The following is a 133,214-nucleotide window of genomic DNA, read 5'->3' on the forward strand; positions in this document are numbered from 1 at the left end:
TGGGGTGCTGTAGAAAACCATACGATTTTAATTTTTAAAAGGTAGTTACTGTATTTTCTCTTTAAAAAAGAAAGAAAAAATAGGTCTATCATTCAAGAAAAGGACAAAATTGTTTCAGAATTATCCACATTAATTTAATAACATTAAATTGATCAATATAATATTAATTTAATTGATAACCACATCAGTTCCAAAAGAAAGAAAGAAAAAAAGAAAGAAAGAAAGAAAGAAAGAAAGAAAGAAAGAAAGAAAGAAAGAAAGAAAGAATATTGCTCATTCAGTAGCTCTTTTGTACCCACTTTAACCTAACCATACTGACTATAGATAAGTTAGTGATCACGAAATATGGTCATATTTTTTCAATGCATAGTAGCGTATGTTTAACACAAATGTAGCTTACAGTTTCCCAAATTATCTAAATTCTGTGTAAAACCAACAACAAAAAACCTCTTAATTGATGAATGACGTAAACACGGATGGTATCCGCCAAGGGCCATTCTTAGTGCATGCGTTTCTTTCCGCTCGCTTTTCCCTCTCCCCTTTCATAAACTGGTTTGTGTGGAAGAGCAAGCGCAGTCATGGAGGAGTTGAGCGCCGTCGGAGAGCAGGTCTTTGATGCCGAATGTATTCTCAGCAAACGAATGAGGAAGGTTAGTTATTTTCAATCACATCTATATAAAAACATCAAATGTAAGAAGCATTCATTTCGATGACGACCCATGTGCTCGTTTTCGCAGGGAAAGTTGGAATATTTGGTAAAGTGGAGAGGATGGTCATCTAAGTAAGTATCTACAACTGCCGCTGGCTCCTGCAGCTGCGAGAGCAAGCTCAAACAATGAAAACAACAACAGCATGTCGCTTGTTGCTCCAGTATTGTAGCTAAAAGCTAACTTGTATCTTAAACGCCCACACATGAATCGGGGCGCATGTTTGATCACGTACAAGAACTATATCACACGTTTTGGTCTGATTTCTTTACGGTTTCTATTGTTGCTCTTTGTCTACAAAGTTTTCAAAGAAGCGATAGCATTTTCGCTATTCATATGTACAAAACATCAACAGGATCACAAACCGCTTCATTTAACCGACTGTGTTATTTTTTTTCTATTATTATATTATATGGGCCTATTCGTGACTAAGCGATACTACCTTAGTATAAATTATTCACATTCTTGTTCAACATTCTGTTGCAGCGATTGGATTGGCTACATTTACATTTCGCTGTTATCAGTACTGATTGGCAAAATATTTGATTTGACCTTCTAAATATAAATTTTCCCAACTATTGAAAAAAGACTCTTAGTAGTTAAAATTGTTTATCTGACCAGATTTTGACCCACGCCTTCTTTAAGCTGCGCTGTTGTTTTGGATCTATCTTTCTTTTTTCCCCCTTTTTTGTGTGAACTGCAGCTGCCCCTATCCTCGCGTCGTTACCCCCTGGACTCGTAGCCATCTCGTTCAATCGGTACACTCTCTTGTCTTTTCTCTGGCATTGTTACCGTAATCCCCTTCAATGGGTACTTTGCCTGTCAATCAAACCCTTCTTTTACTCCAAATCCACACCTCACCCCACCCCATTCCATCTGGTTCCACTCCCGCGGGACGGGTGTTGCTCGCAAATTGGCCATCGATTGTTTTTGTTCCGTGAGTTTGCAAAACCAATTTTACACCTGTGATTTGTTTGAAATATCTAACGTAATACCATTTGTATAATCTGCATTTTTTTTTTTCCGGACACAGTGTTTGACCTACATTGTCAGCATCTGTTGGCTGTTAACCTGTTGGCTAATTTGGATATTAACAATTGCTATTGTTGTTGTTATTATTAATTATTATCAACTGAATTGTAGACATGTGTAGAGTAAGTTAACATTAATCAAATACTGTCTCACTGCAGCGTTGAGTAAACCCGTGTCGCCTTTCAACCTTCCTCATATATCATTTATAGTTTTGAGGGCTAAATGAAAAACAGAGGTTGTGACTCCCTCACAGCTCTCTTTTAACAAACTTCGGTCTCTCTGCTGTCTGCACAACACAGCTTGCTACTTACTGCTCAAATCCATGTCTGACTGCAAGGTTAGAAAAGTAGCATTTGACCAGATATGGCTAAAATAAAAGAGTTAACCTTCTGTCACCTTATCCAAGAGCAGACACAAATGGATTCGGTACATTTGCTTGAGAGGCGTTGTCAGAAAATCACACAGCTCTTGGCATGTGTCACACACAAATATGCTAAGAGCAAGCGTCTTTTCTTTATTTCAGGCACAATAGTTGGGAGCCACAGGAGAATCTTCTTGACCCAAGACTGCTGGCTGCATTTAACAAGAGGTGAGTGTTTCTCCTTATGGGTGCCCAAGCTCCACACAGTGACCTCTTTCCCCATGTGCAAACAATATGTCCTGCAACGCTCCAGCAAGCATTAATGGCGCACTATTCAAGCCTTTTGTGAACACTGCGGACATGTACGCTACAAATGAGCTCACTCCCAGAATTTTGCTTAAGCAAACATTAATCAGGTTTTATTTTGCATGTTTTCTATTTTTCTTTTTCTTTTTTCATAGCGGGGTATATGTTGGTAACGCGAGATTTTTAGAACTGTTCTGTTGGGTTGAAGTAACGAGAAAAACGTAACCGTTGTATAGATTTTGCGTCAGTATCGGTTGATAAAACATATCACACTGAAAACCTGTCTCAGAATGAAATTTCTTAAAAGAAATGTTCTGAAGATGAGAGAAAGTGTTTCTTTTGTCAAAATGAGGGCAGGAAAGCAACAAAGTGCCACAACAGGAAGTGAGGAGGCGAGACTTTTAATTCATAAAAAACAGGAACTGGATTTCACAATATGAAACTGTCTTTCACATTGGACGTGATATCTTTCTGTGCTTGGCTTCTTACCAACTTGCAAAACACCTGATGAAATAAGAAAAAGCATACGTCTTTGGTCATGTTGTGTCTTTAGTGCGTAAATGTAGCTCAGTGGTAAGATCCTACTCACATAACTGCTTAATTAAGTGGTTAACTGAGTTTACATCTATTCTTCAGCTAAAGCTGTATTTATGTTTTATGCACGCCCAGGGAGCAGGAAAAGGAGATTCTGTTCCACAAGAGGGGAAAGAGACCCCGCGGACGACCTAGAAAAATCATGGTAAGCATGTCTGAAAACATCTGAAAACACTCAGTAAGGCCTCAGTAAGGTATACTGTTCACCTCCCAGTTTCTCTCTCCTACTTGTGCTCTCTCGCCTGTTCAGGAAACTTTACCAACTGTGTCCAAGTCGCACAGTTCCTCTTCCTCCTCATCTTCGTCTGGTTCATCGTCATCTTCCTCCTCATCGTCCTCATCAGATGACGACGACGATGACGAGGACGACGATGTTGACAGAAAGGCGAAGCCGGGGCCGCGCGCACGTGAGCTTCACCCCGTTCCACAGAAGAAAGCGCAGATTGTTGTGGCTAAGCAGGAGCCACCGAAAAAAAGGGGGAGGAAGGCCTTGCCCCCAGAGCTGAAGGCTCTACGTCAGGGAAAAGGCGCACGAAAGATCCTTAAAACCGTCACTAAGGATGCTCCCGCAGACATTCGTGGCAGCATCAAGAAACCCCTCATGCCTGCCAGTTTCACATACACAGGGATGAACCGCAACAGGGACTCCTTGAATGTCCAGAACCGTGGATCCTTTACCCAGAATGCCTCTGTAAAGAGCACCTTGAACACCATTGGGCCAGGACGTTCCATGTCCTCTGCGGCTCCTCCCATCGGCAGACCCCCTCAGGGCAAAAGTACCCCTGACTTCAAACTCTCTGTCTCTGATGTTGGAAACGGCACAGGTCTGGACCTGAAATCGGCCACATGCAAATCACCAGGAGTTGCTGCGCTGAACTTGCATAATTCCAAACTCTCCACCAGCAGCTCAAGCAGTGGCCAGGGGTTGGCACAGCCAGTAATGGGAGCTTCTAATGGGCAGAAAAAACAGGACACACCAGGGCAGACCTCACTGCAGCGGACAGTAACCAGTAAACAAGTAACCTCTTTTACCGCTGTGAAAAGCCCTTCCAGCCAAACTTCAAATCTCCAGGCTTTGAATCTACAAAGTATAAACAAATCAGCACAGCCCAACAGGTCTCCTGCCAATGGCAGTGTGTCAGCATCCAATCTGAGGAGTTCCGGCAACCTGACAAGAAAAGGCACAGGCACAAACACTCGACAAGAGTCAATCAGTACACCAAGCTTTGCAAGTCAACAAGTCGCAGCACAACAACCCAGAAAGAACCAAGCGGGAGGGGACGCAGTCAAAACCGAAGAGCCCCCTGACTTTGGAGGATCAGCAGACAGAACATCTAAGAAGAACCAAGGCAAGATGGAGAGGAATGTGGCACAAGTTCCATCCACAGAGACACGGGATGGCCCCTCTGTCCGGTCAGCATCAAATGATGGTAGCAAGCAAGGAAAGGTCCTCAGTGAGATGAGCACCGGCGAGGAAGGCAGTAGCTCAGACTCCGACCATGATGCCCCGTTTTCTGGTAATGGCCAAAACCTATCAATCTCGGTCCAGACCAGTCAAGACTGGAAACCAACCCGCAGCTTGATAGAACACGTGTTTGTCACAGATGTCACGGCCAACCTCGTCACGGTAACAGTGAAGGAGTCTCCAACCAGCGTGGGTTTCTTCAGCATCCGTAATTATTGAGTTGACACCTCAGGCTCTGTGCTTGCCTCCAAAGAGGCAATCAACCAGGTGGAGATTTGCACCCCAGAGTACAGAGGGGAGGCCCTTCCACTAGGGCTCTGTTTGTGCAAAAGGGTTTTTTTTTTTCCTGCAGTGATGCTGAACTCTTTCCAGGGTTTTAATCTGAGATTTTACTGTCTTTTTTTTTTTTTTTTTAATATATTCAACACTGAACTGTCTGGTGTCTTTTATGCGTAACACAGAAGAAAATTCTCATGCTTACTGGAAAACCCAATGCTGGATCATAAAAAGACACTTTTTGGACAGATTTTATCAGCAGTGAAAGCTGTTTTATAATGAAGCAAAAAAGATTGATTGGATACATTTGCTGAACTGGCCCTCTGCGCTGTTTCTTTAAAAAAATACTCACTCAAGAGGGATAGTTTTAAGAAGGCATTCAACAATTGTGTAAATTTTGAATATGTACAATGATTGATTGTAGTCAAATAGTGCGTTCAGAATGTGAATCTTAAAGGAAAAGTCAGTAAAAAAAAAAAAAAAAAAAAATGGTGCTCAAATACACCTACAACAATGACCATTGGCTTTGACACACAAGCCTAGTCCTTTACAATGACAAAAACACAATCATCAGAGTGAGTGATTTAAAACTCTGACCTTTTATACAACCTGTTTTGTTTGCTAGTACATGACATTACCACATTTATTTATTATTTGTTACAGTTCTGTTGGTAGAGTCTATATTGGTAAACACTGTCCTTTTTTTTTTTTTTTTTTTTTAAATCTGTTGCTCATGAAGTAGAACTGTTTATGCAAACGTGTACGTCAGCCAATAGGAATAAGGAGCTGTTTGTTTCTTTCTCTCACGTACATTCATATGTAGGGAAGACTTCCTTTTCATTTGTTGAACAGTTTGTTAATCCATGTTTGTGGGGGCTCGGTTTTAAAGTGCCTTCTCATCTCAGTGGTTATATTGTCTTTCAAATGGGCTCATTTTGGATCTGGAACAGCTAATCTGTGAAATCTTACAGGTGGTGCTAACTTTCTAATGACATTGAATTAATACTGTACACTCAGTGTGGCTGTTTGGCTTTCTTGATTAAAACTAGTGCTTCTTACTTGCTAATCCATTCATACTGGTCAGTTCAATGTTAAATTCAGCCTTAATTCAGAAATATTGTACTTGAGAACTGTCTTGTTTTTTTTATTTTTATACTTTGTTCTGTGAGAAGGATATATCCATATTGTGCTTTTTCATTACCGTTCAAACAGAATGGTTCCTGTCACTCCTTAACTATTTGAATGTGAAACTCTTTAAAACAACCACCAGCACTGTGTCAGATATTTTCATTGTATGCCTGTCGAATGTACAAAGGCGATACAAGTGAAAACAGCAAAAGTTAAAAACTATATTTATATATTCAAACCTCACTCGCTTTTCAACAGTTAAAAGACTACGCTCCAAAGGTGCCAATTACTTTAAATTACCCTGCCGAGACAATGATTTTATGTCATTATCCTGCCAAGATGATGATTTTATGTTACTTGTGAAATCGCACATTGTCCCACTTAAATTTTTTTATTTTTATTTTTTTCCATTTTAATCACCCGCATATTTATGTTTGATATATGCAGATAGCAGCCTTCTCTTTGAGCGAGGCCTCCTTTCATTCTTTCATTCTTTGTTTCTTTCTTTTTTTCCTTTTTATTTTAAACAAGCCTTTGCGTCGCCTTGCAGGATGAGTTATCTCAAGTAGCGAAGTAGAATCTCATTCCACAGTGTTGTCACCCTACACCCCCCTGCCGTTCCCTACACAAACCAGAACGAAGAGGTATGAGATATCCTATCTCTCCGCCCCACCAGGGTACTGATAACAGAGGCCACGGGCTGAGGGCACTCCCTGTACTGCTCCCATCTTCTATAGTCTTCAGGGCTGCTTGTCAGAGCCCCATAACTGTCAAACGCGAGAGATTTGACCTTTGTAAATTGTGAATAATTATTGGTTGTTATCAGTTGTTGTTGGAGTAGTATTGTTGATGTCGGATACAGGTGAGGTGGTCCTTGCCCGTGCCCATTCAGAGTTTGTTCTTTGCTACAGTAACTGGTTTCTGTGATATTCCAAGCTCTTGTCGTTGGCGTTTTGGGCTGAGTTTTGACAGGGTGGATACAGAGGAAACCTGAAAATGACAGGGTCTGTCTTGCCTGTTCTCTGATCTCAAGAGGAATATGGAAGGCACGCACACATATTCACTTGCGCACATTAGATTCGTTATTGTAGAAAGATAGAACAGCAAACACAAAGAAAAAAAAAAAACAACAACGACCACAATCTAGTCCCTTGTCTTTTCACATTCCACATATTAACACCTGCATGAGCTCCGAAGCCTAAAAGTTACTTTATCTCACGGATCTAACTGAAAAGAAACCACAGTTATGCATGGCTGTTTACTCCCTGAAGACAAGTCTTGCAAGAAAGCACACACACACACACACACTAATCCTACATAGTGTTACACCATGTAGTCTGCTCTCCAAACTAACCCCATAATGCGCTGAACCTAAGAAGAACTGGTGTAGTGTATTGTTAAAGAAATGTAATATACAGAGTAGGGTAAGTACATAGTCTACTCTAAGGTAATAATCAGTGTTTTTGAACAAATGCAATGACTGTTTTCTGCAGTCATCACAGAGATACATAATGCATTAAAGGATTGTTTTTGCCAGCATCTCACTGGTTTACTGAGATATTTTTACTTTTTAGCTGGCCACGGTCCACAAATACATTTCCTAGCAGATATGATAACAGTCAACAAGTTTGGAACAGGAAACCACAGAAAGGTACTAGGAACAGAGGGGTCATATATATAGATACTTTGCTCAACTTAGTTTAAATATCACAAAAATTCAACTGTCTTTGAACTGTCACACCAGTGGTGTGCAACAACGTTGGAAGTTCCCCTTTTTTTTCTTTGACTGTTATTTTTGGGTAACGTGCCTTGGTTGACAAAAGACAAGTCCATGTTTTACGCAGGGATGAATATTTAAACTACTTTTTTTCCAGATGGATGCATTTCTTCACAGAGACTTGGAGAACTTGATTTGTCACTTTCCAGAAGGACAGTGATGACTTGTTTGTTTTGTTTTGTTTTGTTTTATAGTGATCTACTTGGGGTCATGAAGTTCCCTCGGATAATACATGTTTTCATCTTGTTGACACCCAGGTCGTTTTGCATCCGCACCTAGACTTTTCTTTTCATTTACTCTGCCACTCTTCAGTTTATCTTTGGAGGAGGCGTATCTCTAAAGTGGCTGGAGTCTGAGTCCATTTCTCTGTCAGCTTGCATTGGTTAGTTCTGTAGCTAAACTAATCATTTCAAATGAATGTTGTATTTCTCACAGAACTATTTATTGAAAATTAGATATCGAGATAGAATGTGAAACTCAGTCTCTGTGTCAGGCCGGTTTGTTGGTTTGTTAACCTCAATAAATAGTACTTTTGTAATTTGTTTTTTCCTCGTTGGTGTGATGGTTTGCAACATCACTTTGGTTCCCTCTGGAGACAGTGTGCAAAGTTTCTGGTGCTTTCCATGTCTCAGATGACAAGCGTAAAGTACCTTTTTTTGGTGTGTTTGTGTGTGTGTGTTGGGGGGCAGCTGGGGTTGTCAATGGTTAACTTTCCATGTTCCTACCAATGTCAGAATCACAGAATGACATTTTGCTTATGTTTTATTCATTTTAATGTGTAGGTATTTAGATGTGAGTCAGTGAGCTGCCAGCAGATGTCACTGTAGCATTAAAAACACCATGGGATGAAAAGGCCACATCCATTGTGCTTGTTGTTTTGGTCCTCATTATGGAACTTAATATGTTTTATAATAAGGGAAGAAAACTCAGCAGAAGAAAGCTAAGTCAGCGGAGTGATGGTGAATTAATTTTTTACCAAATATATCACCAATGAGCAGCATTTTCTAAAGGCATAACATCCCTAGAACTAGGTAAAACAAATAAAAATTAAGACCTGATTTAAATAAATTTGATAAAAAAAAAAAAGATTCTGTCATCAGAGATGCCATCTAATGACCCATATAGCTCAAGTACCCCATAGTCTGTTTGTGCGTATTCATTCACATTTTGACCAGGTACATTAAAAACCTCTAAAAGTCTTTTGAAATGCACACTATTAAAAAACATATCAACAGTTCAGTCAGGAATTTCATGACCAATAATCACTGAATATTATTCAGCTGTAGATTCCTACTCCCATCCACAGATTGACTGTGTGCGAACACATCACTGCCACTGCTGAAAGCCAAGACGTGATCTGGCATCAATTTTCTCTCCCCGTCCAGTTTTCACTGTGAGAGACTTGGACTGAATTAGTGGGGCCTTATGTCTGTCTCCAGTGTGTGAAGAAGAACGAACCTTTCAGGCTCCGGTGCCAGTATCGCTGCCTGATTCGTGCGTCCGTGGACAATACTCTCCCCAACAGGGCACTTAGTTCACCCTGGGTGACCAGAGTCACACTTGACCTCTGGGTGGCATGTGACCTACAGCTGTGACTGATAAGCAAACTGCTTTGCTCTTTTTTTTTTTTTTTGTTCAGCACAGATATGAAGTGGTGGAGGGGTCAGGGCTAGGCCTCTCTCTCTCTCTCTCTCTTCGTCTGGAATCGTCTTTCACTTGTGAGGCGGTGACGTAACCACACCTCTCGGACTCATGCATCACCGGCAGCACACGGCGGATTGCTCGGTTGGCCGGTTTAAAGGATCGTCTGAGGGATTTTGGTTTTAGGCCAGTGTCTGACTTGGTAAAGTCCAGAGTCACACACCAAAGTTGAAGAAATACAGCACTGTCGAAGTTTCTAATTGTAATTATTATGTAATGCATTGCACAAATATGTTATTAATACATAATAACTAAAGTAATTGGCCTGTGTACATTTATTATTTTGAGAGAGTTAATAAAAGCCTCTTTCAAAATGTTTTGGTTGAAAGATTTTGACATTTTTTTTTTTTTTTAGTGAATGTTGTCTTGATGGGGAATTCTCCAATGTTCCCTGCACTCTTTGCTTGGAGCACACAGGCGAGCCTGTCTCACTCCTCTCCCTGCCTGCATATTTACGCTTGCTTAAAAACACTGTCAGGAACAGGGAAGAACTGACACAAGTTATCATTACACAAAGTGCTCGATTTCATAATTTATAGACATTCCCGTCCTGCTCGTGTGGAATTTTTTCCCAAAATAAATTTGTGTAAACACTTAAGCGACAAAGAGGCACTCACAGTGGTCTGGAATGTATAAACACTAGGAGCAGTGACACTACCTAATCCAACCCCCCCCCCCCCCCCCCCCCCCCATACACACACACACACACACACACACCCTCTCACACTCCACCTATATCTTTCTCTTTTTCCCTCTCTCTATCCCCCCTCTCAGAAAAATAAGCCCGACTCCAATCCATCTTGCATCGCCAGAACAAATCAGTGTTGTTTTGGAGACACAGTGACAGGTTTTTCTTACAAAACTCTCACTCTGCCAGAATATTGTTTTAAAGACAAGTCAGCAGCCAATGTCATTTCTTTATTATGTCACTTTGTCTCTCTTTCTCTCTCTCTCTCTCTCTCTCTCTCTCTCTCTCTATATATATATATCTGCCTCTGTTTTTTTCAGAAGACTGACTGACAGGCAGACAAGGGCATTGTAATGAAGTCAGGTTTGTGTTTGTGTTTTGTTTTTCCCAAAACTTCAAATTACACCCCGGGACCAGCCACATTTAAAGCCCTCTCCAACTTTAACGACGTTCTAGATTTCAAAGTGCTGTTTAGAAATCTGATCTTCCCCTCTTGCAAAAGCATACCTTTTTCACCCACATCTCCTGTGCCCTGTTTCTAAATCACTCCTCTGGAGCAGTGTAAACAAACTTCAGTTTGCCCTGTGATATTGAGAGGCGAGACAAGCGGCAGTCCTATACTATGACAACACAGCCTCAGACAGAGAGTGTCATCCGTCTTGGCTCGCTGGCCATCCATCACCGCAGCGGAGTCGACATGTCTGACAGCCCTACTCTCACTTTTCACACGGGCTCAGACCCCTCACATCTGTCACTTTTTCCCCTGCCAAAGGACGCAACGCACCAGATGAATACCTCTCTCTCTCTCTCTCTCTCTCTCTCTCTCTCTCCTCTCTTAGTCATTCACAAACACCTGAAGTGATCTGAAGCATGCCAAGGGAAAGACCATCGATTAGTTTCGATTAGTTGTCATCTGAGTTTTATTAACTTTTCTGCCTTGGTTAAACATGCAGATGTCACTCTCGGTAAAACCCAGCCAGTCAGACAGTGAGTCTTAGGTGGAGAGAAGGAGTTCATAATTTTTTTAAAGATAGATTTGATCAGATAAATAAATAACCTGTTAATACTCATTTCAGACGGCATACATATAGTGCATCTCTGAACCTCGTTAAGGAAAGCAGGTTCATTAAAAAAAAAAAGAAAGAAATAACAAGGGATGAATTGCTGAAAAGCAGACTGGAGGGAAAGACACATTATGATGAAAAAAAAAAGAGAACACAAGGTTTTGAAAGAACCTTTTCAGACTGTTAAAAAAAAGCCCTTTCTCAAGGGTGTGCTTGACTGCAGTGAGGGCCAGTCTGTGTGCAGATGGCTAAGGTGAGGCACACCTGCATGAGAAACGCAGGTCTGAACCACGGCACAGAGCCCTGACACAGCACAGGCGTCCGCACAGGCGTCTCTCCAGAGATTCTCCGGAGTTTTGTCACGGCTGCTTTTCATGCCGAGAATCTCTCTCTCCGGTGTGAAACGGACTTGACAAAGTCAAACTGGGTTTAATCAAAGGCGGCTCGGAAGGAGGTCGAGTGTTGCTTGTCTTTCAGCTTTGCCCACGGTGTGCAAGAGAGACGCTCCGCTCCTCTTGTGTCTGGACCCCAGAACTAAGACCCTCGATGGGTTTCTTAGGCTTACGGTCTTAAAGGGAGTTGAGAGGGAATGCAAACGAAAGTCAGATAATCAAAAGACTTGAAAGAGTTGAGCTGCCTGCCTCCTGAGGTATTACTGACTACTTGATGCATGCTGTTAAGTCATTGTATTGTTTTCATTGCTTTAAAAAAAAGAAAAAAAGAAAAAAAAGAAACTAACTTTTACTGATATCTTGACACCGACATCCGCAGAGCCACTGCAGTTGGCTGAAATCCCTTCAGACCACAGGAAAGTGATACACACTTTCATCAATCCTGTTGGCCACAAATATATTAACCGTTCCACTGTAAAGAGTTTGGGGAGCAATTTAACTCATTTAAACAATTTCTTGAAAGCGGATTGAAATCGAACAACTAATTGCTTCCTGAAAGAAAAGTAAACAAGTTCCGAATACTGTTTTTTTTTTTTGTTTTTTTTTGGTTTTTAAATGTGAATCCCATGGTCACCACGCTCACAAAAAAATCTTCCAAACCCACTGGCACCGAGAGAGGCCCGGGCCGATAAATCAGCGTCGGGCCAGGGGAGGAGGGCCGGTGCCGGCAGACCTGTGTGCAACAGGACATCTCTATCGGTGAATTTCACAGGCCATTAGTCAGGCTCCAGCCACGGCTGCCTCCAGTGGCTGTGGAGACGTCCAGCCCTCTCCCAGAGACAACAGCTTACTGGGCTTTGTGCTGGCTAAACAAGCGTGTCTGTCTCCCAGCGGTAGATTAATGTGAAGATAGAAGCAGCGCTCCTTAGGGAGACCTGTAGAGGAGCCATCCATCAACCTCTGGGGGCCATTACAAAATAACAAAATAACACAATCCAAAGGAGGGCCTGTTGATCTCTACCGCGTTTTTTTTTTTTTTTTTCTACGAGAGCTAAAGCGGAGGAGTGGAAAAAACAGGGGAAAGAGCGGAGTCCGAAAATCGTTCGCCACAAGTATTCTAGACAGGTTTCGATATGGGTAAAGAGATGAAGAAAAAGTAAAGTTCTGGTCGTGGTTAATTGCGTAGGCGCAGTTTTCTGCAGAGAGACAACGGACTTTTAGGGTCTAAGTGTTTAGGGCGGTGAGAGAGGGTGTTCAAAACCCATCCGCGTTTGTCCTTTGCCTTTGCTGAAATGGAAATCAAACGCACCAGGTCACATCTCGTCAAAAAACTCAAGACGGCCCGCATCTTAACACACAGGCCTGAAAACATTGTGTGTTTGTGAAGGCCACAGTGCAAATGCTGCTAGGCGACAGATGATTAACTGAAGGGCTATGGAAGACTCCAACACCTCAGAGGAGAATAGGTAACACAAACAGAAGAGTGTGGGGAGGGGCTGCCTGCTGTTAATTTCCTTCAAGCCGATCAGTCAGACGGGAACCCCAATGGGAGAAAATCTCGTTTCTAAGGCTGTCACCAGGGCTCAAGTAGAGCTGTGCAAGTAGAGAGAGAGAGACAGACAGAGAGAGAGAGAGAGAGAGAGAAAAGACACTGTGGGCTAACAGTGGATTCAGTCCACTCCTTGCAGGCGCCAAGTTGTAATTAACACTCAGTAGATTACGTTTACTGGAGTGTCAAGGTCTGAACTCCTTTTATTACCCCCTGCTGCTTACCCCTGCTGCTAAAGGGTGTAAAACCACTGCGTGGTGTCCTGTGTGAAATCCAACGTTAACGGTCCTTGTGTTCTGCTTTTTTTTAAAAAGCCAGTTTGCACCTTCTAAAGTCTACTTTGCAGAAGTTACGAGAAAGTTGCTGTCACTCCTCCAACACTTTGACTCTAATTGGAGGCCTCGCATACTCGCTAACAGAGATTTGAAAAACAATATTTGCTCACTATTCTTCGCTGCTTGCCTCTTATCTACTGTCCTTACGGGTTTATTTGGCTTCATGCTGATTCTGTAACGGACAGATTAAGGGGAGGAATGAAGTCAACGAATCTCCCCTCCAGAAACTGACGGAAATCACATAAAATGACAATCAATACTTTTTGTGTTTAACTGAGTGTGCTAGTACTGCATTGGCTGCAAAGGAGAGGGAAGTCTGTAGAAACTAGCATGGACAATTTTAAGAAACATAGGTCAATCATATGTAAAGTTACAGTTATATCAAAAGTTTCCATTATATGTTCTGAGAACATTCTGGAATCACGCTTGGGGTGACAATGAGAGACAGGGACAAGATAAACCTATGCCACCCCTCTTCAAGCAAACACAACCATCTGTTTGTCTCGGTAACTGTGGACAAACAGAAAAGCAGAGAAAGACTAATTAAATTCTGAGGGGTGCATGTGTGTGTGAGGGGGGGGGGGGGGGGGTAGGTTTTAGGGCCCAATGGATAGATCTAGGCAGGGAATCTCTGAAGTCTGCAGAATGGAGCTGTGAATTTTAAGTTAGAAAAACATCATTACATAGATGTACTTATTCTTTCTACATCTTCCATCAAACTCGTAATAAAATTCAATACAGTTCAATAAAATCCGAGAATAGCCTGTGTATCTGAACCATTTTTGGTACTTTGGATGGACACTGGAGCTTATAAAGCCAATTGAATCCAATACTGGCAGTTCATAAATATAGCACAGATACACAATCATTGAAAGCATGCAGTGTACAGCTGTGTCAAACATCTGTCTTGATGAGAACCACTAGGTGGCATGTAAGCTCTGATCTGCGGCGATCTTCAGGCTGTTTTGATGAATGCCGACCAAGAAGAGGCCGCTCGGTTTCTTGAATGAGCGCTGTTAAAAAAACAGCTCTGTCTTTTTTTTTTTTTTTTTTTTTTAAATCCAATACTGTGTCAAAATATTTAACAAAGAGGAGCATAGCCAACTTAAGAACATCCCTCCTCCATTTGATAATGAAACTGAATATGACAAACTCAAATGCCATGAGGTCTTTGGCGGCTGTGAAGCGAGACCAGCAGCGGCACCCTGAACCTGAGCTGCTTTATTATGGGTGAAAACACTGGAGAAACGTCTGTCTCCAGGAAAGAAAAAAAAGAAAGAGAGAAAGGAAAGACCCGCCTGGATTTCACATCCATCTCGCTACGCTATGCCACTGCGTCTTAAACATCTCACACTGAATTAGACTGAGGTGGAAATTGGTGCAGCAGAGAGCACGTGTAATAAATCTACAGTCCTCATTAAGGCCCTTAGGGCTTACTTCTGGTCACTGTTTTACACAGAGAACGCATTTTTAAAAACAGGGATATCCTGGCTTTAAAAAAAGAAAAAAAAGAAGAAAAACACAGTTCTTTTTAAGCAGTGTCATAAGACGATTTCAGTCATTTTGGCCGTTATTATCTGTCAGACTAAATATTCGTAAATAAGGACCGCACAGAAGGAGGTGAAATCAAGGGAAAACTCATTTTAAGTGTGGTCTCTATGTGAACCATGAATGTTATCCCTGTGCGTCTGATGCAGACGCAGGGCATGACCAAAAAAAACGACAGAAGCATCAAGAGCTGTGGAATTATGAGATTAAGACATCTAAACATTCAGAGTTCAGAGGCATCGTGCATTTTTCTTCCACTGTGACGACAAAGCGTAATGACAGAATGCATTAAAAAGGAGAGCTCACAAATTCTGTGGGAACTTTAAACAACAAAATTATTTACATGTCATTGAATTTATTCCAGTTTGAAAAAAAAAAAAGGACTTAATTGGCTATATCACCGAAGGATTTGGATGTGGACCGCTCTCTGAAGTGAGTCTCTCTCTTTGGTTCCAAACTGAAAAACACTGGAGCCGTACTGAGCTATAACGGGACCCGTCCAATCCCCACACAGCTCCCGGGCCAAAGTACAGAACCCACCGCACTCCTCTGGGCTTTGATCGGGAATTCTGATGATCCTGATGGAATATGTAAGAATGCTACACTGGAGCACACCCAATTCGAGCAGAAAATAGGACGCATTCTCCTCTTTGATAAAAGAGGGACCTGGTCGCTGTCCAGGATTCATTCTTCGTGAGAACCAGACCCTTTCTGAATACAATGTAACCTTCAGACAATATGTTCAAACTATTGTACAAAGTTCTCTCTGCTTAGATGTGTATTTGACTAAAATAGGGAGAACCACACAGGAAAAGACAAATAAATGAGGCTCTCAGTCCTTCAAACCATTCAAAACGAGCAGAGTGCCTTCATAAACTCTCACCACAGAGTCAGAGAACTAAATAAAACCGGTTGGATATGGGGGGTGGGGGGTGGGAGGGCAGATTGATAAATAAAGTGAGGCTGGGGGCTGAGGGTGAGGGGGTTCTTAATAAGGGACTGGGATGTGGGATTTCGGTGAAGGCTTGGCATACAGGCGGGCTCTGGGTGAGCGGGAACGGGCATGAGCTCTGAGCTGCGGAGGTGCCAGAGAGGGGAGAGAGAGAGAGCAGAGAAACGGCGTAGGAATGATGGACGGCTCACACGCCAGCCATTGTGAGAGAATTATAGCGAGGTGCCGCCAACTGAAGCGGCGTGGCACCCGGCCAAGGCCCCGCCAGAACAAAGGCTCAGGATCCCTCTGTGTGTGTGTGTGTGTGCGTGTGCGTATATGTTTGTGTGTGTGTGTGTTTGTGTGTGTCTGTATGCGGACGCCTGCCCACTGGGCCTCAAACGCTCATATTTACATGCAACAGTGAAGAGTTAATTGCAGTGAATTCCTCGGCTGGATGCACAGTGGAGACTGTTGTGTTTTATTTTGCATAACAAACACACCGTTTCTAACCGACTACTCCATTTACCAAAGCACCTTCTGAAGAAAATCTGTCTAGAAATGCATTTTAAAAAGGCTACAGCGTCAATGATATGTTAGCAACAAAACAATGGGGGGGATTACGAATGCACGACAATGCAGAGATGTGGTCGAAAAAAAAAGTTGTATTTGTTTTGAGTAGAATTGTGTATTACATCAAGGATTAGAACCAAAAGCTGTGGTTTTGGTTTTGAGGTTTATGATTAATGCCACATTTAGGAATGCCATCTTGTTCCATACATTCCTCATATTACAGGCAAACTTTGTGAAAATAAATAATTTTAAAAAGACCATCATGCAATGCTTTGTAGTACATTACATCACTTCAGCTCAACTATAACTACTTTATGATAAAAAAGACCACATGCACTATAATACCCAAATGTGCTCTTTATGAAGAGAGCAGGCATATCAAACTGAAATTACATTTTACTAAGAATAATGGTCTGTTTTGGGGAAAACAACACAATTCTAATCATGACCAACACTGAAGGCTTAAGACATAAGATGTTTTTCAACTCAGTCTCAAACGTCCATTTCACAGGGGTAGATAGGGAAAGGGGCAGAAACAACTGGCAACTGTCACAATTAGTGATCTTTACAAAAACAAGTGTCCGTATACTGCCTAGACTTACACTTAGCTGTGCAATCACTCCAGATCAAAGCTAAGCTGACCTTGCATACCAGATGAGGGAGATTTAATAAACTCTTTTGAGTATCAAACCTTAGCATCACCCCAACCAAGCATCAAACCGTGATTAAAGAAAAATGACACAGCAAAAAATGTTAAAAATTAGCACCAGCATGTTCATGTATCTCTGTTGGGCACCATGACCAAGATCAAGCCAAACATCAAGGGGAAATATATCAAAAGCCTCCAATTATTCTTAGTGTGGGAGAGCAAAAAATGAACAGGGCAGCCAGCCAACCTACATCCTTTACCAAATTAATAAAACTTTTGATGAAGCTCAATATCAAATAATCACGCCCCCCCCCCCCGCCCCCCGGATAGCTTCTTTTTTTAGGCTACACAAAACCAAGTCAAACGAAGGACAAATCACGTTATTTGAGCTTATGCTCTCTTCAGTTCCACTCTGTTGAGTCTCTGTTACGAGGTACTACAAGACACCTGTCTTTACATTAGAGCAACAGATGTAGAAGCTTCTTTCATTCAATCTCAGTTGATCGCTTATGTGGTCTGCACAGCTAGAACCTGAATATTAGACAACACTGACAGATATGTGTTAGCAACCTGGACTTTTTTTTTTAATTTATTAAACGAAATGTTCATCACTGTGAGACTGGTGCACAACAACCGAGAAGAACTGAGTGAAACTGTCAGAGATCTCCTTGACTATAAGATGAGATACAGAGAAAGAAAGACAGACAGACAGACAGACAGACAGATAGACAGAGACAGAAAGAAAGAAAGAAAGAAAGACAGGCAGACAGACTGACAGACAGACAGACAGACAGACAGAAAGAAAGAAAGAAAGAAAGAAAGAAAGAAAGAAAGAAAGAAAAGAAAAGAAACAGCTTGATCTTCGCTATGCAAAGCAAAACAAATACTGAAGCATCAAACAATAAAGTGCAGGCATGAAACTAAAACAGCGACAGAGTAAATTAGCAGGTTTGACTATTCAACCCTCTATGGTGAGCAGACACTTACTTTGCCTAAATGTCACAATTTTCAGGCCAAAATAAGACATCACTCACAGTCAAATATCTATAATTCCAAGACATTCCAGTTTTATAAACAATGAATCCATGCTCATGAAGTACTAAATAACTCCACATGAATAACAAAAGGAATATGACACAACGCACCACCCAACAAAGCCAGCTTTTCATAGATGCATACATACAGGAAAAAAAAGCATGGATGTCTTTTATCCACAGAATGGGAATCATATGGTTCCAGTGGCTTGTTCCAACAGTGCACTAGACTCAGAACACTGTTCCAGTGGACTCCGTGGCTTCAGACGGAGATGTGATCTTGAAACAAAGCCCGAATCTGAAGAAGAGAACGAAGCCATTGCCCAGTGGTCCCTTGTGGCCAAATTTCACCTTTCCGTCAGAGATATGGCACCAACTTAATCAGTCCCAAACTTATGGGTTTCAAACGAGTACTCCGCATTCATGACAGGGTAATTCTCTGAAAAATCATGAATGTTCACTCAAGCGAAACATTAGCTCATGCTGGCTGTCATGATATTTAGACATCGAAAATTGTCCTTTTTTTTCCCCCTTTTTAATTGTAACACATCTCATTCTGAGAACAACTGGATTTGACAAGATTCATTGATCTTTCTATACCACGCTGTCGTTAATACCACAACAAAACTAGCAGCAAACCCAGTGAACAAAAGAAAAAAAAATCTTGGCTTTTCCCTGCATTCTTCATTATAGGAGAATAATGTCCTTTCTCTGTATATAAATCATTGCAATGAAATTCCTTTCATGTCCACAACAGGAGGTTATCATGCAGATCAACCAAATCTTTGAACTCAGTGGCTATTATAAAATCTATTTGTAGCAATGAAGTGATCACTCAAGTTCAGATCAAAAATGCACAGTTATATATATATATATATATATATATATATATATATATATATATATGTATGTATATATGTGTGTGTGTGTGTGTGTGTGTGTGTGTGTGTGTGTGTATATATATATGTGTGTGTGTGTGTGTGTGTGTGTGTGTGTGTGTGTGTGTGTGTGTATATGTATATATATATGTGTGTGTGTGTGTGTGTTTGTGTGTATATATATATATATATATATATACTCATATGTATATGCCATGTTGACTAACGAAAGCTCAGTGACAATACAGTTCTGGTACAGGATGTTTGGCGCCCACGGGTTATGAAATGGAGAAGCAAATTCATTTTAAAGCAGGTAAGATTTTTGACAAGAAGATTGCATACCATTTGTATCAGAAGACAAATTTCTTCAGAGTAGTACTAACAAGCTAACATAAAATGTAGTGTTCAAAATTCAGACTACATTTTTATGAATAGCAACTATTATAATAATGTTCTCTTAATTGATGGACCATTTAACATCCTTTTTGATTGTTTACATTTCTCTTCCCTACAGTCTAATTGGCTCATAAGCTTTATTGATATAGCTCATTTTATTGTGGTTGGCATTATAATGTGAAACACTTGGCTTTGATCATGGAGGTATCTGCTGCCTTAAGGGCTATTTAATCAGCCTGAGTTTTGTTTTGGTCTGCCACAAAGATCAGTGCAGGAAAAAAAGCAGTTGATTATGTTAAGACAGAAACACCAAATTTGAACGATCATTAATTATGAATTCCAGGCCTAGCTAAAGAAAAAAAAAAGTCAAAAAGCTTTACAGTGAAATAAATTAAAGGCCAGTTTAAAGCTATTTATTTATTTATTTATTTGTTGCAGAGAGCCACATGAATGAATAGAAGAATGTAAATTGTCAGAACCTTACGCTAAGGAAGAAAGAGGCATTGGATGCCCTGCTCCACCAAGTCTACAGCTGGTATTAGCAGCTACCAGGCACTCCATCAATGTCAATTACTCAACACACAAATTAAGAGACATGCAAACATCAGCACTTTCCTACAGTACTGACACATCCTCAGAGAAAGAAAAGAAAAAAAAGACAAAGAGCAGAACATAAAATCAAACTAAATCGTGCTGACATGTGGGCTAAAAAGCAAATCAGAGAAAGTAATATATTTAAGGGGAAAATTGCTTTTCAAAGTGAGGGAAAATACAACTGAAAAAAAAAAAAAAGAAAAATGTTATTTTAACCTTGTTCACATTTATGCAGTTTTTATTGAAAATGCCTAAACTTTTTTCACTTCAAAGTAATACACTCGATCAAACAGATACGACACAGCAGATCAAACAATGCTGTGGTTTAAAGTTCATGCGGGAAAGTACTTTGAAATGGAGGAAGATGATTCAAGGGATATCAGTTAATGCAATGACATTTCATCTTGGCAGATTTTTATCACTTAATTTGATATTTTTTAAATAAACCACATAGCTATTTAGGGAATTACTTCCAAGAAATGACCAAAAATCATTGAGAGTAGACCACCTCATTTTACCTGTCAACATTTTAAATGAACAACACACATCTCTAATGCCCTGAGTAAAAAAGTGGAAAAGTGCCAGGTCATGAAGGACCAAAGAATCAAGTCATTCACTTTCCAAACTGAAATACCAGCAAACTTTGCAGTGAGCCTGAAATGAATCCCAGAAATGTTAGATTCTTCTGTTAATAACTCTGACTGAACGCAATACACTAATGCTAAAATGCATAGAAGCTTAACACACAACGGAATAAACATTTCACCCTATGAGGTTTTTAGATATGCAGAATTCTCTGATCTCATTTAGTCACAGTTCATAGTGAGGAATACATCTACTTTGAACCAGGGCTGTCATATGTTATATCTAAGGTCCTCCATAAACTCTTGACTCTGGTTAAGAAACACTCTAGAGTTAAGAGATTAAACAGCATATATCTGTCTAGTATACCTGTCTGTGTTCATTTTAAGAAATCATGACCATGACTGTTGAAGACCAACTATAGTTATCATTGTCTAGCCTATAAGTGGCTTCACTTGGTGGTATGTAGAACAGTCATTTAAGAGATGGGGAGCTGGGGAGCTAAAAGGAGACGAGGTATATGTGTGTATGTCTTGGGGGGGGCAGGAATGTGTGAGTTACACCTCATCTCCAGAGGAGTTTACGAATGCCCACCCCTAAAAGAAACAGTAGGGGCTGTTGGTGCCCGGCCAACCTTGCCTTGATGAGAAGCCGCGTTAGAGGAACTGACCCCCCCCCCCCCCCCCCACCACCACACACACACACACACACACACACACACACACACACACACACACAGACACACAGCAGTGGGGTCGTCACAGGGCTTTGCACAGCACGACCTCTTCAGAGGTTTACAGCTACACATGCACAATGTCATTACACACAAAGCAGCAGCACCATAGATTTTACATGTCAGCTCTGTACTAACTGTGTCTGACTCCATTGCTCACATTACTGCTTGGATGAGAGAAGGGATTTAACATTGACAAATTTAAAGAGATCTCTGTCCATTCATACCGTTGGTATCTGTCCCTCTTACAAAGCACAGTTGAGAATATAAGAGGAATGCCTACTCTGGAACCATATCCCTTAATCTGACTAATCGTTCTTTGGGTGAGATGTACAACATCTGACCTGTGGTTAATTACCGACTAAATGTACACACCCAAGAAAGAACATTAAAGTCTCCAATTCAACCATTCAACCGAGCTTGATTTTCCGGAAGTATTTTAAATACCTGATAAAGAAAAAAAAAAATGACTTACATGAAAACTCAACGTCTGAGTTCACTCAAGCTGCTGAAATTAATAGCTTGGAAATGCCTTTGTTGGATTCCAGGCTTTTTTGAAATGGTGCGTGTTTTACACAGCCACTGCTCATTAGTCATTAGCCTTAGCTGTTTAGATAAAACTCTAGTGTGATGTGGCAAACAGCCCACTATTTGATGAGCTTCATGAGGCCTATTGGCCTCTGTTTATTCCAGTGTCTCACTGGTTTTGGGTCCACACACAAACACACACTCCTGCTGAGCTGCAAATGGGAAGAGGGTTGTTGAGGGATGTGTGTGTTGAGGGGGGGGGTGGTAAAGGAGTGTAAGAGGTGGTGTTTAGAGATGAAAGACGCACTCTGGGATCTGTCAACAGCTGCTGAAGCTCTGGATCAATGAGTGGTACTCTATCTGCACACACAATTTGTAAAAGGTTGCTGTAGACGTTAACTGTTTTAGATATGGGATCGCGGGTTGCTTCAAAATTATACAGCTCCACATGTCCTTAAAGCACTGAAGCAATGTGAGAGACATACTTTAAAAACGTCTCTCTAAATTCATCAGTGATTTAGCAGGTTACAATTAAACTCTGACTCAAAAACGATCATTTTATAATTACTTTGTTGAATTAAAACTATGATTGATGTTATCATAAATGGCAAGAGGGCTAGATGTGCACCTGCTTGAGCAAGCCAGGGAACTAGTTCGTTCACACTTTAAGTGCGAACAGTAAGCCCATTCGTAACCCCCTTAATCGGTCTCGTTCCAGGCTACACCAGGGTTTAACGGAAGATAGGCAATCACCAAAAAGCAATCACTAAAGCTATGAATGTCAGGAATTGTTTGAATTAATTGATGCGTAAAATATTGTTAATCTACCTCGGGCCATTGGTCATTCTCACAGACTATAACAAATCAAGACTTCGGCGCGAAGGTATGCTGCACTTACATTACTTTGACGTCACGAAGTTATGCAGTGAACTTTTAACGCACCTTAAGGCACGCAATATTACATTAGTCTATGTCATATAGTTTAAGTTTAACTCAGATGACAGTGGGTCCCGAACAATCAGAAAATCTGTTGGATGAAGAAGAAAAACGAGTCACCTCAGTGGTTTATTTTTGAACAGATATTTATTATAGGAATATAAAGAATAAATAGCAGTTACTCTTAATTTACATGACAAATTGTTGACATGTATCGATAGAAGACAGCTGTCCCAGCTGGAAGACATTATAATCCACAATAAATTTTGAGGTCGACAGATCAGCGTTTTCCAGTGAGTGGAAAACGGTAAAAAAAAAAAAAAGAAAGAAAAAGAAAATTAAAAAAAAAAGTCTCAGACAGCACTATGCGCCATTTTCTTCAATATAAATATAAAAGTTACAACCAAATATTTTCCACAAATACAGCAGACTCTGGTTACACATAATACTGACTTTTTACACGTAGCTATATAATTACATGGCACCACATATACATAAAATACATTCCTACACTTCGTAGTGCATACAAAACAAAATTACAATGTAATTATAACTTATATAGTAACTTTGAACAAGAGTTTCAGTTCGAGCAAGAACATTTGCATTCAGTTATGATGGGGTACTGCACTGATATCCAAGCACATTTGAGTCCACCTTTTCTCTGCAGGCATCGCCACCTCAGTATCGTGATATGAGTAGATTTGGCTGGTTTACAGACCATTCCCTCAGGGACAGAACAAGACCTTTTGCTGTAGCAGCTCCCGACTCTCACAAAGCGAGGCCAGAATCTGTTCCCAAGGTCGTTCCATGTGTACACGACTGGACAGAACGAATAGGACCACAGCCACAACTGCAACCGTCTTTTGAGTTTTTTACTCGGTTTGCGTTTCTTGCCAAATTGCACATCGAAATCCATGACTTTGATTTCTCTGGGCATCACTCCCGTGGGACTCTGCTGAGCGTCCAATTCATCCAGCTCATCGTTCCCCATGTATCTATCCTGCGGGGGAGTGATGGACATGAAACGATTGTCAAAGTCACCGAGAACGCTTTTTAGCTCGGTCTCATTAAGATCCTTCTCTCGGGGATCGAAGATAGGATCTGGATCCTCTTTTAATTCCACGAGTGGCAAACTGTCACTGGGAATTGGCCGGAGAAGGTAGTAGTGCTGGCATATTCCCTCTTCAATCCTCATACCGACAGACAAGATCAGAAAATACATCACTACTGAGTGTGGCTGATCCATGTCCCTTATGTGAAAAGGCGGTTCAGTGAACAACGCAATAGTTTCTGCTCACAGTCAAGTTTTCCTTGGTATCCGTAGTAATCGCGGTAGACGCACGAGCTCTGCAAGTTTCATCCGACGCACATCCACTTCTTTCTAGTCCTTAACATTCAGACGGCGACTTTCTCCATAGCAACAACTGACTGGCCGTATTGAGCGAAGCTGAGACGGGGCACACCGTTTGACAGCTGGTAGATTTTAGAATTCTAGAAAAGCAAGCCCTGTTGTTCCCTTGTAGTGGAGGAAAAAAATCTCATGTGCACACGATGACTTCAGTTCTCACTTTAATTCACGGTTGTGATAGCATCACGAACTTTTCTGAACCTGTCTCTCTCGTGCGCTCGCGCCTAATGTTTCCAGCCTCAGGTGGTCTCTGCACAAAATTAAGTCCCGCGCGCACAGCATCGGGCATGTTTTTCCTTCTTTTTGCTTTTGCCGAACATCAATCTGAGGGTGACTCGAATGCGTCTGATATATGCTGCTCGCAGGTTGTGATGTAATCCATAAACCCATTCTCAATGTGGGTTTGTTGTAGGAGATCCCCGACACCTCCTTCTGTCAAGGAGGCGGGGTTGGGTTGGAAAAAGGAGTGGCCCGAGACGATTTGGAAATGATTTCGCCCTCTGTTGGTCTCCCCCCTCTACATGCCCCCCTACTGACTGCCCATTGCTCGATTACATCTTTGCCCGCCACTGTATGGTCCGAGAGGTCTATCTCAACGTCTCTCAACTTACTGCGATCCATTTTTTTATTCTCACATGCAAAACCAACTGATAACCTCCGTCATCAGAACTTGGGCTACTGTGAGCCACTCTATAAATAAACATCTTCATTAGGACCCATCAAGGAGTGAGAACCTGCCTGGTGTCAAGGAGCTAAGGGGGAGTCCCTTTCTGAAAATAATTTAATGGAAGAACTTACAAGCAGCTCCATCAGCCATAAAACAGCCACTGAGATAAATGCATCTCTGTTTCTGTTTTGAATGAGCTAATTCACATAAGCACACCAAACCCACAACTCATTTCATTTATGATGAGATGATGATGGAGAAAAGTCTGGACTTTGTCATATGTATGTGTGTGTGTTTGGGTGTGCATGCATGTGTTTGTGTGTGTGTGTGTGTGTGTGTGTGTGTGTGTGTGTGTGTGTGTGCGTGCGTGTGTATGTTTGAGTATACTTTTATGAGCGCTAAGTACTGACAACAGGTTATGCTATAAGCAATTTAATGTCATCCAATTTCCTAGTGTTTACCTTACATGCTATTTCATCTTATCTGATTTGTTCCACACCAGTGGGATAATGGAGGACTCGGTCTAAATATCTGTCTGCATAAAACTCAGAATCATCCTTTTCATGTCTCAGTCTGTTGTTTTTGTTGTGTTTTGTTTTTTTGTTTTGATAGACACTGCCATACTGTTTTATTACAGTAAAATTCTGATTGTGTAATATTGTCTTTAGAAGAGACGAAGCCATTAAGATAGACGCCTCATTAATGATGGAGTTGTTATTTCTAAGTAAACCAGTCAATTTCCTTTTTCTAATAAAACAAGATGCTAATGATCTTTCATGGCATCTGGTTTTTGAAAGGAACAAAGGTATTTCTACTATTGCTTAAGGATACATGTTTAAAATAGAGTGCAGAGTGAGTCATTTGACGCTTCCCTGCTGATTCCTCATTCAGTAAAAGCGACCAGACCACTCTGCTGGTAGTTCATCTACCTCAAACAAAAGGTTCAAAATGAAGATAGGCTCAGGTAACTTCATATGGAGATGGTGGTTATACACTGGGCAGACATGCGTCTTACACACATTCTGTTTTGTGAGCAGAATAGGCTTAACGTGAAGTATACCTGCTGATTTGCAGGTAATTATCGATCTTGATTGGGTATGTTGGAAAATGACAGATTTAAGGTGAAAATATTCATTCATTCATTCATTCATTCATTCATTCATTCATTCTCTAAGCCGCTTATCCTAATTAGGGTTGCGGGTGGTCCTGGAGCCTATCCCAGCGCTCTTTGGGCAAAAGGTGGGGAAACACCCTGGACAGGTCGCCAGTCCATTGCAGGGCAAGGAGAAAATATGCCATATGAAAGTGGGCAGAACTGATGGGAGAGATATGATTAGTTTCGGAGAAGACTGAGCTGTTTTGCACACAATAAACTTACTCTAGAAGATAAAACAAATCTTTTTTGCAAATCACCAAAGTAGTTCTTTTCTGAACACAACAATCAAATCTAACTTTAAAGCTTTATTCCAAAACTTTTCCATAGGGAAATTCCCTCTACACCTCCAATCCTTCATAGCAAGTTCACCAATGTTAAAATGAAGTCTAAGAGTGTTTATATTGTCCATACTGGTCTAGTGTGGGACAATGTAAACATTTGCAGGGTTAATTTAAAACTGGAGGAATTTGCTAGGTTTCTGTGACCAGCTCTTGAAAAATAAGTCACTTTCTATTAGATAAACTTGCTCTCAAAATCACTACAAGCCCTCCTGGCAAACACAGATATACAACACAAACGTCAAAACTTCTCTCTCAAACTCTGTCCATCTCCCCAAGGCATCTCTCTCTCTCTCTCTCTCTCTCTCTCTCTCTCTCTCTCTCTGGTCAAGTGATTTGTGCTTATCGCACAGTCAATCTAAGATATGGAACAGCTGAAAAGGAGAAAGTGAAGGATATGGCAGTTTGGGCAAGTGGTTCAGATAAATATCAATCATGATGAAAACAGTCTGGAGTCCCAAAAAATAGGGTTGCCTCGCCTCGGTCTGCTGGCAACCCCCCCCCCCCCCCCCCCCCCGCCCCCCGCCCCCCAAGCAACACAGTCCCAACGCAGTTCTTTCCTCTTTCACACTCTTTATCTCTCTCCTAACCATTTTCACACCCCCACTTAATGAAGGCCACATTGCCAAGCTGAACGCACACAGACATGAATTGGGTGTTATTTTGTTTGTCCTGGCACGCCCAAGGTGTGTAATTTGGTGGTTTGTTTAGCACTTTTTTCCAACACGCATGTGATCCAGGGAACACACAAGCACACTAATCACACTTACAGTTGGGTTAATCTCAATTCATCACCAAGCTCCTCCATGACAAGGTGGGCCTGTCTACTTTAATGGGTCTAATCAGAGATGGCATTCTTTCTCCTAAAGCAAGGAGTGCAGGCTATTTTACAGCTTATGAGCCCCATAGTTATATTTTACGACATCAATTATGCGTCTTGGTCAGAAAAACTAAACGGACCCTTTTCCATTGGTTAGTTCGATGTCTGATCGTCACAAGGCACAGTCATAAAGACACGACCGAAAACAAACACGTCGTGAAACTGCGTTGAAAGGGGGAAAAAAAATGATATTCAAACAGTGTTCTCAAATTGTGAAGTAATGATTCAGAACACAATAAAAGCATCTATGGCATTTAAGAGGTATTTTCATTAGAGGCAATGTGCTTGTTTTCCCCATGAGGTTTTGTGGAGGAGAAACTTTAAGAAAAAAAAAGTCCACAAAAACCTCACTCTCTCTAAGCATTCATCCCATTTCGCCTCGTAAAACTTTCAGAGACAATAGTGTCAATGTCAAAACAAACTAATTAACCCAAACAAACTTTGAAATCAGATAAACGTCTTACGAACTGCTTCTCACAAGGCTCCCATGTCAGACATCCTGGAGTTTGACAAGAGCCATTTAAAAGGTTTCTTAATACTAGAGAGTTTTCCTATGTAAAAAGAAAGCGTTTGAATAAGATCATATAACCTTTCATCTTGACACTATTTTTGAAATTCTTCTGAGTTCTTGGAGCACAGCTAAAAGCTACCGATGGCTGGAAAACATGGAAAGAAACATTATCACAGCCAAGACTGAGACAATATTAAATCCATATCTAGGTGTTATATAAGCCATAAACTGGTAAATGATGTAAGGATACCATAAGCCAGCATAAGGCATAAGACATATTTCTCTCAGGAGAGCTAACATATAACATAACACATTACATCAGTAGGTCTTATGGATCACAGCAAAATCAATGTGTTATTGAGCACAGGTGCTGTGAGAGCATTCATATTTCATCTGCGTGGTTAGACTGTCAGATCTGCCAGGTGATTCAAATAGCTGGATCCTTCTTTGGCCTGCGATAAAAATGTAGAGCTCAGTGTTCAACTCTAAATGGGCCTTTTCTTATTATTAAAAAATAAACACATTTATACATTGCCTTTGACTGATGATTCAGCAGTCCATCAATGCCCTGTATGGCATTAATGATGCATGACTAGCCATATAAAGATAGATGGGCTCCACGTGAAACCGCCGCCGCCGCCGATGCCTACTTGGGTATTAAACGCAAGTTTAAAGGCTTTCTTTTCAACGCTCAATAAACTCAGAGAGGTGGCGGGCCACGGTGAAGATGTAAGACTTCAACAGTTCATCGGAGCAAGACTGTGGCTATATGACCAGAGGTGCTTTGGATGAGCTAACCAGACTGTAGCTGGCATGGCTGTGATGGAGAGGTGGGTGGAGAATGGGTGTTTGGGATGGGGAGGGGAGGTGGGGGTTCAGAATACCTCCACCTGTAACACTGGGTGCTTGTGTGTCTCCCATGGCATCTCCTCAGTTCGAGACACGCGCCACTCTGTTTACACGTCATAAATCACATACAACCTGTCTCCACATGAATGACATCCCTCACCTGGGTAGTATAGCAAAGGCACTGGCATTGTCCCAGTCCTGCCACACAGTCCAAAAAGGCTTATACACACACACACACACACACTCTGACACACAGTAAAGATAAGCAAAAGGACCACAAAGCTAGTGGTGAAAATATCACATTTGTTTTACATGTAACATAAAGTCCTCTAGTGATGCCGTAAGTCTGTCTGTCACATTTATGAGCTCTGAGTGAGTGTTCGTTTATTCAATTAGCGTCGTTTATTTTTACTGAGAAATTTCCCAGTAGCACTCGCTGTATGAAAAAACACAAGCTATAATTTCTGCCTGCTTATTTTTCTTAGAAAATAATTAGCTCCACAACGAGCGGTTTGTTAAAGGTGTTTTTCATAAGTTCACCTGTTTTTTGTTGTTGTTGTTGTTGTTTTTTTTCTAGCATTTCTCGGTGGGAGGTAGTTTCTATCCTTAGCACGGAAAAAAGTGAACCTGCTCTTTCAAAAAAAGAAAAAAAAAGATAGAAAAAAATCCAGAAAAAAAAAATACTAAATGAGGTCCTTTATACCAGATTGGTAGCACAGTATAGCTTGTGTGAGGCTGGCACGACGCCCAATGATGACATCATTCATGCTGACTCCTGGGCAGATGAGTGATGAACACTGTTTTTTTCTTTCACTCAAACTCTCTCCCTCTCTCTCTCTCGCTCTCTCTCCCCCCCCCCCCCTCTAAGGATCCCATGTCGCATGGCAACAAACTGGCTCTGTGAGTGTATGGAGCCCCGGTGGTGATGGGGGGGGCAGTTGCCGTGACGATCGAAAGGCGGCTGTCAGCATGGTAAACAGCAGACCTCTGTCACCTGCAGCCGGCACTGGAAGGGTTGGACCACAGGCCTGGAGCCAGACGGCTGGGCCATCCAATGCTTCATGGCCTTAGTCTCCCCTTCCCTACCCACAGTGAGTCTACACAGATTCACAAACACATACACTCTCACACACGCGCGGACACACACACTCTAGCACACACACACTCCCTATAAGCATGACAGTACTCAGAGCCCACCCCCCATTAGAAAAAGCTAACAGAAATACATTACTCACTCACACTCACTGTCACACTGCTATAGCTCATTTCTTAAGCACACTAAACCAACAGAAGCTGGTATTTTATATGTTGTACTGAATTTGATCATGTGAGGCAGATATTACATGATGAATTTCACACTTTATCAACTCATTTTAATAAGGGGTTATCTGATCGTACTCATATTTTGAACTGATAATGTCTCTTGTAGGAGAACATAATCCTGCAAGTTCCATTATGAATAAACTATGCAGACAAGACAAACTCAGTCCACGTGCATTAAATATATTGATCAGTAGTTCTGGGCAGAATCCCTGTAGTGGCTATGAGAAGGCCAGAGAGAGAGAGAGGGAAGAAGAGAGTGAATGAGACAGAAAGAAAGAAAGAGAGAGAGAGAGAAGAAAGAGAGAGAGAGAGAGAGAGAGAGTGTGGATGTGGAGGTGGAGAGTTGAGGAGGGGTCTGGCCGGGCAGTAACGGCAGCAGCTGAAGGGGTTAAAAGGAGACAGTAAAGTGAATCCAGATGTGTTGTTATTATTAATATCTGGGGCTGATGAATGGGAAGGTAAAATTACAGGCGCCAGCCAGGGAGGCCCCCGCATGCTGCTCTGCCACCCAGGCACATCCCTGCTTACCTCCACCGTTCACTTCAGTTTGCGCCACCAAGCCTGGGCCTCAAGCCCTACAACAAAATACACACACACACACACACACAGAGCTCAGGGCCGCTGTGTGGCCCCTACACAGACAGACAGAGAGAGAGAGAGAGAGATTATTAATAGCTATCTATGAGAACCTGATCTTGTCTCAAATGTGTCTGAGACACAAGTACTTGCTAAAAACTTGAGGGAAAAAAAAAAAACAGATTTACTGTAACAGACATTCAGAAATGTTATAATAACTGAGGCTAGAGGCCATGAACTCAGAGAGCTATGGATCTATGGATCACTGGTGCTCACGTAACGTGGCAGAGAATGGAAGAATGGAGGACAGGGTGTCTGTTCAGTGTTGCATATTAAAGCCAAGATAAAGGCATTGGGCTCCAAGACAGAGTCAGACTACGGCCATGTCAACAGTGGCCCAGGATTCAGCCCCATATCTCCATGTCATCAGGACATGACTATGCTCAGGAACAGCCAAAAGGCTTTGCCTGTATTTTTCACAGGATAAAACATCAAAAAGAAAAAGAAAAAAAAAAACAATTACAACAGGAGCATTTCTATCTTGGTGGCAGTGGAAAAAATGTCTTTGGTGACAGAGTGTTTCTGTATCTTGGCTTTCTACCATTCAGGTCTAGAATATTTAATATGTCTGATGTTCACTGATTACAAGCATTACAAATGTGTATTATCAAAAGACCAAATTAAGCTATATCTACATTGCCTTGTCATAAGTGTCATAAGTAATCGCTATCAGCAAGTGATAATTGGCAACACTACATAGAAGCACTGTGCACTGCGCACAGATGTCTGATAGCTGAGAGATTGGGTGGCAGTTGGAGGTCAGTGTCTCCTCACATCACCATAAAAAGCAACACAGGAATGGACAATTTATGACCACAAACGTACACTGTCTAATCAAACCCCATAATGTCGCTACCACAGGCTGTGAAGAGAGTAGAGGTGCTGTCACAGTAGCTGTTTATGGGAGAAGAGTAGCAGGGGTATTTGTGTAGGTGCATGCGTGTGTGTGTGTGTGTGTGTGTGTGTGTGGAGGGGGTGTGATTTAAAGATGCTGTTGGGTGCCTGTTCTACTGAAGCCTGAGACTGCAGAAGGGAGAGAGAAAGAGGGGAACGTGAGAGAAGGAGGGAGAGAGAGAAAAAACGAGTGTAAATCCAGCAGGGGAGATGGTGCCTGGCTGGCAGCGTTGGCTGTTGATTTAACTGTCAGACACACAGCTGGGGAGGGTGGTAGTGGGGGTGGGAGTGAGTCCCTCTCAGGTTGCTGTCCCCCCCAGCTTGAGTCCTGGGGGACGTCCCGGCGAGCCTCCCTGTCGCTGTCTGCCCCCCCGCCCCACACAAGGCCCCCACCTCTCCACATGACAGCTAAGAAGAATACCACATGCTGTCTCTCTCTCTCTCTCTCTCTCTCTCTCCCTCCCTTGGTTGTGCATTTTCAGCACAGGGATACCAGACAAATTACTCTTAATGACTGGCGGTGGTTGCCAGAGGAATGGCTGCTTTGTTGCTACTGCCAAGAGCGCTAAATACAAACGTCAGGGAACACGTACTACACCCCTTCCCCCCATACATACACACACACACACACACACACACACACACACACACACTTATACACTATCCCCATGGCACAGAGAAAGAGACAGAGGGGACCTGTTTTTGGCATTTGTCATGATAGACTAAGCTGCTGTAGGAGCACCAGCTACAGCAAAGTGTGTGAGATCAGTTCACCGGTCTATGGACTTACTATGTGAAACGCAGCCTATGGATATACTATGTGTACTTCAGTCTATGGACTTATTGTGTGCAAGTCAGTCTATGAATACACTGCGTGTAATCCAGTCTGTGGATATGCTGTGTGCTATTCAAAGTGCACATCATTCTAAACCAGTTTTCTCCTGTTTACTAAAAATATGACAAAACTAGCTTTTGTGTAAATATTTGATAGTTAAGGAGAACAGACTGCAGGAGACATGGGCTCTGGTATCTTATGGATAATGCAGAGAAAAGACAAAAATAGGTATAAAAGCTTGATGTATGTGAACATGCTAAATTAAGGTCTTAGCATGCACTGTGCTAAGGAACTGTTAGACATTAATACATTAATACAAATGTGGTTTTCCCTCAAGAAAAAAAAACCCCCAAAAAAACAAAATAACAAAAATAATAATAACAAAAAATAACCCGAAAAAGTTATTGAAGAAGTTTTTTTTAAATGAGAATTTAAAAAATAAAGTTTGGGGGGTTTTTTTTTGAGGCAGGTCTAAAGGAGGACCAAGTGAGACTGAAAGCACTGACTTCAGACAACAGACGAGACGTTCCGTGATCCCGTTTGTCTGCGCTGTCCGAAAGTCAGGAAAAAAATGAAGAATGGCCAGCGGAGGAGACCTTAAAGAAAGCTGGAGTCAAGCAGATTACTCCCCAAGGACACATTTCAGCACACCGAACCTCCAATGTCATGACGGTGTTTCATATAATATGGACTCTCCAAAGGATGACGTTTCAACAGTATATAACATTTGGATGTTCGGTTCATTCCAAAAAGCATCTTCAGTTTTCATGCTTCATCTTAGAGGAGTTCATTTGAGTAGTCCATATTGTCAGTGGTTCATTTTATTCACTTTTCTCAAAGTAATTATAAATCCCAGATGGGTTAACAAAAACTGTATATATAGTGCAGATATTTAGTTTATGCAAAACGTATCCTCAGCTTACCTAACCATACTATGCAATTTCTCTATTTCAATGTTATGATATGAGTTCTGCATAGTCTGACAGAGTCCTGACAGTAGAATCTACATATTCAGTTTGCTCAAACAGCCCTTCATAGCTCTGTTTACTTGCTTGTATTAAATAATGCTCCTGGAACTAGGAGTCCATATTGACAGTTGATTTGTGATTGTGAGGTATGGTTATTTCAATGGAATGACAGTCTGTCACCAGGCTCCACTGATCAAAGGCAAGACCGGGGGGGCGGGGTGTGGGGTGGGGGGGGGGTGCAGAGGGACAGTCGGGGTACCATATCCCCATAACGCTTTTAACAGGAATGCCATACAACTGTTTCTTTTTTTTTTTTTTTTCTTTTTCCAAACCTTCATCCCCACACAACATTCCTAGAGGCTTTGCATTGGGATCCTAACTTTGCGTTAACAAATTTATGGACGGTATAAATTTGTACTCCTCAGTTAAAGCCACGTTTGGAGGAGAAAGAGGGGATCCAGAGGCTCAGGGTAGATAGTAAGGTCTGAAGATCAAAGAGATTCCCTGACAGCATGGGTGCTGTCGGGCTGTGAAAGCTCACGACTGCCCCCCCCGCCCCCGCCCAAACCCCCAATACAGGGGGACGCGGAGAGAGAGAGGGATCAGCTGCTCATTCAGGGAAGGGAAGGGAAGGGAAGGGAAGGGAAAGGGGGGGGCGGGGGGGGCGCTGGACAAGAGGGCATTGTGAAGGGGTGGACGGGGGGTCATAGCAAAAGCAAACAGGCCATCGCCATTGTGATATATGTTTAATCCTGCTGTGTGTGGACTAGAGTCACCCAGCTTAAGATCCTTAGCTCTTCTCAGGATCCGGGAGGGCCCATCCTCGTCAACTCAGTGACTCGAACTGTTGCTTTATTAAAGAAAAACAAAGCAGCTGGCAGCCATGCCCATATGAAGGCATACGAGGGGAGAAGTATACCCCCCCCCCCCCCAACTTCCAAATCAGTTTAGTCAGAAGCAGCAATAAGAAGATGTTGAATGTAAGGTTGGGTTATGCAACTAGAATTATCAAAGGGACAGAACTTTTTCAGTGTAATTTTCATTTGCTTTTAAGAGTCATAAGCAAAACATAGGTAATACTGATTCACTTTTTCTAACCATTTATGTATACAAGCAAGTAACTGGAAAACAAGTTCTCTTTTAAAATCAAGGACTATGTATAAAGGGGAGTGAAATCTTGGCCACAGTGCTTCTGTGACTTTCACTTAGCACCGTCAAAATGTCAAAAGCACACATAGGAAATATAATCAGTTATGTAAGATTACCACGACAAACAGTAAATGTTACCATTTTTATGCCTCTCTCACCAGGCTTAGTAGGCTCTAAATAAATATACAGTTCTGTAATTTTACTTTTTTTTTTTTTTGATGACCAATGCTATTCAATCCACCCCCCCCCCCCCCCCCCCCCCCCCCCCCCCCCCACCTTGATACCTTTGTTACAACAGATTCAGTTAAACGATTGAAATTTCCATTAATAAATCACCTATTCACCCACCTATCCGCACATTCAAACTACCCCATCTGTTTTTCCATTCACCTTGGCAGCATTGATTGACTGCTCTCAGCAAACCAGGAAAAGCCATCAAAAATCAAAACTAAGTTGATTGCTCTTATTCAAACAGGGAAGTATGAAATTGGCTGTCATGAAGAAGAGGTACCCCAAGTTACAAAAAAAAAAAAAAAAAAAGAATTTTCTACCTCAGAGAGCACACTGCCACCTCTCTCTTTCATCCTGCAACTGAGGGGAAACACATTCGGCCATTCCGCAGTAACTCATTAGGAGTCACTCACATTACCTGTATAATTCCGAATGAGCCCCCTGTTCTCCTACAATAGGAAAGCTCCGGAAGAGACCACCCAAAAACTCAAAGGCTCCACTTCTGTTATTTCTGCAAATGATTTGAATAGTTGCAACAGGAGTCACAGTCCTTCTCTCAGGGGAACTCTGGACACAGAGGTTTGTGAGACGCAGTGTCCGCTGACAGACAGCCTCTGTGTATTACTATATAATCTGCTGTTTCTTTTTATCAAACTCAATCCTTTGCTTCGCAGAGTTTTTGAGTCAATAAACGAGCGTGAATGGTGAAGATGGAGTGATGGAGCTAAAGGGCAGTGTGAGAGCTCATGTGGTAGGGATGTTATTGTTGTTATTACTAATCTTCTTGGCGTGAGTCCTTAACCGCAGCGGCTGCTCCGCTGTCTGGGTTTTTTTTTTTTTTTGTTGTTTTTTTTCCATACAGCTCCACGTTCAGATCTTTACCGTGCTTATCATCTTACGAAATCACCTTATGAAATCTCTCTATTTGATCTCTGTCAAAACTCGCTGCTACTGGTCGGAGAGAGGCCGCCTTAGACAATGTTGCAGCCTATTCCATTTTTGGCTCAGTAAATGAACTGAAATTCAGCCGATATTTTGAAACTGAAATATGTTTCGAAAAAAATAATGAATTAAAAAAAAAAGGAAGCTACAAAATTTCGTTTCAGTTCATAAACTGACCCAACCAGACCTTGACTGAGCCCTTTTATGAGTTAGATTTGTGTGTGTGTGTGTGTGTGTGTGTGTGTGTGTGTGTGTGTAAGACACACATAAGAGATATAAGAGACACACATTAGAGAAACTGCAGAGGCTCCTAGAGAAAAGGACTGTGAGTCATGCGTCACCGGTCACACTCAGACGCACACCGCCCGGTATCTCCAGAAGACCCCACCAGAGAACAAACAGAGTGGGGTCAGCCCAAACAAAGCCCTAACCATCTCTGCTTCTCCTCAAAGACAGCCAGAGGCCATCAGCACACACCAGAACGCCTCATCTGCCCACCCTCCATAAACCAACACACAGACACAGAACCAGATACAAACACCAGCAGGGTAGCCCTGGCCTAAAGAAAAGTTCACACTGGTTAATCTCCCTTTTCCTGCGAGTGATGCCAAATACAAATCACCAGCACATTTTTTTGGGGGGGGCAGACCATTGCTTTTGGTGATGCATTACTTTCAACAATAACAAGTCACATGTTGGGAGTTATAATTCGTATAAAATAGGGCCATGAGCACTTTGTATACTCTGTATGGTTTTGTTCTCTTAATCCCTTTCAGCATTTTTTTTTTTTTTTTTAATGCAACGAGAGATGTTTTTGTTTTACTGGGTCCGCTAAACCATGGCTACATGATTGGTCAGAACCTAAGTTCCCTGTGAACTGGTTTCATTGCTGTTTCTGGGACTATTAAACTTAATTAACAAACCTGCTGACTCACGAAGGCACATTCCCACAGCAATCGAGCCCAAATCTCACTCAAACAGGTTTTAAAGACCCAGTTGTGTTGATATGATGCAGTTAATGTCTAAACAAACTATGAAAATGGAAGATTTCGCTGAGGTGTGGCAAGGGACAATCATTTGTCAGATTTGAGCTTTATTTGTAAAAAAATAAATAAATACCAGTTGTTATTACAACAGGCTACAAAACATGCATCTTACATCTTTTTTTTTTGGAATATGAAATGTTTTAACACTACATCTTATCTTACAAAATAGATAGTGGAAAAACATTACATTTCATTGGAGCGAGTCTTCGACAGCCTGACTGTCAGAGACAAAATCAACTGGATGAGGTGTGAAGGATGCAGTGCTTCGTGTTTTCCTAAGGAAATCGATTTATCTTACCCCAATCACGTAGCCCGCCATATCCCAGCTCTTTTAAAGCGGCAGAATTTTCCAATTTGTTTAACTGCCAACCTTTTCAACATCCGTTTCTTGATAAAAACCATGACAGCATTCTCTTTTTCTTCTTCTTCTTCTTCTTCAAATGTTATTCTATTTTGGATCCATTAGCTATGAACACAAAGGGTATTTCTTTTTTTGTTGGACAAATGACTCAGACAGATTAACTCTAATTTAAAATTCACTGTGACTACAAAAATTTCTAGGCTGCTACTGTAGAAAGAACACCCGTCAAAAACTATTACATTTTTCACCTTGACTAAAATGTCTTAAGTAGTGTGAATTTCTTTATTGGACGTACAGAATTGTACCAGTTGACTTAAATTCATTAAGTGGACACAGAAAAAAATGTTGTGTTTTGATGTTACACAGATAGTGATAGGTATCCAGTGAGAAAACTAAAAAATATTTGTCACGTTGCTGAACTGCTTAATTCATAAAATCTCAGTAATTCATCAAGAATGAAAACCTTTATATCTGTGGTACGTTTTTTCATCACCACCCAAAACAATATAGCAATTGTCTCAATACTAAGCAGGGGAGAGCAGCCAAGGTCATTTTCCGTTTTAAATTACTGCATTTAAAACAAATTGTGAAACCACATGTTAAAATACACATACACTCTCGCTAAATATTGAAGGAATTTGTCTTTTATCGTATGACCACGTGGATGTGAGAGTGTGTGACATTATGGCTCTGAATAAAGCCATAAATGACGGATTACGACTGCCGTTATGATTAATGATTACATCACATTTCCCTGTTAAATGACTTAATCTGAATAGGTTGTGCATGGATTTTTTTGTGATAGCCAGATGTTTCTTTTTATTGTTCATCAGCGTCAAAATGATCCTTTTTCCCCTTTATTTGTGTGTAAATGACATTGAAAAAATACACGGGATAATCCGTGGAGCAGAGGTCTCCCTAAATCACACTGAAGTGCCAAAAATGTGTCTGCATCTCACGCTATTGATATATAGCTGGAAATACTCCCGAGAAAGCAAAGATTTACTTTCAAAACCCATTTAACAAATTCAAAATGTGACATTTTAGATCACAGCTGACATTTAAAAGACAGCTTACAGAGAGAGACGCGGGCTTAAACCGGGGAGCTTCTTCATAAACTGAACGTGCAGCTAATTCTATTTTCTCTCAATGTTTTTCTTTTACGAACCAAGATAAAACCGCTGAAAGAAAGCCACGTTGCAGGATGGTATTTGGGGACTCTGGGTTACTGCTCTCAAAATATTTGAGCGATTCAGTCTGCAAGTATGTGTGTATGTACCATCATTTTGGAGATTCCATATGTGTTTGTGTGTGTGTATGTGTGTGTGTGTGTGTGTGTGTGTGCGTGCGTGTGTGTGCATGTGTGTGTGTCTGTGGCGCTGACAGTAAAGCATAGCAATGCAGAGCTAAAACAAACCACAACATGTGGATTCATCCCTGGTAAGAACCCTGGCACCAGAGCTTAACAGACAGCTCTAATAGCAAGCCCTGCCTGAATCCAGTCTAATCTTGACTTCCCTCCAGTATTTGTAAGACTGCTTAATAACTGTAGAATTATACTAATTACAAAATACAGCATTATGGCGACTAACTATATATAAACACCGGCCAGGTCTCAAACCATGGGAATCTGCGCTTCTTTTTGAAGTTGAATGGAAAAAAAAAAAAAAGAAAAAAAAGAAAAGCTAATTCATTTGCTGCTGGGGTCTGATAAAGCTAGAGAAGAGTTAAATGGCTATTACACCCTCATTTTATTTAGATTTCAATGTGGTTTGTGGATTTGGTGTGAACGTATCCAAAGGCAGGGAGAATTCCATCACAGCCATATAGTTAAATGGGATGACAGAATTCATGAGTAATAACCGCAAACATATTCCTACATTGCCCAGTAGAGGATTATATTTAGGGAGGACCAGTTGTTCCACAACAGAAACTGTGAAGAACCCCAAACAAAATGCTCACCATATAACAACAGTAGTGTTATAGTCAAACTGTGTATATCCAGGAAAAACTGAAGAAGGAGGAATTTCTGTTGCCATGGCTGCAACCATTAAATACTTCCATTGTGGCAGTATGTGTGGATCCAAGGGTAAAGTCATAATGAAGAAAAAGGCATAAATGATACTGCAAGATGTGCTCTCCCTGCAAAGCATAATACAACAGTTAAATGGTCTGGAAGAAGAGAGGATCCTTCAAGCCCTAACTGCACAATTAGAGAGAGAGAGAGAGAGAGCCAGACAAACAGCAGAGTATAATCACTTCCAAGCACACCAATCAAGACAGGAGGTAGTGGGGGTGGGGGTGACAATGAACTCAAAGCTACGCATGGTTGCTATAGCAGTAGTCAAGTGGATTAAGTTGGAAGAAATATTCCTCCAAATGTGAAAGCCTCATTGAAGCGGAGACATTCGTAACAAAGTCTGAAGCCCTCAGATTAGTAAAGAAAAGGAAAAAAATGCATATAGTATACATGCACATATATAGCTATATATATATATATATATATATATATGTGTGTGTGTGTGTGTGTGTGTGTGTGTGTGTGTGTGTGTGTATGTCTTTATCTATATCTCTGTCTAATTTTATATACATATATGTCCTAAAACACGTATCTGTGTGCAACAGAATGCTCTCTGTCAATGTTGTTCAGGTATTACAGGAGGAAGATTCCAGTCTTTGATTTGGAGAACCTGAGCTGTAAGTCAGTTTCCACTGTTAAACATTTCACTTTGGGTCTTTGAATGTTTAGAGTGTTAATTGTTTATTGGTCCCAGAGTAGCCCCTGCTCGTTCAAATCCAACGCTGACTCTTTTACTAGCGACGGTGCTGGTGAGAAATTTATTGAATTCCAGTTCAGTTCACAGACAGGTTTACTGCAGGCTTAGACCAAAAAAAAAAAACCCCAGCCAAATAACAAACATTTCTCTCTAAGTTGTTTACGGTTTCAGGGGCGATATTAACTCATTTCGACCGAGGCTCTCCATCTCGGGGCTGAGACTCAGGGGCAGCCTGCGCTCAACACCGATGTCACTGCTGTTCATCGTAACGGCTCAAACGCGTATTCATCTGGAAAAAAAACTTCACGCTTTCATCATTAACGCTCGCGGGTTTATTGCTTCATAAGATTTTAAAGGATTCGTGGTGAAAGCTACCTTTTTCACTCACTAAACCAAATAAATAAGCAATGCCAAGCATTACCAAATCACAGGTGAAATAAGGATCCCTAGATTTGAGGTAGCTCACCTGGGTTGCATGCCCCAGACAGACAGACAGACAGACAGACAGACAGGCGCACATGCACAAACACATAAGTACACATATACACACACACACACACACACACACACTTAAGTGTGGTCTGGGCTGCATCATTTTCCAACTATTCACACCAAACACACCCTAATGTCAAAACTGCACATTCTGACACAGCAAAATGCTGGCTTGATCCTAATTAGGCCATTTACCATTCCTAAGTAAACACACTGTTTCATTATGCTCTTAGACACCCTTATTTTCCAGTAGCTTTTGCATATACGGTCAAATCCACATGCTAATACAAGGACTCCCTGTATTTCAGTCTCCCGTGGTCCGAAATTTAAGCACAAACAGTCATCTGCTCCTCTGCCGCTCGGGTAATGACATAATGAGAGGTATCAGTTCCCAGAGGGGGTTTCATTTAATGACATTTATAGGAAGAGCCAGAATGATAAAGTAGCAGAAAGCAATCACTCAAAATGACTGCAATCAGGATTTTTCTCTTTCCTTTTTTCTTTCTTTTTTTTTTTTGCCAGGACTTATAATTTCATGGCTTAAATATTTAGAGAACAGAGAAAAATGACCTGACATTTTCACAATGCTCCAATAAAGCCATCTCAAATGACCCTCTGTAGGTCTTAAGGAAGAAAAAAAAAGAGAGAGAGCCCCAGTACAGATAAACACTTTTATCCACATACTTCTGAAGAGAGAACTTGTATGCCCCCTTCTGTCTGCTTCTGGAAAAACCTCCAGTGTGATCAGAAATTTAGAACAGCACGATATCTATACTCTGTTGAAACACTTCAACCTCCGAGCGCTCGGTGCTTCTTTGATTCGCCATGCGAGTTGGACTATGGGTCTGGGCCCATGATTAGAGTGATAGACATGCAGGAATCCTGGTCTGGCTGCCAGAAACCACAGAAAGGAAGGAGTGGACCCTGTGTCTGCCTGGAGCTGAGATGTAAACACCAGTAGCCCCTCCAAGGAATGCAGAGCTTGCACTGGCCCAGAGAGTGGTACAAGGAGGAGGAGGAAGAGATGCCAGGCGCACACACACACACACACACACACACGCACACAGACACACACGGCACAATTATTTTTAATGAATGTAGGGCAGCGTCGAGGGAAACTGGCGAGGAGTCTGCTCCCCTTTGATGTGTATTGTAGTCTTGTAGACGCGTGTGCAAACACGCAGAGCTTAGCTGTTTTGACAAAAGCGTTACGCTGTCACCATACCATCACATTTGGTTAAGTGCCTTAATTACGCTAGATCATTTTCCTAAATTGATGGGAACTATAGAGCAATATCATCTTGTTTGTTGCTTTTTGATGACTCCCCACCCTAGGGAGAAGTTACTGAGAGTACAATCTCAGTTCTCTCATGCACTAACAAAATAATAAGAAATGGGCATATTATCATAAAAACGCTCCAAGGCAGATGGGTACCACTATGACTGTGGTTCCCAGTGGAGCCCAGTTCCTTGAACATTCTTGTTTTAGCTGCACTATAAGTTGCCTAATTCAAGTCACTGTTGATCATCAGAGAATTGACTGACTGAGTGCCAATGCTAGGCCAAAACAAAAGTATTTGCCCAGCAGGAATTTGTGGAACAGACTGACGGTTTCACGGGTGAGTGCCATCCAATCCATAGCAAGTGAAGTTAAAGGAAGAAACCGTGATGGGTTCAGGTCTGACCTAATTCTCAAAGATAACTTTCACAAAATGCCTTTTATTTTTAACTTTCCTCTGTATATTTTCAGAGGGCTGGGAATATATGTTTAAGTCGTGGAAATATGTCTTTTCACACTGCTTTTGTTTGATAGGACTGGTTTTTCACACAGACATTTTGTGAATGAATGAATGAAGTGCTGTTTCGCAGAAAGACTGATGGATGGAAATCAAACATTATCTTTCATAGCCGCGACCGTCCAAAGTGTATAAATACCAAAGTGTGGGCAGTGGTCCGCCAGCCTGATGATTTCCAAGTTCCGTAGCAGGAGAGCTCCTACACACAGTTTTCCGTTTTTCCATGTTTGTGAAGAGAACATTTATCTCTTCAGAGTTTGGGACAAAATATTGGCCCCAGGATAACGGACAGCTCTCTCAAGGGAAGTGGAATGTCTCCCATCGAATGAGTTACCGAATCCAGACCTGTTTGCCATGGTAGACAAGCATGTTTTCGCTACATGTCTTAATGTTCTGAGCCCTCAATGAAAGATTTTGGGTACGATAGCATTATAGACTGGGGCTTGAACAAACAGGTAGAGATTCCTTCAATCTGCTCTAAAATCTAGAGGGGATTAAATGACCGCTTGCAGAAATGAGGCGTACAGAAATATTGTTCTAAGATTTCATGGTATATAACCTTTTTGATTTAGCTAAAGTATGTTTCATTGGTGTTTAAATCTCAAATGCTTGATTAAAGAAATATGATGCTTTTGTATATCAGTAAATCTACACAGACTTTGAGTACCTCTGTAAGAAAACCCCTATACATAGACATAGAAACTTCATTTCTCATGCAGAGAGATTATATTTTGACTCCTTAGTTCATAGCCTGAATGTATAAAATTAAAATATAGTCTAAGGTGCAAATTCCATTTCATTTCACCTTTCCTCAAGCAAGGATCCCTTTACAATTAGCTCAAAAAGGGTTCAGGGTAACTAGAAGTGTTGCACTCTAAGGTACCAGAACTGAAGTTGGAAAGGTAGGGGTACTGGATGGTAATACTACATAATACAAAAGAACGTGCTTAAGAAAATAATATTGTAACCTCTTGGTCTGGGCCATTTTGGACTGGGTAGGGGCAGCAGAACAAGACTAAATGGAAGCTGTGAGTGAGTCTGCATGTATAATTAAGTCTAATTCCCTTCATCCAAAACAGCTCCATTTGCACAACACTACACACAAAAACCATATAAAAGCCTATTCAGGTTCGAGGATGTCTGTGCCTTCAGACTGCTCATATCTGTAATTGTAATCTATTGAAAAACACACGCACATACACACACACACACACACAAAATGGAGACAGAAAAATAGATTTCCATGAAGAACCTCTATTTTGTTAGCCCTGCCAGACAGCAAGGCTCCTGAGAAATTTGAGTAGACAGTCAGGAGAAGCATAAGTCCAAGACAGAAAGTATATCACTTTCTTAAGCTAATTAGCCCTGTATATTACCAATCAAAAGAAACCCCCATTTCAAACACAATGGCTCGCCAAGAAATATATTTGTATTCCATTTGTGAAAGACAGGCAATGGAAAGAAACCTTCCAGGACTTAATGTTATTCCTCTAAGGCATTCCAAGGGATAAAATGTTGCATAAAAATAGATATTTAAGGATCTGATTTTCATCATCAACTTCATTGCTCCACTTTCCCTTAATGAATGCAAAAATCATGCATTAGCAATTGTGCCAAGATGGAAATAAATAGGCCTAGTTTAAATTGTAATGCTGAACTATAAGTTACACAATAAAGATATATAGGCTTCCCGTAATATTATCCATTGGATATTGTCCAACCATTAACAAGTTAATGCAGAAAAATGCCCAACTTCAATTTAAACTGCCATTACTTCAACTTAACTCTTTTTTTTTTTTTTTTCAACGGAAAGTTATAGCTAAATAAAATATGACAGGTAAAAGAAGCAAATGAGTTTTGCCTCTTGTCCAAATATACTACACATTAAGTCAGTGTCTACAGAAGCACTAGATTTTGCTCCAGAAAACAAACAGGGTGCAAAGATGCCAATCCATTTAGGAGAAGCATAGCTCCCCCATTCCAGTGGATCCAAAAGTTTAGGGAACAGAGATATACTGCTTCAAAAAACAGATGTTTTGACCACTGTACAAAAGTAACAGGTCACGGCCTCCCGTTTTGAGTGGAAGATTTGGCCTTTCGCAGTAGAGATCCACTAGAGGGGGGTAAATTCTCATAATGGTAGTTAAACTCTCCTGAAAGTGCTGAATTCACGGTTCCTTTCCCTTTCACATCGGCTTACCATCATGTCATTTGTGCTAAAAGAGCTTCAGTTAATTGGAATCAGCATTAAAGAAAATAAAGCCCGGTTCCATGAATATGTATTCACCCAGAGGAAAAGAAAAGAAAAGGAGGGGAAAGAAAAGAAATGAAAAGAAAGCCATCACAGCACATGAAATTGTTTATTGCATTTATACAGCTGTTTTGTCTGGCAGATTAGTGTTGTATTTGCACTGTGTCTCTGCTTCATGCACACTGCAGTGTGTATTCTCACAATCTATACCCATGTGACCTCACACCTTTATTATAGTTTTTATGAATGATTGGGGAATGTTTGAATTTTTCTTTAATTTTGGCAGATGTGAGGTTCAATATAAGACTAAAGCAAACTAAATTTCCCCTGGTGAGACAGCAGAGATTTGAACTGAACTTAATCAAATCAAACAACATTAAACTGCATCAGATCAAAATGAATGAAATCAAATCAAACTCAGCTGAATCAAATCAAACTGAACATGCTAAATAAATGCTAAATGAGGCTTTTGTTCATATATTTGTATGACCGACACACCCTCGCCGCTGAAATCTGCACCTCGTTGGCTATACTCAAGGAGTCACAATCTGACAGTGTAAAAAAATGACCTTTTCCTGATACGTGTGAGGGAGTCCACCGGGCTGGAACTGGGATTCTGATCTGATAAGGAAAACTTGTGAAGCACTGCAAACACAGGCTAGGAAGTGTATCATTATGAGTGGATTTTAATGAGTGTCTGAGGTGTGTGACAGTAAAACGATACCGACGAAGCTGAAGTTTTGAACTTCAATCAGAAAAATACTTCAATACGTCTTTGATGACTGCATCACAACAAAGATAGGAAACTATGTTTATACATTTCAGCGACAACCTGTACCAGCAAAAAAAAAAAAAACTTCATATCTTTTCTGGGCTTTTTGCCAATCACTAGAAAGTAATTTAGATCAGAGAATGATGGAACAGATAAAAGGCGTGACCCCCTGGGACATCTTTAACCGTGTCAAACGATGAATGCGCTGACACGCTGAGGTAATCTCAAAGGAAGCTAATGGCATCTTCATGGAGGAAACATCTGGCCTACACTCCAGTTTTCTGACAAGTCAGGCAACACAGAAGAAAGAGAGAGGGGTATGAGGGGAGTTGAAGCAGAAAGAGGAGTATTCCAGTGCTCGCTCTCTCTCTTTCTCTCTCTCTCTTTCTGTCAGGCTATTGAGAGGTGAGGAAATGACCTCTCAATTCATTGTTTCCACAGTGAGCTCCTTCGCTGCCAAATGGCACTACCTCATTTCCTGGCACCAAGTGTCAAACTCTAGGGCATCAAGGAGTCTGAGGCAAAATAAGTGAGCTCTGGTTCAAAGCTAATCCAGTTTGTTCAAAAGAACTTATTGACTGGATGGTTAAGCTGTGAAGTTATCAACACCCTCGGATTGCTACCAGCATTAAATGCTTATCTAATAAGCATTGAGTGCTTATTTAAATTATAGCTAGTAATTCCAAAGTTAGATGTATACCCTATACCAGGGGTCACCAACCTTTTTGAAACTGAGAGCTACTTCAAGGGTACTGAGTAATGCAAAGGGCTACCAGTTTGATAACACACTTCTGAAAGAACAAAGTTGCATGGTTTACCTTTAATTTGATATTATTATTAATGATATTCTACTTGAAGACACTGATCACGTTAATGATTCATCACAATAATTATTCAGAATGATTCAACAAGGTAGGAAACAGATACATTTCAACATGCAATTTTGTATTTCTATGAACCTTTGCAATTGTTTCATTTTCAAATGATCACTTCCACAACATTTTGTAGGAAATCATGTCCAATTTTTTTACAGTGTAAATGTAATTCAAAAAGAATAGCACCACAATTAAATAAAATTTTAGACTGATCTCGTTGGTGATTAGTGCTACTTTTAGAACTGGCCTGCGGGCGACTGATGTGGTCCTTGCGGGCACCATGTTGGTGACCCCTGCCCTATACTGACTAACCATATTATGAGGAAAAGGAAAGAAAACCTCTGTTCACATATGCTGTGTACTGGATGCTTAGTTGAATTAAGGGGACTGGAAACTGAATAAGCAGGTATAGAGCTTTGAGAGTGATTGCAACATTTCATTACGAACTGCCACAACCACTACACCACCCTCTCCGACTGCAGAGGGCTTAGCGTGTACATAGTCGCTTAGTAATGAGCAATCAGAGTGGGAGCAGGAGACCATGCGATCCCACAGCAAGTTGCAAAAACGTTTATGCTACATAAACGTTTACGTGGGTTTAGGTAACTCACTGCACGGAGCGCTTTCAATGCCAAATGAAATATGTCCCTTCATGAGAACACTTGTTAAATTTAGCAGTAATGCCAATTTCTCTAAACGAATTAAATCGATGGGCTTTTCTGTTTTCGGTCATTCAACATAACGTGTTTTAGTCTATGCAGAGATGCATTTCTACCATGACTGTCTGAAGAAGCCCCTCTGAATTTTACCCATGGTCTCCTGTTAAATTTAGTACAAATCTTAGTACAAAACTCTGTATATCGAGTTTTGTTCAATTAGAATTGATATGAACTTACACTCTTGACCGCATAAAATCGTCCAACCCTCGCTTGCAGGTGTCTAAATCAAGAGTGAAGATGTTACTTTTGAACCACTAGGGGGAGATCAAGGGCTGCGACTTCCGAAGAAAGAGGAAAACTTGGAGACCATTGTGTGACAGATTGGATTACTTAAAATCCACAGAAACTAAAAGCTTACAAAATATGATGTTCCAAAGTATCATGATGCTTAAACACACTTGCAAAGACAAAGTGAAGATAAACGTTTAATTTATTTGTTTCATCAAAATGCCACATAGTATTACAAGAACAGCATCCGAAACAACAAACATTACAGTTACACAGGTAAGTCCCACAGATCTACAGCAGAGGTAGCAGTTTTAAAGGAGGAGGAGGAGAAGAAGTTTGGCAAGATATTTTACACAACTTTTTAAAAACATGTTTCCATTTAGTCATTCAATAGCTAGCAAAGTGGTGTTTCTTCCACAAAGTCTTGTTATTCTTATATACATACATATATATAAACACTCTTCTTTAGTGCTAATACTCTGATTCACTTATGTTGTTCTTTCAAAGAAAACAAAATATCAAGTGTGCATTCATTGTCCATCACTGATTACTGCTTATATAAAATATCACCGATAGTCAAGGACTGCTGATTCAAAGAATTGTCCACGTACCAGTTCTTTTTTTTTTTTTTTTGCATTGATGGTTTATCGACAGAAATTTCCATCTGAGAAAAAAATGTTGTAAAATTGCTGTTCGAGCAACAGTAGTCAACTGTTAGGCATTAGCATGTATACCTCTACACCTATGACACAAAGGAAACTCATCAACTCCCATTAAATCAGTTAGAAATCAGGGCATTCAGGCTAATTTCTAAATAAAGTGTGTCTATAATAAATAAATATAACATTATTCTGTAGAATTAAGTAACCAGTAAATGCATACAGTATTGTTTTTAGTACAAGTATTCAATATTATGTAATCATTCCTTGCAACCAAACAAAAAAAAATTAAATAAAAATAATTGTGTTAATCGTGTGAGACTGTTTACATTTCTGTGCTGTGTTTCAACTCTCCTTTCTGACAAATAAATCAGAAATGAAAAACAAAAGAAAACAAAACTTTTTTAAATAGGTTAAAAAGTAGATAGGAAAAAAAACCCAGCAAATTTTGTATCCCACTTCAAACAGATCAGTGCAGCTGTTTTTCACCACTCACTAATAACTCACCGTGAATAAAGAAAAAAAAAGACAGAATATCAGATAACGGAGGAAAAAAAACTATTAACATTTCTTATCAGGAATGCCCTAGACCAGCCTGCTTCATACTTGTCCATTTTAAACAAACACCATGTCAGGAGTACACACGTACATGCAGTATATCCATGAAATATATGCATGCAGTAAATATACCAAATAACTAAATGAATGTTTCATTTCAGTGGTAGTACACTCCACATTTATGTGTGACTTATGCGGTCACAAATGAGGAAAGTTTGCATGTCAGATAAGTTCACTACTAGAACTTGTACGTAGAAAGATGTTACCCAACAGTCATGGAGTCTCTGTAGTGTCACTGTGAACACACAGGTAACAGGTCTATTTAAAACAGAACATGAGAAACATGATAACCTGCCACCATTAAAAAGCTAACTCAGTCTGAAATCTTTATGCCCCTGAAATGCCCTAAATAGCAGTAGAAAAGAACAGTAAGGTGCACCATAGGGGAAAAAAAGAACAAAAGATTAACTCTTTTCAGCAGCTCTGTGAGAAAATCCTGATCATTTTTTGTTTTTGCAGTAGTTTGAGTAATTGTTGCAGGCTTTCTTCATATCAGTCAGGAAGCCGGGAACTCCGCTCTGTCAATAAAACGGAAGTAATATAGCACAAAAGAATTCAAATAACTTGGTTCTTTAAAAGTTTTCTTGTTTGGTGTTTGTATGTGCATGTCTAAATATAACATACTTACCTTAGCTGCCCAGTTAACCAGCCAGGTTGGAATCATGCCACCAGGATTATCAAAGTAGTTCATGAAGACTAAAACAAAAAGAAGTCAAGTAACAAGTTACAGGACACTAACTTTTAAGGGAGGATTGAGGGGACCAGTCACTGTCATAAAAACAAGCGACAGTCGCACAGTGGTTAAGAGCCTTATGCTGAAGAGAATACAGTTATTGTATGGACAATGGTTATCCCATTTACTCCATGGCTACCTGCCAAAGAAATTGACAACTTTCTTCCAAACACTTCCAGCTTTTCCCATAAAACATATTTCCCATTTCAGTAACTCAGCGATCTAATTAATCACTTGAATGACAAGCAGCTGATGAGTAAGCGACTGAAATCCTAAGCCAAATTAGTCATGTCAGAGTCACACGCTAGAGTGGAGCATCATGGTAAACACCTAATCATAAACAGTTCTACCTTTGGTGCCAGAGTCTCCGTCGCTCTCCATGGCCAGGCTCTGTTTGTAGTCTTTCACCCTGATGACGCCACTCTTCTCTGGGCACTCAGACACACATGCACTCTTAGCCAGGACCACCCAGATCTTCCTCCCGTTCACATCAAGATCTCTCCTCTCCCTTACGTAAATATACTGAACCGCGATCAAGGAGAAACAACGTTTCTCTTGTTGAACACGCGCGTGTTCAACAAGAGAAACCTTTCACGTGGTGTTTCATTTTCTGTGCATTTCCTCTGCTGTGACTTTTTCACGTACTGAAACATCCAACTTAAGATATTTTAAAGTCTACGTAACAGAACGTTACAAAGTGAGAAAACGGCTATTATCGATCCTGCATGTTGTATTTTGATTAAGCTTCAAGCTCTCTTCATTGCCATGTCACCACGGTACCTCTCATCAAATTCACTCATTTAATCAGTGGCTGTATGATGGCTTTTACTGTCTGGACAGTTGATCAGACTGGTTCGAGGGCTAACATGACGACCAGAAGAGACAGTGCAGCGCCACACAAACGCCGTTAAGCTCACGTCAGCAAACTAGAAGGAACATGCTGCTCCAGTCCAACGGGCAAAAAATCTCAAAACTAAACAGTAACCTTAAACTTTCAATAAATCAAAACCACTTCCTCAGAAACTAGCAGCTTTAAACAATCAAATTGTTGCACAAACTTATTTTCAATCTTTCTCTTAAGGGAGCAAGCACTCTGTGACAAGAAAAGGAGGAATATACGCATGTTATAATTGAAACAGAAAAGCCGTAAACTTAGCTTGTTTTACTGAATAACTACACATTTGTTTTCAATCATATGAATCTTTTTTGAAAGGATACATCTCTGTTGGACAGTGGAAAAGGATATTTCACTTCCCAGTAAATAGCCTTTTGTCCACCATAGTCTTTCTCATGGAGCTCTGTGGAAAGAGGAGAAAAGCATATACAACTCTCCCTCACACATTCTGGACAAAAAAAAAAAAAAAAACATTTATAAGGCACTTGGCAGAACTTCAACATGAGGATCTAATATGAGTCATTACTGTTGTAGGCACTTATTCCTCATTTCCAGATGTCCATTCATGTCTCCTCCTTTGCCAAAGGGAGACAAGAGAACCTGACTAATTCAACATTACCCCGGTGTATCTTCCACAAGACAGCTGTCCATCAGTGCTACAATGGTCCAGAACTTGGCAACCGAGTGTTAAATATGTTTTTCAAACTCAGAAAAAAAAAGACAAAATATGTTTTGAACATCTGTGGATTCAGATAGTGTGAACAGTATTCTAGATATTTGGATGAACATGGGTGTGAAAAAAAGTGGGTAAAAGCTGAATCTGGCAACCGGACAAAGGCAGTCCCCTGAGATGGCAGTTTAGTGTTGTTTTTTTTTTTTTTTTCACAGTCACGGTGGTCCACTCAAAACGCATGACAAACACAGACAGGAAAAACAACTGGAGTCAGCCGAGGCGCGCCCTGTTTAAGCAGCACATGAGGAACCGTTTGGGCAAATAAATCAGCCGCAGACAAAAGCAGTCCGAAACATGACGCGGACCCTTCAAAATGATCTCAGACAGGGCGAGTCAGAGACAAGGATGTGTTTCCAATAAAACTCTGCAACGCCCTCTCACGCAAATCAGCTCTGGGTCCAGTCAGTTTGTTTGAATTTCCAGGAAATCTTAAACTCAAATTTCTCTCACTAAAAGAGACAGCGACTTTCCAAGACTGCGACGCCAAAAACCGACGGAACCCTGCCACCTCAATTAAAGGCGCACAACGCTACTTAAGGATTAATGCAGAACTTTATTGAACTTTATTGTTTCTGTGACAGACTGTTTGAAATAAATTCCAGGTTCGTTGACTGTGAAGCCAAACTATTTTAGCCAGCATAATATAATTTGAAAAGTGGAATGAAACACAGTATGACCTGGAGTACATGACAGGCTCTGGCAGAGAAACATAATACATGGGCACAGCGTAAAATCAACATTTTTTTTTACAACTATGGTGTATTCTAGAAACACAATTCCTCTATATCTACCTAGTGAATAGGGAATATTCTAAAGCTGGGATAAAACACAAAGGAAGAGGATTGGGATCAGCTCTATCTAACACATGACTACCAAACACCAGACACTCAGGTCTATGTCAAAAGTAGTCAGACACAGTATTTCTACATACTACATCAACCATTGCTGTAGAACTAAGCCTTGTTACCTGTTGTATTCTTTCTTTAGAAGCAACGAAACATGAAAAGATGTGGAAAGTCTGATTAAAGTCAGTCCTTAAAGGCAACTCTCTACATTACAGTGTGTAAGCTATATGTTAAAAGTGAAAAGGATCTGGCATCTTAAACAGGTAGCACTGTAATGAAAGAGTGTAGTTAGTCTTGCTTGGTGAGTTTGGAGATACAAAAATATTCATGTTTAAACTGAGGTGTATGAAGTGAGGTGACATGAGTCTTGTTATAACTGAGGTGAACACAGGGTTAGGCTGTTTTTCTTGTTATGTGAATAAGCTAAGGGCTAAATAAAATAGGTGAGCCTCGTATAAAAATGGGCTGTGTATATTACCTTTGACATAACCATCCCACTGTTTTCTGTATGCCAAGTCCATGTAGACATCTGCGCAAAGTTCTGGAGCACAGCTGGGAAGAGAACCGAAGACTTTGTACTCATACAGACCGGTTTCCTGTGAGCAGCCCATTACAGAAATAATTTATGTCAAGCACACCTCAAAAAAAAAAATAAAAAAAAATCACACGCTACTTTCTCCAAATTACAGAAACAGACCCCACCCTGTTCGACTTCAGACGGTACGCCTAGGGTTAGTTTACATGCCAGAAAGCATACCGGAACTACGTGACGGAAGATTTGACATCAGATTAGTTATGACCATTGATGTAGAGTTGATATCAGATTTATTGTTACCAAAGTCGCCCTTTTTCGATTTAAAACACAGTTTTCCTTACAAAGCATTTAGCCTCATATATCAGCATGCAATTCGACCATAAACTCCAGAAATATCGAATCCCAATCGCTCTCTACAAAGCTTTTCCGTATGAAATTCATTTGCATACACACTGCTATTGATAGGCAAGATAAAATATTCTGCTAAATGTCTGAGCGATTTGATAAAGCCGGTTTAGTTCAAAAACTTTCGCACTATCATGTTCGATGCAACAACTTCCGCATTGCATTAACCTACTGTTGCTACTGGCTAAATGCATTTAGCATTTGTGCATTAACTCAATACTTTACAAAACCAGTTGCACGTATACCTAAGATTACTTTGGGATAGTGGACATACAATGGTTACATCGTTATATGAGTTCTGTCAATGCGACAAATACACTCAGACCGCTATCTAGCACGGTTAGCTTGTATATACAGCACGGCTAGCTGGGGTTGACAGCGATTCATTCACATGTCATTACAAACCTCACTGTACCTTGTCGTAGAGGCGATAAATTTTTACACCCATGCTCTCTGTAAAAAACTCCCATCCTCCTTCCAGTTGAGGTTCGTCCAGTTCCCTCCATGCCTCTTGAAACTCTTCTTCGCTGAACTGCAGAGACATGTTTTCAAAACTATGAGAGCATGGATCATGTGGGCTCTGACAGACCTACGTGTTCTGTATACGTCATCAACAATTCGTTGTTAGTTGATACTTCAGCTGTAAAGTTGCCAGGATCATCTTTCAGTAGATACATCAGGCAACCGGTTTTAAGGCCACTGAAGAAGAGACTATCTATCTATCTCTCTATGCGAGAGGACAGGACTTATCCTAAGCCTTATTCAGACGTATTTGCATTTATGTATATGAAAAAAGAAAACATTCATCCTGAGACACCAAAGGTCTTCTCTCACAACAGAGATGCAACGTAATCTTTAGGACGTCAGGACGTGGTTGGATTCTCATTGTTTGTTTGTATCTTCATGGTTATTTTAGATGCTATTCATTCTGATTCTGTTCTGCAATGCTCAAACTACCCACAAATAGGTTCAACCAAGTATCAGACAGTCAGTGAAGAAACATAATGTCTAACAATAATTTATGTCAAAATCATCCCCAAGTCTCAAATCTGGCTTTCTGTTCTCTTCTGGCTGGGTAAATTCATAGTTAAATAATAATAATAATAATAATAATAATAATAATAATAATAATAATAATAATAAAGGTATACCTATAGGTACAGTTATTAAAAATGCACAACTTCCATTGAGATTTAAGAGATTTTTTCATTAGATGAAAATATTTGAGTAAGTTTTAATACACAACCTTAACATGAACTTTTATAGACACTAGAGCCAACAGCTGACAGTCCCATGATGGTCCAAGTCAGTCACTGCACATCGTGCCCTTAGAGGAGCCTGATTTTTCCCATCCTGCCATGGAAACCGTGTATCTCCTTTAGGGATGGGATCTCCTGCAGGAAGGAAGAGTTCAGACAACACCCCATATCACATTACAACATGCCAGAAAATCCAACTGAAATGTGCAGTGAAATGATTTAGAATGCTTATGTTTGGCACCAGTGTGGTCGAAGGCCATGACTGGATCTTAAATAAGCATGTCCCTCACGCATTAGTGGAGAGACTTTGTAGTTTGTATCAGCTTTACAGGGGCATCTAAATGAATGTCTGACAGATGTACAGGGGAGTATGCTCTAAAAGCATCTCATCAGGTATGTCATTTGTCTTCTTGGTCTTTTGACAGCAGTAAAAAGGAAGAGGGATGACTTTGCGCGTGTATTTGTTTATTTGTGGATATTTACTGGAGGCAGAGTTAGCCAGTGGTAGCTGAGTCTTTTGTCTAAATTCAGTGGGTCATGCTCTGTTATCACCTTAGTGTGTTATGAATGAATTTGTGTGTGTGTGTGTGTGTGTGTTTAATGAACCCTTTGTGTTATGTTTGATTAAGATTACTTACTTATTTATTTATTTATTGTTGACAAGTCTATATATAATTGTGGACAAGCAAACTAACTGCAAAAAGAACTTTGCAGTTTCGATGTGAAGCATCAAACAATAATCCAAACGCAGTTTTAATTTTGCGAATTTTTCTTTGAAATCTACAGCACTTGCTTACTGACAAAACAAGAAAAAAAGTGTGTGTGTGTGGGGGGGGGGGGGGGGGGGTGCACATTTACCCCAAGGAAGCTTGATGACAAAAAAAAGAAACTTTGAGAAACACCCTCACCGCCCCCTCCTCCCTGCCCCAGCTCGCAAGGGACACCCAATGAATGAGAGTCGAATTCCACCACCGAGAGCCGACGAAGCGAGCCCTAGACATGCCCCACCGCGCGAGGCAAGGGACAGCTCAAGACTCTTGGAATACATTTAAACCATCTCTTCTTGTTCGATTGTGATCAGACACCGGCGTTTTACAAAATTTATGTTGCGGCGTTTCTGGAATAAGAATACTTGTTGACACAACCAATTTGGAAGTTGTGAGAATCGATGGAGACTGCGTGAGTGCTGGCTTAGGATGGAAAATGTGTGCGAGGTAAGCAGCTTTCCTGTGTTATACCTATCAAGTTACTTTTTGTAAAACACAGAGACAGTGGAACGTGCGCAAAATCAACTAAAATTTAAACGTTATTATCTGGAGATCCGTTATACTCAGAGCATAATCGGAATGATCAGGAATAATTAAATATTCATTTCATAAGCTCTCCTCCTGGATAGTTGCAACTAGCGTAAAAAAGAAAAAGAAAAAAGCCCACTTTAAAAAATAATGATATTTTCAGAGTGCACACATTACCATCGTTAAACAAAGAACTACTCATTTAACACGATCGACTAATTTCCAACCTCGATGGAAGGAATTTTTTTTTTGGAATTAAAGGTACAGACGGTGACTAAAAATACAGCAAACATATATTTCTTAAATGTTTTAAACGAACACAAAATTTTCTCAGTCTTAAACAAATAACTGAGCGAATGTATAAATAGTTTTGGCGGTGCCAACAATTACTGATATTATAGTATTTATCTAATGCATAAACAAAATCAATAGAAAGAGATTAATATTGCGTCACAGGTTACCAGAATTAAAATTCAACTCAGGTGGCGTATTTGCAGTGTTTGCAAACTCTGGTGAAGAACGGGCCGCTTGTGAAATAACTGGGTGATTTGGAGGCTGCTCGCATTTCACGGAGCAGTTTGTAATGTCATATCGCGCGCTCTCCAGGGAATGTGACAACTCGTGCTCGGTTGAGTGGTTCTGCGTCATTCACTCAGTTTTTGATCAGGGTAAGAGCGCAGTATATGTGCGGGTGTCAAAGAGGGCACCAGGGGGAATCTTTGTCATCTTACACAAGAAAAACAAAACAGCACCGCGACTGTTACCGGATGGTTGTATAAAATCACTTTCCCATATTTTATGAATTTCCCCCGATTTGCTATTTTATTCACAGGTGCGGATTCACTTATAGGACATTGATAAGAGACACCAAATAGTGAGGACCATTCTGTGTGGGTTTGGTGGGCAGAATTTGAAGCGTGATCCTGAAATGCCAGAAGAACTTTGCAAGGACACAATGAGAGTAGCAGCAGCCCCAGAGAGAGTCCTTCTTGAAAAAGCCAACAACAATGAGCCAACACCAACACCAACACCACAGCAACAGACAGCAGCAGTGGCTATCCCTCTGGTCAATGAGGTCCAGTTGACTGCTGCTACAGGAGGTGCTGAACTCTCCTGCTACCGTTGCACTGTACCTTTTGGTGTAGTGGTACTGATCGCTGGAATTGTGGTCACCGCTGTGGCATATAGCTTCAACTCTCACGGTTCCACCATCTCCTACTTTGGGCTGGTGTTGCTATCAGCCGGACTAGTTCTTCTGAGCCTCAGTGCCGTCTGCTGGAAGGTCCGGATGGATAGAAAGAAGGAAAGAAGGAGAGAGAGCCAGACTGCTCTGATGACCAATCACAGGAGCATCTTTGCTTGAGACAAAATGGATTCTCTGGAGGAGAAATTACCACATGGGCTGAGATTTTGAGAGAGCTGTGCCAAGTTGATTGCTTCTGGAGGAGGCGCGCAGAGATGGTTTGTGGAAACACAGCTGTTTCATGATGTTCCCTTTAAGCAGCTGACTCATGTCAGCTTGTATCAACCACCAACCTTTATGGCTTCGACCTCAAACTTTCGCAAGGCAATGGCATGCCCAGCCTTAAAGAGGTCCTGGGGCTTCTCTTTCTCTCTCACTCTCTCCTTTTTCTCTGTCAAACAGAGTAGTCACATCTGGGGTAACCGGGAAGCAAGCCAAACCGAATGTATCACAATTAAGATGAATAACCACTGTACAAACCTTTGGAAAGGAAGTCAGTCATTAATCCACTGTTGCATCCTGCGGTTAAGGATGAATGGAAAGAAAAGTGGGTTGATTTGTGAAGGATGGAGAAGGTGGAGGGAGGAGGCAGATCAAGAACAATGAGTCATTCTTCATTATAACATTAATACATCTCTTTTTTGCTGTCCGATTGTTATTTCTCAGTGAATTGTATATCCCCTTGGTGTGGTGATATGGTACTTATGTCGAGTTAGTATATTATTACTATGTATAGACTCAACAGGACTGCTAAACCACAGATAAGTAGACATGTCCTCTGCTGTATTTACCATATATTATAATATTCTATGTTTAAGGTATATGTTATAGTTTTGAAGACACTGCACTGTCGGAGTGCTTTAGAGAATTACATGCTCTTACACAAGAGTAGAATGAAGAATGAAGACAGATATAAAAATGTATTAACCAGATATGTCTCTCAGTGAAATGTAGTATTCTGCGCAAGCACTTTTGATTCATGTTGTAACCATGCTGTCTAGAGACTTTCATTTAGTCTGTTCAGAATTAGGACGATTCTGTAGAGTCGTACACTAAGTTGTTTCTGGTGCCTCTTATTGTATTACATTTAGTTAGGGGAGATACATCAAAGTCTCAGTAACCTTATTCCATTTCTACACAATAAATATTATCTCTCAGTTATTTTCCATTGTCTATTTTTGTCATTTGCAAAATGTAATGTTGAAAAGATGCTGATTAGCAAAACTGAACTTTAATAAACTATTTTAAATGAATGATCATTTAGTGTTTCTTTAATATTCAAATGCACGTTCTTTTCTTTTCTTTTCTTTTCTTTTCTTTTCTTTTCTTTTCTTTTCTTTGCTTTGCTTTGCTCTGCTTTGCTTTGCTTTTGGCATAAGCATTAGAAGGTCACCGATGTGGAAATTTGGCATTGAACAGTAAGTCCAGGAGACCTTAGGGCAGATTAACCACAGTCTCCAGAATTAACTGTGTCTGCTCAGGGAGTGATTTAACGATTTATCCTGCGATAACAAATAAACATAGCATTACCAAGACAAAACGTTTTCAAATATTGTCAGAAGGAATGTGTCTGTAAGTCAGGGTGCCATTTCACATGTAAAATAGTCAAAGAATGCTCTTACTAAAGTACAATGATTTAAACATTCAATTATGAATTGAAGGAAGTGTTCCTTTCTATTATGGAATACTGAATATGAGTACCTCCTAATTCTTGTTCTCGGGGACCAATTGCGTGTGTTGTTGTTTGAGTTGGCTGTGCTTTTAATTTATTGGGGTTTTTTTTTCTCCAAGTTACAGTTTAATGCCTAATTAATATAGGAGATTTAAAAACACTTAACTGTTGCTCAGTGGTAGGATTTGATAAAGGAGCTGTTTCTGTGGACATGCAGACCTAACTGGACGTTTTCTGGGATCTTAATTCAAAGGAAATTTCAGTAAAATGAATATTTGCGAAGTTTAACATTTTAATGTGTTTTATGTTAAAGTAGTTCTTTGAAATTTGTCTGATTAGTCCAGACTGTTTCTACCATTCAGCACAAAAGTTTAAACAAACTTTCTCCGAGCCAGTGCAAAAGATGAACAGTCCAAACTACTTCTGATAACAATGTTATTTCTATGAAAGCTTGCAAGGGTAAGGTAAGTCTGTTGATATTAGGCATAAATAAACCCCCAAAGTTAATAGGAAGTTGCATTGAACTGTCTCCCTTTGCTGCATCTTTAAATAGCACGGACGTGGAGGTATATTTATAGGCTGCATTTGCGTTGCTATGCATCCCTGTGACACCAGACACTACAACTAAATGGTTTGCTTGCGTCAGAGGTGCACCTACAACACACTTTGTCACATTTGATGGCTAACCTTACCCAGGGCAAGGGGGAACTCGCTATAGGCAGAGTCCAGGCAGGCATACCAACGTCTGACTCCGAGATCAAATGTTAATCACTTAGTAAGATGTTAAAACATACGAGTGTCTCCTTTCCAGATGACGCCTCATTCGAAGCTGCAGCTAAGAAGCAGAGAAGTTGGAAAAAAGGGGTGACCTGATATGGGATATAACAGGTGCTCTCTCTCTCCCTCTCTCTCTCTCTCTCTCTCTCTCTCTCTCTCTTTCTCTCTCTCTCTCTCTCTCCAAGTCATCTCTCTGTCACTCCCTCTCTCTCCCGCTCTGTTAATCTAACAATCCTTAAAACTAGCTCCAAGTTAAAGGTAGCTCACTCAAAACTGATGGTTTTATGTTAGATTTATATTTTTAGCTTTTTCTCTCTTCAGCTGATGAAAGTTAATAACTGAATATCTTCAGTGGCTGTTTGATGAGCACTTTTGCTCATACTTTGTGACATGACTGATCCAAAGGATTCAAGAAAATTCAGTTGGGTGAGATGATTTCAGAGAAAAAAAATCACAAAGTAAACATTAAAAATGACCTTTGCTGACTTTAAACATGAAAGCTGATTATCTGAGCTTTGACTGTGTATAGCTTCCTTCAGTACATTTACTGGGCTGGAACAGAAAGCAATACATGGTTATGCAACATTTTCCAAGCTCTGACCTGTCACTGCATTCGATCAAATCTCAAGCATGAACTAACAATCTTGCCAACATTTCTGAGGCTGTATTTTGACATTTTAATAAGATCCAGCCTCTGTCAAAACAAAATAAACATAACACACTTCATCACTGCTTAAAAAAAAAAAAAAAAAAAAAAAATTAGGTTTGCAAAAATGCAATCAGCAAGTTCTTGCAAAAGGCGGTCAAGAAGTAACGCATGGGTGTGTTTCTCAATCTTTTGCTGAAGTGCTCCGTCATGCAATGTTTGCTCTCTATCAGTAAAAACAGTTGCGTTTTATGCTCAGACCCTGGGGGCTAGATGCAGAGCTGTGGGCCAGGCAGCGGGGAAAAAACCTACAGGCTGGACGTGCGTCAGCGCCTTTTCCCCAGGAGGGGCAGCCCATGTCATTACTTCCCCCCCAAAATGATTGCTCCACCTGACACACAGGCAAGCAAGGGTCAGCCCGGCCTGTGCAGGAAACAATAGAATGAAAGCCAGCTTATCAGCCTTGACCCTCCCTGAATATTCAGCTTGTACCATATAGCAACAGAGACTCACCAGGCATGAGCTGGGGAAACACAACACATAACCTGCTTTACATTTTCATCTATTCATCTGGCGGATGCAGAAAACCACACCAAAAAAAAAAAAAAAAGAAAAAATTTGATGACAGAGAGATCGTTTTGGGGGAAATGAGCTATGTCTAAGATTTCTGTCTTATTTAGCCATTAAATTATGTTTTAAAAACGGGAAAAATTGAGGCTGAAGCTGAAGGAAACGAAACAGCCTCTGTTTACTGGTGAAATATGAGTCTTTGTAAGCAGTATGTCTAATAACATAGATTGTCGTGTTCCCAAGAGTGAGACTATTACACCTGAGAGTGTTCAGGACGTGGTGTCCAGGATAAACACGATAGAGTTTGTATCCTTCAGGCTGTAAAGCAGCCAAAGCTCACAGAGCTACACAGTTCAACAGCCAAGTCCTTAACAAATGGATTTACTCCATTGAGGAGCTCTATTTAAAAAAAGAGAGAAAGAAAGCAACTGATGTTCATGAAAAGCTTTCAGAAACAAAAGGCAAGGGCCATTTGGCCAAAGAATTTAAGAGCCTGCAACCATCCACCACAAATCTCTGTGAGGTGCCCTGGTTTTAGTTGAAGTACTGTTAATGCTCTGGAAAGTTGCAAATGCATTTCTGAACAGAATCAAAACAATCCTCAACTTCTATGCCAAATAAAAAAAAAACAATACATGAAATTTTCACACTTAAACTCTGGACACAAGTTGTCAAGCTGTCAGTTCTGCTCTTAACAAATGCCTGCCCTTTGGCTTTCGTTCTTTTTTTCTTTTTTTTTTGTTGCTTTCTCTTTTTTCATGCCCTGCCAAGCTCTCTGAGAAAGGTATCTGAAGTACTGCCTGTTTGTAATCTCTGGGGTCCATGCTCATGGGTTGGCCCTCATTCCCATACACACTTAGGGCGAAGCCCTTCCTGACAAATGCACAAACTCGCAGGGTTAGAGGATGCAGTCGCCTGGCATTAATCTCACAATGACTTACGCTCACATAATAAATATTGTCTTGCCCTATACAAACCCTGTCTTCACCTTCAAGGTTTTTCCCCGTAGATTCGGGCCTTTGTGTAGTTATTGCTAAAGTCTTATTGGTTCTCTGTTCCTTGGGGGCCCCAGTTTGTCTAATTGAAATACAATGAGACTGAATGTTTGTCAAGGCTGTCCATCAGAACTTGAGAGAGTTTAGAGGGCATTGTCCAGTCTGGATACTGTGCAATAATATGAGAGGTGGGTAGCAACATTTTTTTTTTTAATTTTTAAAATTTTCCATCAGTTCTCAGTTTGACAACAGAACATTATTCTTTTTAATAAAAACAAATAGCTGACTCCACACGGTACCAGCGAAGATGAGATAATAAATACAAAGTAACAATTTACCACTGTTATTGTTAGACATCTGTTAAGCAGTGGAACGCATGTTGTAATCAAATATCTTAGAAATTCATTTGACTGTTATTTGCTCTTTAGAATCAAATCTCCCCACTTAAAAGCACATAGACCAGGGCCATTCAAGTGGAAGTCCATGGGCCAAATCCAGCCCAAGAGCAAAATCAAGAGACAATCACAGTCAAATTTCGAGTGATACAAGAGTTAATTCCGGCCAAGTAATTTGATTGGGCGAGAGGCATTCCATGAGTGCTTATATGTACAGTCTAACATCATTGGAATGCTTTACCATATATATCAGTCCACTTTACAGTACCGTAAACATCTCGCTAGCAACACAAAGTCAATATGTAACCAAGGTGCCAAAACACTCTGGCCCATGAACAAGACCTGGTTTTGAAATCTGGCCCATTTGAATTTCTAATTGAATAGCCCTCGCATTTACACACACACACACACACACACACACACACACACGCACACACACACACACACACACGCACACACACACACACACTTCCTAATTAAACCCAGGAGTGTAATGGTAAGAGCTTTTGCCCTTTGTTACACTTTCCTCATCAAGACCTCTTTTAACTTTTGTGAGCACCAACCATCTGCTGGCCAGAAGGGGGGAAAAAAATCCTTCCATCCTACAGAGGGGGAAAGACGTCAAAACGGCACAAAGGGAAACCACAAAGTGACATCCTATTGTGTCGGCATTGTTGGACTTTGGAAGAAAATGAGAACCATGTGCTTGAAAGAGATTTACTTTTGGATGATTGAGAGAGGTGATTATAAACACATTGTAGATATTATAAACACATTTTTAATAAACATTTTTTTTTTTTTTTGCGGGTAGGGGTGGGGGATGTGGTCAGCCTGAAATCACTGGACTGCATCCACCGAAATTCACTTAGTGCAACGGTGGACCGATGCAAACCTGCAACTGGAGGGATTATAATGGTACCACAACGGCTCTCATTTTGCATGCGCTAAACTTCTCGCTTTACGGTGGATCTTGAAAAGGGTTATCATCTCAGAATGATCAAAGCCACTCTTATGGGAAAAAAAAACACACACAAGAACAATCATTGCTGTCGTAGTGACTCTTGCTTTGTGTCAATGCCTGACACCAACAGGAAAAAAGCAACTTCCACATTGTTTACAAACCCTGATCCAGGAAATCTGTTTGTAATCTGCAATTTCCTTTGATATTTGATTTCTTTAAAAGCACTTGGGGGCAAAATAAGTGACTTATTGCTTTTTAGATGAATTGTTTAGCTGAGAGCTGTGGGTCTTGAGGAATCATGTTTATGTGTCTTAATGAATGACAGTTTGGTCCCCCCAACTGGGTGACGAATGTTTTAGGGGGGCTGTGCAGATCACTTTTGGTAGAGAGCAATATGCACTATGTTGCTCTCTATTGTTGACTGTGAAGATGAACCATTTGTTTATCAGACTGTGCTAAAATAGCCATATACCAGGTATATGGTACCAAGTATTTCTTCAAATGACAAAATCGTTTCTAAAATGTTTGGGCATTTTTTTTTCTCTTTCAACACGAACTAGCCTCATTTTTCATCAGACTGATCACTAAAATGCTTACGGTTATGACCATTACTTTATCTGATGAGAATTTCGACAGATTGTAATGGAGAAAACATTACAATTAGAACAAGTGCATTTATGTTCATCGCTGTTTTTCTTTTCAGATAAGGAGTACATTTGAAAGAGTTTTGAATAGGAGCACAGTTTCTACGACAAGCTCTTCAAGTTTTCCAAAACAAGATTGAAAATTCATTTGAATCTGTAAAGCCAAAGTACAAACATCTGAAACCACAATTTCTCATATATCCAGTACAGAGGTGGTAATCACTAATAATATTGGTCTGACACAGCCAACAGCGTGTGCAAGGTGTGTTAAGTCTCAAATATTCAGCTGTGTGTGCCAAGAATGATGTTGGCAGGCAGCAGAGGGTTTTTTTTCCCCCCCGATGTGAATTATCTAAATAATCGGGATGGTTTAGGGAGGAAATGAGTGGGTGTGTCTGACACAGCTGCACAGGTCATCCGACATATAATAGTGATGTCATGGGAAGTAGCTTCTTCACAGCACCAAGTATTCTTTCATGTATTCAGTCAGTCTGCTTTAATGGCCTGTGAAATGAGCCAGCTTTCCACTTGGACAATGCTGGAAACTTTTAACAGCTTCTTATTTAAAAACCAACAGCAACAACGGCAACAACAACAACAACAACAACAACAACAAAACATATGTGCATATATGGCAAATGAAATGAGATGTGAATGAAAGACATTCATTTTTGTGTCCAGAAAGAACGTGTGGTTCAATGTTGGTTAAAAGAAATGGTTTCTGTGTAGCTTGTGTTTATAATACTTTGATATCCTTGGAGACACTTTTTGGGTTTGTGTGTGTGTGTGTGTGTGTGTGTGTGCGTGTGTGTCTTGTGCAGACTTGTGTCTTTGTTTTCAGATTTGAAAGCACACTTGTTTGCCACACTCAGTAGGTAGATATTCACACACAGTGCCACGGGCATGTTGAACAGCATGGGAGCCTGAGAGAGCCGGCTTTTGCGGAGTCAGGAGGCTCAAATGGTTCCCAGCACTAACAGCGGGACATGAGTTGTAGCGGTACCTCCTCCAGCTGTAGTGTGAATAGGTTACTGTTAGCCACTGCGGGAGCCAGTTTAATGTGAACTCGGAACGGTTCTGAACTAGGCTTTCAATCAGTTGCTGACATTCCTCCTGGCACTGCCTAGGAAAGAGTGGAGAAGTGTTTGCGATGACGTGTGTGGGGAGTATAGAGAGGGGAGCGAGTCTCAGACAGTCTGTGTTATTGCTCCCTGTTGACTTGTTATTATGAATGATGGACAGCATGTGCAGGTTCAGGCCAAGAGCCCCCAGTCATAACGTTGCCTTGGTGTGTTGTTTAAAAAAGGATTACAGACACATTACATCAGGTATAAATAAGCATGCTAATCAAAGAACAGAAAACAATAGCCTAGCTGTATAAACACACCAAGACATCTCAGACTAACCTGTTCAGTCCAGGGATCCAGGCACATGTAGAATAATTATCAACATAAATAACTTTCGAGTTCATGATTAGTTTGTGCTAAGGCACAGATGGCTGTCGGCATTATTTTCTATTGTTTGGTAATTACTCGGTTATTACTGCACGATACAGTGGAATTATACCTCATCTTTGACTAATACATATTTCTACAGTAATCCATACTCTGTACATTTACTATATATTTGCACATATAGATAGATAGATAGATAGATAGATAGATAGATAGATAGATAGATAGATAGATAGATAGATAGATAGATAGATAGACAAATAGATAGATGTTTATGTTCTAAACTATTCTGTTTCTTAAAAACTTGATCGTGTTCATTATTAAACATTTAAAAATTAAACTTTACTACCAGCGCTATTACACTGAAATTTAAACAAATCTTAAAGTCAAACAATCTTTTTTGAACGATTCAAAGTAAATAAAAGCCATCGCAATGCACAAGTGTTTCAAAAGCCCACTCAGGGAATGAAGCCAAATTATCTAAAGATATATAAGGGAGGGCCATTACAGAACCCAGAGGATCACACACCATCACCAAAGACCCATCCACTGCAGTTAGACGCCTGCTGCATGCTCCCCGTACATTCACTCTGAAGCTTGGCTTTTAAATGTAGGTCATGTGGCCAGCCAGCTGGTTCTGCTTTGCTCGGTCCTTGACTAGAGGAAGTGCCGAGTTTTTGGAGGAGCCCGTTCCCACACCCTGAAGACGAGCAGGAGGACTGGCGGACACAAACAGTCCACCCCTCAGGAAGGAAAGAAGTCCTCTGAACCGCTGTCTGATCTGTGAGTTAGTGTTTGGGCCGCCGCTGCTCTGCTCACTGCTGTTTGTTGGGGGTACACTATTCAGCCCATGCCCATTATCAAACCCAGAGGTGATTTGACACTCTTCTCTGAGATCAGCGTCTCTTTCCAGTTTTTTATTGAAACCTAATGGGGGGAGGGGGGAGTGTCACAATATTACAAAAACACAGTAAAACTATTGTGTGGTCTGTTATAACTTGTGTTGTGGGGTTAAAAGAATCAGAAACAGACAGGGGATGTCGAAGAAGTACTGTAAAATAACATTTTTACCCAGTACTCAATCCTATTGCACCTCACTGAGGGACAGAGAGTCTGGGTCAGGTTCAGATTGTATCATCTAGTGAATTAAGTCTGGGTTTCCCCTCAGAGGTACAGAGCTGGAGCAAATGTGAGTCAGTGGTTACAGTCTTTATAACTACACACTGAATTAGAAGTATGAAAAACACACACACGCGTGCGCACGCACACACATACACACACACACACACGCACGCACAAGCACACACACATACACGCACACACACGTGCACACACACACACACACGCGCGCACACACACACAAACAAACAAACACATGCTGACCCAAACTGGCAGTGTAGATCACAGTCTTCTGACTGCGTAAAGGGACTGAGAAGAGTGGCTGAGATGTTTTGAAGGAGCTGCCATGAGTTGACTCAATATTGCACAACCTGCTTTCCCCCTCGTTCACCTCTTGGAACATCTCTGCAGTGGCCTCCACTCTGACAGCATGAAAGATAGATTTAAATTTTCAACATCTGTCCCGTACAAAAACTGCCTGACTGTACTGTGTTCTCTAAGGGTAACTGTTCCCTTATGTCTGGCGAGAGAAGATTTGTTTAGTCACTCTCTCTTGCTCTCACGTATCCTCAACTTTGAGTTGCCTTGTAACCACTGTGTAATATTTTGGTCCTCATATGAATTGAAGTTTTAATTCCTCTTGTAGGCGAGAAAAATTCACGGTACCCTCTTCGCGTCCTGAGGTAGAACCTATGGATGGCGACAGGATCCAGGGATGTTTTAGAGTGTGAATGACACATCTTTAACGTCAGAGGGAAACCATACACTCTGGATGGCCACGACACTTTGGCAACATTGTAGATAAAGATAGCCTGTTGCAAGCGTTGGGAGGGCGTTCCTAACAATCAAAGTGAGCTATCACTCAAGTGGAAATATAACGATCAAATGTTTGAACTATATTAATAAACACAAGTAAACTCAGCAGAATGAATGCTAACACGGCAGTTGGCTTGTTAACATTCATTCACATTTGTACAGAATATATTCCAGCTCTTCAACCTTTTATTCACTTGAACGTATTTCAGAAACTACTAACTAAATGAACAATGCCATAAAATTATTGTTATAGATATCATTTTAAGGCTACACACACTCTAGTGCTGTTGTATGTGTAATGGCGGACAATATGTAAAAATGTTTGTGTGATTGAGATTTGAATTGATTTCAGAGGAAATGAGCACATAGTTTGTCTAACTCGGGTTCTCTCATTATCTTTTGACACAGAGTAATTTGAGAGTATTTCCGGCTGAGAGGAACTGTCTGTCTCCTGAGAGTTCACGGAGGGGATTGAGAGCTCTTGCCTGTTTTGTGTAGTGTTTAAATAGAGGGGTGGGCTAGGGTGGGCCTGGGCTTCAGGATGTTTGTGATGCACAGGGAGAGATGTCTGTCTGTTTGTGCCACTCTGTAAAAACAAGCAGACAGCGGTCGCAATTTTATCTCTTCCCCCTCAGAGTCTGTCATTTAAAACACCCCCCCCCTCCTTGTCCCATGCTATCTCTCTCTCTCTCTCTCTCTCTCTCTAACCCTCACCACTTCACGCTGTTCCTCACTCTCTCTCTCTCTCTCTCTCTCTCTCTCTCTCTCTCCTGCCCCTTATTCACTCTCACTTTCTGTCTCATGCTGGACACCCTGGCACCAGTTCTATCTCCGGTCCAGACAGAACAAACCCCACCCTAGCCCATACCAAACCACGAATAGACAAACTTGACATAACTGTTTACCTGATTGGAGAAATGATAAGAGCATCCCCTGACTGCAAATAGCTTTACAAAAACACCACATTACCAAATAACTCAATTAAACAGTCAACTAACAAAACAGCCTGAATTCATAACCACTGGGATATCCTTTATCCAGGTGGGTCGTGTGCCTTCAGTTAAAGTGGGGAGCAGTTCTAAAAGAATATGGAGAAAGCAAGAAAAAGAAAATAAAGAAGATGTCGATTTACACATGTAGTTTGTTAGAGACTTTTACCGTGGGTACTTGTTACATGCTGCATCTCATGTCTGTCTTTGCCATTACTGCTTACCATCTGTTTTTCTGCATAAAGCTTGAGGAGAGAAAAAGCTGCTTGCTGAACTGCTGTGTGGTGTCGATAAGAACAATCCATGTAACTGCTGGTATCTGTACAAGTGTGGGAAGCATTTAGGTCAAATAGCATCCAAACGAGCAAATGAGGCTTGAGTTTATGCCATTACGCCACTGCTAGTCTGGAACCAATTGTGCTTTTAAGCTTGTTTTTCAAACCTGTAGGTAATCACTACTCTCTTAAAGCAACTGGAGCTGGTTTTGGTTCAGCGACAAATTGAATGATTACAGCTTGATTTCTCCCCCGCAAATTGACCTAGTGCAACACATATCATTCGCAGAGTTTCGTTGTCATCCGTGATCTTTCTTTCTGACGGTATCCTGGGCATTGTAAATGACTCAATACTGGTGCGATTACATATGAGGCAGCGCTGGAACAAGGGAGTTCAGCTGACATCCTACACTGTATTGTACAGTAGGCGCTTAGTCTGGGTCAAAGCTCAGACTTTCCTTCCTACAGATGGTGCTATATCCATCATATCAAGAGAACCTCAAATCTCTACTGAAGACTGCCCTCTGCTGTCTAAAACAGACATAGCACAATGCTTGTCCACCAATACTGGCATATCAAGATTTTTCACTCTGGTATCAGCGGTATGCCTCAGGGCTGTAGTATTAATAAACCATTAGTATTTGTTATTAATCATACGGAAGGATGGAGAACAATGAAAGCCACTTTTTTGTCTTCCTTTATTTGTACATTGTTTCTTGGGAATGTGTGTAAGATAGCTGCTGATATCCCTCAACTCATGAATATTAAATGATCCTCTTTCATATACTACACATGTACCATATATATGCCAGACAATACACAAACACACACACACACGTATATATATATATACACACACATACATACATACATACATATATACACACATACACACACACACACACACACACACACACTAATATATATATATATATATATATATATATATATATATATATATATATATATATATATATATATATATATATATATATATATATATATATATATATTTATATATCCCTTATACATACCACACATGACTGGCATACATGTATACCATTATCCACAAGCAAAGAGTCTGTCAACAGTCACTATGTCACTATGACCAAAGGAACACATGACATCAGCTGCTCTTGTTTATGAGTGGTAAGAATGTCAGCACTGGTATGCTTTTCAAAAAAAAAAAAAAAAGGAAACTTTTAGAGAGTAAGGGTTTTGAGAAATGAATCCAAAATATACGGGTATAGATATGTATTTTTCTTCTAGCAGTTCTCTTCACTGACTGTTCTAGGAATTCTCGTGGAGGCAGATGGCTCCTTCTCAATCCCTCCTAACAATAAAGATTAAGATTATGCCCCCCCCCACACACACACAAAGACACAGACACACACACACACACACACACACACACACACACACAGCACAGATACAATCAAGGATGACAAGAGGTACACCAATGACAAAAGCTAGTCTTTCAGCATATTTGTAAATATGAAACTCAAGTCCACTTGATAATCTTCAAAAAAGTTCAGGCAACCACTTTTAAGGCCATAATAGTGGAGAAATGAATACTATATACGCTGTCTATATGACCACATGCCAAATCTGAAATAAATTTCAGTACAATTGGACATTCCCACCCCCATTCTCATTCTAATTACACTTTCCATTACCATTACCACATCTATGACATCACAGTCCTCTCCCTCTTTTATCCTTTTACAACACTGCGTAAAACTGAGGCATACTGAACGCACTGTGCTATTACTTTCTGCAGCAGAGACTAGGATCCAGTCTTTCTCTCTGAAATATTGTATTAACTCATTGGATTCTTTTTGGTGTATGGATGTCTGCAAAATGAAAATGGTGGCCCTTCGTTATTAAATTGAGCTGCTGTAATCAGTGGCCAAAGAAATTCAAGGTTGTAGACGCAGAGAGGATTAAAGTATTTTTACCGCAAAGCCACACCATCCACTCTGATCTGTGCATGGGAGAGGTAGAGAGAGGGAGGTAGAGGAAGTAGAGAGAGAGAAAGAGAGAGAGAGAGAGAGAGAGAGAGAGGGAGAGAGAGAGAGAGAGAGAGAGAGAGAGAGAGAGAGAGAGAGAGAGAGAGAGAGATTGAGAGATCTCCTCATCTGTTGGCACACTAATACCACCTCTAAAGGAGACAGCAGAAGTATCCGGCCTCCATTCGGTGCAGCTCAGGGCCCGTGGGCCCCCCTGCTATGAAACAGCCGCGATGGGTTTCATGGAGAATTACGTGGAGATCGACCCTGTCACTCTGAACCTCATCATATTGATTGCAAGCTATGTCATCTTACTCCTCGTCTTCCTCATATCGTGTATACTCTACGACTGCCAGGGCAAAGACCCCACCAAGGAGTACGCGCCGGACCCAGTCCCCGGTGCCAATCAGGCCCCTATCAGACTGGTCGTGATGCAGAGCTCTGCTGCCACACGCTGGGACCAGACCAAAATGGTGACAACCTACGAACCTCCAGGGTCCGAGGTCCGGGAGAAAAAAAGTACTTTGGTCTGATAGTGGGAGGAGACTGACTGAGGACTGAGAGCAGAACAGCCAGTCAGTCGGATCAACTTTTCTACATATTTCATTTTTCTTTTTTTTTTATTGTATCTATGCTATCTGTTTTTGTAAAGAGGTCCAGGTGTTTGTTGCACGGGAGCGAATAATGCTTGGATTAGATTTCCAGAAAACAAAGTTGAAACGGTGAGTAACTGTGTGTTTGTTCATGTTTGTGTGTGTGTGTGTGTGTGTGTGTGTGTGTGTGTGTGAGAGAGAGAGAGAGAGAGAGAGAGAGGGTTTTGGGAAAATCCCTCTTCAATGAATTTTAATTAAAGACTATTCTCAGGATCACATTGCTCTTACAACTGCTATATAAAAAGGAGAGAGCAGCTTTCTAAATCTATAGCTAAAATGAAGTAAATTTGGGCAACATTACTACAATATTTGTCACTTGCTGCTAATTTTTTTTCTGGAGTGTGTTATGATACATCATCTCTTAACAATGATAATTGAGCTTCAATAAACGGTTTAAACTCCAATCAGTGTTAATACAGGAACTTGAGCTTAGGTTAAACCTGGTAGAGAACCCATATGCTTCCTGAAACATCACCTAATCCAACTCAACTGTGAGTCTGTGCACCATTTCTAGGAACCGGATAACGGTTAATGCATACTGAGCAGAAACATCCTGCGAGGAAATATCAACAATCTATTTCGAGGTGTTTGTTTAACTGGATTAATTTTGCTAATTTGTGGATTAAGATTAAGTCTTGCTTACTGCTGAACGTAGACTGTGTAACAATTGTACTTGCTTCAGCCTTGTTTGTGTAGGATCTGCAAAGACAGATGCAGGTCCAAGACACATAATTTTAAATATGACACCAAACAGAACACATTCCACGAGAGCGCACACTGGGTATATGCTGTCTTTAAGCCTGCACAGTAAACTCCATCAGATTGGTGAATGTTAAAAAAAATATGGCATTCTAAACAAATGTGGAGTTGTATAGAGCGGTCAGGAGAGAATTTTAAAGGGGGGAACTGTAACAGTTCAACTAAAGCTCATTATGAATTGCTATTTTTAATGTCATATGATGTAGAGGTGGTATAATCACTTCAATTTGATTGGTTACTGATGGTAGTGCCACAGTTGGAGTTTGTACACAACACTCTCCAAACAACAATCAAAAGAGCAGAAGTATTAGATCATAATTGTACCTTTGTGATTAGCACACGTGTAGCCTGAGAGTCAAAGGTCAAGTTGCACTAAGTACTAAATAAATATTTAACTGCTTCATAATGATAAGACTTGCTCTATGTTGTTAGGTACAGTTAAGAACGTAGAGTAAAACACACACACACACACACACACTTCTCTAGAAGTGCTGCCTGATTCGAGTGGTTCTTTATGTGTTAGGAGTAGACTGTGGGGTGAGCAGACTGATATTAAATGCTGTCAGTTCTGACATCTTTGTTGACAGAATAGGTATGGCTTTATAGACAATTACAATTATATTACCACTGAGAATATTTCATGAGAGAAATAATGTTTTGAATGTCTACCTAAGAGAGACAAATTGAATTTCTGGTGGGTTTGCATGTAATTATTCTGTAATCCATGAATTTACATTAAGTAATGTTTATTTTTTCTGAATATGTTTTTTATAACAAAATACTAACTGTCACTCTATAAAATAAATAGCGATCGCATTCCTCTCAAACCACTGTGTCCAGCATGGAAGGCTAAGTCCAAACTTGCTGTTGTGGAGATGTAGACAATGAGGATTAGCCTTGAACACAAACACTCCTCCATAAAAGAGTTCAAATGCTGGGACTGGTTGAGCCTGTACCTCTTGTGTCTGATAGAGATGCCTCAGGGGCATTGTGTTGCTCACAGGAACAGACACTGCTCTGTCCCTCACTCTGCTGGGACCTACTGACTGCGTGACTACAGATTCACATGCTACTCTGGGTGTGGTGTAACGTTCTAACCTGTTAAAAATACTGGTTTTCTTACTGCTCATAAAGTTTCAGTTTCAAGTTAACATGTTACAAAAGACTTTTTAACTTGTGTTTCTTTATATCATACATGAAGTTCTATAAAACAGTGTGTGATGAGTGGAGATGTGATGGGAGTCTATCAGACAAAAGTTTTATAGATGGTTCTTACACGATGTTAAGGGACTGGGTCGGACCAAGGCGACTGCATTGGATCATCTGAAAAGGAGAAACCCTTTTGAACTTTTGACAAAAAATATTTCTTTTCCTATGTCATAACTCTATTTTTTTAACAGGGAAACATATTTAAAATGACTCCCCTTGATGAAGCTTTTACTCTTGTTGTCATGCTGTTTTGATTTCTCTCTCAGCCCTGCTCCTTGGGTTTCTGAAGAGATCTGGGTTTCTGAAGAGAAGGGCGTTAGGGAGAAATGTAAATGTGGTTGACTTGGGTCATATTTCATGGACTGAATTCATCCAAAAAGCACTAAGAAAGCCGATAGATTATAAAGACTTGTCCCCTCACTTAGCCAGTGAGGAAATATTTTAAGATGAACAGGGCACTGATTAAAAACAAACATTTGATATGTAACTTTCTTCAGCCCGCTTATTTCTTTATACTCACATCATTTCAGAAGTACACTGCTAGTAAAATAAAATCCCACTAAATATAATAGTTCCCTCAAAGTAAAACAGACTGACATTTACCAAATCCTAGTTAACTTAAAATTTGTCATAGACTACAGAAGAAATAAAACGTGAAGTCAAACAGTGAGTTGAAGGCAGTATAGTAGCTTCCATGTGACATGAATTTAAGGAATTGGGGCCATATGTAAAGCAGTTGTGTCTATTGCTTTCACTTTTCCTCGCTCTGCTGAGTCTGTGGGCCATTGTTTCAGCTCTCCCTCTCAGGTGCCTCCCTGTTATGAAACACAGTGGCCTTGACCTGCTGCCTTTCCCTCTGTTACTGTAAGGCAACACCTCTCCCACATGATCTGCCTCAGACAGGGGACCTCCCTGGATTTCTTTTCACCTGTCCCTTTAGACAAGTAAGCACAACAGTGGTTTCCTCTGCCACTCACTGTAACGAACCTCAGTAGTGTACATTTTTGTCCCTGCCAAGCATTTAAACGACTTAAACAGAGATACAGCTCTTGAATTGGTTGATTAGGTGTGTTAGTGTTTGGGTTAGAAGAGCAATATGCAGAAGCCATGATGTAAAAATATACAAAACAAGTGGCTGCAGATTAATTCTCAAATTCTACCATTTATATTCAAGGAGAGATGACTAGGATCAGTACCATCAGAGAACTGTCAGGTCACTGAACAGTCTCAGCAGTGATGGTTAATGATGTCCTCTTTTTTTTTTACCTTTTAAATAAGACAGACTGTCATGAGCCAAAGAAACACAAACAACACTACTTACACTTACACTGTGATTCATGTTACACTTTAATTCATGTTACACTGAATTACACTGGGATCTTACTAAGGATTCTAAGTCCGCTGTGAGTAAGTGATACTCACAATTGACTTAGACTCTATCAGGACATTGCCAAAACTTTACAAAAATAGTGTGTAGCAGCACGACCTATTAGGAACATTAATTACATTAAGTCTGTGTTCATTCACTGGTTAATCCTCATTCTGAGAAAAAACAGTAGTTCCTAGTGAGTATTTCCAGGCCTGATCAAGAGGCTGAGCCTGATACTTACCGCACTTTATAAAAGATTATGGTATGTTACAACATGGCCTAATTAATTCTCCTTGCAGGACAATTCCTTAAATGTCATTAATTGTCACAGTTAAATTAAGATGGTGTTAAGACTTATATTCAGTGGTTCTAAACAAATACAGTAGATGATTACTGTGCGTGACACTTTGACCAGCAAATGAGACAGTATCACACAGTCTGAGACAAAAAAAAATCTCACATCTTTATGCTCCAAGTCCTTTAACTAGCATGTGTTTGACATTATACCCATCCAAACAACATTAAGGACCTAATTCAGTCAAGCCGTCACATTGAAACAAGTGATACGCACATCACACTTTCATAAAAAAATAAATAAATAAATAATTCTCACAGCTCACTTTTACCACCACCGGAAATTACTTGTCGGATGAAAAATGTTTCATTTCCTTCCCTGTCACAAACCTAAGACTGCAGTCGGTGCTATCGGAGGCCGTCTGACTCTTGACAAAGTTGTGTAATGAATTAGACGGGATCGCAGACTGCAGTTGTATATTTGGTGCTACTGCAGGCCGTCTGACTCTGGACAACGTCGTGTAATACATTAGAAAGGATCACAGGGCGCTTGGACACTGTGGTCTGTACTGCACTGGCACATCGCAACATCCATATTATCTCCTCTACACAAAGCCTCATTTGGCACGAACACTGGAGGATCCACGGCCTTAAGATAGCGCTTTTGTGGACACTGTCCAAGTGACGGCCAATGTCTTTTGTAAAGTGCTTCACTTACATACCCCCAAAACTTTTGTGCCAATCTTTTTTTTTTTTGGCACCTTGTGATTCGCTTAGTCAAAACATGCTCCATGCTCTTGACTTTTGTGTTTAGGGACTCTTCCATCCTTTACTGTCATTTAGAAATTGCTACATGATGAAACTATTCTATTTGTCTATTTACTTATTAATGTGTTCATTTGTTTTATGAAAATTGATCTAAACAATAACGGGAGTGAGGCTTTAACATATTTTGATGGTCCAACAACATTCTGCTTCCAGAAAAGAAAAGGAAGTGTAAGGCCCTTATAAAACATTTTACTTTGTTAATGCCTTTATAATTTTAATTATATTTTAGTTGATAACAATGCTTCATACATTGTATATTGAAGATAACTACATCTACCATAATCCTTTGTTTTCCTTATTTGGTAATACTGTGTGTTTGCCCGCGCAAAGTTGTGAAAAACCTAATGATGTAACCAATCCTGTACAAGTTTAAAGTTGTGATGTGCGTTGAGCCAATCAGAGACTGTGAGACATTAAGCGAGGATCTAGAAGCTACTGCTGCAGAGAGAAGTGCAGAGAGAGAAGTTGGAGTTGGTGACACGAAGTTTGCTGTCGGAAAAACCGGGGACTAAATCGAGTGAAAGCGGACTTTGCCAGCCTGTGAAGCCACATCGTAGCTGACCTGCTGAGGAACTGCTGCTCGAGAGGAGCCTACAGTGTTTAATTCGTGAGGCCAGACTGTTTTTCGTCCCGTGGGGTAAGCGCGACTGCAAAACCAAGTGAGTGAACTTTGCTGCCGTCTATGTCGGATCTCATTCGCTATTCGGAGTTTCACGAACTGTGAGTTGTCTCAATGTGCACCAACACAACGGGCCCCAACGTTTATTTTGCAAGCTTGCAAAGGGTGTAGTGAAGACTCTAAATTTTACTTGTGTGTTCATTGTATTTTGTTTTGTGATCAGTATCCATTGTAAAACCGCTGTGTTACAGTTGTATTGCTTCGCCGCCATTTTGTGAAGTTAATTGCCTAGTATAGCGAGTGCGGGGAGAACATTCGTGTTGCAATTGTTTTCTGTTACCAAGATTTATTATTTGTCAGGTTTCCACGTAAGTGGGTATGGTGACAAAACTGATTTGGAAGAATATTTGTTATTTAATGTTTTAATTCATATTAGACCCACAGACACATTCGCAGACGCATGCACATTCTCACACACACACATACATGCACGCAAGAACATATCCACACTCATTTTTATTTTTATTTCATGGGGAGTTAAAAAGAGTAAAATAAATGTCACCAGTTTGTTAAATTTCATCAACGTGTCATTTCATCACTGTTGTTTAACTGAAATACTGATATTAGGGATCATTCATTTTACTTATTGCTTTCATGTTAACTATATCTGAAGATCTACAGCTTTTCTGCCAGGTAGCACTGGTATTGTACTTCTTCAGTGGAGGCACCGCGCTATTTAGTTTATTCTCATCTTGCTTAAGTTTTCTTTTTGTTATCGCCCATTAGTATTTGCCATCCAACCCTTTTCTAGCCCTAGACCTGCCAGTCCCAATTTTAGTGGTAGACAGGAGATCCAGCCAGCTCACCATTCTCGGTAGGGAACCCAGGATTCTGTTTTGTTATATCAATAGGAGTGTGACTCGTGAGTACCTTCCGGCGCCAGGGAAGAAAAGGGTTACATTTTTGGAGGCACCGCTGGGATTATCCTGTTTACCAGACAGGGAAAGGTTAGTTTAGTGTGGTTGTGAACATTTTATTGTGTGATATTGGTGGTCGCTGGTTGCAGACACTATGGAACTCACTCAGGTTGTGGAATGGAGTCGTGAAGAGAATGTTTGTCTGTCCCGTGCTGTTGTGCTGGGTAATGTACCTTTAGATGTGGTGGATGAGACTGTAGCCAGAGTGTTAAATACAGTGAAAGTCTTTGGACATACTAAGATTCGTGGTCGTCGAGGGGACTCGACTGGTCGTCAGTTGTTCATATTAGTAGAGACAAGCTCTGATTTAGACCCTAATAATGTACCTCCAGAGGTAGGGATTGAGGGAGAAGTGGGACCCTGGCCTGTGCACCTTGTCGAAAGTCTGGTAGTTCCAGGTTCTGATATAAGTTTCCACTCAAAACTGATGACACTACTTCAACAAGAGGGCAAATCCCTTAGGGATCTTAGGGTCATTGTCTCTGATGAGGGGTCCTCGAATGCAGATGTGAATACGGATTTAGTGAATGCCATAGGCAGACTAGTAGACAAGTGTAATCAGGTGTCTGCTGATGGGCCTAGCTACAGAAAATTGAGATTGTTTTCTGGGCTGAAACCTGTTCCATCATGCGAGGAGGAATATGATGCCTGGATGGAGCAGGCTACTCAAATGGTAGGTGAGTGGCAGTGTAGTGAAGCAGCTAAGAAGCAGCGCATTGTTGAAAGTTTGAAAGGACCTGCTGCTGACATTGTTAGATTTTTGAAGGTTAGCAATCCCTCTGCTACTGCCACGGATTATCTAGCTGCTCTTGAGACAGTCTATGGCAATACAGAGAGTGGGCCAGATCTCATGGCCAAGTTCCGACACACTTATCAGGAGGAAGGAGAAAAGCTCTCTGTCTTCTTGTACCGTTTGGATAAGCTTCTTCATCGAGCTCTGCTAAAAGGAGGGATTGATGCTGCAGGCATGAACCGAGCTCGACTGGAACAGCTGATTAAAGGTGCACTGACCAATGACATGGTGGCGTTACGTGTCAGGATGAGTCACACACTGCAAGATCCCCCTTCTTTTTCCCAACTGATGAGAGAGGTGAGAGAGGAGGAGAATTGGGTCAACGCTAGAGAGAGTGTGAAACCCGCCGCTAAAGTTGCTACCTCAACTGTTCCTGAAGTGTCTACAGTGACTGGATTGGACAGTCTGAAAAGAGAGGTTAGAGAGTTGTCTTCTCAAGTGTCCAAACTGTTGAGTGGAGTTACAGTGACTCCTAGCCCTGAAGTGTTGATGAAGTCTGGGTCTAATGCAAGCGTGTCGGGAGCTGCTGCTCAGAGTGCCCCACTTGGAGTTAGAACTCCCAGATCTCTCCCATCTGGACTTTTTTGCTATAAGTGTGGAGAAGATGGGCATACAAAGAGGGAATGCCAGGGCTCCGAAGACTTGAGAAAAGTTAATGAGAAGCTGATAAAAAGGAATACGAAGCAGGGAAACTCTGCCGGAGCTCAGTGAGGGAACGGCGCAGGGCTCCGAGGGAAACACGTTCCACGAATTGTTCATCCTCTGTTGATGCTGGCTTACCTGCAGGTTTGGTAGGACCCACCTCTGTTGTACCTGTCCTAATAGAAGGTATATATGCAAAGGCTTTATTAGATAGTGGTTCCCAAGTCACTATTTTGTACAAGAGCTTTTACAGTACTCACTTGAAACATTTACCTATGCAACCAATTGAGAACCTTGAGATATGGGGGTTAAGTTCTCACAAGTACCCCTATGACGGTTATCTGCCTCTCAGGCTTGAATTCGCTGAATCTGTGGCTGGTGTGCCTCAGACAGTCGACACCTTAGCTTTGGTGTGTCCAGACCCTGTGAAGGATGAGGGCATAGCCATTCTTGTAGGGACAGACACTAGTTTAGTGAAGAAGTTATTTGACTCCTGTAGGGAGCAAGCTGGAGAGGGATTTTTAAGCACTTTGACCATACACCCTATGATTAGAGAAGTTTATCAGTCCATCAGTCAGGCAGATGGGTTTAATTCCCCAGAAGAGACTGGAAAACATGGAACAGTATGGTTCACTCAGCGTAGGCCATTAACTCTACGTCCAGGGCAACTACTACCTGTTACAGGTGTATCCAAGTTTCCGGGTGATTTCACAGATCAGTTAGCACTCATAGACCAGCCTGAAGACACACCACACCACAACAAGCTCCAGGTGAGGCCCGAAGTGCATCCTGCATCTGTTGTATCCAGCAAACGCATCACATTGACAATCAAGAATATCTCCACTAGGGAGGTAGTTCTGAAAAGGGGAACTCGTCTCGCTCACATTTTTCCTGTTGCCTTGGTGCCACAGCTGACTGCAAGCACTGACAAAGAGCCACCTGACACACTCAGTGTGACTTCCTTTGATTTTGGGAACTCCCCTATGCCAGACGATGCAAAACGTCGTCTCTGTGAAAGGATGTTAGAGAGAAAAGGAGTTTTCTCATGTCATGAGTGGGATGTCGGCTGTTCAAAAAGCACTATGCACGAGATAAGACTGAAAGATGCACGGCCTTTCAGAGAGAGATCTCGGCGTTTACCCCCTGCTGACTTAGAGGATGTCAGGCGACACCTACAGGAACTCCAGAAGAATGGCATTGTTTCAGAATCCCGAAGCCCATATGCGTCACCTATTGTGGTTGTTCGCAAGAAATCAGGGAAAGTAAGGATGTGTGTTGATTATCGAACCTTAAATCAAAGGACCATACCTGACCAGTATACCGTTCCAAGAATTGAGGATGCTCTTCACTCGTTGGCTGGGAGTAAGTGGTTCAGCGTTTTAGATTTGAGGAGTGGTTACTACCAGATACCGATGAGTGAGGCCGACAAGGAGAAGACAGCGTTTATCTGTCCACTTGGTTTTTATCAATTTGAACGCATGCCTCAGGGAATCTCTGGAGCCCCTGCAACTTTCCAAAGAGTAATGGAGCGAACCCTTGGAGACATGAACTTTCTGGAGGTTTTAGTGTATCTGGATGACTTAATTGTTTTTGGCCGAACCATCGAGGAACATGAGGAGAGATTGTTAAAAGTCCTAGACCGACTAAAGGAAGAAGGTCTGAAGCTGTCACTGGATAAGTGCCAATTTGGCAGGACGTCAGTCACCTATGTAGGGCACATAGTATCCCAAGATGGAATTGCCACCGACCCATCCAAGATAGAGGCCGTTGTTTCCTGGCCTAGACCCAACACGGTGACAGAGCTCAGATCCTTTTTGGGATTTTGTGGCTATTATCGACGTTTTGTGAAAGATTTCTCAAGATTGTGTCGCCCCCTCAATGAGCTGCTGCAAGGGTATCCATCTCATTCCCGGTCAAAAAGAGTGAAAGCTGGGCAGCCAGTCACCGACAAGACCTTCTTCAAGCCCTCGGAACCTTTTGGCTCCCGTTGGAGTGACATTTGTGAAAGCACTTTCCAAGAGCTGAAGACTCGGTTGACGCAGGCACCAGTATTAGCTTTCGCTGACCCGCAGAAGCCCTACATCTTGCATGTTGATGCTAGTATGGATGGCCTGGATGGCGTGTTGTACCAACAACACAGCGAGGGGTTGCGGCCTGTTGCATTTATTAGTAGAAGCCTGTCTCCATCTGAGAAAAACTATCCCACACATAAACTAGAGTTTTTAGCTCTAAAGTGGGCTGTTGTGGACAGACTACATGATTATCTGTATGGAGCGGTGTTTGAAGTGAGGACTGACAACAATCCCCTGACCTATATTCTGACATCAGCAAAGCTAGATGCTACTGGCCACCGTTGGTTGTCTGCTCTGTCAACTTACAACTTTAGTCTAAGATATAGGCCAGGGCGGAATAACATCGATGCAGACTTGCTGTCAAGGCGTCCACATCCAAGTTCATCACCTGATGATGAATGGCATGAGGTACCAGCTTCTGGAGTGCGAGCTCTCTGCCGGTCTGCGTCAACAGGGAAAATATCAAGTCATCTCCCCAATCCCTGTGTCATACAGCAGATTGGTGCTCATGTGACTGCTCTTCCCAAAGCTTACTGTCAGACAGCAACTGTAGTGACAGACCAGTTACCCAAGTTCAGTCCCAGTGAACTACTAGCAGCTCAGAGAACTGATTCGTGTTTAGGAGAAGTGTGGCTTGCTGTAAGTCAGCGCCAACCTGCTGACAGTATCCAAGTGGACCATCCTGATTTTAGGCTATTTAAAAGAGAATGGGATAAGTTATCAGTTGAGCAAGGTCTACTATATAGAACGGTGAAATTGTCTGATGGACGTGTAAGAAAGCAACTTGTGCTGCCCACTCAGTTCCACAGTTTTGTCTTGAAATCTCTGCATGATCATACGGGCCATTTAGGTTTTGATAAAACATACTCCCTGGTCCGTGACAGATTTTTCTGGCCACGCATGAAACTTGATGTGCAATCATACTGCAAGACATGCGAACGGTGCATAAAGAGAAAGACCTTGCCACAAAGGGCTGCGCCGTTATCCCATATGCACAGCTCAGGACCCCTTGATCTAGTGTGCATTGATTTTCTATCTCTTGAGCCAGACAGCCGTAATGTGTCCAATGTGTTAGTTGTAACAGACCACTTCACGCGTTACGCGCAGGCTTTTCCCACTCGGGATCAGAAGGCCATAACTGTAGCAAGAACTTTGTGGGAGAAATATTTCATCCATTATGGTCTTCCAGCACGCATACATTCAGATCAAGGGAGGGATTTCGAAAGCCAGTTAGTGAAGGAGATGATGACTATGTTAGGTGTGAGGAAATCTCGGACTTCACCTTACCATCCCCAAGGTGATCCGCAACCTGAACGTTTTAACCGGACACTTTTGGATATGTTAGGGACACTTGACCCAAATCAAAAACAGAAGTGGAGTCAGCACATAACCCACCTTGTGCACGCCTATAACTGTACTCCCAACGAAGCCACTGGCTACTCGCCTTACTTCCTCATGTTTGGGAGAGAGGCAAGATTACCAGTTGATGTTTGTTTTGGTGTGTCTGCAGATGGTACATCCACAGCCTCTTACACCAAGTATGTGTCCAGAATGAGAAAAGAACTTCAAGCAGCTTATCAGCTGGCTCAGTCCACTGCTGCCAAGATGAATCAAGAGAACAAAGTACGGTATGACCAGAAAGTGCGTTATCATTGCCTGATTCCAGGAGACAGAGTTCTCATTAGGAACCTGGGCCTAAAGGGGAAGAAGAAGCTTGCTGATCGTTGGAGCTCAAGTCCCTATGTGGTTGAAAGCCAGATGTCTGACCTCCCAGTGTATCAACTGAGGCCTGTGGATGGCACTGGACCAGTTAAGGTGATGCACCGCAACCACATTCTGCCCTTAGGACAAGAGGTTAGATTGAGTGCTGATAGTGATCCCAAATTTACGTGTTCTCCCAGAGCCATGAGGCGGAGAAGGGCGAAAGAAAGGAATAGAACTCGTGATGCACAGATTTCTGACCCTGTAGCTGATGTACCTCAGATAAGCGGTTGTTCCTCAGATTCAGAGTCTGAATATGGTAATTATGCTGAGGATTTGATTCTTAATGTACCTGAGATGATTGAGTCCTATAGACGGAGTGCCCAGGATACAGTGCCTGTAGAGCATGAGGCTGCAGCGTCCGCAGTAGGCCCGCCAGTCGTAGTACAGTTGGAATCAGCTGCTGATCTACCAGTGATCGTAGAAGCGGATGATGGGGTAGCTCTTGATGAAACAGTTGGGAACCAAGACTGTGTTCCAGAGAGTGTTTTCAAAGAGGAGTCTGATTTAGATCAGTTGGATGGGACCCCAAGTGTAGTTAGGAGATCAGAGAGGGAGAGAAAACCAGCTGAGAGATTTACTTATGATACTTTAGGTGAACCTACTACATCTGTCTTGGCCTCTACCAGTTGTAATGTACATTCAGTTAAAGTTGGAGCTGTCCAGTTTCCTGAACACTATAATAATTTTCATGCCTGGTGGTGCAGTTCAGATCGTTGCACCTGCACCGAATTGGTTTCTCTTTTTGTAAACCTAGTTTGGGACGCCCTATGAGACAGCATGGGGGCATGCTGTATTTTGGTGGGGGGAGAGTGTAAGGCCCTTATAAAACATTTTACTTTGTTAATGCCTTTATAATTTTAATTATATTTTAGTTGATAACAATGCTTCATACATTGTATATTGAAGATAACTACATCTACCATAATCCTTTGTTTTCCTTATTTGGTAATACTGTGTGTTTGCCCGCGCAAAGTTGTGAAAAACCTAATGATGTAACCAATCCTGTACAAGTTTAAAGTTGTGATGTGCGTTGAGCCAATCAGAGACTGTGAGACATTAAGCGAGGATCTAGAAGCTACTGCTGCAGAGAGAAGTGCAGAGAGAGAAGTTGGAGTTGGTGACACGAAGTTTGCTGTCGGAAAAACCGGGGACTAAATCGAGTGAAAGCGGACTTTGCCAGCCTGTGAAGCCACATCGTAGCTGACCTGCTGAGGAACTGCTGCTCGAGAGGAGCCTACAGTGTTTAATTCGTGAGGCCAGACTGTTTTTCGTCCCGTGGGGTAAGCGCGACTGCAAAACCAAGTGAGTGAACTTTGCTGCCGTCTATGTCGGATCTCATTCGCTATTCGGAGTTTCACGAACTGTGAGTTGTCTCAATGTGCACCAACACAACGGGCCCCAACGTTTATTTTGCAAGCTTGCAAAGGGTGTAGTGAAGACTCTAAATTTTACTTGTGTGTTCATTGTATTTTGTTTTGTGATCAGTATCCATTGTAAAACCGCTGTGTTACAGTTGTATTGCTTCGCCGCCATTTTGTGAAGTTAATTGCCTAGTATAGCGAGTGCGGGGAGAACATTCGTGTTGCAATTGTTTTCTGTTACCAAGATTTATTATTTGTCAGGTTTCCACGTAAGTGGGTATGGTGACAAAACTGATTTGGAAGAATATTTGTTATTTAATGTTTTAATTCATATTAGACCCACAGACACATTCGCAGACGCATGCACATTCTCACACACACACATACATGCACGCAAGAACATATCCACACTCATTTTTATTTTTATTTCATGGGGAGTTAAAAAGAGTAAAATAAATGTCACCAGTTTGTTAAATTTCATCAACGTGTCATTTCATCACTGTTGTTTAACTGAAATACTGATATTAGGGATCATTCATTTTACTTATTGCTTTCATGTTAACTATATCTGAAGATCTACAGCTTTTCTGCCAGGTAGCACTGGTATTGTACTTCTTCAGTGGAGGCACCGCGCTATTTAGTTTATTCTCATCTTGCTTAAGTTTTCTTTTTGTTATCGCCCATTAGTATTTGCCATCCAACCCTTTTCTAGCCCTAGACCTGCCAGTCCCAATTTTAGTGGTAGACAGGAGATCCAGCCAGCTCACCATTCTCGGTAGGGAACCCAGGATTCTGTTTTGTTATATCAATAGGAGTGTGACTCGTGAGTACCTTCCGGCGCCAGGGAAGAAAAGGGTTACAGAAGAAAAATGGATTATGATGTAGTGTTGGCAGAACAAAAGCTCCCAGAATCTCTCTCTGTAATTCCACTGCTTAACATGGAAATGTGTTCTGTCTGCATCCAGTTCCACACGTGCAATGCTTAGCATGTTAACAGGACAGACAGCTACTTCCATCGTCCTTGAATAGACTAAAGATTGTTGCCTTTCAAATGAGATCTGCCAGTGTCTCTTAACACAAAGTATCAAAATGTCGTAAACTTCAATGTTTGGGTTCTAACAAGTTATGACAGGACTTTAGCTCTTGTATGTCATATCATGCTTTAAATGACTCTTTTATCGTCCAAAATAACAACTGCATATATTGGTGTTTTATTCAGTTTTTTCCTACTTAAGCTGTAAACATCTAAACCGCTTCTCTTGTCATTCCGTTGATCAAACATTCTAATGGAACAAACAGACAGATAAATGTAAATGAAAAGTTACTTAGAAGTAGTCTGTCTCTATCATGTCTTACCTTTCCAAGACACTCTAGCTTGCAGACTTAAACCTATTATAGACCTATTTAACTCTTGGTCACATGTTCCCTCAAAGCCAGTGTTATCATACACTTCACCAGCATTTGCCAGCAGTGACAAAAAAAAAACAAAACAAAACAAAACAAAAAAACAAGCTGATGTTTAAGCGAGTCAAATGATTCTCATGTCATAAATACCTTTATGGCATATCCAGTGTGTCAAAAAGATTGTGTTGTACTTGATTGACAGTGTGTTTCTATACAGCCCAGAAATAGGTCATGCAGTCAGCACGGGAGCCGTCAATCTTCTCAGCTACTTACCATAATACCTTTGAACTTCTTTTACCTCCAGCACTGAGCTCTTTCTTCAAAGGATTGTTAGAACTGTTGCTGTGACTGGCAACTGAGTTCAGGGTACTACAGGAGACTCCAAGAAACCACAATGCTGTCTGTCTCTTTCTAGCCTCTTATTTCTGTATACGCAGCAGATTTAGTTAAGATAAGGAGTCAATGTAAAGATTTATCAGAGGAAACATTCATTTATCTGGCTTACTTAATTTGATAAAGTACACATAGCTATTGTTAGAACATGATGTCATCTTATGTACAAATATTAACATGAGCAGTAACACTGATATGTTTACCTGGAAAAAACTGCCCTAGTTCAACATTGTCCAAACTCACGAGCAACAGATATGCTTTTGACAATAATACAAACATTTGCATTGCATTTGTGGAAAAAAATCCCTCTTGACCAAGTCGCTGAGGACTGTTGCATCACTAGTGCCACAGGAGAAATGGACCTGGGTGACTTGCTAAGAGGCAAAATCAAATCCTAACATATGGTTAATGAGATCTCCCTACTGGCCTTGTGAAAGTCATTGTCAAAGCCCAGTGTTACCACACCTCCACAGGATATTGACAGTCAGCCTGTCTTCATAATACATTCATTCCAGCTGACTTGTCCACTGCCCTTCCATTGTAATGTTATATGAGGTAGAATCTTCTTTCAAACCACACAATGCATGATCTTCTCTTCTTAATCCCCTGAACTATTAGCCTTTTCAAATCAGAAATGAATCAAACTTGGTGCACACGTCACACTCGACATACCGCTTGCTCAATTTAAACCTGTTAAGGAGACCCGCACAGAGACGGTAACCCTGCTGGGCTATTTATTTCAAAAGTGTCCTCTGCACTGCTTACGTATGAGCGACTCATTGTTTCCACAAGGACATATGGTGTAAGAATTCATATTTTCAATTGCTTGAGGCTTCTTAACTTAGTACATGTTTGGATGGACAGAAAATAGAGAAGAGAAACAGAGTGATGACATTTTGAGATAAAACCCTGCAGTCTGTTCCTGGAGACTCGAGATAATTAGATAGAAGAGAACTCCAATTTTAAGGAGTAATTTGACTGATACTTACATAAACGTTCTGTGAGATCAAGTGCTATTCATGAACAATTGAGTTGCTGTACTATTACACAACACTACGGTGTATCCGGAAACCAGTTGGATACCTGTGTATTGCTTATGTAGGCTACACGTAGGAACACAATACTGCTATTTTGTTACCGTAGCTCGTCAGAGGTGATGACCAGTGCTCTAAATAAGCAGTGGCTGTATGTGCGTGTGTAACGACCTCTTAGGTGCGCCACACATGCCCAAAGTTAACGTTTGTTTGCGTTCTTTGAATTTAAGAGGCCTTACGACCTTACATTCTACACATTTTAACTAGGAGTTAAGCGAAAAGGGGGAAATATTTTGTTCTGGTTCTCTAAAATACCCTGAACTTAACTTGCAAATATGTTCAGGTAAAACTGTCTACAGTTTTTAAAAAACAGTGCTGGCAACCCCATATGCCCATGCTTCCGAGCAATATTATGTTACAGTGGCGGTTACCGACAATCACATACGGCTTGAATACCAATTACGTTCGGTGACTTCTCCCGTCATTCATCCCGCCCCTTACTCACAACGTCATCTCGAAAAACGATGTCAGTCTACTTAGATTCAACCGTGATTGGTCTCAAGATCTCATGCCCGGTTTTTACCCCTATCACATTGGCCGAGAACGCATCGTTCAAGAAATGAATAATACATAAAAATTACAACTTAAAGCTGTTCTGTTTGGAGAAGCAGAACAGAGGAAGTCAGTGGAGAGGGGTACACGATGGTGCGGTGCGAAATGTCCACCGGCTTGAATGGATGGATGGTTATGACTTTCAGATTGTAACTAAGACAGTATTTACTGCCGTAATGTTTTTGAGAAAGCGCTTGAAATAGTGCCTTTTGGACAATCTCTTGAATGATCAGCTGCGATTGTTTGTTGAATTAACTGTATGATTTATATGAGTTAACGCCGGCCTCCTCGGCCGATTTACTTTGCTTTGGCTGTTTTCCTGGTTTTATTTTTAGCCTTTCAGTTGATTTATTTGCCCGGTTAAATCGTTGAAATGAAGAGAGTGAATAGTTTCCAAAGGTGAGTCAACGCTAGCTATATAGTGTTGTCTAAGTAACAGTTTCATTTTGATAGAAATGGACTTGCTATTATGAACAAAAAAACATGCACGCGTCCATAAGCTAACCAGAACTGAAAGCTGGCTGTACAAAAACTGATGTTTATAGTTGCTGTTTTCTCTCTTTGTACAAGTCGAAATGACATTGTTGTGGGTAGGAAAAGGAAAGAAACCACGCTAGTGTCTTTTACTGTGTCTTTTAGTAATTGTATTGTAAGCCACCTTTACATGTACAGATGTGCAGAGAGAACAGTGTAACCCAATTCCGCCATGTTTGCAAGAACGCTTTGGAATCTGAATGCGCATATGACTCATTCCAGACCCCAGTGACTATCGAATTCGTAAAACTATTAGAGCCTTTGCCCTGTGTTTTTGCAGAACGCGAGCTAGCAACGATACTTTAAAATAAATCCTGCTGGTACAGCTATTAGAAAAACATAGTGTAAGATAGTGATAGGGCGGCGCCCCGTAACACGGTCTAAAATCGATATATCGAACACTGCCTTGGCTACTAGGGTGCAGAATTGTACCATTACCACGGTCATCAGCGGGATGACAGTGGTATCAGTATATGGGCTAAGAGTAATCAAGGCCGCAAGCATATATTTGGAGGTGCTAAAAAGATGTGAAGTGCTACCAAAGTTTGGCAATTTCAAAATGAAAGTAAAAATGATGAAAACATTCAGAAGAAATGTATTTTAACGACACCGTTTCAGTATTCTTCTCTGTTTATTTATTTACGCATGCTTTCTTCGTCATCAGGTTCATGAACAGCCGTGCAGCTGCAAACTGTCGCTATCAGCCCACATGCTATGAACATGCAGCCAATTGCTACACGCATGCGGTAAGACACATCGGTCCATCACATCTATACATTTGCTCCCTTTTTTAAAAAAAATATAGACATGTAGTGTGTACGTTTCTGTCGAATAGGACATTAATGCAGCAAAAGATGTATCGGTGTATTATATAATATGCCATGTTTATCAAAACTAAACATGATAGGAGCGAGACACGGACGATTCAAGTAAAATAGTTCAGTTACAGCAGTTTGTACTGAGAAGTGCATGGATCAGAACCTACACTGACATCCTGTTCTGTAAATTTTCTGTTTGTCAGCCAGATCATTATTTATTCTGTTTTAAGAAATCTGATAACTGGAGTATCAGGCAGTAGTGTGGTACTTTGGTCACTGGAGACTCAAATGATTTGAAAGATAAATTTCCTAAGTCCTGTGATAAGCATTTTAGTCTGCACTGAGCTCTGTAACACCATTTATTTGTCCCATTTCTCTTCGTTTTTCGGATTTTTTGCACAAAAGAATGTCGTGATTTGGTAACACAAAGCAGCAGTCCAGCATTTGCCTGCAGCCTGACTGAACTGTACTCTGCTTGTTCTCTCTCTCTGTGTGTGTGTGTGTGTGTGTGCGTGTGTGCGCGTGCGCGTGCGGGCATGCATGCGTGCGTGCAGCTCCTCATCGTGCCGGCGTTTGTGGGCATGGCGCTCCTCCATCGGCTCTCGGATGACCGTTGGGAGAAGATCACAGCCTGGGTGTATGGGATGGGCCTGTGTGCACTTTTCCTTGTCTCCACTGTCTTCCACATCATTACCTGGAAAAAGAGTCACATGAGGTCAGCTGCTCAAACGCCACACAGATAGCAGTGGGATTATCTAAAATCACAGCCCTTTAAGCAGCAGACTGAAATTAATGGATATAACCGTTGATTAAAATTGCAGGAAGGCATTGTTTCTGGGTTCATTCAAATACCAGCATGGAGATTATCACAAAAGGGAACAAACCCATTTTGTTTTTGCCAATAAGAACAAAAATGCTCTTACTGACTAACTTCATAACTGAACCCAAATAACAGTAGAAGTATCCAGATCAGATTGTCCAGTATTTCATTTATGAAAATTCTTAAGGCTATGTTTATTACTTTATCAAAAAACAATTCCTTAACATTACATCATAGCTCTTTGTTCTTCCTTCAGGACTGTGGAGCACTGTTTCCACATATGTGACAGAGTGGTCATCTATTTCTTCATAGCTGCCTCCTACACACCTTGGTAAGCCTGCAGATTGATTGATGGATTTAATCTATATATTGTTAGAAATGTTTTCCATCTGTCGCAGTGTGATACAGTTGGAATGAGAAGGTAACGCTCTACCCTTTCTCTCAGGTTAATTCTGAGAGAGCTTGGTCCACTGGCTTCTCACATGAGGTGGTTTGTCTGGTTGATGGCTGCGGCTGGAACGATATACGTTTTCAACTATCATGAAAAGTGAGTCACCTGATCCGGCTGTCACGGAACGAACAAGTTGTTTTTCCATTTTCTGCGGACCATATCCTTTACATCTTGAGGGTGTTAAATAATCAGTGATGTGTAAGTGCAGTCAGGCGTGTCTTTTTCCTCACAGGGCTGTTTGAAATCATTAATTGATCACTGTTTTGCAGGTATAAACTTGTTGAGCTGGCCTTTTATCTGACGATGGGGTTTTCCCCTGCCCTGGTCGTGACATCAATGGTAAGTGTTTACATTTGCTTTCATTTCTATTTAAAGTGCATACGTGTCATTATGTATGGGTTGAATGGACCAAGCCACTGATTGCAAGGTGATACACAAATCATAATTGTAGTTAAATTTAATTACTTAATTAGTTGAAGGCAAGTAATTAAAGAAGCAAAGACCCTTTTTGAAACCCATAGGTGGGGTTTTGACTTGATTCCGTTTTTGGAACAAGCTGCTTTCACCCTGCGTTGAAATTTGAGATGAATTCGCTGGTCTGCTTGCTTCTTTTGCCTTTCATTTGGAACTCATACATGAGCTCAGTCACTGTGGGTCCTTTGCTAACATTCTAATGACCCAGGTGATCTTGAAGCAACGGTGAAAGTTTGTCATTTGTATTCACTATTCATATTCTCTGGCTGAGGAGAAGAGAACTGTGTAGAAAGGTTACATTTTCTGCTAGTCCAGCTCTAACATGTCTATCTAATCACTGGGCCTGTGATCAACTCCATCTCTTTGAATGGAGGACTAAAGCAACAATGTACTGCCCAGTAGGTTAGAGGACTGTTATTAAGAAACACTTTTAGAGTATGTAGGAGGTTGTCTTGAGCCATAGCTTTTGTACTGAATAATTGGGACAAACTTTATTGTAGTCACAGGTGCCCTCTTGTGGTGGTACTTCAAAACACACATGCTGTGGTACACCAACCTTTCAGAGTTTTTCCTATTTATATCAGAAGTCTACGTGGTAAAATATTTTTTTTTAGAGTATTCTTAATCTTATGTAGTTTTTTTTTTTTTATTTCTTACAGAATAACACAGACGGACTCTTCGAGCTTGCCTGTGGTGGCGCCATCTACTGCTTTGGGGTTGTCTTTTTCAAGTCAGATGGAGTGATACCATTCGCTCACGCCATCTGGCATGTTTTTGTGGCCCTGGCCGCTGCTGTGCATTACTACGCCATCTGGAAATACCTGTACCGAAGCCCCCCGGCCGACGGCATCAGGGATGCCTGAGGGTCTCTGCTGCGAGCCATACCCTCGCCAGCCGAGTACACGCAGGCCCCACCCTCTCTTCTCCCATCAAACGAAGGCACCTGTCCAAGGCCACTGGCCCCCCCAGAGAACAAACGACTTGTTCCTCTCCGCTCTTCAGAACCCAGACTACAGCGCTTATTAGCTAACTAAAGTTTACGAAACATGACCGTGTGTTGTTTACGGTTTTCACACTAGCTCAGTCTTTCACAACGCGTACACCTCCATCACAAAGGCAAATGAATGCCCTTTTTGAACCGCTTTTGTAACAAGCTTCAAAAAAAAAAATTGTGTGAGTGAAACAAGCAAATCCTTATTCTTTCTTTCTCCATTTTTATCAGTATTGTGCACGGTAGCCAACTTTCCAATAGGTGAAATCTTAGCTGTTTGAATGATTTCTGAACTGCTCTTTTTTTATATATATATATATATATATATATCACTGAAGAGTACACACATTCCACATGGCTTCTCTTACAGTGCTGTCATTTGTAGTGATTTATCTTTCGAGTTGAAAGCATGAGTGAGAGAGATTTAACACAGTAAGCTGTATTTTGGGTTTTTTCTTTCTTTCTTTTTTTTTTTTGGTATTCGGGCTGTCACGTTGCATCTGCATTTTAACTTTTACATATCCAGTGTTGATGTGGCTTTTTTTTTTCAGGAGAGGATGGATTTCAAACTGTGCTCTACTCTGTGCTCTTTTCAGGCAGTATTTGAAAGTGCTTTGTTTGATATTTTTCAGAGGCCCCTTTTGTACCACAAAGAACCACTTATATTTGATATTCAGACTTTTTTGTCAAAGAACTATTCAGGTGGAGCACTTTGTATTGATGGAGAGGTCCCCTGTTCCTTTTGATTTAAGTGTTAACTATGATAGCACACCTGGATAGTGTTGACATGCCACTGGTGAATCGGGCGCATATGAAATGATGATATCTCTTTTGCTGTGAAGTAACAAACATATTATCAGAAAGGTTACACATATCTGCGAGGATTGATGTGTCTGTTGATTTTAATATTATGGCTTCCACTCGCCTTTGATGTGTTTTTGATCAGGCAGATAGATGGCCAGTATTTGTTAACACTTTCTAATGACTTTGCTCATGTTTGACAAAGTGGAGATGAAGGTCTCTGTGTTAGACCAAGATCTGCCAAAACATTGGGCAGCTCCCTCTAAAATGGACATTGCCATCAACCCAAAGTACCTCAACTGGATAGAAGGACATTTGATATGAAAACATAACCATCCTATGTGAACTGTACTGACATGTGAAATCAGTAATGTAGCAGGGAGTTTTCCTGTTCGCCCGGGCTGCCTCAAGTCCTAAAACTGACCTCCTTTTTGGTCCCATTCCACTTGCATGGCTAACATGTAGGAAGTCATGATCTGAGGTAGTGTGACCTGACGACAGTGGTTTTCAGTGGTAGATTTAATGCTTACGTGAAATCAGTTGCATCACTGCGTCATTTTGGCTGGATTTGTGATCTAAAAGACCATTGGTGTGTGTGTGTGGTAATTTCACTGAGTTTGGTTAATATGTGTGCTTTTCTTCTTTCTTTTCTTTTCCTTTTGGTTTATTTTAGGCATTTTGGGGACAAGGTTGAGTAAAGAGACTTTGATAAACGCTTAGCACTCAGAAATGAATGGAGCCCTTCATAACACTGTTTTGTAATGTTTCTACATTCTGTTTTGGCACATAACTCTCTACTGGCCTTTTTGAGGAGAAGAAAAGAAAGCATTTCTTCTACTGCTACTTGATATTCTCATATTCCATTTGGTGTTTTGGTGCTGTATATAAATAATGTTTGTTCCAATTCCTAACAAGTTTCTAAGGAGTTAATAAAAATTAAAACATTTATTTCATTCTTGTATATTCTCATTGATTTCAGTGTGTATTTTTTTACCAATAACTTCCATTTTCAGAAGAGCTCATGTGGTGTTTTTGCTCATTTGGAGTCACAACAATGTCCATCACTTATACACACAGATTTATTGAGCAATAATCTTAAATAATTTATATATATATAAAATTAATAATTAGATATATAACTCTTAATAATATAATAATAATTATACATATATATGCATAATCTTTTAAGCAACTAATCGTGTGCAATTTTAGTTGTTTGAATATCTAAAGAAGAAATTACAGATGTGTGCAGTAGTAAGAACCACCTAAGCATATGCTGTAAAAAGCTCTCGATCCACACAAGTGTGTAGGCCTAAACAGAGCGCTTTAAACGTGTTGTGAGCATACGAGAAATAAGGAGCATAACATCCAAGAGAAGAAACTGAGCAGACTTTATTTGACACTATTAAGTTACAGAGAGAAAGGGAGAGGCCAAGGGTAGAAAAGCATAACCTAAGGTGATGCTTCTATTTCAAAACATACAAGATTGAATACACCTCTAGATTCCATCATACCCTCTGAACAAAACACCCCGTTGGTGTTGTCTTCAATACAGCAGTCACACGCCCACTGCAGTGTCCGCAATAAAGTATGTGTGTGTGTGTGTTTGTGTGTGTGTAAAATGGGACCAGCAAGCCCTTCAGTGCAGTTGTGTTACTAATCAGGCGTTGACTGAACGAGACTGGACTTTTACGAAGCAGAGCGACTGATGAGCAGTCTGTATTTGTTAAAGGCACTGCAGGAGACTATGAATCCTGGTCATGTTTTCTGTTGGGTGGGGGGATGGGGGGGAGAGGGGGGGTGAGGTAGTGAAATTTAGTCTACAGGGAGGTACAGCAGGGGATTCAAAAGAACTCGCATTAGCTTTATCCTGGGTTTATTTTTTTTTTTTGTCTTCCATTTGAACAGATCGTACATAAGAGTGTCTATACACAAGAGGGACAGTTTACACTTCCCCCTTCACCCTGAACACACAGTTCAAATCAAATGAAATCGGCAACAGGATAACAATGACAAGGAAAAAAAAAAAATTCAAAATTCAAAATATGCTACACCAAGTCTTCTAAAAAGGTCACTCTTGACCTTAGACATCAAAAAAAAAAAAAAAAAAAGGGAAAGGAAAAAAAAGGTCTAGTTTGTACACAGCTTAACTTTGGCTCAATTATTAAAGATAGTATCAGTGAATGCAATGTAGTCATCAACAGGGTTAAGTGATCAAATCCAGCGAGCGTGAAAGAAGGACTGTATACATCATTCAGGCTGAGGGAAGAGAATCAATAAGCGTGAAGATGAAAATTGAGGCAGATGTTTTGAGACAGTCTGCCTCTTGTTATCGTTCCTTCACAGTAACTTGTTACTTCCCCAATAACTACTGGACAAATGAAATTTAACTGTACAAAGCCCTGGAAATTGTAACTGAACATTCTATTAGCATATATATATATTTTTCCAGCCATTGAGAAAAGAGGGTGTGACCTCCAAAAATAAAAAGTACAAAGATAAAAGTCCACAGCCTTTTAAGTCATTGAAGAACTAGCCATAACTTAATGAGTAAGGCCAGATACACTCTACTGCGCTGAAAAAATAGACGTCTGTGAAATCAAACACAAGCTTGAACGTCGACCAATTAGGTTCCAAACTATACCTCATGCAGGCTCTTAGACTTGGTTGTTTGGTTGAGTCTGAATTCCCAATTGCTGTCTTTTCTCTGTTAGTCTATTTCTTTGTTTTGGGTCTACTTTCTGGGACTCTTTATGCACAGTTCGATAACATGGAAACCTACAGACCAAACCCATACAACCAGGAGACAGGAGTGTCAGTAATGCCCGCAAGAACCAGAGAGCTGGGTGTCTGTGATTCTCTGTACAACTCTAATGGTAATATATGCAATAATATATCAAAACACTACATCACATAACTTTTGAGTAATATATATATATTTATACTTCATATATACTTTTATTCTTTAATAATATTTTGGATCTGTTGTGCCTTTAAAATACGTAGCCAGTATTGTATAGGAAAAATACTGTACAAAAAGAACAAGTTAGAGAGTTTTTATATAAACATTAAATCTCTGATAACCAATATATCTTCTCTGTGCTGTATCTTTTGGTCTGTAGTAAACAAACTGATTGAGTTAACCACAGTATCAGACAACACCACCCAACTATCATATATATATATAGATTTATATATATATATATATATATATTTTTTTTTTAGAACATCTTACACATTCAGTACATTCATACTGCCATCTTAGAAGAAGGCAAACACATAGTTACAAAATGACAACGTATATCTGTAAGTATAGATTTAAAAATTACCGCTCCTGATAGTCATGCTAAAGAAAAAAAAAACAAAAAGAAAGAGAAAAAGAGAGGAAAGGAAAGGAAAGTAGAGTCTTCTTCCACTCTGAAAACGAGTTAACGGTTAGCTTGAGGTTTGTGCTCTGAAGTAGAAGTCATGCTGAAATATTTAACCAGAAATCATAGTAATAATAATAATAATTACAATACAAATAATAACAACAGCAACAATAGGCGTAATTATAATGTTTTCTAACAACAGATTTCAAAGGGGTTTTTTTTCCCCCATTCCAAACACTTTCCATAACTATCGGGCAGATTAGACCGAGGAAGTAGAAACATTGCACCAGATCGGATTGTGGAACACGCATTAGTGGGGGGGGGGGGTAGCTGAGAGCGAGGGAGGTGGGGGTGTGGGGTGTTGGGGAGGGGAGGGGAGCAAAGACAAAAAGACTCCAACATTAGGAGATTCAGCATTCTGGAGGGATGTCTTTCCCCAACACTCCCGAGTTCTTAAAAAAAAAAAAGACAGACAGGGAAAGAAAAAGGACTTGTCTGAAAAAGAAGCCTTTTTTTAACAGTGTCAGCGTTTTGAGACAGGCAGCCAGTCAGAAGTAAGGGATGCCATGTGAGGAGCTGAGCTATTGTCTCCTTGGTTAATGCTCTGATTGGGCCGGTTTATTGCTCCATGGTGAGATGATGGTAAAATGACGCTGGTGTTCGGCAGTAATAAAAAAAAAAGTAATAATACACAAGTACTTCTGGTGACAGTCTTGGAAAGCACGAGCACTAATGACTTAAGATGAAAATATAAAATGAAGCACAACAAAGAAGAACGACCACAGGACCTTCATTAAACAGCTAGTGTTAAATTAATACCCGACACGAGAGAGACGGAGAGATCCTAACGAAAATAAAGTCTCACTATTAAACCAAAATACAACAGAGATGTAAAAAAAAAAATACAACACCTGTTTTCAGAACTGTAATACCTGGAAAAAATGTTGCATGTTTCTATTTAAGAAAGACGTCAGAGACACAAACGAAAAAGATGAGAATGTCCATAAAGGTTTCTCTGAGAAATTTTGACAGTAGAGAAACTGGATTGTGTGTAGGTGTGTGAGAAGTGTTGGGGGGCGGGGGCTTTATCACTCCTAAAGCAGCACTAGGAAAGGACAGTACAAAAGTGGGGGACAAACTCCCACAGTGCTCAGCCAGAACTATACGTATAAAACAATTAAGAAAAAAAAAAAGAGGAGAACAAACCGTATAGCTTAATTTCCAAATCGAACTTGTGGATGCAGGAAAATGAAAGAGAGAAAGAAAAAAAAAAAAACGTAATAAAGACAAAATTACAGAGATATACAGTACATACCCTATGTATGTCATATTCATGTATGTGTACATTTAGGTAGGGAATCAGGAAGAGGACAGATGAACAGACAAAGAATAACAAATAGATGCAAACGACAGAATTAAACATCATCGTGAGAAAGAATCAAAGAGGGTCACAGGGTTCTTGAAAAGACATTTTAGCGATAAAGAGAAAGAGATTGAAAGGGAAAGAGGATATTGGTGTCACCAAACGGGACACACATAGTCCTTGGATCTCACACAGGGAGGGGAGGGGGGGGGGGGGGGGAGGTGTTGTGGAAGGGATGTTGGTTGGGTTTGTTTTGTTTTTTTTTTGTCAGGACAGGGTGAGGGGGGCTTTTTCACAGAGGACCGTGTCGCGCCTCGTATTTGGCCAGAACGTTTTTGCAGCGACCCAGCTCCTTCCTCAGGTCGGCCACCTCCTGACGAAGGGCGGTGTTCTCCTTCTCTAAGAAGGCAGCGCGGATGGCAATCTGGTTCTCCTTCAGTCGTCGGGCGTCCCGCGACCGCTTGGCTGCCACGTTGTTCTTTCTGCGCCTTGCCCAGTACTTGTCATCCTAACGGAAAGAAACAGAGAATAGCACCGTTTTCAGCATTAATTTGAACTGAAGACAACCACGATTACTTTAGTTTTGAAGATATTTCGAGACATATTGTTGCCATGGTACCAGTTTGTCAGATTTTGAATCTCATCCTTACATACATAAGAACTGTTACTCTTAATCAAGCCCTTTCGACACAGCTATGAGCCAACGTCATGATTTAAGTAACCGCTTGGCTTGTCTTTACAGCCATAGCCAAACAGGGAGGAAAAGAAGGGTCTATACACCCAGCTGTCAGGAACACCAACCACATATCCCAATTTTCACAGCTTAACATCTGTCTGGTAAAAATTCAAAAAGGATGAAATTGGAAAGAGATAAAAAGACTGCTAATGGAATTATGTATCTAGAGGCTAATACGCTAATCAATAGTTTTACTGTTGTTGTTAAACTTGTCCTTGCATGCCCTTTTACTCTGCAGTCTGCAGAGGGAGCTCAGAGTGAGTTTACACCCAATAAGACTCCCCTAATCCTACTTCTACCATTGTAATAGGAAAATACTATACCCTATAATTCTGAATACCTACGATTTACCTGTGTCATCTGAGTCAGTATTTGCTAAAGTTAACCTGTAATTCAGCCTTGTTTTGCCAGAAACTGGATCTTCTGGAACCATGTAACACACGTATATTAACCATTCAGGCCTCCTGTTTGCAAGATCAAAATACTAGTTTAAATGTGGACGAGGCAAATTTTAGGCGTTGCATAATCTTCGTGGCGGTAGAGCTTTAGTCATTCAACAGCCTGCTCTGAAAGCAGTAGCGGAAGGGCAAACATTTTCCTTTTGCCCTTACCTCCCTTTCACTTTCGAATGATGTTTCGGACTGGGTTTGTGCCAAAGCTTCTATTTCAACCTCTCCCTTTCACCGCTTTTCTTCTTAGGTCCCTACCAAACGCCTCGGCTCTTACATAACGCCTCCCACGATGCCCCAGTCCACAATGGTCTTTAATCTCCACTGATTCCCCTATATGCTTCTTCTAGAGGATGTGCAGGAGGTAACTAACAACCATTCTCATTGCTCTGTGGGGTTTCCGTTTAAAATTAGATCTAAATGCTCTAACTCGGCGATGCTGTGTTCCCCCCTCTGCATCTGAGTTCCTGTCAGTGCTTCTTCCTTAAATATTGGCTTAGAGTGGAGCTTTTCCACGCCGTTGCTGCCTTAGGTGTGCTAAGAATGCTTTCCAGGCTGAGATTCTGCAAAGCCACCGCGTGTCGGTGAAGCCCGTTGAACGAAGCCGGGCTGAATTACCTTCATGTCTTCTGGGATGAAGACCTTTCGCGCTTTCTTGATCATGGGCTGTGGTTTGAGCTCCTCGGCGGAGAACTTGCGCTTGCGCGGGTCGAAAATTTCCTGGCCGGGAACGCTGGACAGGGCGAGGTCGGCCGGGTCGGGTTCGTAGCCCACCGGAACCTGGATGGACTCTGGGTCAATGGGGCTGGGAGTGTTACGTGCTGAGGGCAGCACTGAGAGAAAAAGACAGAGAGAGAAAAGAGAGAGAAAGACATTGAAAAGGTTAAACTGTCACTGGCACTGGAAGTGCCAATTGTGTACTCTCCAATTAAAAGCTCCTGCTCTGTGCCCTCTTATTCATAACCTTGACACTCTTAGCTGTAGTTTCACACTCTGAGTTACATAAAGGTCTAAAAAAGTTTTTTTGAGACCCCACTTGGCCTGTTTCAATTATGGTCAGTTAGGGGCCACTCTGTGACTAGCTTTCCTTATCATCTCCATCAGGAGGTCTGAGGTTCAGACAGGAGTCAGGAGTTGAGGATCATTAGCACCTCCTCAAGGATTCAGTGGCTTGGAGAGGGTCTTTCTGTGATGGACAGATGAGACCCCAAAGTAGCTTGAGTGTGAAGGAGAAAAAAAGGCTCTCACAAACAAACTTTGTATTAATGCTCTGGTGATTACATCAGCACCATCACCTGTCAGTCATTTTGTGTCCGGTCCATATTGTAAAACTGTGTAAATTTTTAACTTGTTTCAGATGTAATCTCGAAAAAAAGACTCGAGTGAATACTGATTATAACCCAGTATTCTCCGCTATGTTCAAGTGGATAATATTCAAAAGTTCTTTCAGAAGAGGAAACTTCTGACCTTCCTTTGTCGTCTGGGACATTATAGACAAAAAAAAAAGAAAACTTTTCCATCGTCACCCCTAAAGCAATACAATTGCACAGTCGAACCACCAGGTGGCATACAAAGCCATAAATCTCAACCCCTACTACTACTCCTGAGAAATAACGCACAGAGACCACAACACACACCCCCCTAAGGCTCCAGTGATGTTATCAGAGCTCCAGTCAGCTGAGCTTAGATGGGGGCAACCAAACAGAGCTGGCTTCTGTCTCCACCAGCATGCAATAACATGTGCCTGCTCTGTGGAGGGACAGGACGGCGGTGGGGGTTGCGTAAGAACTAAATCGATTTTAGTCGCTGTGTGGAGGTCAGCAGCAAAGTTGGGTAAAGGGAATGGCTGACACACTTTTCCATCTAGCCTTGATTCCCAAACAAGAGATTAACATGAGAAATGATAAGAGTTGCGTTCCTACTGAGTGGCTAAAAGAGAAGCAGGCCCTCAGCAGAGTGGACACAGCTGCGTCCAGAGTCCTTCTGTTTGACTGAATATCTACAGACACACCATTTTGTTCAGTCAGTGTGTTTAGCAATACAAATAGCATATGCGAGATGAAATTTGCAATTACATATGTAATGCACAACCCATGCACTGAAAGTGTACTTTTTGAAGAAACCATGACGCCTAGGTGTAAAGTAACTGAGTAGTTTTGCTATTTTGATTCCAGTTGTCCATATATTAACCTTTTTTTCTTTTTGTTTTGTATGGATAGGTGACTTGTAACGTGCCAATTCTCAGTGGAATACTGACCCAAATGTCTTTTCAATATTCAAACAGGTTATTAAAAGTAGTTCTGTTTCATGCACTCATAACATTTATTTAATGAAAGATTCAGTCTGACTTCCGGGCTATTTAAATGGAAATCTCTGTGATGACCTCTTTGCGACCTCTCTGCACTCCAAAACAGACACTGCAATATCGGGCAGGAAAAAAAACAAAAAACAAACTAACAACAAAAAAAAAAAGACCCTGATGTCAAAGGTGCAGACAAAGTTACAGACGTCATGGCCTAGTTCTGCCCCTTAAGCATGTCAGGCTGTTTACTGATACAGATAAACAGCTGTCTTTTTATGGCTCGCTCAATACCCCAAACAAGATTTTAAACACACTTAAACAGAGACTTCTGGAGTGTGTTGGGACAAATGCCAGACTCTGTTTAGCCGTCCGTTTGTGATCTGGGAGCTAAACGCATCTGTCAGTCGCTCATTCAAAAGTTCCTCTTAAGAACGAATGTAAAGAATGTAGAAGTTGACCACGCAAACCTGTCGTCACTAGCATTACTTAAAACAAGTATGGTAACTAGAAAATCTAGAAAATAACTAGAGATCCACTTGAGACAAAACACTAACATAAGGACTATGGTCCTCAAAGGCATCCTCAGGCAGGGGCTCACTGTGTTTCTCACAGACTCTTCACTCCAGTCTCGCATTTCCTGCCGTACCTCGCAGCACGACCGACGCGCAAAACTCTTTCATTCTTTCAACACGAAATCATTTTCAAGTTGTAAGACGTAGGACTAAAAACGAGAACAGGGTAGAAGGGCTGCATCAGCGCCATCAAAAGAGGAACTACACTTGTGGTTCTAAAAATGACCAATTTCATTAAACGCTGCACACGTCTATGCAGATGAATGTTAAAAAAAAAAAAAAAAAGATGTTTGACTATGACTGACCTGTCCAAAATCCTACTGCCTACACTAAAAACACAAACAGACGTCTGACCCATCCATGCTGGCGTGAGGGCAGAAACAGGTGTCTGAAACTCTATCACTGATTGGACGGTTTTATTTCTTTTTTTTTTCCTCTGAAGTAAGCTCCCAGTCCATCTGGAAAGCAATATGCCAGTAATACATAAGCTCTTTCAACGCCTATTTCAAAGCCTTTCAGAGAACTTGTGTGTGGTGTGGCAGTGCTGTGGGCAGATGGGCTGGTTTTAATCCTGTGAATGGGCAGGCAAGACAACCTTAGATCCTGTGGGTGGATGAGTGGAGTAGCATTGGGGCCTTTGGCCTGTGTTTGATCCCTGCTAGCCCTGCTTACCGGATACCTCCCCTTCCCCTCAAAGAGGGCCCTCGTCGAAGGCCCGGCCGTCTGATTAACGCGCCCACCTCAAAAGCATGCACACATCTCACGGGGGCCAGAGAAGGGAAGGAAGCAACCCCTCCACCCCCCCACATACACACACCCAAGAGTTCAGGGAAAAAAAAAAAAACTATTTTAGTAAGGTATCGCTGCCCAGATTACAGTACAAGTCTTTTTTTTTATGACCTTTAAAAAAAATAACATGCATATGAATTCAAAAGGTCACTGTTCGGGAAGAATATACTAAAATATGTGATCATATGTTTTCATTAGTTGTTGAGGACACTCAAACACACACACACAGTACTGTAGTGGAGAATCCAGTTCCTCTCAGTTTACCCCGTATGTCCTGATAACAGTCTAATGAGATTTAACCACAGGAGTGGATTTCCATAACCTGTGCATTTGTTTTTCAGCCCTCTCTCCAAGGCACACTATGCTACACTTCCTCATTCCATACAGCTACCTGTTTAGAACGCTGTTACCCTAATCCTTCCGGAACCCTCTTAACAGCCAAAAACAAAGTACAGTAATATTCATCAGCGCCTATTGATTTTGTATGCTACAACAGCTCCTTGCTCTGCTAATGAACAACTGCACTCTAAAGCAAACGGCAAATTAACAATCTAATTAACAGCAACAAAATACATTAAGCAGTTCATTTCCTCAAGCATTAGTCTAGGACAAAAAAAAAAAGATTCTTAAATTAGAATGTGATGACTAAATTCTTACAAAAACATGTTCAACAGTGCATTCATTGATGTGAACTCAACACTTTTCGAAAGCTTATCTGGAATATTGTTTATTATCTCTGGCTTTATCTTCCTTTTAAAAGACCTTTGACTTCGCCCCTCCACAATATTCTCCTTCCCCTTTGACCTCTACCAACATCACATTTGGACCCTTCGAACTACAAGGCTACTTTTGAACAGGGGAACGCCTGCTGGGGGAGTGTGTGAGTGTGTGAGTGAGTTAGTGCTGCTGGTATTTGTAGTACTTGAGACTTGGCGACCAAAACAGCGCGGCTGGCACGTGACAGCTGCATAGCTCAGTCAATGTGATTTCCAGTGAGAACAGTCTGTGCTAAAAAACTTTGGCCTGCACACAACCAGCGAACAAGCAAGCAAGCCAAAAAAAAAAAAAAAAACAAGACAGCGAAAGAGAGCGAAAGAGAGCGAGAGAGAGAGAGAGAGAGAGAGAGAGGGAGGGAAAAAAAAAGCCGAGAGGGCGGGAGGCTCATGCCGTGACAAGCTGTGCTCTCCTGTAGCAGCGTGGAACTGCACATGTCTCCCGCATGTGTTTCTCACATGGCCCTGCACGATGGGAGGAAAGCCCGGGCTCCTTTCACGTGAGGAGTAATCCGCAAAATGAGCCGGGGAGGGTCCAGACCGAGCATGCTCGCACTCACGCTCACACACACATGCATGATGGAGAAAAAGTACACCTCCCAAACAAATAGACACATGCAAAAGCGCACTACCAGAAGTGTAAACAGACTCAGCGTGTCGCCCTCCATCTGGATTAATGAACTGGATGGTCCGCACATACGCGGTGGCACTTTTCCGTTTCCGTCACACAGTGAAGGACAGAACAGCCAGCAGCAGTCGTTTTTAACTATAAGTATATACTGTCATACATAAATCTAGCAAAAACAAACACTTGGTTTAGAATAAGCAGGGATGCAAGAATCCCAGTTTTTAACAGCTGTCTTCAAAATAGACCAACACTATCTTATCAGACTAAACCTTTAAACAGAGGAATGATGGCAAAACGTGTCAGAAAATTTCAATCCTATCAGTTTGTAGAGCAAACACTCAAAGAAGGCAAACAGAGCTTCAAAAACCAACAAACCAGCGCATTAGTTACAGTACATCTATTTAAAACCTATATACCACTCTGGTCACCATGACACCCGACGTGAAAGTTCCCACTACAATCTTTCCGGAAATATAATCTCTCTGTTGCGAATACAACTTTGTCATGACCTGGATATTGCTTATTTATGCAAAGAAAGCATGTGTAAAAAGAATGGAAAAAAGTTCAATATCTGATTAGGTATTACAAACAACATTCTGCCAGAAAATTGGAAGAGCAATTTTGGAAAATTCATTAAAAACGAAGCAGACTGCATTTTTGCACAGCTAGTATTCACACAGTCAGCAATGGATGAGAAATTCTTGTTACGTGCTTGGATATATGATTGTTCTTCTGTTTGTCTGCCGGGAAAAAGATCCATGTTTTAGGGGGTTTTTTTTGGGTTTTTTTTAAATTGCTTTCCAATTGCTTTGCTTTTAGTAGCATTACCACTGGTTAGTACACTCATGTTCTGTCCAATCAAGTTAACTGCAAACTGAACACTAACAAACAACGGTCATCTGACTACCTGGATATTAGGCTAAATTAGAAAAGCCCAAAATGAGACAAAACAAAACAAAAAACAAAAAAAAACAAAAACAAAACTGAAGCATGATCGACACATGTTCTTACTTCATGACAGGAAATGCATCTAGAGATTAAGTTTAGGTTACAGTTCAGATTAGACTGTGTACAGTCATGTCAGTGACCTTGTGGGTGATTCAGCAAACACAGACTGTTCAGCCCTGTGAAACTGGTGGAAGGTCCCTTCTATTACATCTTAATTATCTGCCCTGTGATGGCGATAAAGGAATGCCTTTCTTGTATATTTCACCTAAAGCTGTTTATCATGTCAGTCCAGGTATGTCAGAGTTGACCTTTGACTAACAAAACATCTTTGGCGTGCAATTACGCAGTTACTCAAATGACACACCAATCACTAGATAAGTAATAATTAATTTAAAAAAAAAAACAAACAAAAAAATCAAATTTATGTCAGTTAATTTTTTGTGTGATTTTTAACACTTCCTGACAACAAAAACCCCACCTGTTCTCATTTGGCTGCATTGACTGTTGAAAATGGATAATAATCACACCTAAAATGTCACTTATTTGTGCATCAAATACCTTTTTTATTTTTTATGTTTATAATGGTTATTTTCCCTGCAAAAAATGTGAGGTACTCTGTTCCCAATGTACATCTATGTTGTATCATCATTTTGATCATAAAGTAAGCATTCACAATGGCTCGAACAGCATCTGACCGTACTAAAAATTAATTACACAGCATATAAACACTGTGACTACATGTACCGTAGGGCAGGTACAAAATCAACCCAAGAGCTGTACCTATCAGTACATATCACTCAAGCCACTAGAACTGCAATCAACACTTTCCAAGTACAAAGTTCAGGGCCAGAGCAGGGAATCCAAAGCTTGGCCATGATAAACTGAACTGTCCGAGTCTAGTCCTGAATCCAACACTGGCATGAGCTTCCCTGCCTTCTGGTGTTTCTCACCAAAGGAACCAATGAAAGACTTTTGAGGAGTCACTCCCCTTTAGGTTTTACACAGTAGAAGAAGTGCCCTCAGGTTGACAATTAACCTGTTCCTAACATGTTCTGTCACTAAGCATGGCTGGGACCAAGTGAGGTAACAGCTCAGAATCCCATCTACTGTAGTAGTGTGTTCAATTTTGGGATCTTTATTTTAAGACAGGACTTGTAGTAGTGTGTGTGTGTGTGTGTGTTTTGTACCTGTTCTTCCCTGGTTAGGGAGGCAGTTCTGTGTTACTATGTCTCCTGGATGAACAGATGTCGTGGGGCGATTGCTCAGGTCAACCACTGAGGGTGTCGGAGGTGCAGGTGGGGGCTGCTGCAGAGGCTGCTGCGGGGGTTGGCTTTGGTCACTTTGGGGATTAGCAGGGATGCCATTCTCAGAGAGGAACTCCTCCAGGTCCATGTACTCCAGCTGAAAGTTGTCACCATCGTACGGCAGGGTCTTGTCCCACAGGGTTGGCCCCAAGAAGGCAGACTGTGGCGCGTTGACCCCGCTGCCATCCTCCTCCAACTTCTTCTCTTTCTCCTTCTCTTTTCCAAACCCTGCAATGGTTGAACATGGTCAAGATCCTGATCGAAATATTCCGACAACGTCAAAACAGATTAGAGGGCCAATGTTTGTTTTCATGTTGCCCTGGATCCAAAGGCACCAACACATTTCATGACTTTAAATGTTATGCCTGTGATACAAAAAAAATAGCTGCTGAGTGTATGATGGATTTGTAATTGGGGCAGATTTAGGGTGGAAACAGAAAGTACACAGCTCACAACCGACAAGCAGAAAATATCCAGAAGGAACACACGCACAGAGGGGCGCCCTCAAGGGGTATGAGTTGGTAAAATCCCTCAAAGAGCCAGTGAACTTCAGATGACAGGTTCGCTCTTGTCGATAACAGATTACACGAGTAGAGTTGAAATGTATGGCACTTTTTCAGTCAACGAATTCTGCTGTCAGTGAAGGGTAACTAATTCATATTTCCAAGGAGACATATTACAACACCATAGACTTAAATTCAGCAAAAGTCACTAACAAAACTCATCAGGCTGTGATATTTACCGGTAGAACAGCGCTGTCAGAACAAGATCTAGCCATGTATACAGTATTTGGCGAATTTGTATGAACAAAATGAAGTGAGTCCATGTAGAATAAACAAACTGTATGCAAAAGTATGCAACACTATTTGACAATATTCAAATTACCAAGAAAGATCATTTTATTGGACGATGTGGTCCCTAGCTCACTTAGTTTGCTCGGTCAAATACGGGAATTAATACCAAAGTGATCGGTCACTGACTGTTAACCTGCATCAGTTGAGAGGCAACATGGACGAACTTCGATGCAAGCAGTTGTGCGTCTTTCAATACGTCAAATATGAACAGCAGAGGCAACGTAACATTGTTACATTTACCTTCATCGTGATGAAACGGGAGTTTCAAAGGGTTTTCCAGCAGAGATTTGAGTACACCATGAGTCGGAGGTAGGAAAGTTGAGCTGATAGGAAGAGGTCGAGACATTTTCTCCATTATTCTGGACGCCAAGAGAAATTATTCCTCCGAAGAAAAAAAAAAACCCAGCAAAATAAAAAAAATATATATGTTTTCTTATAAAAATGGAAAAAGGACAGTTAGTTGCTCCAATTAGTTGACTGGATCGTCGCAGCGCCAATGAAAATCCGTGCAGGCTGAGACGGTTGCGCCTTCGCGGACTACGGCACTCTTAGATGGTACTGAAGGAGCGAATGCGCCCAGTCAAAATGGTTCGCAATTCCATGTGCGGACACTGACGTCCGTGACGTCAATTCAGAGGCAAAACTAATGAATACTGACTGGGCGAATGAGACGGGTGGAGGGAGGGACTGTGCATTACAAATAAGCCCTCAAAAGATTTTGTTCGGCGCAAACGCCGTGATTGTTTTTATTACAGTTGAAGGATTATCTTTTTCGCCTTGTAATTGTTCTGCTAACCAGAGCTATGATTTGTTTCATGTAGAAGGTTAAAAAAATGTCAGAAATAATTTTTATGAATTCAGGTTTCTTTTTAAAATCAATAACATTTTAGCGAGTTTAATGTTATAATTTTTCCCTAATGTTTTATTGTGCAGTTAACAACACAATAAAACCTGATCGCCCGTTTTACTACATTTTCAGTTAATAATTTGTTTTTTTACATTAGCTGTTTGAAGGTTTAAATTGTTCTTGCTGGTTCATTTAATACTTTTCTGGAATTTTCCCTATCGTATTCAAGACGCTAAACAGAAAACTGATGTCACGGATCAACCAATATTCCCTGTCCACACGGTAACAACGAGGGTCACCCATTACAGACACCGATAATTCAACGTTGTCAAATCTGATTCGCTTTTTATGGATAGCATAAACCTGACCCACAATCAGAAACGTATGCGCTGAGAGTGCGCTGAAATAAAACACGCCTCAGCAAAGCCCATGATATGAACTCATGAAGACTGTTGAGCTGACCTACTTTTAACCAATAGCAGCCGCCAAGCAGTAATTCCAGCTTTCTGAACCAGGGTTGTGGCACATTGAATGTCATGTGTTCAGACTCCCTTTAAAGAGCATGATGGCAACAGAACAAAAAAAAAGAAAAAAGAAAAAGGAATAAACTGCGGATTAGCTTCCCGACAAAACATGGTTGAAAGTAGGCATAGTACAGGTTGTTTGCTTGGAAATAATAGGCATAAACACAATCTCATAGGCTCTGTGGTGTTTTCTGAAATGTTCTGTACTTCATAATTCACAAAAATTTCACAAAAATGTTAGGATAGATGGTGGGAGAGAGTGAGACAGAGAGACAGGCAGACAGACAGACAGACAGACAGACAAACAGAAAGACAGACACTGAGTGAGTCTTTGTGAGTGTGAGTGTGTGTATGTGCAGGCATTAGCGTGCATTTGCACACAATAGTGTATGCGTATGTCTGTGTGCATGTGTGTGTCATGCTTAGTAACCATGGTTGCCAAAGCAAAGCCATGTTGTCATGATGTGAGCTGAAAAGTAGGACATCCCGAGAGCCCAGCTGTGACTCTGCTGCTGCAGCACGGAGTGACACGACAAAACGACCACGGTTACACCCGCTAGACACTCATGTTCTCATCTGAGTACTTCTGTACAGGATGTCCTCAGCTTGCACTTATCTGTTCACATGGAGAAACAACATGCAAAAGATTTATTTGTTGAACTGACGTTTTTACACCAAATAATATGCTCACGAGGCCAATGTCATGATTGGTTTCTTTTGTTCACCCAGTGAGATAGAAATTACAAGTGTGGGTTTACATACATTTTGTATGTTTATCTGCTTGAAATGCAAATGACATTACAGGATAACATAGAATGACATGTTTTCTAGTTACACCTAACACAACTGACAAATGAATGGGGCTGTAATATTTGCTAAATGAGTGTATTGTCTACAGTGATACAACAGAAAAATCACACCCTCAACACAAAGAAAGAAAACTTTTTTTTTCTGTGTAACAGTGACCCCCCCACCCCCCCCCCCCCCCCCCCCCCCCACCCCCCAACAAACCCCAAAATCCAAAAAAATAATCTGAAAGCTATTTTAAGGCCCTGTCTTAAGTAGCGTGAGATTTCAATAGAGTCACGCTCTGCCTGGAGCCTGTTGAGTGTAAGGTGGAAAGAGAGGAATGACTTGCTTTGATATTCCATTCTGATCAACTTCACCTCACTCCCACTCAGCCTAACAACCAAGCACCCCAACTTTGGCAGTCAAATCTTTTGGCATATTCTCCTTTTAGATGTCTTTCAGCTGTCTATGGTGTAGCTATTGCGTTTCAAATGGGAGGTCATGATGATTCATAGATCTGTATTCGCTTGTGGGAGGGAATTTAAGAATATATGAGACAAACAGCAGAAAATTCACAATAACCAAACGTGATGAGATAGTCACAGTTAATTGGAAAAGTGTATAAGAGAAGTAAGTCATGTTACAGAAACATGAACATTTGCTGTTATTTGGGTCCTGCTATTATTGGTGCATTTACGTCGTGTGGAAATGACACACTGAAAGATATATGCCTGGACCAGTTTTCATTAGTTGCTAGTTGACAGACTTGTTGATATTGTTGTTGTTGTTGTTTAATTTTCGCTATGTTAGCTTTAGCTTATAGGTACTTATCATTGCAGTGCAGGGGGCACTGGCCATTTTCATTTCCTAAATCTGTATCAGGCAAAAACTCAGACTGTCAGATGCCCTCTAATTGAAGTGATAAATGTCCACAGCATGAGCAAATCCTGCATCAGTGATGAGCTCTCCTAAAAGTCACCCAGTAACTCCTGTTGGGTAGGATGTAAAGAATCTACAAACAAAATATCCACAGCTGAATTATATGAACAGATGGTAACTGTTAGTAGCACATGCAGGTGTCAGCCGGGATTAAGAGGTCTGTTTGTTTATCAGTTTTTCGGTTTATGGATGCAGCTGCAGGACGACTCAATGCTTGACTCATATCTTTGGTCAAACATACAGAAAAGATTGGATGTGCTCAGATTCACTGTACACTGTATGTGTGTGTGTGTTTGTGTGTGTGTGTGTGTGTGTGTGTGTGTGTGTACGTGTGAGAGAGAGAGAGAAAGTTCGTTGCTGCTGTTGTTGTTGTGTGTGTGTGTGTGTGTGTGTATGTACATATATTTCTGTGATCTGATAAGGGCGGGGGAGGAGGGGGGGTTGCCATGCCCCTAAGCCAGAGTGTGTGTGTCATGTGATGGTGGATTCCTGGAGACTGCTATTTTTGTTCATGCTTGCCAGACAAAGAAAATCAGCGCTTAGATTTGAGAACCAACTTTATCATGATTTCTTGTCAAATCTGTTCATTACAACCAGTGCTTCCAAACGACTTTTTTTCCATTAAAGTAAATTAATAATTAATGAATGCGATAATCAGATCTAGAGACTGTAATCTATTGTCCTCATTTGTTCATTGTACAAGACTAAGTGAATTGCCCTTAAGTTAAGAATCTTTGTGGGTCAAGGGTATAAAGTTAGAGACTTTTTGGGTTGGGTGTTCTGTAAACATGTTCATGGTTTTGTTCTGAGCTGTGGGGTAGTTATGGAGGTTGTAAGTAGAGTCTCACCACTTAGAGTCTATACTGCCATATCTCAGAGTTCCTCATAGAGGTGTTGGCTTTCTTTAAGAATTCTCAGGCTTCACAGAAAAAAAAAAAAGAAAATCCCTTAACAACATCTCCATCACATTCCCCCTGTCACTCAAAACACATAGGTGAGAGAAATAGCCTGTAGGACAGTTTACTGGAGCCGGCTTCAGATAAATGCTTCTGCTCAATAATGTAGAAAAACAGTGACAAATTTATACACCTAAGATTCTGTAGGTGCCCCAAAAGGAAAAATGACTTTGTCCCAAAACCCCACCAGAAATATTTGAAAGTATCAATATACTGAGGTCCTTGCTGGCAAGAACAGCTGGGCCAGGAATGTCTTTACACAATGTTGTATTTTGAGGGAGGACCAAAGTGTCAGGAAATACTGAATGGGAGAGTTACGTAACTTAGGAGATGCAGATTCCGAAGTTCTGGAAAACTTTCATCAATCCTGCTCCTGCCCCATGGGTGTGCTCTGAGTTCTCCTCTTAATTGGATCACAGATTGGAATGTTTGTGTTTTTCCATATCTGCAGTCATCTTGTTATGCATACACAAATTACCAACACATCATCAAACTGCAAAAGGAAAAAAAAAAAAAAGAAAAAAGGAAAAAAAAATGGAGAAAAAAAGAATAAATAAAGAAAGAAAGTGAGCGGCAAAAAAGATAGATATGGAAATATATGAAACAAGTTTGGATAAAACATAGAAAGAAAGAATCAAAATAACAAAAATTCCATTTAATCTACAGTGAACTACATCTGTGCACAAACACATATTAATGATGGTTGCGCAAGATAGAACATTTGATTTGGCGATTTTCTGTGACCAGATTTCAGGGTTAGATATTTTTAACAGGGTCAGATGTCAACAGAATGGTGAGATTTACTCTAAAAGTATGCTTCTCTCTCCATGAGGAGGCCAGCATATAATCCAGATTATGGAAACATCTCACTTTTTTGTGGATTTCAATTCACACTGCTGAAAAAGATCGAAGTGTAGCTAAGAATTCAGCAGCGGGTTTAGTGTTTTCCACTATCAAACAACCATCAAATGATGGATCATTAACTTTTTAAAATTTTGACGCATTTTTTCACTGCTAGTATTATGGTATTAACATCCATTTACACTCCACAATGGACTTCAGTGTCTGTTCGTAAATTCTCCATCAGTGCAGTAAGAATAGTAACGCTAACTGGATTAAAACATAGGACACACGGGTAACTCAGGCACCTCTGACACTAATTCTACTTATCAACCTAAACTTGGCAGATACATTCTAAATTTATCTGGCCACAGTAATATAGACTCTGTTTACAGCACCCTCTTCACTCCCTGCTGTAAAAAGGTGTATTACAGCATGGCATAAGTTGATAAGACAGGGTAACCCTGCCCTGTACAGCATGATCTTATCTACTCTGTATTTATAGAGTTAACCTGTGCTTTAACCTCTAGGTCTCTGAAGGGAATTGTTCAGACATTGTTTCAGAGTAGCTAGAAGCACCCAAAAGGGTCAAGATGCTGCGTTATTCATAAAATCTGCTAGCAACTTTAACAGTGTGTTGATATTTTCATTTCTTGATTTTGTATCTGAGTGTGACCTTAGTATCTTTATGGGCATGTTTTCAACACTTTATCATATGAGCACTTTGTCCATAATCTATTCTCATCTGAAACAGCCTTGACCCGAAAGGTACTACGGCATCAGGTGTTAATTTCCCTGTACACACACACTTAGACACACACGCACACACACGCACACACACACACACACACACACCTCACTCAGCACCACTGAAGCAACCTGAGAAAGAATCAGTCATACCAGTTGCCTGACTCTTGGTTCACATCTTCGAATAGACAGAGAGTCAGTCTCGGAGGAGCCTCTTTCACAAAAGAATGGTCCATTATGATGTTACCATGGTGATTATAAGGCAAGCGCGTGTCTTCTTCCAGAGAAAGGAAAAAGCTAAAGACAGGCAGTATGGACTGGATGAGGGAATGTTTTTTGTACTATTTCATATCTTACACATGTGTAAAATATACACTGAAGTATACATTTTGAAAGTATATAAAAACAAAACTGAAATACACTTAGATATGTATTCATGATTAAATGACAAAGGTACCTTCACTCTGAAATTATTATTCATCAATATGGTGAGTGTTCTTATCCTCAAAAAAGAGGGAACCTCTCTTTTGAAGGGTTCGTCTTGTCAACTTCTTGTCTTCTGACTATATTACATACATTTTGGACTCATTCATATGTACGTACACACAAACACACACGCTCACATACACATGGAGCTGCACACATATGACAGGAGGCTTCACAATGCTCCTGTACAGGGGAGTGACCAATGAAAATTCCTCTTTGGATATTTAGGTCACCTGTGTTGATTTTTCCTACTGTTTGGAGATTTTGACAAGCGTTCTCTAAGCTAAAATACTCATTTTTAATTTAATATTACATGTTTTACCATTTAACAAGTATTTTCCCTCAGTAATGTTTGGCGTGTTCACAGCTTTACGTATGCTTCACAGATCTGAGCTTTGATTGTTTTCAACGCATAAATATATTTCCAGACAAATGTATTGATTTCATAAGTTTTAAGAGCTCCTTAGCCTTGTTATGAATTTCAGAATGATTTCAATAATGGCCCTATTAAACTTTAAGATTGCTGTACTTTTGGAAATACAGAGCAATTGTTTATCTTTAAAATTCATTAGAGGAGTGTGTTTACAGTATACGTGTACAAAGAGAGCGCCGCTCTACTGATAAGAAGTAGGCTAGGAGAGATGTGATTCTTACATCATATCACGCCATCACAACCTCAATGACCCTCTCTCTCTCTCTCTCTCTCTCTCTCTCACACACACACACACGCTCCCTCCCATCCCAGCTCCATTCCCTTCCTCTTTCACTTCGATCAGTTCTCGCTCTCTCTCTCTCTCTCTCTCTCTCTCTCTCTCTCTCTTCAGCTGTTGACTGTAAGCTATATTTTATGCTGAGTTTTCTTTTTTACCTGTACTCTGATGATCTGTTCTTTAAATGTGTCACATTGCCAGTCTGTCGCCTCCAGTGTGACACTTCAGACAGCTCTGGAGCTTGCTTTCTGTATCCACAGGTGTGTGTCCAATTGTACTACAGTTGTTTGAAGAGGCAGTTATCAGTGGAAGAGCACCTCTTGCACAGCGTAAAAAAAACAAGAAACAAAACAATTCAAAGAGTTCTTCGCATTTTTCTGTCTGTTTCTGGAGGAATCACATGCTACCAGTATTCTCAGACACGTTTGCTTTCTTAACTTCTCTCTCTCTCTCTCTCTCTCTCTCTCTCTATGAATCTGTCTTCAGTCGTTATCGATATGTTGTTTTCATCTTTCTCTGTGCTCTTCCTGTCCGTCACTTGGTTCATCACTCGCTTAAATCTCTATCCATTATTCACTCTCATCTTTTCATATATTTCCCTTCACTTTACATCCCTCTCTACACGGCTCCACTTTTTCTTTCACTCTTCCCTCACAGACATGTTTCCATCCATTGTCTCTAGGAATTTGAGAGACGACCTGTTTACGGCGTCCAGACAGCTAGAGAACAGTGAATAGTGGATGGAGGGCGGTTGGCGGGGCAAATCCATCCCGCTTACTTTCTCCGCTCCGTTTTTTTTTCTTTTCCCGTTCCCTCCATCATTTAAACGGACAAACAGAAACTGGAACCTGCAGAGTGCCTCACAGCAGAACCGCAGTTAGTGCTCATTCAGAGACTTAGTTAATTGAAAGATCTGATGTAGAGCCATGGTACACTGTACGAGTGCCAAAAGAGAACAATGGATCTGCCGCCCCTCACGTCAAGTCCTCTGAGCTGAGGCCTACTGCTGTTTGACGAAGACTTCATTAGGCGCTATTTAGGCACCATCAGATAGTATTTGGTAAATACCATATTAACAGTTTGGACAGTTTAGACGCCTGAAATACTCTGAGCTCTTTAAGGACATCCTGTGCTAACTTTGTTAGTCCTGCAGAATGTGGAAAATACTGTTTCTCTAATCTGAGCTATTATTATTATTATTATTATTATGATTATTATTATTATTATTATTATAAAACATTCTCGCTGCTCATAGTATAACATTTTGAACATTATTTGTGCAGCCAACTACTTTGCCAAACACGCTGCAACACCCAAAAATGTAAAATGCTCAAGTTTCCCAATTTAAAAAGGTGGTTTCCAGCACTGGACATGGTTCCTATTTCCATTTTATCTTTAAAAGTCTAATAAGACATGATATATTTTTCATCAATGTACAAATGAATTGTCCCTTTTCTTCCCCGGTGTGAGAGGACACTTATAGATTTGTGGGTAGGCCTTTTTGGGGTAGGTGTATGATTTTGAAACTGCCTTGAATATCCAATACGACGCGTTCCCTGTAGCATGAGCCACCAGCTGCAGCGAGATAAGCTCAGCACGCCTGAAAAGAACAAACACGGTATCTGCAGGTGTTCCCTCTGCATGTGTTGACATGAAGCAGGCGGGTCTCAGCCCACAGCCATCTATTGTCACACACACTACACTGATCACCCTCCAGGGGAGCTGAACTACCCTAAGGGGTTTCCCATGCTCCAGCACATGGCTCTCCCTCTCTCTCTCTCTCTCTCTCTCTCTCTCTCTTTATCCCTCTTTCTGCAGCTCCTATACTGGTTCCAAACACTTTGGTAGTGAAAAATGCCAGTGTGTTTGATTTGTCTTCATTCACGAGCTGGACTGGATGTTGTCTCAGAGTCAACACACACACACACACTTACACACACACACACACACACACACACACACACACACACACAAACACAAACACACACACATACACACACTCAAACACGGTGCTCCAGACTGTGTGTTCACGCTCCATCTGATGTGTGAGAAGCCCACAGTTAACTTTGCATGAGCGGTGAGAGAGAGAGAGAGAGAGAGAGAGAGAGGGAGGCAGAGGAAGAGTAGTCTGTGATGTTATTCTGGAAGCTTCTGAGCAGTAGAAATATTCAGTGCAGAGCTAATGAACTCTCGGACTCCTTTACTGCAATGACAGGTGCAAGGCAACTCCGATTAAAGGCGTGGAGTTTTCATGATAACATTTGACTGTAACATCCGTTTTTGTTTGTAAAGCACACTGTGTTATTCATTACTGCTTTCACTGATTGCTACGTGCCATTCACAGATACAACTGTGCCAGTTTGACATGCACAAACGAGTACTGTTTCCAAATGTTACTGCTGCGTGCGTGTTATTTGTTTATGAAAAAAAAAAAACTGAGCAAGCATCCTGTTTTGGAACGATAAACCAAGTAATTGGGAAGGAGTAAGCAGCAAAAGAGAGAACTGGTTGGAAATTTTATGTTAAGACCTAAATTGAATATTTTTGAGAATACATCTCGATACCTCTCTCTCTCTCTCTCTCTCTCTCTCTCTCTCTCCCTCATAGTGGAATGGCCAGGTGAAGCAGCTATCACTGTTGTGAATCTGTCAGAACTGTATGAGGGACCGCACTACTGGGCAGAACCGTTAAAGAGTGCTGGTTCTTCCACCCCACACCCACCAGGCAAATGCTAAGCAAGGAAAAAAAAAAAAAAAAAAAAAGCTATGGCCCTGTCCGTCTGGTGTTGTCACGGAAGGGGCTGGCGGCTTGCCAGGGGTCCTTCACTTTGAGTTAGGACAGGAGTAGAGCAGTCCTGGCAACACATACAGCCTGAGTAAGACCAACAGTGTGGGTGCACGGGTTCTCTCATCAAAGAACACGTACATACACACACTAAAACCTCTCTGACATCGTACCTGAGACCACTGGTCTCATGCCTTTCTTTTTATGGTTCCGATCGAGGTGCAGAATTACCGAAAGACTTCTGAGGACAAGGAAACGGCACCAGAGGCCAACGTTGAGAATGATTTTGGCTGCCACAGAAGATTCTGCTAGTTCCATTACGTCACTGTCCATTCCTTTATTTGATTCACTGGAGATCTGTTTGGGGATATGTGGGGAGGGCTGATCCGCAGTTGGCAACGAAGCCCAGAAAAGCCACAGTCACAAGGTCAATACATTCAGTACAGAGGCATATTCGTACGAATGTGTGAATATACTGATCTGTATTCAGCGCTCAGTTCAGCTTGTGTGAGTCGTGCATTCAGACCATTCCCAGCATCATGAATCTGAGAGATGTGCATAATATTCAGGACACACACTATAAACTCACTTTTTTTCAACGAAGACCCAAGTGTGTAAAAAATACACTGTAGTGAAAATGAAGTGTCTTTGTGAATTGTTCCTAAACAGCATGTCTGGGAGGGGAGGGGGGGGGGGGGGGTTCAGTGGAGCAGGCAGGAATAGCAGCTCTGTGCTCTAAACTGCCACATTCAGAGGATTACGAGGAAAATCCCTCTGCGTCCTGGAAACCTTAACTAGCTTCCTAAATCAATTTTGAGGCCAAGTCTGTTTCTCCTGAGGGGCAATAAAACTCAAAGGCAGAGAGGAGCCTTTGATGGAGTACACCATGAAAACTGTAGTGTGGTTTTACACCAGACTTTGAGGGTTTAGCAGTGAAGAAGTGAGCTTTTTTTTCAGTTTGCTGTAAACCTTGGTTGGTTTAAGTGTCCCTCAGCACCTGTCACAGTATACACTAATGTCACATCATTAAGGATAATGGCTACAAGAAGAAACATAAATGTCATTTGCAAAGCATATGTTTTGATAATATGAGTACAGATTTGACAAATTGTCACTGACTGACAGAAGACTGGTATGAATCATTGACGGGAGAAAAGGGCTCACGTGTCTTATTCCTGTATTGCATTGGAAGTGCCTGGCTGTTTTCTGTCTGGAGACAGGAGAGCTCTCCCTTAGGTGGTATCTAAGCAACTGCATCAGGACCGGTGGAGTGGCTGGCTGTGTACCGCACATGCTGCCTGGGCTAACCATGTTTCACCAAAACATGCACGTGCACCCTCACATGCATACATACATACACACACACACACACACACACACACACACACGCACGCACGCACATGCATGCGTGCTCTCTCTCTCACGCACACACACACACAGCTGGCTCCATGACTAGTCTCTGATTTCCACTTTAGCCTTTCACTCATTCATTCAGGAGAAAGGTGACATCACAAAGGAGTGAAGTTAGCAACCATAGCAACGATTTGCTGTCATGCTGCTCACTCATCCACAACACAGCAATCATTTAATAGCATGTACCTGAGGGCCTTTCAAAGACAACCTTTGTCCAGAGGATTTACAGAGTTCTTCCAACATTATATCATAAAAGACAGAGTCCAATTCATTGAACAGTGTTACAGCTTTATCCACACAAGCGGAACAGAAAGTTTCCAGTCTCTGAGGAGACTTCCTGAGGGAGTTTCCAGACTCTGATTGGACCAATTAGACTGTTTATTTATGATATGGAGAAATCATTTTATGATACTTTGTGCTGCCACTCAAACGTCAAATGATTATGACTTAAGTCAGACACGGTTATGTTCCAAACAGAGAACCTCTGTATAAGAGAACCTCTGTGTTTGCAGTATTGGCCTATATGTCTCCAAATATAAAGCTACTTCAAGAAGAAAATTTTCTACATTTTAATGAAAGCAGATATGCTAGCTTGCCCACTGTGATCCTGAATAATTCAGGATAACAAGAAAAATTCAGGACACATGGACAAAGACCTGAAATTAAATGCAACTTCACTGATGGTTGGAAATTCTGAGTTTTCTTGCTTTTTTAGGTTAAACATTTCCTTCATTTTTTTCAAGTCATGCTAATTTTGGGGTTTACCGCCCGTGGCATTTTCACATTTTGACCCTCAAATGAATTAACCTTACTACAAATGAAACCAAACCAGACCAGTCACACAGATTTACACCATGCCAAGCCAATCACGAACAACTGAACTAATCTTCAACCAAAACCGCAGCAAACCACGAACTCAGAACTAAATCAACGTCCAAACCAAACCAATCACACGGAACAAAACCAAAATCCAATTCAAACCAAACCAATCCAGTCATTCAACCATTTCCAGCCAAAACCAGTCCAGTCACACTAAACTAAATCACACTCCAAACCAAACCAGACTAATTACACAGAACAAAAGCAAAATTACAACCAAACCAATCACACACAAGCCAAACCACAACACACACTACATTTAAGTAATGAATGAGCTCCAGCTCATTAAGCACAACAGCATCCACAGAGGTGTGGTGAGCCAGCCCAGGGAGTGGATGCTGCTCTGGCTTTGGGGGTGTCACGGTGACAGGTAGTGTGGGGACAGACGTGGGGACGGTGTGGAAGCCGGGCGTCCGTGTCTCTTTAAGGGCAGCCAGCAGGACCAGACTGTGTGCCTGCAGCAGATGGCGGCTCCAGGTTGAGAGCACACTGTGCCGTGACGGGCAACCCTGGGGACACGTCACAGCAACCAGCAGCCCGCAGCTCTGTCACATGATGTGTGTGCGTATGTGTGTGTGTGTGTGTGTGTGTGTGTGTGTTGAATGAACCAGAGAACTCTCTCGCTCTCTCTCTCTTTCTCTCTCTCTCCCTCTCTCTCTCTCTCTCTCTCTCTCACACACACACACACACACACACACACAGGTCAGATTTACCTGTGTACAGAGCAGAAGAGATGAGTAAGATACGGATACGTGGGCAGGTTGAGTGTCGCGCTGGATTAATGGCAACGATTTGGACTGAGTCGACCGTAAAATAAATATTTGAGAATGAGAGATACGCAAAAAAAAAAAAAAAAGAGTGACAGCTACATAAAAATCATTTTTTGCAGAATCTCATTCAAATATTTTTCCTTTTTCTTTTTTTTTTCTCATTTAAAACTTCTACTCACCGTCTTTCTCCTTCTGTCTCTCTTTCACTCCCCCCTCTCTCTCTCTCTGTCTCTCTCTACACACCCACACACTCACACACACACACACACACACACACACACATACACCATTTCTTACTCTCACAGAAACATAGTGTGAAGAGGACCATTATTCTATTAATAAAGTACTCAGAGGCCAAATGTTTATATGGCTCTATACATCCTCCTCTGCTAGTCTTTTGGAGTGTGTGCATTTGCTGGTGGATATTTTCGTCTAGAGCAGTAAAGGGCTGCGTTCTTGAGTAGCCAGCTTTGCCCACGTCCGCCTCCACTGCAGGATGCCAACACGCTCCCTGAAGAGGAAGAGACTGTATGTGTGTGTCTGTGTGTGTGTGTGTGTAGCTGCCCACACATGAGAAACACACAGCGGACTATGAAGGGTAGTGTGGGCAGGTGTTTCTACAGGCAGTGGAGGTATGCTTTTAGGACTTATTTAAAAAAAAAGAGAAAAGATTGATGGGGAGCTATAGAAAGTGAATAGTATCTTTTGGGGGGAGGGGGTGGGGGCATTGCTCTGACAGTTGCAGAAATGCACAGAAGCTTTGAAAATGATTGGGTTTCAGGAATAACACACATTTGTCTCCTCTGTCATCCCCGTTATTCTGCAATATGAAACGTAAATGTCCTAATTGTTCTCCTTTATGAGTTGTCTTGAGAAAGGTCAGTTGGAAAAAAAAAGTCAACCTGTAAAACGCGAGCTTTGTGTAAATATGGGGGAAGAGACATGGAATAAAAAACTGTTATGCTATATTCTGTGATCGTGATAAATATGCTAAGACCGTGTATAATAATTGTAGACATAAGAAATGAGGTGTGATGCCGATGGCTGCACAATGTCAATTTGTTTTCTGCTGTCAGAAGGAAAACTGGAGATGTGTTTTTACTCTTCACCGAATCTGTTCTGCACTGCCAGTGTTTCACCACTTATGAATGGTTTATGAATGCCTTTTGACTTCACTGGGAATGATTCAGGTCTCTCTGTTTAGCCTCTCTCAAAACAACCACATAAAAATGAGCGCAGCTCTACAGTTTTCACAAAAGCACTTTAAAAAAAAAAAATCCCAGTATGAAATGACTCACTTGGATCTGACATATTTTGTTGATGATACAACTTTCATTGTTATCGTTAGGAAAAATATAGGTTATGTTAGCTGCAAATGATGTTCCATTTCAGAACAAACAACCAGAGAGAGAGAGAGAGAGAGAGAGAGAGACTCCTCATTTTAGAAAGAGTGCGTAAGTGTGTGACCTCGAGGATGAGTTCAGCTATGACTCTCCGATGTGCTGTTCCAATCTGATGCAAATTAGGTCATATGAATCCATGCGTCTCAAAAGCATGATAGGACAGTATGGTGAGAGAGTTGTGATTAGGCAGAGATTAGAGTAAATGTGGAGCGATGTCTCGGCAAACAGCTAGCGGTGTGGGTGTGAGTGTCTGCCACTGTCAGACGACCCTGTTTATTATGGGCCCGATAACCATAGCGACGGATCTGAAGTACCCAAAGTTAGAGCGTATTTCCATAAAGGGAACTGGCTGCAATTCATGTGCATGTATCCGGGGGAAACAAAAAAGGTTATCAGGGCACAGGCTAGAACAGGGAAGTCATTTATTCTCTTCTATTAAAATCATATAATTGTTTCAGTGTTCGAGAATAAGGGAAAAACAATCCATCTCAGCAAGGCTGTCACCCCGTAGCCCCACCCCGTCTCATTCAGGTGAAGAGGAGAAATGTGGTTAAGGATCTGTGCCATTAGTCTTTGGACAGTGGAAAAAACAAATGCCAACATGTTTGCGTTATGTCTAAAGAGAACGGTGACACACACACACACACACACACACACAGATGTACATCAGCATGAAGCTTCTCCTGACCTGAAAGTGCCTGCAATTATGAGTTGCCACTAGCAACAGCTTAGCGCACATATCTGTGTTTTTTTTCCACTTTGCATAAATCACAAGTGGCTCTTATCAAAAGATAAGGTACATTAGCTAGCTAAAAAAGCTCAGTAACTGCCCATTCGCTCATTAAAGGCTTCTGTCTGATAGTTTCTGGACACAAAGCAGCATAAAAGACATATCTGCCTTCTCCTGGTTTTTTGTAAGTTCAGTAGGCATAGCTTATCTGTGCAGAGTTTTTTACTTTGTTTGTTTGTTTGTCAAAATCTGACACAAAAACAAAACACTGAATGTTTTAAATGTTTCTCTCTCTCTCTCTCTCTCTCTCTCTCTCTCTCTCTCTCTGTGCGTGTGCGTGTGTGTGTAAGTATAGTCCATTTAACCAACATAATGTATATGGCCCTATTATCACAGCACTGTTACGTTCACAGCGACTCTTGTGTGACTCATGTCTATTATGAACCCACATACACACGCCCACGCAAAACCGCAGACAGTCTGCCAGTGAATGGACTGTGAATTCTTCCTAAAAGCACGGACGAGGCCTTGGTCACATGAGTGCAATGTTACTGCAGGCTTTAGCATTTAAGATTTCACAATACCAGTACCTTCCAGGTAAAGGTGCACCAAGAGCTGTCAAAGACAATAATACTGGCATTCAGTAAGAATGAAAACATCCAGTAACACAATAATTCAACATGTTTCCTCTGATCTTCCTCATGTTTTACGCTGAGAGAATAGCACTAACCCTAGGTTTGTGACCCGTGGTTTTTTTTTTTTTGGTTTGTGCTTTCGAGTTGTGTGGTTGAAACTAAAGACAACTTCCTTTATGTGTTGGCTTCCCTATCTATGTAATAAAACCATAGTGGTGTGACCTCACTTCACCCCAAGCATAATATTTACAGCACACAATCTTTTTCTGTTCCATCAGTTCATCAGTTCATTTCTTGACAGAATGATTTGAATTTATTTCTTCCCTTCATTTTACTTTAATTGTAAATGAACGAACACTGACTGCAGTTTTACATGTTTGTGTTTTAGTGAAGTTCACTGATTTCCCACCATAACGAAAGCCTGTGCAGGTTTCTAAAACCCTTTTCCTGTTTGGACTTCCTCAAACAGAAGAATGTATTGTATGCACTCAGGCGAAAGAGAACATTGGGTCGTCATGGGAGAGGAGCCTAGACAGGGGAGGAGGTCGGAATAGGTTGGACAGGTCTAAAGACACTTGGCTGTGGTTGTGGGCAGTAATTCTTTATGTGCTGTGTTCTCAAACCACTCTGCTTTAACCTTTGCCCATAAAACAACCTTCTGTTGTTAATGAATCATCCGAATAGTGAACAACCACTTCTTCCAGGCCTATCATTTTTGAAACTCAGATATACACACACACACACGCACACACACACACACACACACACACGCACACAGGCTCACGCGCACACTCATGCACATACACACACAAAGAACATTCATACGTGCGTATGCAAGGGTGTATACAAAACCACAAGCACATGTATGTGTGCGTGCACAGACAAATACATGCATATATATTCACATACACAACCACAACCACACACAAACAAACACACACACACACACACACACACACACACAAAGCAAAGCAGTCTGACAACCCAGACCAACGTCACCAAGATAACTTTAAAGAGGTCTCTCTCTCTCTCTCTCTCTCTCTCTCTCTCTCTTTTTTCCTCCCTCCTCCCTCTCCACACAATCACTCCAGTTGCTGAATAATACAAGGCAAACAGTGACCTACTTTTGCACGCAGGGTACATGCCAGAAAGAAAACGTGGAGCGGAGTGTGACTGGAACGGGAACGGAGAGCGTGAGAGAGGGCGAGAGGGGGTGGGGGTAAAAGAGAAAGGGACGGGGGTCTCTGGTGCTTTTGCAGCTGCTGGAGTCAAGGGAACAGCTCGTGTACCTGAGATAGGGGGTCTCCCCTGGTATCGTGCGAGCGCACCCCCTCCCTCCGAGGTCGGCGCGCGTACGTGAGCGAGGGGATAACAGATGGAACGGGGTTAGTGAAGTCCTATCCTTCTGCTCCGTAGTTTTGTCTGCCCTGTAATGTGATTAAACACACAGGCACAAGAATACCTCAGCCAGCCTCTATCCTTGGGGCCTCACAGCTACAGGAATGTACTCTTCAGTACAGGGCCTCACATTTGTCACACCATTAATCTAGCCCCACTACACTATTTGACCCACCTCTTCTACTCCTTCATCTAGTGTGTATTAGTGCATATGTGTGTGTGTGTGTGTGTGTGTGTGTGTGTATAGCTCACTGTGCATGAGGCAGGCACTGTTTTCTCACTTGCTGCCAAAGTACAACCTAAAGACAGGCACAAACATGTCGCTCCAGCCTACCCTCGGAGCCAAAAGACTTCTAAAGGTTACCCCATGCCACCGCTTTAATCAGTGCCATGTTCAATTCATTTAACCTGCAGTAATTCTTGGATAGATGTTTTAATCCCACAGAAGCCTTCCAACTGTTTGCGGCAGAGCAAAGCGAGTGCCGTCGGCCCGTGAGGCGCTGCCCGGACTGGCACCCCGAGTCAAGGACACCTCCGCTGTGCTACTGGGCTCAGCACACGTGCTTCTTCCCCGAAATTAAATACAGAAAAACCGAGGGCTCTGAATGACTCAGCAAATGAACAGAAAAAAAGCACTGTAATAAAAGAAGCCGGTAATGACTCAATTATTATTATTATTATTATTATTATTATTATCATTATGGCTAACAGTAACGAACCGTCTTCTGAATGAATGACTGTCAGCGGGTTTTGATGAGTTTTTTCTTCGAGACATGATGATATTGAAAAAAAAAACAAAAAAAGGTCACATATTTATTGGCATATTTTCTTTTACGGTGCAGTTTCTCTTCATTAATTGTAACTGTGGTGGACATGAATGCAAATGATGCCATGTGTCATATTTTGTAATGATGTTTTGTCATTTATAAATATATTTGATATAACTCTACAAATTTGACAAAATGAGCCATGAATCATGATAAGTGTATCATTCACCATGACCACACATACATTCTTTATCTATCTATCTATCTATCTATCTATCTATCTATCTATCTATCTATCTATCTATCTATATGCATGCAGACATAAATACTGGAGTCAGATTTGGTTGTTGGGGGTGGAGTAGCTTCTAGTGTCTCATCACTGTGGCAAAATTGACACACTGTGGAAACTAGTCCAGGCGAAAGTGTTTTCCTTGAGCAACAGACAAAGTTTAGAAAGTTTTCTTGGAAAAAAGTGCACACGATCTGTTTTCTGCAGAGTTATGCGGTCAAAGGACACTGGGCTGTCACTATGTCACTGGAAGTGGCCTCTGGAAATGACTCAGTGCAGCCACAGAACACGACTCGCTGGATTTACACACATGTTTACATGATTACATGTGTTTTAGTCCCTGCGTTGGCCCAGTCATATGGCAGTGTGACTGAGATATAATTACATGCAGAGACGTAGGAACTGTTACCGTTAAAAACACAAGGTTACATATGGTATGCTGGAGAAAAGGTATACTGCTACAGTTTCGGTAAACTCGCAGGATGTCCAGGCTAGTATGTGTCAAACTCAGATAGGAGATATTTCCTCTTCAACATCGTTTCTTAACCAAGGACCAGTGTTTGCATGTCTGAAGCTCTTTACACATTCTCTAACAGAAATGCGACGAATTTATTAATTGTTCATGTGGCCAAGGCTAATGAAAATTCAATGTGAGGACACAGGCAAACTGTCAAACGCTGGCAGTGCGAGTATGTAAGATGAGCTGGCTGAGTCACATGATCAAGATGAATAAGCAATGGGGGATGCCCTCTTCTGGACCCACGGAAAAAAAAAATAAAACATTTCAGTGTACTTTCTCCACAGGCCTGAGACCCACTCAGGCTGAGTGAATACATCCACACCCGTTTCAAAGCTAAGCCCTGTTCCCTTTGTTTTTTTCCCTTTCTTTAAGATCTGAGATATAGCCAGTGTGCTCAAACTATTTAGGTTGAACTTCCAGACTGCCAAACGAATGATTCAGCGGAGCGGAGCAGTCGGCTATGTTTGTCGATTCATATTCAGCCCAATCAGATCAGATCTCGTAGAGGAGTCATGTGATAGAGCAGAACGTGGTTAGTGTCTGATTTAACCTTGACCTTGACCTTTAGAATTAGCACGCATTTTTCTTTTTTTTTTCTTTTTTTTCCTTTTTTTTTTTTTTTTTTTTTTTTTGCTTCTTTTCCCAGTCCATAACATGGGGAATCTGTTGGGTCATACTGTTTCTTTTATGTATGAATTTTTGGGTTATTCCAGTGACTTTACTCAGACAAAGAATGTTACCACATGTAAATGATGGTGATACTATATCTGACCCCTACTGTGAGATAACTTCTCTTCATGCTGAATGTTACTCTGAAGAGAGCACAAAACAGGAGCAATGGAGCTCCGAGTATTCAGCTCACAAGAGCTCTATCTCAGGAGGAAAATGGCACTCACGGGGGGTACAGAGGTTTTCCAGACCTCTTAGACCCGAGCTGCTTATTCATGCCTGAGTTAGAAATCTACAGTGTTAAGGGGGGGCTTTCATCCTGGACCACTCACCGTAAGCTGATAGGACAGGTTGTGCAGGCTGTGTCTGGTGTGAAAGGCATGTCAGAGAAAGGGGCAGACAGCACCCAGAGAACAAGCAGAGATCCCCAGAGAGAATTTACAACATGTTCGTTTTGACACTGGAAAAGTGTTAGCGAATGATACTGAGGAAAAACAGACACACAGTGCATTCAGCTAATGATGTGTTGCTATGTTGCCATATAGACCATGAACAATGAAATGCCTCCATGAAAAGCGGTCAGGAAACAGCAGTCCTAATGATGCAGTGTCTACTGTTATAAACAAGGTGAAAGGCTCAGTACCTGAACAATAAGCAAGCATCATTAAATCCCTGTTTCTGAGGGAAATGGTGTTTGCTACCAGGGAGAGAGAGGGGGGAAAAAGAGATGCACAGAAGCACAACAGCGATAGCTGCTTTCGCTAGCATTGCGCTAAGAATGAGCAAGAGAGAAAGAGAGAGAGAGAGAGAGAGAGAGAGAGAGAGAGCATGAGTGAGCGAGCGAGAGAGAGAGAGAGAGAGAGAGCAACAGGGAGAGAGAGTGAGACACAGAGAGAGAGAGAGAGAGAAAGAGAGAGAAAGAGAGAGAGAGGGCAGTAGACCAAGTTGAACCCAAGTTCAAATTTGAACCCATTTAATCAAGTAAGTGTAAGTCCCCCTCTTACAGCGCCCCTTAGCAACTTCAGTAAATGAGGGCACATCAGGAATTGTGCTTGGAGTCATCTTTAAATATTTATTGGGAGGTGAAACATTACGAGATTTACATTTACACAGAAAGACATCATTTTTAACTTCGGTATCGATAATGTACTTGTTTTAGCATCCTCCGCTAACCCTCTTTGTAAGACACTCCAAAAATCAGTTTCATTTGATGTGGTTTGAGCTAAGAGGTAGTGTGAGGTGAAGAGGAACATTTCAATTAGCTGTCAAGAGCTTGCACGGTGTGAATGAGTTCTCATTGTTTCCTTGGGAACCAAAGTCAGCTTATCCATCTCTCTATTTCTCCGCGAGCTGAGAGATGGGGAGTAGGAGGGGGATGAGGAGGGGGGGGGGGGGGGGGGGCAACAGCACCAATTAGCGCTCTAAGATGCTGAGAGGACAGTGTGACTCTATTGAAAGACAGAATAAATAAGAACATTTCTCTCATCCACCACACTGAGAAAAGTAATGAAAATGTTTGATTTTTTGTGTGTGTGTGTGTTTGTTTGTGCTCTATGGTAGAAAATAACACATTTAACAATGCAAATATTTAGTGCAGGTGCAGTGACCTTGGTCACTGTGATTCCTTGTTGCTATGGTGCATGTCTACAGAGTTGAATCCCTCTGTGTGATCTTCTCCAGAGATTTGCTTAAGTGAATTTGAATCATTTTCTTTAGCCACATGATGTGCACTCAGCGTGGAGATGAAGAGTAAAGGATGGTAAACATCTCTCAACCTTGTGTGCTTAACACACAGGTCAAATAGGTCTGGACTGCACATTTATCTCCAAATGAATTTATTCCGGTGAATGAACAGACAAAAGAAAGACAAAAAGAAAGAACGTTTTTCTTTGAGGAGATTAAAGAATACAATGAAAGGAATGCTCTCGGAATGAAAAGATCAATGCTCCTGGACTCTCATGGGAACTGACCTTCAACATGTCCGTAAGAACAGGGTCATTTAAACAGACTTCAATCTGTAATGTTCTCCGGTCAGTTAACAAAAAAAAAAATCTCCACTCTGAGACCCACACCCAAATTAAAGCCACTATTTACACAGGGGTAAAAGGGACGCTTTTCCGAATACAGATAAGGTGAATACCAGGAAGTCCTGGCTGCCATGGAAGTTTATCTCTCTTCAAATGCTTCGAATGTTCTGGAACGTGATGATGTCATAGTGGGTGGCAGGCAGAACGGGTTTTCGGTCCTATATCTATCCTGAGACACAGTGTACCAGACCGAAAACACGTGACTTAGAGAGGGACCACACCCAAAGCATTGCTCTGAACAATCCCACCCTGACACACTTACAGGGCTATATGTGCTATTATCACACAGAAGGAAACACATGCAAAAGATCCAGTGACAGGGACCACACACTAGAAACATTCAAATACAGAAGGAATGGCCTGTGAATGTGGAAAATGTACTGTCTTCATTTAATAAGGATGCATACAAAACCTCGTAATTAACATGCACACGCACACATACACGCACACACATACACACACACACACACACATACACACACACACACACACACACACACACACGCACACACACACACACACACACACACACACACACAAAAGCCTCAAACACTGTATATACGTCACTGTAGTCTGTGTCTATGCCAAGTTGAGTGTTTGTTTAGCAGGAATATGTGCCTAACCTTGTAATCATTCTCTCCAAACAGATATTCTGCACAGTCATTGACTTTGTTTATTCAGGACTAAAGTCTTCACTTGCCAGATATTTTTCACTTTACAGCTCAACTTACTGTCTGCTGATGTTCAGTTTTAACTGACTGATGCACTTCTGTTGTAACAAATGGGCCAAGAAGATTGGATGATAATCTGAAGAGCACACCCTTTCTTTAATATTTTCTCAGCCTCAGGAGAACTTCTCCCATCTCTCTCCCTCATTCATTTCTTCTTGGTCTGGTGCTTGAGATTCTCATAGCGTGCAAAGGAGAGAAGAAACCACTGAGCTGGGAGATGTAAAAGGAAGGGACAAATGCTCCAGGCTTTTCTGCCTTGTGCCTTCAGAACCACACACACACACACACACATACCTCACACATCCTTTATTTCTCTCTCTTTTCTCATGTGTCATACAGAACCATGCATAGTCAGCAAAAAACACTCTACTTAAACATGCATGCATGAGTTCTTGCATCATTCACACAGACACACACCTGAACACTAACATGACATTATACACTACAACACACTCACTCACACACACACACACACACACACACACATACGCACATGCACATACACACACGCACACACTCACTGTAAGGAGGCCTGTATGAAAGGTTCAATGTCCCGTCAGTACCCTTTAGATTTGGAGTCTGCTGCTCTTTGCTTGACTGGCTGCCACTCAGAGGAAGAATTTGACACAGACAGGCAATGCTCCTGTGGCTCAGGGAGTCCATTTAAGAAAATCAATGAAGGAAAACAGACACGGATTAAACCGTTCGAAAGTACCTCTACACGTCGGCTCCTTCATCTTTAAAACAGTCTTAAGTCAAAGCTTTGTGTCAAGGCGCTGACATCAAGTACTTTCAAGTTTATTCGGTACAGAGAGGTGAGGTATTGGCGAGCACTGAAAGCAGTCATTGCGCTGAGAGAGTTTTTAATTCTCCGGTTTATTCTCCTGAGGTCCCCAGTATGTGACGCGAGAAAATCACTTTTCCCACGGGAGAATACATTATATAAACCGTGATGTATTGTAGTAAACATCTCAACAAGTTGTCCTGACGAAAGCGGAGGCTTTTGTCTTATTAAATGATAATAACTCTCTTCCATGATGACCCAATTACAAGTGAAATATGCTTGAGTTGCGACATAAAGCAGAGACTGAGCAGTAAGGTAAACATATTAATAACACTAATCTCAGTGACGTCATTAAAGCTTTGTGGTTCAAGCACACTTCACATTTAATTGCTCAGGACAGAAATGGTCTTATCTACGAATGCCACTCTGTCAAACTGCTAATAAGAAAAACAAGCAAAGGTCCTACGAAGTCACGCGGTTAAGTGAGAGACTCTCACCGGGTCTGAAGACCCCCTGAGGTAAAAGAAATGTATTTTCTTTTAAGATGTATTTACAGCTCTCATCTACGAAACAAAACCTGGAGACAGACAGATGGGTAAGTTATAAAAGAATGTGTGTGCTGGCCCAGGGTGCCATTCTACCCCGTAGCACTGTCTGGAGGCTCCAGAGAGGCCTGGAGAGGATGCTGGGAGACCCCTAAGTGACCCCTGAGGCCCGGCTGAACTCTGGCCTCCCAGCGGAGAGCAGGAATGCACTGGAGAGTAAGGTTTGCACAAAAGGGCCCCTAATCTGCAGCTGGAAAAGAGGAGAGAGAGAGAGAGAGAGAGGCCTCTGTACAAACCAACAGAAGAGAGAGGTTCTTTTCTATCATTTTACCTGAAGAGTACATTGTGCGTGCTATGTGGCAATCAGGAAAATGATATACTTGGTTTGAGCTATTTTACATTATGATTGTGAATCCTTTACATATTCTGAGTCAGGTTATTGGTTTTGTTTTGTTTTTTTCTGATGGAGAAATGCAACTGACAGCATTTTACGGTAAATGCTGTCTTGAGCTCACACACAGGATAAGCTCCGTTTTAATGAAGTTTATTATATGTGCCTCCTCACAGTGTGCGGATGAAGATGTTCTGATAGTGTGGTAATGCTGTCGTTACTGGGATTTTGTGGGTTTTATTACATACAGAGCAGCATGCCCATTCTTATTTAATCAACACTGATTTGTTCATTTCCACAATGTGAAACTGTTCTTACATTAACACTGACGGGAGTGACCTCTGAGCATGCACAGTTCATATAGGGGAGTGTAGCTGTTCAGTTCTCGTATTGCTGTAGGTCCACTACCCCAGGTGTGACAGTAAAGAAAAAGGGAGAGGGGAGAGAGAGAGAAAGAGAGAGAGAGAGAGAGAGAGAGAGAATATTCCTCTGTGCTTCTGCATCATAATAAGCCAACACACTCTCCATACTCATCATCAATTTGATCTAAGCAGGGCACTTCACGCCAACGCGCCCTCTCTCTCTCTCACACACACACACACACACACACACACACATACACACACACACACACACACACACACACATATACACACATAGGGCTCTCAGCCTCCTCAACACCACTCACCCAACTCCCGGTGTGCCATCCAACACATTAGTGGGTGAGACTGCAATGGCTCCGCGCTGTGTGAGATGCATTCGTTTCACATGCTAATGGGCAAAAGGTGCCACTTAACACTGTGGGAATGTGTGTGCGTGCATGAGCGTGAAAGAGAGCGAGAGGGAGAGAGAGCGAGAGAGAGAGAGAGAGAGAGAGGGAGAGAAAGAGCAACTGAGGCCATGAAAGAGAAGAAGAGATTACAAGCACAGTGGTGCAAATCCATTATATATCTTATAAATAACATCCCTTATCTGAAAAGTTTCATTAGCTACACAGGCTAGAAACTCTCCTCCCCAACTCACATGGCTTCTAGTATGTTCTACTCCACAGTGCCCCCAGGAGGCCAGTAGATTTAGAAGCTGACTTACTCTGACAGTATACATTCAAACAGGCTAAAAATACTTGCACTTTAAACAGGATCAGTTTTTTGGGGAACAAAAGTATTTGATTCTTATATGAGGCAATATATACACTTTGCTCTAAGGACAGTTTTTAGCTGGGTTAAGTTACCCTTGTTAACTCAAGTCTCTTGCATAATCAAATCTCTAAAACCAGTCTTGACCAGTCCAGACCCTCTTCTCGGGCCCCTGCTGGAGACCAGTGGTTGTACATTCCGAAGAATTACGCTTCCGAACACAAAAGACATTATTGTTCTCTAGCGGTAATTTCAAAACAAGGATCACAAGGAGATCAATAAATAATTGGATTCCACTCTGGAAATAGCAGGATCACAACAGGGCTTTAGAACTTGAAAACAGAATCTGTTTAACCCATAATGTGGAGGCTAGAGTTGATTATGGTGGTGTCTGTGGTCTCTTCTTGACCTTATTCATCTGTCATATTCTCTGAGGATCAATGAAGATACAGAGAAGGAGAGATGAGGTGCTGATGCACCTTAGAGTGAACGTAATGTATCTCAAAATAAGTGTTATCTGTGGCACCAATGGAGTTATGAGAAGTACATCTTTCAATAAGGAAAGCAATGGCTTTTCCAAAGTGCTAAAAAATCTTTCTGAAAACGTATAAGGTATATTAAGACTATACTATGATGGGTATCAGCTGAGGACAGTCCATGAGGAGTTGAGTTTATCACAGCCATGGAGTCGGAGTATCCTCCCAGAGGCGAGTTGCATCATCTACCTGTTTGACCTCAATATTTAGCGGCAGTGCAAACAACAAGAGGATTTGACTCTCAGTGCAGACCAGCCCAAAGGGATAAAATAGCTCCAAATCCCGTTGCATGACCTGAAAGGATGGACTGTTGGAAAAGCCTGCCTTAAGCCGAACATTTTTAACCTCTTCACCTTTTCGTGTGGTTTTCAGACCTTACGTGCTCATTATGGGTACTGTTGTTTCTCTTAAATGGTCTCTGTATCTGTGTCTCCTCTCATCCATTTAGTCCATGTCACAAATACCCCCAGGAAAAGACCTCATCTGTCCCATTGAGTGTCAGAACTCTTGGCTGATGTGGCGAGAGCTGATGTGAGATACTCTTACCTAAGGTGTATGTTGGTTGCTTTGGTATATTAAACAGAGCACTTCTAATTTGCCTTATTTTTCTGAGCATGCAAGGGTGGGGTGTCCAGGAAGACCCTTGAGGGGATACATCAGCGCATTCAAGAACTCATGGTTAAATTAGTAAACATTTCTAAATGAATTACTCTGCCGTAAAAGGCTTTCCATAAGACAGCGAGAGGTTGGAAGTCTGTCACGTCTTGCAGGTAGAGATGGCGCGGGGTTTTGAGGGCCAAGTATCTGCTTGCGCTCGCTAGCTCCTGGAAGCTTCAGTCAGCTCCTCATCACCATGACAACGCCTCCCACATCTCCACGGCTGACTGAGGCGTTGTGTTCATTAAGGTCTTCTCAGCCCTTCTGAACACCATCCTTGCCTATCTACCTGTCTCCCTTCACGTTCCCATCTCCCTTCTTCTTTTTCTCTCTACAAACATCACTGACCAAACTCATTAAAAGGGAACGGGCGCATTATTTGTGCTCCCAACGATGCGCTGACGCAAACAGCCACACTAGCACATCAACATTCATATTTGCTATAAAGAACCTGCATGTTAACGACGGTATTTTAATTGGACAAATTGTTGGCTCATTAGTCTGGACTTACCTGATACGGATGATAACAGCTTGAGTTAAGAGACCATCGCGAAAACCCATGCAGAGAGACTGAGACATTTCGGGGTGTACGGAGCTGGCTTGTTGGAGAGGGGGAAGGCCATTAGATTGGCACTGTTCTGAATGTCTCTGAGGTCTGAAGATAATAGGCATAAATGAGTATGATCTCGGCACATCTTCTTCAGTACCCACTGCTAGCACAGCTTGATGAAATGTCTCATTAAATGTCATATCCAAGAAATGCTTCTCATTGTACTCTCATGTCCTCCCTTGCTTTAGTACAGGCTGAGCTGGAACAATGTCCTGTACAATTAACGTTAATGTGAACGCATTCGACGCTTTAACAATACTGAACTACAATCACACTGTGTGTGAAAACGTAATATTTTCTGTGCAAAACATATACGGTGTTATGCTGTAAAAGTCCACATTTATTTTAATTATGAAGAAAGGGTTTATAGTGTGCTTGTGATCGATTATGCATGCAGACCTTTAAGTACAGCATTTACCTCCACTGTTTCTACACCCTAGCAGGGTTAAGTGTACACTTATTTGAATAATGAGATGTATGTTAGCCAATGTGTCTCTCTTAAATGGGTCAACAACTGTCAGGTGATGAAGACTGAAGGTAAAATATGCCTTTGATGAGCCATTAAGCCATCGGACACCAAAATGGAGCATGTTTTCCTGCTGAGCAGTGATGTATGGAACGACTTCATTCTAGAAACCGTGACTTAATCCTTAAAATGTACCCAGTGACAGTTTAATGTCAATTGGCTTTGAAACAAGGGAGAAACAAACAGAAGGTGAATGGGTTTCAGTGTAAGGTGAGATTGAGTTATTTGGTTAAGACTGCACCAGCATTTTGAAAAAGGCAAATACTGCACATCAAGAGTCAATGAAGATCTGAAACAAGATGAAACGCTAATTCTGGAGACTGGCAGCAGTTTGTTCTCAAAACACTGGACTTCATGTGCCTCTGATCATATGAAACCTCCTACACAAAAGAATGGACACAGACCCTAGTACAGGACAACATGTAAAAAGAGAATATAATGGTTTGCATCTTGACATAACTGAATTATTAGCCTTAACTTTCCTCTGATATCCTCTAATTTCTCATTCGTGCGCATTGGAGGCAATGTTCCTAATCTTAGCATTTAGCCCAAAGGGATAATTCATAACTAACATGTTCCATCTTAGACAGCAACAGTGCTGTACTGTAAACGCCGGTAAAACACACAGGAAATTAATCAGCCTTATTTGAAATGGAAACATCTCGTTCACATCCTTGTTCACATCACAGTGGAGGAAATAGCCCTGCTTCATTTTGCCTCCAGCGTCCTGTGGGCGCCGTGATGCTGGTGCTTGAATGCGTGCTGGGCACAGGAGGGGACTGGAGGGCTGTAGTGGAAAGGTTGCAACAGATGGAACAAAAAACAGAGAGATGTCTGCAGCAGGGACACTAATACAGTATAGAGCTATAACACCACAACAGAGTGCTACCCACTGCCCAATGCAACAGTGCCACCCAGTGGTCATTACAGGAAATGCCAAGGCTACCACATA

At 41.2% G+C, this 133,214-nt stretch overlaps 6 protein-coding genes across 8 annotated transcripts; 3 read left to right on the forward strand and 3 right to left on the reverse strand.

The window, feature by feature from the left end:
- The first annotated feature begins 578 nt into the window (after window positions 1-578).
- Window positions 579-4,684, forward strand: cbx2 (chromobox homolog 2 (Drosophila Pc class)). Its single transcript, XM_030790930.1, has 5 exons — window positions 579-650; window positions 738-781; window positions 2,263-2,328; window positions 3,076-3,145; window positions 3,251-4,684. Exons 1-5 carry the CDS (start codon window positions 579-581, stop codon window positions 4,682-4,684), a joined length of 1,686 nt encoding a protein of 561 aa, XP_030646790.1.
- Window positions 4,685-23,337: 18,653 nt separating this feature from the next.
- On the reverse strand, window positions 23,338-24,003 carry nog1 (noggin 1). The gene has a single exon (XM_030790883.1). It carries the CDS (start codon window positions 24,001-24,003, stop codon window positions 23,338-23,340), a length of 666 nt encoding a protein of 221 aa, XP_030646743.1.
- A 24,539-nt stretch (window positions 24,004-48,542) lies between these two features.
- Window positions 48,543-52,828, reverse strand: pctp (phosphatidylcholine transfer protein). The gene is made up of 6 exons (XM_030790871.1): window positions 52,700-52,828; window positions 51,823-51,940; window positions 50,090-50,169; window positions 49,222-49,393; window positions 48,767-48,834; window positions 48,543-48,656 (listed from the first exon to the last, which is right to left on the reverse strand). The coding sequence occupies exons 1-6, from the start codon at window positions 52,826-52,828 to the stop codon at window positions 48,579-48,581; spliced, it is 645 nt and encodes a 214-aa protein (XP_030646731.1). The 3' UTR covers window positions 48,543-48,578.
- A 1,662-nt stretch (window positions 52,829-54,490) lies between these two features.
- Window positions 54,491-56,201, forward strand: tmem100a (transmembrane protein 100a). The gene is made up of 2 exons (XM_030789683.1): window positions 54,491-54,559; window positions 55,746-56,201. The coding sequence occupies exons 1-2, from the start codon at window positions 54,491-54,493 to the stop codon at window positions 56,199-56,201; spliced, it is 525 nt and encodes a 174-aa protein (XP_030645543.1).
- Window positions 56,202-69,981: 13,780 nt separating this feature from the next.
- mmd (monocyte to macrophage differentiation-associated) lies at window positions 69,982-90,541 on the forward strand. 2 transcript variants are annotated; one of them, XM_030790910.1, is made up of 7 exons: window positions 69,982-70,125; window positions 87,385-87,466; window positions 88,093-88,253; window positions 88,615-88,689; window positions 88,804-88,905; window positions 89,079-89,148; window positions 89,943-90,541. In XM_030790910.1, the coding sequence occupies exons 1-7, from the start codon at window positions 70,088-70,090 to the stop codon at window positions 90,144-90,146; spliced, it is 732 nt and encodes a 243-aa protein (XP_030646770.1). In that variant the 5' UTR covers window positions 69,982-70,087; the 3' UTR covers window positions 90,147-90,541. The 2 variants fall into 2 exon arrangements, with proteins under 2 accessions (XP_030646770.1, XP_030646771.1); XM_030790911.1 differs by lacking the exon at window positions 69,982-70,125 and adding an exon at window positions 86,560-86,585.
- Window positions 90,542-94,302: 3,761 nt separating this feature from the next.
- Window positions 94,303-105,727, reverse strand: hlfa (HLF transcription factor, PAR bZIP family member a). Of its 2 annotated transcripts, XM_030790909.1 has the most exons (5): window positions 105,405-105,727; window positions 104,194-104,538; window positions 101,675-101,680; window positions 97,613-97,827; window positions 94,303-96,317 (listed from the first exon to the last, which is right to left on the reverse strand). In XM_030790909.1, the coding sequence occupies exons 1-5, from the start codon at window positions 105,517-105,519 to the stop codon at window positions 96,102-96,104; spliced, it is 897 nt and encodes a 298-aa protein (XP_030646769.1). In that variant the 5' UTR covers window positions 105,520-105,727; the 3' UTR covers window positions 94,303-96,101. The 2 variants fall into 2 exon arrangements, with proteins under 2 accessions (XP_030646769.1, XP_030646768.1); XM_030790908.1 differs by lacking the exon at window positions 101,675-101,680.
- Window positions 105,728-133,214: the final 27,487 nt, after the last annotated feature.

This window comes from Chanos chanos, chromosome 13 (assembly GCF_902362185.1).
Source record: "Chanos chanos chromosome 13, fChaCha1.1, whole genome shotgun sequence".
Classification (NCBI taxonomy): Eukaryota; Metazoa; Chordata; class Actinopteri; order Gonorynchiformes; family Chanidae; genus Chanos; species Chanos chanos.

Bases quoted from the DNA above. Each gene is read 5' to 3' on its own strand.
- cbx2 (XM_030790930.1), top strand. From the start codon at position 579: ATGGAGGAGTTGAGCGCCGTCGGAGAGCAGGTCTTTGATGCCGAATGT. The intron at 651-737 runs GTTAGTTATTTT...TCGTTTTCGCAG, and splicing joins TCAGCAAACGAATGAGGAAG to GGAAAGTTGGAATATTTGGT. The intron at 3,146-3,250 runs GTAAGCATGTCT...TCGCCTGTTCAG, and splicing joins GACGACCTAGAAAAATCATG to GAAACTTTACCAACTGTGTC.
- nog1 (XM_030790883.1), bottom strand. From the start codon at position 24,003: ATGGATCAGCCACACTCAGTAGTGATGTATTTTCTGATCTTGTCTGTC.
- pctp (XM_030790871.1), bottom strand. From the start codon at position 52,828: ATGTCTCTGCAGTTCAGCGAAGAAGAGTTTCAAGAGGCATGGAGGGAA. The intron at 50,170-51,822 runs GTAATATACACA...CTCTTTCCACAG, and splicing joins GTGGGATGGTTATGTCAAAG to AGCTCCATGAGAAAGACTAT. The intron at 48,657-48,766 runs GTAAGTATGTTA...TTTTATTGACAG, and splicing joins TGGTTAACTGGGCAGCTAAG to AGCGGAGTTCCCGGCTTCCT.
- tmem100a (XM_030789683.1), top strand. From the start codon at position 54,491: ATGAATGAGAGTCGAATTCCACCACCGAGAGCCGACGAAGCGAGCCCT. The intron at 54,560-55,745 runs GCAAGGGACAGC...TTTGGTGGGCAG, and splicing joins GACATGCCCCACCGCGCGAG to AATTTGAAGCGTGATCCTGA.
- mmd (XM_030790910.1), top strand. From the start codon at position 70,088: ATGCTTGGATTAGATTTCCAGAAAACAAAGTTGAAACG. The intron at 87,467-88,092 runs GTAAGACACATC...GCGTGCGTGCAG, and splicing joins CCAATTGCTACACGCATGCG to CTCCTCATCGTGCCGGCGTT. The intron at 89,149-89,942 runs GTAAGTGTTTAC...TATTTCTTACAG, and splicing joins CCCTGGTCGTGACATCAATG to AATAACACAGACGGACTCTT.
- hlfa (XM_030790909.1), bottom strand. From the start codon at position 105,519: ATGGAGAAAATGTCTCGACCTCTTCCTATCAGCTCAACTTTCCTACCT. The intron at 104,539-105,404 runs GTAAATGTAACA...CAACCATTGCAG, and splicing joins CCCGTTTCATCACGATGAAG to GGTTTGGAAAAGAGAAGGAG. The intron at 96,318-97,612 runs GTAATTCAGCCC...TCTTTCCGTTAG, and splicing joins TCATCCCAGAAGACATGAAG to GATGACAAGTACTGGGCAAG.